This window comes from Myxocyprinus asiaticus, chromosome 16 (assembly GCF_019703515.2).
Source record: "Myxocyprinus asiaticus isolate MX2 ecotype Aquarium Trade chromosome 16, UBuf_Myxa_2, whole genome shotgun sequence".
Classification (NCBI taxonomy): domain Eukaryota; kingdom Metazoa; phylum Chordata; class Actinopteri; order Cypriniformes; family Catostomidae; genus Myxocyprinus; species Myxocyprinus asiaticus.
Window position 1 is genome coordinate 25,729,631 of NC_059359.1, and position 111,491 is coordinate 25,841,121.

The 111,491-nt window shown below is 39.9% G+C and overlaps 4 protein-coding genes and 1 pseudogene across 6 annotated transcripts; 1 reads left to right on the forward strand and 4 right to left on the reverse strand.

Annotated features, from left to right (window-relative positions):
* Positions 1-5,146: 5,146 nt before the first annotated feature.
* On the reverse strand, positions 5,147-13,898 carry gtpbp10 (GTP-binding protein 10 (putative)). Its single transcript, XM_051719987.1, has 10 exons — positions 13,745-13,898; positions 13,365-13,558; positions 11,819-11,910; positions 11,426-11,570; positions 9,724-9,797; positions 9,508-9,560; positions 8,976-9,083; positions 7,848-7,925; positions 7,581-7,704; positions 5,147-5,683 (listed from the first exon to the last, which is right to left on the reverse strand). The coding sequence occupies exons 1-10, from the start codon at positions 13,775-13,777 to the stop codon at positions 5,448-5,450; spliced, it is 1,137 nt and encodes a 378-aa protein (XP_051575947.1). The 5' UTR covers positions 13,778-13,898; the 3' UTR covers positions 5,147-5,447.
* A 33,734-nt stretch (positions 13,899-47,632) lies between these two features.
* Positions 47,633-58,919, forward strand: LOC127453552 (oxidative stress-induced growth inhibitor 2-like). The gene is made up of 6 exons (XM_051719986.1): positions 47,633-47,800; positions 51,591-51,683; positions 51,893-52,029; positions 52,160-52,351; positions 52,640-52,731; positions 52,938-58,919. The coding sequence occupies exons 2-6, from the start codon at positions 51,617-51,619 to the stop codon at positions 54,220-54,222; spliced, it is 1,773 nt and encodes a 590-aa protein (XP_051575946.1). The 5' UTR covers positions 47,633-47,800; positions 51,591-51,616; the 3' UTR covers positions 54,223-58,919.
* Positions 58,920-59,098: 179 nt separating this feature from the next.
* LOC127454568 (nibrin-like) lies at positions 59,099-76,106 on the reverse strand (annotated as a pseudogene).
* A 708-nt stretch (positions 76,107-76,814) lies between these two features.
* LOC127453549 (protein ENTREP3-like) lies at positions 76,815-99,606 on the reverse strand. 3 transcript variants are annotated; one of them, XM_051719976.1, is made up of 14 exons: positions 98,272-99,606; positions 97,134-97,190; positions 96,910-97,017; positions 96,704-96,820; positions 95,092-95,199; positions 94,791-94,951; positions 94,312-94,411; positions 84,724-84,796; positions 84,362-84,635; positions 81,670-81,995; positions 81,448-81,516; positions 80,776-80,945; positions 79,384-79,518; positions 76,815-79,276 (listed from the first exon to the last, which is right to left on the reverse strand). In XM_051719976.1, the coding sequence occupies exons 1-14, from the start codon at positions 98,497-98,499 to the stop codon at positions 79,037-79,039; spliced, it is 2,166 nt and encodes a 721-aa protein (XP_051575936.1). In that variant the 5' UTR covers positions 98,500-99,606; the 3' UTR covers positions 76,815-79,036. The 3 variants fall into 3 exon arrangements, with proteins under 3 accessions (XP_051575936.1, XP_051575937.1, XP_051575938.1); XM_051719977.1 differs by having other exon boundaries at positions 99,232-99,247; XM_051719978.1 differs by lacking the exons at positions 96,910-97,017; positions 98,272-99,606 and having other exon boundaries at positions 97,134-97,334.
* A 2,610-nt stretch (positions 99,607-102,216) lies between these two features.
* Positions 102,217-109,552, reverse strand: rab13 (RAB13, member RAS oncogene family). The gene is made up of 8 exons (XM_051719992.1): positions 108,952-109,552; positions 108,202-108,262; positions 107,672-107,732; positions 105,155-105,232; positions 104,224-104,313; positions 103,958-104,023; positions 103,305-103,355; positions 102,217-103,047 (listed from the first exon to the last, which is right to left on the reverse strand). Exons 1-8 carry the CDS (start codon positions 109,073-109,075, stop codon positions 102,979-102,981), a joined length of 600 nt encoding a protein of 199 aa, XP_051575952.1. The 5' UTR covers positions 109,076-109,552; the 3' UTR covers positions 102,217-102,978.
* Positions 109,553-111,491: the final 1,939 nt, after the last annotated feature.

Sequence of the window (111,491 nt, forward strand, 5' to 3'; positions counted from 1 at the left end):
TGTCTCCCACTTCAGGTCCTGTGAGATGGTAGTGCCCAGGAACCTGAATGACTCCATTGCTGCCACAGTGCTTTTTAGAATGGTGAGGGGGTCAATGTTGGGGTGTTCCTCCTAAAGTCCACAGTCATCTCCACCGTTTTGAGCGTGTTCAGCTCAAGGTTGTTTTGACTATTGTTTTGGTAACAATAGCGCACTGTGGTAGTAAAATCCGAGGAAGCAAACATAGCTCATTTGTAAGGCGAATCAATTTTAGTTTATCAGCAGACAAGGACTGATATCGTTTAATTTTTTTCTATTATTGTTTTTATTCTGTGGTATCCAAGGCACGTAGTTACTTACAGTTGTTGAAAGGGGAATGGCTTTAGCTTGCTGTTAGCTTTCTAGTCCTATTTAGACTGGGTGCTTGCACTTCAGATTGTGTGGTTAGCTCCTTGAAGTTCTTCCGGTCATGCCGTGAAGTTTAATTAATTATTACAAAAACAGGCACTGACTGATAATTTGCCTTTACAGATTCGTTCTTGAAGATGGATTGTTTCCATTGAGGGGAGAGTGGTCTGCGTTTGAATACCAGGAGTCAGATTAATTTAGTTTTTTACAAATCTGTGTTTTCTGGTCAGGCAGAAGTGTGCAACTTGGTGTAAGTTAAAGATTATTTCCTCTTGCACACTGGCTGGTTGCTAGTTTTAGATAAGTAATGTTAAGGTGTAAGTCCTATCATTTTTGCAGCCCTAATATTAAAGCATTCACTGCTCATGCAAAAACCCATAGAAATGTGGCAAATTATGGTTTTGCCTGTGGGGTAGAAATGTGCCCATGCACCTTTAGGAACTTCTCAGCATTTAAGTCCCATATATATAGGCAACATAAAAAGACAAAACCTCAGAATGAGGTGTCTTCAAACGAGGGAATTCCATGGATCTGCCAGGTCCAGGGATGCTCATTTCAGACCCTTAGTTTTTCTGTTTTGTGCACTCATCTGAGATGGCATATCCGAGATGGGAAAAAATATCTTGTCCCCATAGAGGTTGCTCCAGATATTTCTGTGTCAGGTCATCTTTTGCCTCCCATCTTAGCAGAAAACATAAGGATAAGGAGCAAGTTGTATGTCAGAGTCATGTCAGACAAAATGCATAAAACATATTAGGTGAAGAGAATGACATGCTTGCAGATGCACATGATGATGAAAATATGTTGGATGAAGAAGTTGATCCAGGGGCCTTTCTAAATAACTTAGCCTTGTTTTACTTAAAGATGCAAGCCAAAATGTTGTTGCCAGCCAGCACAATACAATCCATAATAGAGGAGTTCCAGGAGGTCCATAACTGTGGAATGAAAGCTTTGCTTTCAAAGCTCAAAGAGAAGTTGTCTATGCTTAACTTGCAGGCCATTGATGTAGACAAAATAATTGAAGAAATATCACAAGAAGACCTGCTTACAGTACATAATGAAGGACTCTAAAGGTCGGACAAAACACAAAAGTCATTTTTCAAAAAAAACTTTAGCTATGTTGAGCCCAGTCAGATTTACCTTGGTGCAGATGCTAAAGGTAAGGATAGTTTCTGTCAGTACATCCCTGTGAAAGAAACACTGAAATCCCTCCTAGGTCAGACAGCTATGAAAGAGCAATATAAACAGACAAAAATGCATGTCTCTGTTGCCAATGTTTTAGAGGATGTGTCAGATGGAAAAATGGTTAAGGAAAATGCATTGTTGCAAGAGTCCCCCTCATCACTACCTATCACTCTCTACCAGGATGCATTTGAAGTGGCAAATCCTTTGGACTCAGGTAAAAAAAATAACAACACAAAATCCTGGCAGTATACATGACACTGGGCGAGGGTCTGCCCCACTTCCGATCACAAACTGATCCTTGCTATTGGTATTGCTCTGCAGGAAAAATTATTTTAAATATTTTGGGCATGAGAAAGTGTTTTCCAATTTGATTGCAGATCTTAGGGATATTGAGGAATTAGGCAGAGTATGGGGAAACTTTTAAAGGGTTGCCATTACTGGGGACAATCTTGGGTCCCACTTTATTGGTGGGTTTACAGAAAACTTTAGCTTGAGCAATTATTTCTGCAAATACTGTTTAGTTGAAAGAGAGACCTTTAAAAAAAAAACACCTCTTATACTTGGCCCAAAGAGAACAATCCATGACTATCAAGACAGTGTTGAGGAGCTGTCCACCACTGACCAAGACATGGTTCATGGGATCAAGTTTGATTCAGTATTCAACACTTTAAAATACTTTCATGTTTGTAAAGGGCTTCCTCCTTGTCTAGGCCATGATTTATTTGAAGGAATAGTGTCAAATGTCTTGGCCCTTTTCATTAAGCATCTAATAACTGTTGAAAAACATTTTACTTATGTCCAGTTAAATAGGTGCATCTCACAGCTCAGTCATACAGGGAGCGATGCACATAACAAACCATGGGAGATCAAACCAAATGGGGAAAAACTTGGCCATGCAGCCCAGAATTGGTGTTTTCTACGACTACTACCAGTATATTTTGGTAACAGGATAAAAAACCCACTAGACAGTGAGGTGTGGCAGTTGTGTCTCAAACTAAGAGAGATGGTTGAGTTAATTTGTGCCCCAAAAATAAGTCACAATCAGATTGCATTCTTGAGGACTCTGATTGAAGAGTATGTGCATCTAAGAAACATTATGTTCCCTGAATCAATACTGAAACCAAAACATCACTATTTGTTACATTACCCTGACCTCATCCTGCACTTTGGGCCACTTGTTCGTTTGTGGACACTGAGGTTTGAGAGTAAGCACTCCTACTACAAGGAGTGTGCCAGAAAACTCCACAACTTTAGAAACCTGTGCAAAACATTGTCCGAGAGGCACCAGTTACTCCAATCTTACTTATGCAGTGTCACATTGTTTCCACATATCATTGAAATTGTTGATGTCACAAATGATTTTGATGAGCAGTTATATAATAACACCATTCAGTAAAGAACTCCTCTCCAACTGTTAATCTATCATGCTTTAGGCTTGTGTTGCAGCTAGTGGCATGGGGAGCATTTCACTGGTAGAAGGAAGAATGTATTTAATTAAATACCAGCAAATTCTGGAAGCAAACATCACACCATCTGTAAACAATTTGAAGATGAAAAGAGGATGGCAGTGTATATAATTAATATATACAGGTTAATATTTTTGTAATATAACCACTTTATTTGTGTTAAAAATGTTTCATTGTTGCAATTACATCCCAGGATACCTCTTTGAAATATGAGATATGGACATGCATATTTTGTAACACGATCTCTCAAGTAAAATATGTTTTAATACAAGAATGTAACTTTTAACAATGCACAAATTGCTTTCACCCTAAAGAATACAACTGTGCAAATATTTTACGATTTATTGGTATTTAAAGTTGATTTCTATTTCAAAGTAGAGGGACCCCATCTGCCATAGCAAATGAAGAATGACCCTTCAACTCCCAACTTGGTGTGTCTTAAACTGATAACATATACTCATATTTGTCTGCTACAAATGTTATTTAAAGGGATAGTTCACCTAAAAATGAAAATTCTCTCATCATTTACTAACTCTCATGCCATCCCAGATGTGTCTTTTGACTTTTTCTTCTGCAGAACACAGATTTCATATCTCAGAATATCTCAGCTCTGTAGGTCCATACAATGCAAGTGAATGGTGACCAAAATTTTGAAGCTCCAAAAAGCACATAAAGGCCTCATAAAAGTAATCTATAAGACTCAAGTTCTTTAACCGATGTCTTCTGGAGCGATCTTATCGATTTTGGGTAAGAACAGACCAAAATGTAACTCCCTTTTCACTGTTCATCTTGTCGTTGCAGTCACTGGGCACGATCATGATTTCAAGCTCAATTGTGATTGATCACTTCCTAGAGCTTGACGCATGCGCAGAGCACTAGATGGAGCTAGAAAGTGTTATCAAGCTTCTTGCCAAGGAGACTGTTAATGTCAAGATTTATAGCAAAAAAGCAGCTACATTTTGGTCTGTTCTCACCCACAACCGATTGGATTGCTTCAGAAGACATGGATTAAACCACTGGAGTCATATGTATTACTTTTCTGCTGCCTTTAAATACTTTTTGGAGCTTCAAAGTTTTGGGTTAACTTCTTTAACTTCTCCACTTCCTCTGAAGTGATGTATCGATGTACCCTTATTATTTATACCATTCACAGTGCACTTCTGACTGTGCATGTATTGTACATTTTGGTATCTCACTTGATGGCCTGAAACCCTGTGGAATCATCTTTGCAGGGCACTATAGGACGATTGGTACATGCTTCCAATGTCAGTACCAAATCACAAAGAACATGAATTCACCAGATGGCAGCAGAGCTCTGATTCTGCTCCAAAATAAATTCCACCAGACCTCGAATTTGATTAGACAAGCGGTGCTCCAAGAGTGTTGGTATGTATCGGTACCTTAAAGCTCCTTGAGTATAACAGCACTGGGGCACTTCACTTTTGTATCACTCTACTCATTGTGGAATCCACCACTTTCAAAATAGTGATGGGGATTTTGATTAATTGTTCTTTTTTTTTATTATTTGTTTCACTGATATGTTCAGTAACAGTTTCTTCAGATGACATATATACATAAATTTTTTCATCAACAAATATCATCCCATATGTCCTACGAAAGCCATATTGTTTAAACAGATTAATTCAAGTTAATTCTGGATGCTTGGTATACCCTAAATCCGTGACATTAGAAAGTAGTTTGACACACAGGAGCGTTTTTGGGAAACCTTGATTTTTTTCTTATTTACTTGTTTGTTGAACAGTTGTATCACGCTCGCAATTGTGCTGTTGTGCCTTTTATCATGCCTATGGCCGAATCACAGCAGTGCTGATATACAGTACATTCAGCACTCTTGCTTGTGCAATATTGCTTACATGACATATTGTAATGTATAAAACCTGAAAAACAAAAAAAGCTATAACCTATCATTATACCAGGCGGTCAGATAAGTACTCATAAAACAATATTGAAATAATTTAGATGATTACTACTAAAGCATTAACTCTCTCAAAAATGACAATTTTCCAGTCACTGTACACTTCGAATATTAAAATGAAAGCTCAGAACAATAACACTATTCAAACACAGGAAAAACACTTCCTCAAACATTTCCTTTGGAGCCTCAACAGCATGTTCTTACTTTTGAAAAGCACTAGGGTGCTGATGAGGTCTTTATTAGGTGACACAAAATATTGTCAATCCCCAATTTGGTACCAGAGTCCAACAAATGCTAGTCTAAACAATATGGACTGAAACTTGATACAGACTCTCCTTTTCTTTGTTGAGCTGATGGCAATTTTTTAAGCTGTGGGATTCATGCCCATACATTGCATATTTAACATGTCTGCAAATGTTCACTAGTGTTCCTGATGATTATGTATGGGTTTCCATACAGAGCCTCTATGGATCTCATACTGGATGCCCCCAGCTGGGTATCACTGGAGTGGGAATCTCCCTTCTCAACTTAAGGAGCCTCACGCTGCGCTGGCTTTCAGTTTCTATGGTATTCTGCTCCTCAAGTGATTGGCGGATAAGGGTTTTGAGCACGGGCAGTCCAAGGCCAGTTGTGGCAGAGACTGGGACGACGTTTGTGAAATGCATTAGGCCTCTTGGAGTCATGTCCTCAGGAAGGTAGTGGCTTGATTCTATAAAAGCAAAGGATGATTCAAATGAGCTATAAATCAAGGAAATCTGCACAGTCATAAAGAACTCTTTAAAGGTCAATGCAATTTGACAATCAACTGGAGCATATACCATAGCAAACTATAGTTATGGCAAGTCGTTTAAGACATCTACTTTGTGCATGACAAGTTATTTTTCCAACAATTGTTTACAGACAGATTGTTCCACTTTTAATTGACTATATCACAATTCCAGTGGGTCAGAAGTTTACATTCACTAAGTTAACTGTGCCTTTAAGCAGCTTGGAAAATTCCAGAAAATGATGTCAAGCCTGTAGACAATTAGCTTTTTATAGGAGGTGTGATGAATTGGAGGTGTACCTGTGGATGTATTTTATGGCCTACCTTCAAACTCAGTGCCTCTTTGCTTGACATCATGGGAAAATCAAAAGAAATTAGCCAAGACCTCAGAAAAAAACTGCAGACTTCCACAAGTCTGGTTCATCCTTGGGAGCAATTTCCAAACACCTGAAGGTACCACGTTCATCTGTCAACAATAGTACGCAAGTATAAACACCATGGAACACGCAGCCATCATACCGCTCAGGAAGGAGGCACATTCGGTCTCCTAGAGATGAATGTAGTTTGGTGCAAAAAGTGCAAATCAATCCCAGAACAACAGCAAAAGACCTTGTGAAGATGCTGGAGAATACAGGTAGACAAGTCTCTATATCCACAGTAAAACTAGTCCTAAATCGCCATAACCTGAAAGGCTACTCAGCAAGGAAGCCACTGCTCCAAAACCACCATAAAAAAGCCAGACTATAGTTTGCAAGTGCACATGGGGACAAAGATCTTACTTTTTGGAGAAATGTCCTCTGGCCTAATGAAACAAAAATGTAACTGTTTGGCCATAATGACCATCATTATGTTTGGAGGAAAAGGGTGAGGCTTGCAAGCCGAAGAACACTATCCCAACCGTGAAGCATGGGGGTGGCAGCATCATGTGAGGGTGCTTTGCTGCAGGAGGGACTGGTGCAATTCACAAATAGATGGCATCATGAGGAAGGAAAATTATGTGGATATATTGAAGCAACATCTAAAGACATCAGCCAGGAAGTTAAAGCTCAGTCGCAAATGGGTCTTCCAAATGGACAGTGACCCCAAGCATACCTCCAAAGTTGTGGCAAAAATGGCTTAAGGTATTAGAGTGGCCATCACAAAGCACTGACCTCAATCCGCTAGAAAATTTGTGGGCAGAACTGAAAAAGCGTGTGCGAGCAAGAAGGCCTACAAACCTGACACAGTTACACCAGTTCTGTCTGGAGGAATGGGCCAAAATTCCAGCAACTTATTGTGAGAAGCTTGTGGAAGGCTACGCAAAATGTTTGACACAAGTTAAACAATTTAAAGGCAATGCTACCAAATATTAACAAAGTGTATAAACTTCTGACCCACTGGGAATGTGATGAAAGAAATGAAAGCTGAAATAAATAATTTTCTCTACTATTATTCTGACATTTCACATTCTTAAAATATAGTAGTGATCCTAACTGACCTAAGACAGGGAATGTTTTCTACTACAATTAAATGTCAGGAATTGTGAAAAACTGAGTTTAAATGTATTTGGCTAAGGTGTATGTAAACTTCTGACTTCAACTGTATGCAAGTTTTTATGTACAGCATGGTTCACATCATAAAAATTAAACTGCTTTTCATCCACAGTTGTATCAAACAATAATTCAACCACTCTATAAATTAGAGCATCTACTGTTGTGATATGTAATTTCTCAGACACCCCTGCAATATAATCCAAAACAACATTAAACAAAGGCTAAACCTCAAAAATGTATGAGTACTATCCCTGACTTGACCCATATGGTAGTATAAATAGCCACTGTTTGGTTCATATAATGTCTACCTTCTTGATTCTCCAGCTGATTATGCAGCTCTCTCAGCTTGCCTTGAGCCTCAGGGAGGTCCATCTTATTTATGACCAGGATGGCTGGCTTGGCTAACAGTTCCTCCTTATACAACTCCAGCTCCTGATTAAGAGGGAAAATCAAAAGCACTTTATGCAGCAAAATCGAGTATGCAGGAGCATTGTATTCAGAAGAGCAGTAGTGTTTACTGTTATAAATATTGATGGATAGAGCCCTTGGATGGACAGAGCCCCAGCAGGTATTACCTTGGTTAAAAGCAGCACAGTTTCAAAAGCAGACCTAAATGGTGTGTTACTAGCTAGCTGAAACCCACAAATGTCGACCTGAAAAATAAGAAACCAAACACACAATGGGCCTCATTTATAAAACACGAGCATTACAAACTTCTGTGTAAATCATTCATAATTCAGTTCGAACGTAAATTGTTGAATTGAATTCGACAATTTACCAAAGATAAGGCACAATGTAATATAATGGGACCATTACCACTTAAAGGTGAAGTATGTAATTTCTGCGCTAATAGTGGCACCAAACGGAATTACAAAAAAAAAAGTATGTTTTCAAACAACCTTTGCCAACACCCCTTAAGACTCCTCATGCCCTTTCACAGTCTGATTCCCTATGAACAAATAGGCCATACTAAATAAAAGGTGGTGAACATCGTAATAAACAAGACCACTATAACATTAACACACTGGACAGAAAGTGTGGCAGAGGAATCGGGCCGTCCGATAACATCGCCGCATTGAATGGCAGCTGGGTGTTCGGGAAATCCAGCACACAAGGTAGGATGATACTTCTGGTAACTAGTAAGCATAACGATACATATTCAGAGTATCTTACAAATTTATCTGGAGCTCGACAGTAATGAGCTAACATGTGTGGCAATACCTTGAGTGTAGCTTACCCATTTGAGGAGAAACTCGGCAAGTTAGGCATCTCCATCGAACCCCAAAAATTCCTTTACCTTGTAAATACAATGCCATTGTTCACTCTGGTTTTACTCCATTCCCTGTTTCTGTCTTTTAGCAAGTCTTTGAATTTTGGCAAAGCTAAATTTATTTTCCTGTGTACACATCTACAATGGATGTTTATATTCCCCAGTTGAACATGTAGCCACACCCCAAACTCAGGCTACAGGTTAAGCTAGAAAGGGATGGGTGGAGCTGAGCAGGCTGCTCAAAATATAAACATCAATGTTTTGATAGTGCCTGAGAGGCTCAGTGTTTATACTTTTGGGGGAGGTAAACCCATGAATGGCTTACTTATAGTTGTCAGTGAACAATAAACTGGGATAGTAGAGCATATTTTGACATTAAAAAAAGTTACATACTTCACCTTTAACATTAAAGTTCACCATACTACCTGCGTACCACAAACATGAGCTGCTTGGTTCTCTCCACATGTTTGAGAAACTTATGTCCCATGCCTTTGTTCTCATGAGCACCTTCAATCAGTCCTGGTAAGTCAGCCAGTGAAACCTCAGGGGAAAAGATAGACTTCTATTCTCACACTGCCATCATCACCATTTGAAGAAAACGTGTGGAGATGGTGTTAAAATGATGCTTGCTGTATAAACCATAGTCTCAATTAACTCCAAGCAAGTTTGTCACGCAGCTTGATGGAAGATTGGGAATAATAATAATGCCAGTTCATGCTCTGTTAACATGATTTACTACTTGACACACTATAAAAACAATTCTGTTAACCCAGAACAATATATTCAATTAAATAAGACACTAAGATTTACAGTGTTGACTTCTGAACATGCATAAAAATGAGTAAACTTAACTGCCGTTTTCATAACTATGATAACTCATGACATGACACATCCTTCGGAGCTGATTGCATGCTACTAGTTAATAAAGCACACAAGAACACATTTTGAAGAGGCTGACATCCTACCTGCTTGTGATCATCATACATGATCCTTCCAATCTCAGGTCTTAAAGTTGTAACTACAGGAAAATAAAGAAAATATTAACTTTTATAAAATAGTACGTCGTTTTGCAATACTGGTTTAAAAAGCACTATTTTATATGTAAAATCCAGCTTTCTTTAGCAGTCCTCCTCAACTAATTTTACTATGTTAGATCGATAACTTTCATAATCAGTACTCACAGGGGTAGCTGGCAATCCTTGGCTTAGCATGAGACAAGGCAGTCAGTAAGGAGGATTTACCGGCATTAGGAAACCTGTCAAAATAATACAAATCTATCAAACTAAACCTGTGAAAATGTGAAATACACAGTAATCAAGCCAGAAGAGGACACATGGAAGAATTACAATAAGGGCATGTACAATTTGAGTCACACCTGTTGGTAAATACGGCTGTCAATCCCCAACACTGACTATGTGAATAAAGCCAATAAGTAATAATTAATCTGTACTGCTTCCTAGGTGAGTAAAATTTAAAACGATAATCATCTAAGAGTTGGAAAGAGATTTATTAATTATCTGACATAGGGCTGGGTGATATGACGATATATATCATGGCAGTGATATAAAGTGTAAATCGGTAGAGATTTTGCTATATCGTGTATATCACAATATGTAAATATCATGTGCTAGCGTGGGCTTATCTATCAGTGGGCAGGGCTTCACCTGAGACAGAGAAAATGTAAGGGTTTTTCCAGCACTGAATGTTTTTCTGCAGCTGGCCAAGCAAATTTAATGACCTTCATCTAGCGTTTGGCTCTTCAAAGGCGCTAAATATTCTTCTCATCTGACACACGAATGTTTCACGTGACTGTGGCACGCGCTGTCTCTGGAGGTCCAAAGTGCATGCGAGTCCAGCAGGCTTTCCGATATTTGCGCTCCAGAGACAGCAGAGCTCAGAGCTGGGTCACTCGTGCTACTCAATCATTTCTGACCCAGGAAAACCCCAAATGGAGAAAGAAATCTCCACAGAACGGGACGACTACCAAACAGGTCAAGAAAATAAAGAGGTGCTTGTTAATTAAACAGGCACGACATTTGTTGTGTTGGTTCAAAAAAGCCAGCACAGAGCAGAACATTTTTATCTGCAAACTTTTTTGCACGATGATAATCACTCGTAATACAAGCTGTCTGTTTTATCACCTCAAAATGAAGCATGCAAAAAAATATTATGGAAGCCAAAAGATGAACTCCACATTAATTCAGTCATTTATTTATATCAGTCACTTAATTTATTTATTAAGTGATATTTATTTGATATATTTTCTTCGAGAAGTGTTTATTTTTGTTGGATTTTTTTTTTTTTACTTACGTTTTATTTTCTTTGTCGCATTGCTTTGAGAAGATCTTAAGTTTCTAGAGATATGAGATTTTGGTCATATCGCCCACCCCTAATCTGCATAAGCATACTTCAGTATGTGTGGTAGAAGACAAAACAGAGATATACTTATTTAAACCAGTCTTTTCTGATTTAATAATCACACTATGCCATATCACAAATTCATTTAAAATGCAATTCATTGTGCAGCTCAAGTTGTAACTCAATGCGACACTCCAGTTTAAAAACGCAGAATGGAGAATTACATTTGAAAGCTGCACTGGAAGGTAAGATTTTCTGCAGCAATTACTTAAATTTCAGTCTGTTCCTTATACCAAGCATTCATAAGACTTGAAATAAAACACACAAGTCATATGGGCTATTTTTATGACAGCTTTACTGTGTGTCCTTTTTTAAGCTTGACAGTAACAACTATGACTAACACACATTGTCGAATCTGGATCAGCCGCATCTGATCGATACCCGTTCTATTTTTTTTAAAAAAGGTCAGTTTTGGTGCCAATACCAATCAAGGTATCAAATAGCTGCATCTCTAGTGTCTCTCACCCTACAAGTCCAAGATCTGCAATGAGTTTAAGGTCCAGTCGAATATGCCTGGTTTGACCTTTACTGGGCAGGAACCCAGAGTGAAGAGTGCCACCCTGACCACCTCTAGCCACCTGAAGTCTGTCTTCTTCACAGTTCAACTCTCCTAAAGAGAAAAGAATTAATAAAGTTTCCTTAAGATATACAAAAATAAAATCTCACCACAGTGTAACATAAGAATGAACAAACAGCACACAATGACATTGGTTTAAAAGTGCAAAGGTGAGAGACCATGTGTAGAAGTAAAAAAAAAAAAAAAAACATGTCAAATAAAGATGTGAAGTGATGTGAGAGATGTGAAAGGAGAATAAAGTGATTGTGTGAACTAAACAGGGGTGTAAATATTGGAATTACCAAGGAATCTCCCGTCGTCTGTTGTAACACAGATCCCAGTGGGTGCAAAGACCTGAGCATCCTCTCCCTGAGCCCCTTTCAGAGCATAGATGCTGACAAAAACATCACACAACACAAATTTTATTGACAGCCCCTTTCATACAAAACCAACCCTAGTAAAAAAAGTAAAAAAAATAAAAAAAATAAAAAATAAATCAAGAAACATACGTGCGCTTGTGATGAAAAGAGAAGCCTTTTAAAACAGGAAGCACTCATTGATTAATACAATAAAATATTTATTTATTTAGGATCAGAGGAAAAATAAAGGTAATATTCACAGAAAACATTTAAACCACATTCAAACCAATTGAAGGTACAACAGTGTGCTGTGCTTCCCGGTACATGGAAAATGCATTCTTGCTTGTATCATAATTTGGCAAGGCAAAATGCTCTGTGAATAATGACTTACATTTTAATTTGTTTCTCATTTAAAGCAGTTGATTCTGAAATGACTGGGGCTAGTTGTCACACAGGGAAGTTATCGTACATCGAGTCAAAGGTTCAAATGTGCAAATGTGTTTTTTTTTTTTTCTCTAGCAGTTTTTGTATGTGGGTTTGAAAGACTTTAAAAAAAAAATGTTTGGACCAGTCTGGCCATTCTCCTCTGACCTCTGTCATTAACAAGACGTTTACACCCACAGAACTGCCACTCGCTGGATGTTTTTTTGTTTTTTCACACCATTCTCTTTACACTCTAGAGACTGTTGTGCATGAAAATCCCAGGAGATCAGCAGTTACAGAAAACTCAAACCAGCCAGTCTGGCACCAACAATCATGCAAAAGTCGAAATCACTGAGATCACATTTTTTCCCCATTCTGATGGTTGATGTGAACATTAACTGAAGCTCCTGACCCATATCTGCATGATTTTATACATTACTGCCACATGATTGGTTGATTAGATAATTGCATGAATAAGTAGATGTACAGGTTTACATAATAAAGTGGCCGGTGAGTTTATATGGTTTGGAGTGACATGAGGGTGAGTAAATGGTGACAGAATTTCTGGGTGAACTTTCCATTTAATTAAAGACTATTTGGCAGGTACATTGATGCAACAAAGACAATGATTTTTGTATTTTTTATGTTATTAGATGGCAACTAATTAGGGAGGTTTCCTCTGCATACCAGTGGTAAGCTTCACAACATCAGAAAAATGTAGACCTCATATTCCCAGACAGAGGAATGACACCTAAAACCCATCTGTCTCAGAGTTCCCACTCTTACACAAACAATCAGACCACACAATCTGCTGCTGCAAACAAAAGACAGGTCTCTGTGACCTGTATCAGGCCACCTAAACACAAAAAAAGCAATATGTCAAAAAATTAAGAATATGATTATGGATTTTTTTTTTTTTTAAATAGGATCGGGGGATTTTCACATTATTGCCTTTAAAAGAGGAATTACAGACATTCGTATTCCACTCACGCATTTTTCTCAGTAGTAGAAAGAAAAATATCATGATTTTAGCTTATTAATGTTTATCTAAACAAGAAGGACCCACCTGCTGTTAGAACCAACACCTGCAGTGAATCGTTTATTAGGGTGCTTGTCCTTGATTTGCTTCAAGGTAACACCTTTTTTGGCCACAACCCACACGTCACCTCCGTTGCCCCCGTGCCCCCCTAAACGGGGCAATCCCATTCCCCCGCTCCCACCCTTCACGTACAGCCGTATATTATCCACAAAGTTTCCATACTGAAATAGAGACAAACAGAGAGAGAATAGCATTACCTCATGTCAGGATAAATTCAGAAAAAACCCTTAAACAACGGTCACCAAGACAGTATGTCAGCCTAAGGTATAAAAGTGCATGCTCCATGTGGCATGACTAGCCAAATGACTTGGCAAATGATATTTAATAAACTCGCCAACGTTACTAACCTTCCGGAAACAAACTCTGCTTGTCCAGACCATGCCGAAATAACTCCCCAACTCCGAAACTGTTCTAAAGTCAAACGAAACCGTTTATTCTTTAGTTACAACGCACATGATTCTGCATTGCTAAAGCGACAATCGAACCACGTGTGTGCTTCCGGAAACATGGCAGTGTGTGTGGTGATTGGCTACAACAGCTGTCCATCATCTGTCTCCGCCTCACCCAGGAAAAGAACGTATCATAATTATCGTCATCGTGTTTTAGATTCATTACATCGACCATTTCTCTCCGAGGGAGATGGTATTAATCCAGCTTTATTGTCTGTCGCAGTGGGCATGATTCTTCTGCCAGCGTTTAGATCCGGTTTTTAGAATATTCCTGGTTCAATACAAGTCAAGCTCAATCGACAGCATTTGTGGCATAATGTTGATTAGGCCTACCACAAAAAATAATTTTCTTAAAAAAAGAAGCAAAAAATAAAGTGAGGCACTTCAAATGGAAGTGAATGGGGCCAATTTCTGGAGGGTTTAAAGGCAGAAATATGAAGTTTATAATTTTATAAAAGCACTTACATTAATTCTTCTGTTTCAACTTGTTTATTATTTGAGCTGTAAAGTTGTTTAAAAAGTCGTTTTTACGGCCATTGTATGGTTTTTGGGTTTGCGGCGTCATTGTAAGTCCCTCACTTTAACTGGAGGGACAAGTAGAAATAATTTTTTGTGGTAATCAAGATTATGCCACACATGCTGTCAGTTAACTTAATTTGTATTAAACCTGGAATATTCCTTTAATATTGTTATTTTCATCTGTTTTTCACTGGTCACGTTATCCTATCGGTTTACAAAATATCAGGAGACCCTGTTATGGGCCTAATGCACAACTAACAAAATAATTAATGTTCAGGGTTTTAATTTGGTGAAGAGTTGCCTACATAAAATACGTTTATCCTGTAAATCACTTCTATGCTCTGCACAGCTGGAAAAAAAATATGAATAATAGTAATCATGAGCTAGCTTTGCTACTTGTTCCACAGATCGTTATTTAATTATGTTCTTCATCTCAGGTGTTTTATGCGCTATACAGTCAGTATTATACGCTTGAAACGTGGGTGCGCAATGGTCCCCATAAGTCGCAAAAAAAAAAAAAAAAAAAAAAACTCGCTCGAAGCTAATTATTCGCATCAGCGGTATGAAAGGCAACAGAGGTCTCCAGTTCCTCACCTTTCCAGTCACTGCAAAAACAAAGAGGAGGTCACAGCAACGCACTCCAAAGAGGATGATAGAGCAATAGGGATCTCGCCTAGGGTGCCAGAATGGTCTGAATAGTCACAGGAGATAAAACTATTTGCACGAAACACCCCTTTGTAAGTCATTTTAAGTCATGTTTTACATAAAAGCTATTTGACGTGCTGTGGCAGGGAAAAAATGACTTTTTGTTGCTTTACCAGATGTTGTTTTCCTTGGTGTGTTGTTAACGTTAAACTTAAAAGTTAAATGTTGAATGAATTCCTGTTTTAGATATGCACAGTTTAAACTCATAAAAGTTTTGACTATTGATTCCAGGGGTTCCAATGGAACGATTAATGCGATTCCTTGACGGCCAGTGGCGTCTTCTGGCACTGTGTCTGCTGATGTTTGCCGTCGCATCATCGTACTCTCTAACCAATCTCGAAATGTTGAATTCCGGGGTAGAGGACGGTGGCAAGTGTCCGGGTAGCCTGGGTGAGATAAACCGTGAATGCCGGGATGCATCGCCACTGGCGGTAATACAAGTGCGTAAACTGCGTTTTGCGGATACCGTTGGTGGGCTCTGGGACTTCATGACATACTTGCGCGAGTCTCATCAACCCAAACATCAAGACATGTTCATGCAGCTGGCACAGGTCTTTTGGGAGCGGAATGTGGACTGTGTTCTCTCCCGCGCGCATGGACTTGGAAGAAGAGCGCAAAAGATAATCAAACTGTTAACTTATCAAGGGGTAATGATCTAATTAATTTGAAGTGTGTAACTTTTCATGTCTGTCAAAATAAAGAGAGCATGTATGCATTTTTATTTATTTCGTCTATCAAGCTGCATCTATCCAAAGTAAATTAGCTTAAATAAATGTTCCTCATTCTGTGGTGCATTTGTCAGACACATTACATGTGGATCAAATTACCCCCACCACCAAAAAAAACAAAAAACAATTCCCACTATGAAATATAATTCATAAGTTAAATTGAAAAATGAGAACTCACCACACATACATATTAACACACCATCAAAGAAAAAGTACAATCCAGTGGCACTTTTGAATGTGCTTAACTTGACAGATAATTTGCCTAATTTATTATGTCAAATGGGAGCTGTGATAAAAAACAAAAATAATAATAAAAAAAACACAGTCAATCACAATACTGCAAATCAACATCCAATTAACGTGCGTGCTATCCAATTAAAGTGCTATCCATGTCACAGAGGCCTCATGCCCATTCAAAGTAAGGGGGCACGTGCCCCCTCAGATTTCTGAGCCAAGAGGATTTTAAATGGATTATTTGAACTTCCATAAACATATTTTTACCTTTGATAATAACATTTAATGATTATTGCATGTAAAAAAAAAAAAAAGAAAAAAAAAGAAAAGAAAATAAGAATGTGTATGTGGCAGAAATCTTTAATTACATTCTAAATGTATTTTGTTTTTTGTTTTTTTGTCAGTCCAATTGAGTCACATTTTCCGCTAAAGGCGACGTCCCGTGGCTGCCTTGGATCGCGCTCACAGGGAAGGTCAAGCACATATGGGAAAGTGTGATGTTATGCTAATTAATTAAAGCAACTGATGTGCAGAAAACCTTTCCTGTGTCTGTCTCAGTGAAACAGTCAATCTTTATATATATACTCTAATATAGATTATGTCAATATATTTTTTTTTGATCGGTCGCTGTTCATTTCCTTTGGTGCTGAAATGCGTTTGACTGGTTTTGCAGCGTAGCACTCTCTTTTCTTCATGTTTATAGAAAGCAGCAGTTCCTCACCTTTCCAGTCATTGCAAAAACAAAGAGGAGGCCACAGCAACGCACCCCAAAGAGGATGATAGAGCAATAGGGATATCGCCTAGGGTGCCAGAATGGTCTGAAACGACCCTGCATTTAAGAGTGAAAAACACTGCTACACTAAACAAAGCACCACAACAATATTTTACTATCTGACTTCTCTGCTCGGATTTTTATGACTTTGACAGTTTTGAGCAAACAAAGGTTATAGTTATTAAGCTAATTTATTTTTTGAATGTCTGTTATCCTATTGAAGGGATATGCTTAGTGTCTAAAAAACGCATCTGACTGGTGTCTTGTGGAAATTACTCCAACCTAATTATACAGGGCTTTGACTAATTATTGACATAACCCACCGACCAGTAGATTTTGAAATTATGCCATTTTACACATCCCTAGCCATTGTGTTGTTGAAATGTAATTAAATAATATATTCATTATAAATCCTAATAACTCATGATTCACTGTTGTACAGTATGTGACAATTATAGTTTATTAAAACCACAAAGGTGAAACATGAATTGGAACTGTTGTGCCAGATGATGGCCCAACAATGCCCTCTTAAAATGTAAAAAATGACCATGAAAAACAACTCCAGGGGTCAAATATTGACCCTTAATGGAAAGGTTAATATATATCACTCTGGTATGAATGGCCTCTTTTAGAAATGCTTTAGCCAATATATACATATGTACTCAAGAAAATAAAAACTTCAACCTAGGGAACATGCCCGGACCCCCCTTGACACTTCCTTTCTTTGTCAGGTTGTTGTGCATAGGCCTACCCTGAGATAAAATCCGCAGGAATGCGATTATGAAAATGTTTTTCTTGAAAAAAATTTTATTTCATTTTTATAGAATAGAATGTAATGGTAATAGATACATGTTAAAAAATAACTAATATTACTTTAGAGTGCTTTTAAGTGTCAACCAAGCCCCACAGCCATGACACCCATTTCAAATCTACTGAGTTTGCATGGATGATTTAAAGAGAAATACAAGACACAAAATACAAACTAACACTGAACATGGAAAATGTCTCGGTTACTGTCGTAACCTCCATTCCCTGATGGAGAGAACGAGACATTGTGTCGATGTAGTGACACTAGGGGTTGACCTTGAGAGCCGAGACACCTTCAGATCTTTGAGAAAAGGCCAATGAGAATTAGCGAGTAGAATTTGCATGCCACTCCCCCGACATACAGGTATAAAAGGGAGGCTGGAATGCGGATTCATTCAGGTTTTTGCACTGAGGAGCCGAGACAAGGTCCTGGCCATTACAGCGGTGAAGTTCAGCCTGTGGCAAGAGGGACACAACGTCTCGTTCCCTCCATCCGGGAATGGAGGTTACGACAGTAACCGAGACGTTCCCTTTCTGTCACTCACTCGACGTTGTGTCAGTGTAGTGACACTAGGGGTCTCTATACGAAACGCCACAATGGCTGAACTGTGTTACGTGAACTGCCGATGCAGGTGAAGGCAAGCTACTGTGAGCATAGGAACAGATGCACTCGGACTGCACGTAGCCTCCCCAGATGCCCCAAAATGTCATGTAATTCCCAACAACCCTGGGGGGGGAAGGAGACGTATCTAGTATGGGAGCAGGCTGTGCCAGCCGCAGCCTTTTCTCTCTATGTTTTTCTCTCCACAGAAAATTCGATTCGGCTGGGGCCTTTAATGCTCATAAAATGCACCGGGGAAGGCGTTCTTTTCCGTTCCTATTCTTTCAGGAGGAAAAGACACCGCGGAGGCCACACCCTGCCCTGAAGAGGAGGGTAAAAAAGTGGAGAATACATCATATGGGCCTAAGGCCGCACATGGAAGAGGTGTGGCAGTAGGTCCTGCCCTTCATAGGGGAGGAGCTCTACAAACGCAGGGACCGGGGCAGAGAGGGCTCTGCCAAGGGAGATGTGGGTCTACCGAAAAAGGGAGACCGTACCGCGGAAGATACATCACAGGTGGTTACCGGGGTAACCGAGACCTGTGGAGCACTTACCGCAGTACAGGACACTTTAGCACACATACTGGCTCTGACTACGAATTCCTCAGCTGAATTCGTGAGCCAGAGGGCTAGGAGGAAGGACATCCATGGTTCACAGGTCGTGAACACGCATGGGAGAGAAGAGCACACGGGTTCACCTCGTGGAGGGGAAAGGCGCTATACACAAGTGGTACACCCGGCCAGCTGCCCCGTGCAACGAAACTTACCTGTTCGTACCTGAAAGAACATGGGACGAAACCGGCTCAACCCGGAGATTGTAAAATCTCGTGAAGGTATTGGGTGTTGCAGCAGGGCCGCGTTCGTGAGGCCTAGGCTGCAGGTGCTTGGTGTCCAGTAGCCATGGGGATGGCGACCGTGAGCACTGGCGGTGTGACTCGAGGAGAGAGGAAACTGCTCTTTTTTTGACAATGTGGGTACCGCAGCCATATGGGGTGCGGCAAACATAAAAGAAAAAGGGAACAAAATATTTTCCTCCTGGCCCTCCACCGGGGGATGGAGTGGTCTGGCTACCAGCTCTGGAGTTCCCACAGATGTCTCGATCCTCGTGTGTTCCATCTCAGGGGCGCTTGGGAGCCCTCCTGGGGGTCTTCGCGGCCGGCCGAGAAGCGGGGGTGTACCTCTCCTGCGGGGGGCTCTACGCCGGGGCTGAGGGCTGGGCTCTGGCTGGGGCGGAGCCGGTTGAGTTTGTGTCGCCACAGGGGGACGCCCTCGGCGAACAGACGGGGTGCGCACTCTTGAGCCGCGTCAGGGCAAGATGTGCTGAATGGCCTCCATCTGTTGCTTCACCGCCGAGAACTTCTGGGCGAAGTCCTCGATGGTGTCGCCAAAGAGGCTGACCTGGGAGATGGGCACATTAAGGAACCGCGCCTTGTCCGCGTCCCTCATCTCGACCAGGTTCAGCCACAGGTGGTGCTCCTGGACCACAAGCATGGACATCGTCTGCCCGAGTGCGCGCGCTGTGACCTTAGTCGCACGGAGGGTGAGATCTGTCACCGAGCGCAGCTCTTGTAGCACACCGGGATCAGGACTACCCTCGTGTAGCTCTTTCAAAGTCTTGGCCTGATGGACCTGTAAGAGGGCCATGGCTTTCAGGGCGGAGGCGGCCTGACCGGCAGTGCTGTAGGCTGTAGTCGCCAGATACGACGTCGTCCTACAGGCTCGGGAAGGGAGTGCTGGGCGACTCCGCCAGGTGGTGGCGCTCAGTGGGCACAGGTGTGCCGTGATTGCCTTATCCATCTAGGGTATCGTGGCATAACCCTCGGCCACCCCACCGTCAAGGGTAGTGAGAGCAGACAAACTGAAGGATCAGGTCGCATCAGCTCATCGTGCACTTCCAGGAAGAAGGAGACCAGAGGGGGGCGTGGCAGCGAGCGGCGCACTGAACCTAGAATCCAGTCGTCAAGCCGCGAGTGCTCAGAGGCGGGTGGAGGGTTCCACTCAAGCTTCAGCCTCAGACTGGGCTGCCACACCCGAAAGCGGCAGCCTGGTCAAGTCCTCGGCATCCGACATCACCAAAGTGTTCTCCGATGCAGCGAACAACATCTCATCAGGCTCAAGAGCTCCGAAAGAGACATTAGGCTGGCACTGAGGCGAGCTGCCTGTTTCATCCCAGAACTGCACGGGCACAAACGAGCGTACCGGGGAGTGAGCAGTCCGCGGGGGTTTACCCGGCGGAACCGTACCCATTGAAGCCCCCGAATCGCCTTCAGTGTCAACCAGGGTGGCCTTGTACCCGTAGGTAGAAGGACCAGTGGGGGGGACAGCTGAAGTGGCTTTCCCTCGAAAGAAGGAAAGCCGCAACCGCAACGTTGCCATGGTCATATTCTCGCAATAAGAACATGAACCATCCACGAACACTTCCTCAACGTGATTTTGGCCCAGGCACGTGAGGCAGTGATCGTGACCGTCAGAGGCGGAAAGGTAACGACTGCATCCAGGAACTGCACAGAGACGGAAGGGCATCTTTAAAAAGATGCGTCTTTAAAAAGACGTTCAACCTCACTGTGCCTGCTCTAATAGAGGAAATATACTCTTTAGAGGAAATAAACTCTTTTAAAGCGCTGTCGAAGCGCCCAGGGGCGTAGTTTGCAGTGGAGTGAAGAGTGGAGATAAAGCCTCTGGAATGCGCCGTATATCCAACAGCACACGCTTCTGAAGAGGTGAATGGATCAGTAGTAGTATTCAGCTCGCTGAAATACAACCGCTCGGCTCCAAAGAAAAAATCTGAATGAATCCGCATTCCAGCCTCCCTTTTATACCCGTATGTCGGGGGGGAGTGGCATGCAAATTCTACTTGCCAATTCTCATTGGTCTTTTCTCAAAGATCTGAAGGTGTCTCGGGCTCTCAAGATCGACTCCTAGTGTCACTACATCGACACAACGTCGAGTGAGTGACAGAAGGGGAACTACATTTACAGCAATCACCTCATTCAGGGAAGGCTACATGTTCACCTTCTTTAGAGATAGGCTTCAGCTCACTTTCTATTGAGCTGAGACACATTTTGCACTGCCTCTTATGTCGTGTATGGAAAATATGTGCACAAAAGAAGTGGCAAGAGCACAAGAAAGCGATGTAAAACTGTCTGAAGATGTAAAAATACAATCGAGTGTTTTATACTGTTTCCTGTGATTTATACTGCTTGCTGCAGCAATATGAACTTTGCATAAATGGCGGTGGTGGGTTGGGTTTGGTTGACCCTGGTGCCCCCTTAAAAAAATTAGGTGCATGACGCCCCTGACCATGTCCACAGTGTTACAAAGTGCATGATGTGTTTTCTAGCATTTTCTTTTACATAATATTATCCATATGAGTGTAGATGATTTCTCTGCTGGGATTTCCTCTAGATTCACCTAATTAATTTAGGTAGTTAATGTAAAAAAAAAAATCTTTGAAAGTTGATATGTCCTGCTGTGTGCGGCTGGGTTAAGCCTCCCCGGGGCTCAGGGCTAGCCTACACAGGTTAACCAATGCCATAACATTGCAAGCAGCTGTGATGTCATTAATTGGGAGACTACATGGAATATTTGCATTAAAAAAAATAATTTGACACAGGGTTGGGAGGGTTACTTTTTAAATGTATTCCACTACAGATTACAGAATACATGCTGTAAAATGTAATTTGTAACGTATTCCATTAGATTACTCAAAGTCAGTAACGTATTCTAAATACTTTGGATTACTTCTTCAGCACTGGTAGATTTTTTCACTTGTTTTGACTATAAAAACTGTAACTATTGACTATATGCCAGTACAGTAAGATAAAATACACGTTAAAAATACATTCTCTAAAAAACCTAAATATCTTATGCAGTGTTGTTTCTAAAACAGGATTAATCAAATTGATCTTGTTTTAAGGATTTTTAGATATTTTTACAGGAAAACAATACAAAAATTATTATCAAGAAAAAGATTTTTGCCCTAATATCAAAGGTCTTACTATAAAAAAAGAAATTATGATCCAATGTAAATTTTCTTGATAAAAAAATATGATCGTGCCTGGTAACATGTGCATGTAAAATGGCTAGAAATAGCATTTTAGCTTAGCATAAACTGACAATTTACACAAGATTTATTTCTATTTATTCTGCTCCAAACGTACTTCTCTGTCTGCTCGTATGAATGTAACACATCATAAGAAAGTGTTTCACCACTGTTCAAATGCACTTTGGATCGCATCATTTATATGTATACATTTTTCCATCTGAAAGGACTAAATTTTAAATGAAACAAATGACAATAAAATGCAAAATAATCTCTTCAGTAATCAAAATACTTTTTGAATGTAACTATTCTAATTACCAATTATTTAAATTGTAACTGTAGTGGAATACAGTTACTTATATTTTGTTTTTTAAATACGTAATCCCGTTACTTGTATTCTGTTACTCCCCAACCCTGCTGACACACCACAGGACCATTTAAAATGAACTAGTGGAGGCAAACGGTGATTAAAAATAGTGGCCAACGAATTGGTGACCAGTCACAGGACCATATACAATGTTTTTTCCACATTAATATACATTTCCGTCAACTACCCAACCCATGTACAATTTGGTAAAATTAATCCTTACTTACTCTATTAGAAAATAATGCTGAATGATGTGTTCCCCTTCATAGACCATCCAAGAGTTGATTTCACATTTGAAGTCGACTGAAGCTTGAGAAGGTCATGTTCTACCCTAAGTGGCGCTTATAGAAATCCAAACATGGAAGGCCAAATCTTTTAATACTCCCAGCATTACTCTTCCTAATTGCATTTTTACTTGTAAGCATTACAATTACAAAACTCTACAATTGAATATTTACTTGTCATATGTCTTCATTGACTCCCATTAATTTTTAATAACAGAGCTCTACAATTGAATTTTTACTAGTAAAAATTCCAATTAGAGCTAGACAATTTTAATTTTACTAGTAAGAATTCCAATTAGAGTGCTCTACAATTTAATTCTTACAACAAAGAATTCCAGTGAGAGAGCTCTGTAATCACTTTTTAAAATATAGCACCTGTTCTAGCCTCACTTTACGTGTTACCTGTCAAATACAGGATTGCTTTTAAGGTATTATTGAATGTTTTTAAATCTATAAATGGCTTGGCCCCACTTTACCTCTCAGACTTCCTTATTCTTCATCATTCCTCCAGGAGTCTCAGATCATCTGACAAACTTCATCTACATATACCACACTCTCACATGAAGTCCAGTGGAGATCGTGCTTTCTCTGTAGTCGGCCCCAAGTTATGGAATAATTTACCTTTGGACATCAGGTCAGCTCCTTCTATTGAAATTTTTAAATAAATTCTTTTTTTTTCTTTCACCTTTTCTCCCCAATTTGGAATGCCCAATTTCCAATGCGCTCTAAATCCTCGTGGTGGCGAAGTGACTCACCTCAATCTGGGTGGCGGAGGACGAATCTCTGTTGCCTCCGCGTCTGAGACCGTCAATCCCTGCATCTTATCACATGGCTTGTTGAGCATGTTACCGCGGAGATGTAGTGCGTGTGGAGACTTCACGCTATTCTCCGTGGCATGCATGAACAACTCACCACGCACCCAACCGAGAGCGAGAACCACACATTACCATGAGGAGGTTACCCCATGTGACTCTACCCTCCCTAGCAACCGGGCCAATTTGGTTGCTTAGGAGACCTGGCTGGAGTCACTCAGCATGTCCTGGATTCAAACTCACGACTCCAGGGGTGGTAGTCAGCATCAATACTCGCTGAGCTACCCAGGCCCCCAATTTTAAATAACTTCTTAAGACTTATCTGTATTCCTTGGCTTTTGAGTGATAGCGATTTTCTTTATTGCTTGTCCTTGTATCTTGTATTAATCTACTGTATGTCTATGTTCTTTGTTGTAATTGTTTATGTACAGCAATTTGGTATACACTTGTTGTTTTTAAATGTGCTTTATAAATAAATTTACCTTGACCTTGACCTAGTAAGCATTCCAAATTAAGTGCTTTACAATTGCATTTTTATTAGTAAGAATTCCAAATGCAGAGCTCTACAATTGAATTTTTACTAGTAAAAATTCACATTAAAGATACGTTTAATTACAGAGCTCTGTTATACATTTGTAGAGCTCTGCAATTACATTTTAACTACTAATTCCAATTAACGAGCTCTATAATTTAGTATTGTACTAGTATGTATTTGCAGAGCTCTGTAATTGAATTATAGAGCTTTGCAATTTCATTTTAACAACTAAGAATTTCAATTAACAAGCTCTATAATTTAAGTTTACTTGAAAGAATGCAATTGCAGATCTCTGTAATTGGATGTTTACTAGTAAAAACTATTTTAGAGCTCTACAATAGGTATTCTTACTAGTAAGAATTGTTTTTTAGAGCTCTCTATTCAGTGCCATCTCATGACGGTAATCGCGTCTCATGAATATTCATATTCACCTGGCTTGTATAAATTGGCCGGTGGGAAAACATATTTAATTACGTATATAATGATCTGATTTCCATTTAGCGATTCTGATCTTAAAATAGGGACAAAATATTGCTGCAGCTGTTCGACCAAAATCAGGGTCCTTTGAACCATCTTTACATATTTAATATTTATTAGGTGACAGGCAAAGTGACTTCCAGTAAACATAAAAAAAAGCTAAATCAATATTTGGTGTGACCACTTTTACCTTCAAAACAGCACCAATTCTCCTAGGTACACCTGGATACAGTTTTTCTTGGTTGTTGGCAGAAAGGATGTTCCAAGCTTCTTTGAGAATTTGCCACAGTTCTTTTATTTATTTCAGCTCTCTCAATTGCTTCTGTCTCTTGTTGTAATCCCAGACTGACTCAGTATTCAGTGTGGGGCTCTGTGGGGATCATGCCATCTGTTGCAGGGCTCCCTGTTCTTCTATTCTATTTGCAAAATTAATGTTTGGGAGTCTAAAATGTATATTTCCTCTTGACACACTAAAGCTGAAAATATAAATAACAAATGTTTTTGTGAAGCATCTTATGTGCCTAAGACTTTATGTACAGTGCATCCGGAAAGTATTCACAGCGCTTCACTTTTTCCACATTTTGTTATGTTACAGCCTTATTCCAAAATGGATTAAATTCATTATTTTCCTCAAAATTCTACAAACAATACCCCATAATGACAACGTGAAAGAAGTTTGTTTGAAATCTTTGCAAATTTATAAAAATAAAAAAAATCACATGTACATAAGTATTCACAGCCTTTGCTCAATACTTTGTTGAAGCACCTTTGGCACCAATTACAGCCTCAAGTCTTTTTGAGTATGATGCTACAAGCTTGGCACACCTATTTTTGGGCAGTTTCTCCCATTCTTCTTTGCAGGACCTCTCAAGCTCCATCAGGTTATATGGGGAAGGTCGGTACACAGCCATTTTCAGATCTCTCCAGAGATGTTCAATCGGGTTCAAGTCTGGGCTCTGGCTGGGCCACTCAAGGACATTCACAGAGTTGTCCCGGAGCCACTCCTTTGTTATCTTGGCTGTGTGCTTAGGGTCGTTGTCCTGTTGGAAGATGAACCTTCGCCCCAGTCTGAGGTCCAGAGCGCTCTGGAGCAGGTTTTCATCAAGGATGTCTCTGTACATTCCTGCATTCATCTTTCCCTCAATCCTGACTAGTCTCCCAGATCCTGCCACTGAAAAACATCCCCACAGCATGATGCTGCCACCACCATGCTTCACTGTAGGGATGGTATTGGCCAGGTGATGAGCGGTGCCTGGTTTCCTCCATACGTGATGCTTGCCATTCAGGCCAAAGAGTTCAATCTTTGTTTCTCATGGTCTGAGACTCCTTCAGGTGCCTTTTGGCAAACTCCAGGCAGGCTGTCATGTGCCTTTTACTGAGGAGTGGCTTCCGTCTGGCCACTCTACCATACAGGCCTGATTGGTGGAGTGCTGCAGAGATGGTTGTTCTTCTGGAAGGTTCTCCTCTCTCCACAGAGAAACACTGGAGCTCTGTCAGAGTGACCATCGGGTTCTTGGTCACCTCCCTGAATAAGGCCCTTCTCCCCTGATCGCTCAGTTTGGCTGGGCAGCCAGCTCTAGGAAGAGTCCTGGGGGTTCCAAACTTATTCCATTTATGGATGATGGAGGCCACTGTGCTCATTGGGACCTTCAATGCTGCAGAAATTTTTCTGTACCCTTCCCCAGATCTGTGCCACGATACAATCTTGTCTCGGAGCTCTACAGACAATTCCTTGGACTTCATGGCTTGGTTTGTGCTCTGACATGCACTGTTAACTGTGGGACCTTATATAGACAGGTGTGTGCCTTTCCAAATCATGTCCAATCAACTGAATTTACCACAGGTGGACTCCAGTCAAGTTGTAGAAACATCTCAAGGATGATCAGTGGAAACAGGATACACCTGAGCTCAATTTTGAGTGTCATGGCAAAGGCTGTGAATACTTATGTACATGTGATTTTTATTTTTTTATTTTTTTTTATTTTTTTATAAATTTGCAAAGATTTCAAACAAACTTCTTTCACGTTGTCATTATGGGGTATTGTTTGTAGAATTTTGAGGAAAATAATTAATTTAATCAATTTTGGAATAAGGCTGTAACATAACAAAATGTGGAACAAGTGAAGCACTGTGAATACTTTCTGGATGCACTGTATATCTATATCTATCTATCTATCTATCTATCTATATATATATATATATATATATATATATATATATATATATATATATATATATATATTGTCACATATTCCCTGTTTTTGTATTGACTTTTATGTTGAAATTCTTGTTTAGTTCCTGTTTCCTGTTAGTCTGTAATCCTTTTGTAGTTTCATTTTATGATTGGTTTTCCCCTGATTGTTTCCACAGGTGTTCCTCGTTCCCTTGTTTGCCTCTATGTATTTAAGCCCTTGTTTTCCCTGTTTCCTTTGTCAGTCTTTACATGTGTTGTCATGTTCAGTGCCTGGTTTCCTGTGTTTTTGTTTTGTTTTATTCTGAGTTACTTTGTTCATCTTTTGTTTTTCATTAAAGCCGCATTTAGATCCTCATTCCTCACCTGCCTCGTCACAGAAAGACTGATCTAGTGGCCGTCAGAATTCTGCTCCTTCAGCAAGGGGACCGTTTAGTTGAGGATCACGTCCGTGAGTTTCTAGAGCTGGCAAATGTAGTGCACTCTCCAGACCACTCTCTGGTGGTTTTCTTCCGGGCCGGTCTGAATAGTGCACTGAGGGAACTGATGCCTCCGGCTGATTCTCACTGGACGCTCCGTGAATCCGTGGAGAAGTCTCTGGAACTTTGCAGTTCCCTTTATACAGTGGATTATGGCAGGAACCACGGGCCAAAACCTGCATCTTCGGCTCCCTTCTCGAAGCCTTCCACGGCCCCAGTCTCGAAGCCTTCCACGGCCCCAGTCTCGAAGCCTTCCGATCTGCCACTGATGTCGGTGCGTAGGTCAATGAAGACCCTACCTCAAAAATTGTCTGCGCCCACGCCTGCCACGGCCAAAGAGTTACCAGCCTCATCCATCCTAGAGCCAGCGTTGCCAACTTCGGCCATCCGGAGGAGGAAGAGAAGAAAAGTTTCTGTTCCCGAGTCTCCGCCCACGACCGCGGAGGTCGTTCCCGAGTCTCTTCCCATGTTCGCGACCACGGAGGTCGTTTCCCATTCATCCAGAACTCTTTGTCTCGAGTCTTCCGCGGCTCCGCCCCCTCCAGAGGCTATTCCTCCAGTGGCTCCGCCCCCTCCAGAGGCTATTCCTCCAGTGGCTCCGCCCACTCCCCCAGAGACTATTCCTCCCAGGCCTCCTGACCCTGTCCCAACCTTGAGGTCATCTCCCTGGTCTCCTGGCCATCTGCCTGATCTGCTCTGGTCTACTTGGTCCTCCAAGCCTGCAGCGTCGCTCTGGCTCTCCATCCTTCTGGCTATGCCTTGGTTTCAAGCCTCCCTGACTTTGCCTTGTTCCTCTGCTCCCTTTGTGCCCCCTTGAACTACCTGTTTTCCCCCACACTCCATGGACAATTTGTTTTGTTTTTTGAAGCGTCTGGAATCCGCTCCTTAAAAGGGGGGCTCTGTCACATTTTCCCTGTTTTTGTATTGACTTATGTTGAAATTCTTGTTTAATTCCTGTTAGTCTGTAGTCCTTTTGTAGTTTCATTTAATGATTGGTTTTCCCCTGATTGTTTCCACGGGTGTTCATCGTTCCCTTGTTTGCCCCTATGTATTTAAGCCCTTGTTTTCCCTGTTTCCTTTGTCAGTGTTGTCATGTTCTGTGCCTGGTTTCCCGTGTTTTTGTTTCGTTTTTTTTGAGTTGCTTTGTTCATCTTTTGTTTTTCATTGAAGCTGCATTTAGATCCTCATTCCTCGTCACATATATATATATACACTACCAGTCAAAAGTTTTGAAACACTCATTCTTTTTTTTTTTTTTCACTTTTTATTTATTTATTTTTTTTTAAATTAGTCACCCTTTGCCTAGATTTTGCAGAAATGTACTCTTGATATTTTCTCAACCAACCTCTTGAGGTATCACCCTGAGATGCTTTTTAAACAGTATTGAAGGAGTTCCCATCTATGTTGGGCACTTTTTGGCTGCTTTTCATTATTTGGTCTAAGTCATCAATTTCAAAAACTTTTTTTTTTTCATTAAATTTTAGTTTTATAATGAAATTAATATGGTGGCACAATTATATTTTTGTCTACAGAACTAATTTCAAACATTTAAGCATACGCCTTCAGATCAAAAGATTTTTAAGATCATGAGAAACATTTCAGTCAAGTGTTTCAAAACTTTTGACCAGCAGTGTATATACTTACAGTGCATCTGGAAAGTATTCACAGCGCTTCACTTTTTCCACATTTTGTTATGTTACAGCCTTATTCCAAAATGTATCAAATTCATTATTTTCCTCAAAATTCTACAAACAATACCCCATAATGACAATGTAAAAGAAGTTTGTTTGAAATCTTTGCAAATTTATTAAAAATAAAAAAAAATAAAAAAATCACATGTACATAAGTATTCACAGCCTTTGCCATGACACTCAAAATTGAGCTCAGGTGCATCCTGTTTCCACTGATCATCCTTGAGATGTTTCTACAACTTGATTGGAGTCCACCTGTGGTAAATTCAGTTGATTGGACAAGATTTGGAAAGGCACACACCTGTCTATATAAGGTCCCACAGTTAACAGTGCATGTCAGAGCACAAACCAAGCCATGAAGTCCAAGGAATTGTCTGTAGACCTCCGAGACAAGACTGTATCAAGGCACAGATCTGGGGAAGGGTACAGAAAAATTTCTGCAGCATTGAAGGTCCCAGTGAGCACAGTGGCCTCCATCATCCATAAATGGAATGGAATAAGTTTGGAACCACCAGGTCTCTTCCTAGATCTGGCCGCCTGGCCAAACTGAGCAATCGGGGGAGAAGGGCCTTAGTCAGGAAGGTGACCAAGAACCCAATAGTCACTCTGACATAGCTCCAGCATTTCTCTGTGGGGAGAGGAGAACCTTCCAGAAGAACAACCATCTCTGCAGCACTCCACCAATCAGGCCTGTGTAGGGCTTTACTGGTTGTTTAGATCAGTGTTACTATCAGAAATAATTAATAATTATTTCTTTAGTTATTAATTAATATTTAAATTAATTAATTGAATCTAACTCATTAAACCTCATATGGGGCTCCAGTAAATGTAGTGCGCTACGTTTAGGAGCGAGTTTGGTTATTAGCAATAATTAATAATTATCAAAGACAATTATTAATTATTAAAAATCAATAGAACATTGAGAATCAATGTTAGCTTTTTCTAATCCTTTAAATCAACAATTATCAAAGATAATCATTAATTGTTAACATTGATGAAACATTAATTAAAATTAACACTAGCTTATTGATCATTCAGATTCAACAATCATCAAAGATATTTATCAATTATCAAAAATCAATAGAATATTAATAAGGATTAACATTGACGGGGCACCACCCTGGAATCAGGGACTAACAACCAGATTGTAAAACAGTCTCAATATTAGATTGTTTTCCTAGGAAAATTGACATCAGAAGAATATCGATTTTCGGGAAAAAAAAACAATGAATGAAGGCTTGAATCCGAGCACTGACATCCCGTCAGCATGACACAGGTGTATGCAAAACAAACCAAAACACTTCTCTTTGTAATATAACAAAGTTTATTTATGCAGTAATATCAATTAATAATTAATACAATGCAGTCAACAAACTTCCGATTTACAACTACAAACTAAACAGTGATATGATTAGATATGGAAACTAAAATAATCCTATAACACATAAGGGGGTGTGTGTGTGTGTGTGTGTGTGTGTGTGTGTGTGTGTGTGTGTGTGTGTGTAAGGAGGGACGCACACGAAATGGCGGACGTGACTCTCGTGGAGAGTATGTCACGCGAGACTTCCGGCCAGGGAATATGGCCGCGAATGTGGGCAGAGAGAAACCAGTCAATGGCGTCTACCAGTTACCGCGTGTATCCGCTTGTACGATAGCTTAGGGACAAAGCTGAGCTTTAGCACGAAGCTATCAACGAGCCAAAAATGTGTGCCAGAATGTTTGTGAGGGGTCGTGTGTGTGTGTGTGTGTGGTTAGTACGAGAGAGAGAGAGAGAGAGAATAAAGTGACGGCCCTAAAGCCGATTTCGCGATCGTGGGACAGAAAGCAGCTGTTAGTTTATCACTCAGAGACGCGTGGACGGCTCGTAAACAGTCCCGCGTTCTTTGATTCTTTAATGGATAAACTCAGTTTGCCGGTCTCACCTGCGATGGCGGAAATGCACAACAGCCCACTGTGGTTGGACCACAATACAACAAATCTCATTCGTGATAATTAATACCCTGTGTATTAATAATGAGCGGACATGGCGGTCCGTAAACTGTACAAGCAAAAACCTTGAAACACAAGAATAACACACTATAATATTCTATCTCTGCCCAGACATAAACCTCTTACTTGAATCGTATGAGGACGTAGAATGTGTGTTCATCCGTCCTTTAACTCCGACCCGGTTCCTTGAGGCTCAGGTGATGACGGGAGGCCGTTTTCTCGCTCTGTTGGCGGGCACGGCTGCTGATTCTCGGCGGGCTGGCGGAGAACTCAGAAATGTCGACTTGATTGAAGATGGAAGATAAATCTTTAATCTCTTCACTTCTGTAGGCAAACGGATGAAGATGCGGATTGCTCTGTGATCTCCTTCGGATCTGTTAGAGAGTTCGGTTGAACACAGAGTAATCTCAACTCGTCCAGCGAGATGGAGATTGTATGGCCACAGTTTCAAGTCAGACATTACTTCCCTGTGCCACGAAGCTGCACCTGAGAGCAGCGATGAGCTGCGTCTACACCCGGCAAGCAAAGTTGCTGGAAGCAAATCCCGGAAGCATTTCAGAGGTATTTCTACTCCTGATGATGTCATGTTTGAGGGACGTTCTGTTGTGTGCCTCATCCAATAGGAGTTGAGAGTTCGATCCTTTAGTGAGCAAGGCTTCATGGGATTTGTAGTCTGTTTTGGACTCCCTTTGTTTGATTTTGGCGTGATTTTTATTAGTAAGATTTACGACCTGGTATGTGGGGGCCAAGTTAGGTTTTACGACTGTGTTAGGCCTGCCTTTGTCTTCTATCTGAATACATGAGGCCCAACACCTGTATGGTAGAGTGGCCAGATGGAAGCCACTCTTCAGTAAAAGGCACATGACAGCCTGCCTGGAGTTTGCCAAAAGACACCTGAAGGACTCTCAGACCATGAGTAACAAAGATTGAACTCTTTGGCCTGAATGGCAAGCATCATGTCTGGAGGAAACCAGGCACCACTCATCACCTGGCCAATACCATCCCTACAGTGAAGCACGGTGGTGGCAACATCATGTTGTGGGGATGTTTTTCAGCGGCAGGAACTGGGAGACTAGTCAGGATCGAGGGAAAGATGAATGCAGCAATGTACAGAGACATCCTTGATGAAAAACTGCTCCAGAGCATTCTGGACCTCAGACTGGGGCGAAGGTTCATCTTCCAACAGGACAACGACCCTAAGCACACAGCCAAGATAACAAAGGAGTGGCTCTGGGACAACTCTGTGAGTGTCCTTGAGTGGCCCAGCCAGAGCCCAGACTTGAACCGATTGAACATCTCTTGAGAGATATGAAAATGGCTGTGCACCGACGCTCCCCATCCAACCTGATGGAGCTTGAGAGGTCCTGCAAAGAAGAATGGCAGAAACTGCCCAAAAATAGGTGTGCCAAGCATGTAGCATCATACTCAAAAAGACTTGAGGCTGTAATTGGTGCCAAAGGTGCTTCAACAAAGTATTGAGCAAAGGCTGTGAATACTTATGTACATGTGATTTATTTTTTTTATTTATTTATTTTTTATAAATTTGTAAAGATTTCAAACAAACTTCTTTCACGTTGTCATTATGGGGTATTGTTTGTAGAATTTTGAGGAAAATAATGAATTTAATCCATTTAGGAATAAGGCTGTAACATAACAAAATGTGGAAAAAGTGAAGCACTGTGAATACTTTCCGGATGCACTTAGGCTATGTAAATAACCATGTTGGTGTGACTGGGACTGATATCACTCCATCAATCCTGTCCCATAAACTCAGCTTCTTTTTTTTCTTTTTTTTTTTTTGCAGTCCAACCAAAACTACTATGAATCATACGTGCGAGTTTCGGAGGTTTAAAAAACATCTTTGAACCCTTAGTTACAGTATAGAAATTTTGAATTTTTAGAAAGCTTTTACTTCTGTTACTTAACAGTTGTGATGTCTAACTCAGGCGGGATTTTGAAAGGGAAATCAGTGTAGTTGCTTCTCTTTTGCATCTAATGAATACAAGTTTTTACTAGTAAGAATACAATTGTAGAGCTCTGTATAAGTGGAATTCTTACCAGTAACAATTGAATTAGAGAGCTCTGTAACTGATTCTTTACTAGTAAGAATTGGATTGCAGAGTATTTTAATTGGAATTTTTACAGTTTGGTATAACTTTAAACAGAAAAGTTTAGGAAGCTATTTTATCACACTAAAATTGAGTTAAAACACATTGTTTACGTCTTGTGGCTATAATTTTAAAACATTGTTTATATTTTAATGTTTGCGGATTGGCCCTATTTACTTCCATTGTAAGTGCCTCACTGTAACCCAGATTTTTGCTTTTTTTTATGATTAACATTTTTATTGATTCATCTATTAAACAAAGAAAAGCAAAACATATACAAACAGAATCAATATTTAACCCCCACTATTAACACCCACTCCCCAACCCTACCCCGACCCCCAACAACACCCCAGTGGTCACATGATTATAGACACACAAAAAAAAAATATATATATATATATATATATATATATATATATACACACACACACATTAACAATTACTCATCTCTCTCCACTGTATCGCCCCAAGAGCCTTCCAAAAATGCAAAATATTTGCCCCATTTCCCCACAAACAAGTCAAAATTCCCCAGTTTTCTGGATGACCCCTCTTCTTATTAAGGGGTCAAAATTAACTCTAACTAAATCAGACAAATTTGCTGGGAATAAAATGCCCAAATATTTAATGCCCTGTTTGGGCCACTGGAAGGCGCCTGGCTAAAAAGCTGTTACTGGGCAGTACGCTGTCAGATCCAAAGCGTCAGATTTAGATCAATTGACTCTGTATCCTGGAAACTTAGAAAAGCAGTTAATAATTCTGTGGAGGCAAGGCATAGATCTAGTGGGGTCAGAGACAAATAATAAAATATCATCTGCGTATAGCAGAAGCTTATGCGCCATACCTCCCGCCACCACCCCTGGAAAATCAATGTGCTTTCTTATCACGGCTGCTAATGGTTGCAGGGCAAGACAGAACAATAATGGGGAATGAGGGCAACCCTAAGGTGCCCCTATCCAGAGTAAAATAATCTGAAATTAATCCATTTGTGTGTACCGCTGCTACCGGGTGTCTATAAAGTAAATTAATCCATCCAATAAAAGTATTCCCGAACCCGTATGTTTCCAAAATCTTAAAAAGATAATCCCATTCTACCATATCAAATGCCTTTTCAGCGTCAAGTGAGATGGCAGCGACCGGAGTCTGATCATGCACCACTGACCAGATGATATTGATGAAATGCCAAATGTTATCAGAAGAGCTGTGGCCCTAAATAAACCCCACCTGATCTATATGTATAAGAGATGTTATAACTTTAATTAATCGTTTAGCCAGAATTTTTGACAATATTTTAACGTCTAACCGGATCAGGGATATTGGATGGTAACTCTTACACTCACTTGGATCTTTGTCCTTTTGAAGTATCAGGCTGATCCGGGCTTGTGTCATGGCTGGCGGAAGCTTTCCATTCTTTAATGATTCCGTATAAAGTTCTGTAGCATAAGATCTAAAAAATTCAGCAGCAAAGCCATCTGGCCCCAGAGCCTTGCCTGTAGGTAAGGCCTTAATTACCTCACCAAGCTCCTCCAAGTTTATCTCAGAATCAAGAGAATTTTTTGCTCAGTCGATAGTTAAGGGAGTTCTAATGGTTCCACAAAGTTTCTAATATCTTCATCAGTAGACGAAGATGTGGAACTATAAAGATCAAGATAGAATCCTTAAAAATAATTATTAATATCAATGGCTGAGGAAAAATTTCACCACCAGAAGATTTCACTGAGGGAATGGTAGAAAAAGACTCTCTCTGCTTTATATATCTAGCCAAAAGCTTCCCTGCTTTGTCCCCCGACTCAAGGTATGACTGTCTTGCCCTGGATAGCCAAAACTCCACCTTCTGCAACAAAATAGTATTATATCTGTATTTCAATTGGGTCAATTCTCTGAGGCCATCAGACGACATTTGGTGCTTCAGCTCTGCCTCGGCACTTTTAATATTCCCTTCCAACTCCACAAGTTCTCATGCTTTGGACTTTTTGATGAATGAGACATACTGTATGATCCGACCCCTAAGAACCACTTTAAGTGCCTCCCAAGCCACGCCCACAGAGGATACTGAGGACCAGTTGGTCTCCATATAAACACTGATTTCAGCTTTTAACATTTGTTGGAATTCAGGATTTTGCAAAAGGGATACATTAAAGCGCCAGCTATATGATTTATTTTTCTCTGTATGTGGCAACACCTCTCAACTCTCCAGGGCATGATCTGAAACTAAGATGTTTCCAACTGAGCAATCCACAACAAATGAAATGAGGAACTTAGGTATAAAAACAAATCTATTCTAGAATAAATCTTATGAACTGATGAAAAAAATTTATAGCCCCTACCAGATGGGTTCAAAAGTCTCCAAATATCTGTAAGACCAAGGTTTTTACACATCCTGTGAAGCTTCAATGTTGTTCTAGGGGGCTTGCACACTTTCGCTTCACTATGGTCGCTAGTGGATTAGCAGATAATTCCCTCTCCGATGACTCCAGATAATTGATCTGTTTCTCGACATCCCCCACTCTTGTAACCACATCAGTGAACTTTGCCTCCATGGCAGTGATCAATCGACGTATCACAGCAAGATCCTCCAAGTCAGCAATGACCTTCGTCAGCATTGCCGACATGTTCAGCATCTCTCGCCGCACTTCCCTCTACTCCCCGACTAAATCGACTATGATCAAGGACTGAGTCCATCAAAAGATTAAAGTCTCCTCCAAATATTATATCATAAGGGGTGCCAGTGACTTGCAACATCCCTTCAAGATCTATAAAAAAGCCCTGATCATCAACGTTAGGTGCGTAAATATTAGCCAAAATCAACCTTTGCCCCTGAATTTCTGCTAAAACAATAATGACTTTTCCTAATTTATCATAAATCTGTTTAAGACAATTGAAATGTAGATGTTTACTTATCAATGTAATGACTCCCCTGCTCTTACTTGAGCCAGCACTAAAGAAAAAATGTCCACCTTCTTCCCAAATTATTTTTATTTCTTAAATTTAAGAAAAGAAATAATCTTCCTTCTTTTTATGGGGTGCCCCAACCCATTCACATTCCATGTGGAGAGAGATAATCCACTCATATTAACATTTGACATTTTGACATGTAATAAAAAAATAGATTGTGTGTCAAAAACAAGATTATAAAGACCACATTCCAACATTAGTGCAACCATCAAAACCCGAACATCCCCCGGAACAAAACAAACAGAAAAAAGAAAAACGTGCTCGACAGCGCCAACTGATGTCCATCCCTCCAAACTTAAACAGTCCATGCACGCCTATGAGATCTGACAGACTTGCCGTCAGATTGCTCAAGTCCAGTGATTCTATACAAATTTTGTGAGACAGAATTACACAGCAAAAGATAATTTATAAAACAAACTCCAGCCAATAGGCGGAATGAACACAAAGCGCATGTAGATTCATCCATAAAACTGTACTGAAGGTGTGACACTCTACAAAATAAACTCCAGCCGCTAGGCACATCGCTTGTTGTGGGCATGTGAATGTTTTACTGTCATCCTTAGCATCTATTCTCAATTTGGCTGGGAATATCAGTGCAAAAGCGACCTTCCGTTGATGTAAAAATTTCGTACATTCCTTGAATCGATCACGTTTCTCTCGTCGAATTCTCAAAGTCTGGGAACATGCTGTGGTTCTTCCAAGAAATTCTTCCTTTAATCCTCGCCTCTTTATCGGATTATCTCAGAAATTTGGCCAGAATTGATTGGGGCCTGTCTCCCTCCACAGATCACCGAGCAGGAACCCTGTGAGCTCGCTCGATTTCCAGCTTATGGCCTGCTATGTCAAGCAGATTCGGAAAGAGCTCGTCCAGGAATTTCACCATATCTTGTCCCTCTTCGCCCTCAGGAATTCCGACAATTCGGACGTTATTCCACTGGCTACAATTCTCCATGTCCTCCAACTTATCTCAGACATGCTCCAAATCCACCTTGGTTGCTAGCGGATTAGCAGATAATTCCCTCTCTGATGACTCCAGATAATTGATCCGTTTCTCGACATTCCCCACTCTTGTAACCACATCAGTGAACTTTGCCTCCATGGCAGTGATCGATCGACGTATCACAGCAAGATCCTCCAAGTCAGCAACAACCTTCGTCAGCCGACATGTTCAGCATCTCTCGCCGCACTTCCCTCTACTCCCCGACTAATTCGACTCCCAGGCTCGCGGCCTGCTCGGGGGCATCAGCTTGAGTACGTAAGTGTCTTTCAATGTCTCCAGAGCCTGAGGATTTTGAATTCTTTGACATATTGTCCTCCTAGAACAGTTATGGAACAGAGTGTATCGAATCACACCAGTTTGTGTCATTTAAACTGTTAAAACTAGCAAAGTGCGCAGAGCTCGCCGTTCACTCGTCCGGTCCTCACATGGCATCACGTGACTCTCCTATATATATATATATATATATATATATATATATATATATATATAATATACAGTATTAAATAAAGAGCCGCTTGCATAATATGCGTCTTTTTAAAGATGTCGTTCCGCAAGTGTTTCCTATGTGAACGGCACATCCTGCCGCCTAATGAGCACGAAAGCTATGTTCACTGCCTGGGCCACGCCCACACACAAGCAGATCTCATGGAGACAGACTGCCATCACTGCGAGGGCATGAATCTCCGGACGTTGCGCTCTAGGAATGACCTCGTTCTGAGGAAAGATCCGCCTTCTCGTGCCCTCCCACCTGCCTCTTCCATGTTAAGTCTCAAGGGACCACATGAGGAGGCACAGCGGAGCAGTGAGGCTGAGCTGGAAGAATTAGAGGAGGATCTCGTGCCAGCGCAAGCCCTGCCCCCCGAACTTCTGATCCAACGTCATCGCCTGTGCAATATGTGTGTGATGAGCTCTGGCACTCTGTTGGAGCACACAGCCTCTTTACGTTTGGCAACTCTGATGATGGGGATGATGCTGTGTCACTCGCAGCTTCAGGTGAGTGGTTCACAAAGGATGTTGTCGCTCCTTCCCCCAGCGAAGGTGAAGAACGTGCACACGCCACAGACAAGGAGCTTCTTCGCGTCCTCACAAGGGCGATTGAAGAGCTCGGTCTTGAGTGGTCCCCTCCAGAAGAGTCAGAAAAGTCTCGCCTGGATGAACGGTTTTTGCAAACCGGCCATTGTCAACAGACCACGGTCGTGAGGAGTGCATCATTCTTCCTTGAGGTCCACGCAGAGGTCACAAAGACCTGGCGTGCACCCTACTTTTTGCGCACTCAGGTCGGAGATGCTGCCATCCTCATTAAAGTGGACCACGGCGAGGAAAAAGGCTACTCAAAGCTTCCCCCGGTGGAACAGGCGGTCACAGCTCACCTCTGCCATAATACTGCCATGGGATGGAAATCCTGCCCCGCCCACCCCTCCAAGCTGTGTCAACTGACATTTGCACTGGCTGGAAGAGTTTATACAGCAGTGGGCCAAGCTGGTTATGCACTCCACAGCATGTGCTCCGGGTTTTTCAAACTAAGCTCCTCAAACAAATGGATGAGCAAGGCCCCGATCCAGAGCTGTTCAAAAGCTCTGCACTGCTACAGATTTGGCAATGCGAGCCACGAAAGCTACCGCTCAGGCCATCGGCAAAGTGATGAGCAGCCTGGTGGTTCTGGACCGGCATATTTGGCTCATTCTCACAGAGATACGTGACGCAGAGAAAGCTGCCCTCCTCGACACCCCGGTGTCACCCGACGGCCTCTATGGCAATGGCGTGGAAGGCTTTTTAGAGTGCTTCATCGCGGTGCAAAAGCAGTTTCAAGCGATGAAACATTTTCTGCCAAAGAGAAGTAGCACTTTCTCTTTCCTGGCACGCTCCTGATCTAATTCCGTTCAGCGCCCAGCAAAGAATCAATTTCTTGCTACCCCAGTACAGCTGAAAGCTACTACTGAGCCATCTGTGAAGCCACACAAACCGTGGCCCAAGCGTAAGCACCCACCGTCTCAGCGCGGAAAATGCACTGATGGAATAACCCCGGCCGAGCACCAGAAACATTCCTGACATGCCCAGCCCCATGAAGAGGAGCCCATAACTCACCATTATTCACGGCCCAGAGCCAAAGAAGGCTCGATTCGAGGCACACAGTGCTTCTCAAGTCATAGAAAACATACACATCCAAACAATATAATGAATACAGGTGCATGACCAAAACATACGTCTACAAAAACTCCTGGAAAGTCAGCACAGTGACACAGTGGGAGCAACTCCTCGCAAAAAATGCGATAGAGACTGTCCCAGACTGCGAAACACACAGTGGGGCTTATAGCCATTATTTTCTCATTCCAAAGAAAGACGGTGGCCTTCGGCCCATTCTAGATCTGAGACGCTTGACTCGTGCTCTTATGAAGGGCCGATTCAAAATAACTCAGAAACAGATCTTATCAGAGGTCACGTGATGCCATGCAAGGAGCAGACGTGTGAGTGGCTAGCTCTGTGCACTTTGCTGTTTTTTTTTATTATTTTCATGTTATAACCATTGAGATTCGATACACCCAGTTACATATTTATTCTTTGAGGTAAACATGGCAAAGAAGTCAAAATCCTCAGACTCTGGAGACATTAAAAGACACTTACGTATTCAAGCTGAGGCCTCTGATGGGCCTGCAAGCCGGGGACTCGATTTGGATGGCACGTCGGGAGATGAAATCCATCGTCAACTGTCCAAAATCTCGGTGATGCTGACGAAGGTTGTTGCTGACTTGGAGGATCTCACTATAATACGTCGATCGATTATGGCGATGGAAACAAAATTCTCTGAGTTGGTCACAAGAGTGACAGATGTTGAAAAACAAATAGATTATCTGGAATCTTTGGGAAGGGAATTATCCGCTAATTCGCCCGCGTCCAAAACAGACTTGGAATGCATTTTGGAAATACTTGAATATTTCGAAAATATGAACCGAAGGAATAACATACGAATTGTTGGAATTCCTGAGCATGAAGAAGACAGAGATATGTGAAATTCCTAGACGAGCTCCTCCCGAGTCCGAGGTGGGTTTCATTGCATTTATCTATGATTGGGAAAGTTAATGTTATTAAAATGAATTGTATTCCAAGATTCAATTACTTGCTGCAGTCTCTCCCTATAGATGTCCCCCTCTCTTATTTCAAGCTATTTGATAGCATAGCGAAGTCCTTCATTTGGAATGGTAAGCGTCCCAAATTACATTTCAATAAGTTACATAGGCCGATTGACAAAGGTGATAAATTATTATGCATTTGGTCTCAGACATTTGGCTCATTGGTCACCTCCACCTGAGAGAGCCCCTCCCTGGTTCTGTATAGAACAGGATGTTCCTGCCCCTATTTCACCATTGCAGAGCCTTTCTATCAAATTAATCGGAGAAGTTAAGTTACATCCCGTTATCTCGCATTTGAACTCGGTATGGACAAAAGTGTCCAGAGTGTTTAATTCAGACATTTATTTAAATGTTGCCTCGAGCATATGGCTGAACCCCAAATTATGCATCAACAAGTCCCCTTTTTGCTGGTCAGAATGGATTGGGAGGGGGGTTACTACACTCGGTGACCTATATGAAAGTGGAGTGCTGAAATCCTTTCAAAATTTGGTTTCCCAGATCTCAGTTCTATAAGTATTTACAGTTGTGCCACCTGCTTTATACTGTTTTTGGGAGTGATTTACACCCCCCTAAAGTGGCAGATACTCTGGGAGTGGTGATTACTGCTTTCAGAAAAGGTCATCGGTGTATTACTCCCTGTTAATTCAGAGTCTGAGGGACAGAACTTCAGCTTCTCTTAAGAGATTATGGGAGAAAGATCTAAACTTGGTAATGGAGGAGGGAGTGTGGGCTAGGATTCTAAAACACGTCAAATCTGCATCTAGAGATGCAAGGGTTCGCCTTATGCAATTCAAGATTTTACATAGAGTCTAATGGACCCCCTCTAGATTGCATAGGCTTGGTCTTAAAGACACACCCACCTGCTGGCGATGTCAATCAGAAGATGGAGACACAACCCATGTCTTTTGAGGATGTGTCAAGATTCAAGAGTTCTGGTTGAGGATTAAGGTTTTGGCCTCTCAGATTTTATTCTGCCCCAGACTCTGTATCTTAGAAGATGGGGCAGTTATTAATTTGGAGAATAAACACATGAAAAACTGGGTCCTAACTAGTATTATGATTGCCAGACAGATTATTCTAAGGAGTTGGAAGTCGGCTGGAGCGCCCCCATTTCAGGAGTGGTGTTCAGAGGTCACCAGAGTGGCAGCTCTTGAGGAGGGGATATCCAGAAGACTGGGGAGTCTAGACCTGTTTAGGGAGAAATGGGGCAAATATCTGTCTTTTTTGGAGGGCTCTCGGGGAGGGACAGTGGAGAGAGGTGTAGAGGATATGTGTGATTAGTTTATTATTTATTTTATTTGTATTTATTTATATACTTTTTGTTTGTTTGTTGTGTGTCTGTAATTATGTGACCACTGGGGTGTTGATGGGGGTCGGGTGAGGGATTGGGGGGGGGATAGTTAGGGTAAAATATTGATTCTGTGTATATATATGTTTTGCTGTTCCTTTTTAATAGATGAATCAATAAAAATGTTAATCACAAGAAACAGATCTTATCACACATCTGTCCTCAGGACTGGTTTGCGTTAATAGATCTGAAGGATGCGTACTTTCATGTACCAACTGCACCGCGTCACAAGCAGTTTTTGAGATTTGCGTTTGAGGGAACTGCGTATCAATTCAAAGTCCTTCCTTTCGGCCTGTCTCTGGCTCTTCGCACGTTCACGAAATGTATTAATGCGGTGCTTGCCCCACTGAATATGAACTGTGTGCATGTTTTGAATTACCTCAATGACTGGCTATTACTAGCCCAATCAGAGGCACTATTGAGCGAACACAGAGACTTGCTGCTTTGAATGTCAACTGGGTGAAAAGCACACTTTTCCCCAGCCAGCCTCCTTTTTAGGGGTTCATCTCGAATCTGTGAGCATGCGCACACCTCACAAACGAGCGTGTGAAGACCATTCTTTGTGTCTGTCTCAGTTCAAACTGGGGAAAACATTTTCACTGAAGTAATTTCAGATAATGCTGGATTTTATGGCAGCAACATCCACCGTCATACCTTTAGGTCTATTACACAAGACTTCTCCAGTACTGACTCAAACTGCACGTTCCACATCACGCCTGAAGCCTGGGGCGCATGCGCATCGTGGTGACTCGCTGCTGTCTTGGATGCTCTAGCACCATGGACAGTGCCGGCCTTCTACCAACAAGGTGTTATGCTGGGTCAAATTTTCAGAAGTAAATTGGTGACCACAAATGCATCCAACACAGGTTGGGGCACATTGTGCGATGGACAACCCGACTTTCGGCACCTGGATAGATGCGAAACGGGCGTGGCACATCAACTGCCTAGAACTACTAGTTGTCTTTCTAGCTTTGAGAGCTTTTCATTCCAATATTGTGAATCACCACATTCTGATTCATTCAGACAACACAACAGTAGTGGCGTATATAAATCACCAGGGTGAACTCTGATCACCACAATTACTGAGCATGACACAACGCCTCCTCCAATGGAACGGGTGTCATCTACTCTCATTGTGTGTGACACAAGTCCCAGGTCATCTGAATTTTGGAGTGGATCTGTTGTCACGTCAGGGAGTATTACCAGGGGAATGGAGAATTCATCCTTAGACAGTGATGAAAATTTTGGAATAGTCGGCCTATTCGACTCCTCGAAGAACGCCCACTGTCCCCTCTGGTACTCCATGTCCCAAGCCCCACTGGGTGTGGATGCGCTGGCTCACAAATTTCTCCCGGTGCGTCCTTCATTCTGTCATCAGCAAAGTGCAAGAGGACATGAAAACAATTCTGATAATTGTGCTGAAATGGCCCAATCAGTCCTGGTTTCCGAAGATGATAGAAATATTAGACGGCCTTCCATGGAAAATACATCTGAGGAGAGACCTTCTATCTCAAGCACAAGGCACGATTTGGCATCCCCAGCCACAGCTGTGGAACCTACATGTGTGGCCCCTGAACAGAGCAATTTGGAAGAGCCAGATTTGGCTCAGTCGGTGATGATTACCATTTTACAGGCTAGAGCACCGTCCACGAGACGCCTCTATGCCCTTAAATGGCACGTGTTTGCAAATTGGTGCTCTTCATGTGGTAAAGACCTGGTGAATTGCCCCATTGAAATCTGACATTCCTTCAAGAGTGGCTGGACGATGGTCTTACCCTATCAATGCTCAAGGTCCATGTAGTGACTATCTCAGCATACCACGCCCTGGGGGCTGGCTTTTTGATAGGCAAACATAATTTAGTCATAAAGTTCCTTAGTGGAGCGAGGCGTTTGAACCCCGCCCCCCCAACCTGCTATAGTGCCGACTTGGGACTTGAATCTGGTGCTGAGGACACTCACAAACTCCCCATTCGAGCCACTGGAATCCGTTGAGCTGCGGGTACTTTCCTTTAATACTGCGCTCCTATTGGCTTTGGCTCATTTAAATGGGTGGGTGGCATGCAGGTGCTGTCGACTGACAGCTCATTCCTGGAGTTTGGTCAAGATCTGTCAAAAGCCACCATTAAATCTAGAAATGTCTTCATGCCTAAGGTTTTATCAATGCCCTTCAGGGCTCAGATGGTTCATTTGCAAGCCTTCTTTCCCCCACCATTTAATTCAGATGAAGAGCAATCTATACATATGTTATGCCTGGTGTGGGCATTGCATACATATGTTGAGCACACACGTCAGTTTGGGCTGTCAGATCAGCTCTTTATTTGTTATGGAGGATGCACAAAAGGAATGTCCATCTCCAAACAAAGGCTCTCTCGCTGGATTGTTGATGTGATCGCCCTCGCTTACGAATCACAGGGCATGAATTGCCCTATTGGTGTCAAAGTGCATTCAACCAGTGGCATGGCCTCTTCATGGGCATGGACAAAGGTGTGTTCTTATAGGACAAATGTTTGGCAGCAGGATGGTCCTCACAAAACACGTTTGCAAGGTTTTATAGCCTGGAAGTGGCATCCATCTCCTCACAAATCCATAGATTGCTTCTTATTTTCAAGCAGGTGAGCCCAAGCCCTTATTACATGTGGGCTACCGGCTTTAATCAACACAGCCACCTAATTAGATGCTGTTGAACTGCTTCTTTTAAAGTCATAAGCACTCCCATAAGAAATAAAACCTACTTTCCCAACCTTGTTGTGAGAGGGTTAATAATCCACACTGTGTATTTCTATATGGTTCATATACATCCCAGACTACATTAGTTTCCATCTGGCATCTGCCATGTGGGACTTTTCATATACACTTTAATATGACATATAAGTCATCGGCCTGTGGCCTGTGACTCCTTATGAATATATCTATTTAGTGTCATAACTCTGGGAGTGTAATGTCATGTAGTGCGGCGTGATGGGATATCGTTCCCCATAGTGCTTACAGCAATGTTGAGTGAACTGAATCAAAAGGGAATATTTCCGGTTACACATGTAACCTCGGTTCCCTGAGATGAAGGGAATGAGACATTGCAAAAGCTGGCCACTCTACTACTTCAGAGTTTTATAATACAGGTGACTCACTCTTGTCCCTCAATCAGAAAATTCTGAAGAAATGGTGATTGAGTGCCTGCTTCTATAGGCTTACTGTAGGCCTACAATCAAAAGATTTGTGTGATTATATAAGGGTTTCAACAAGGTCTCGTGAAGGGCACTCCCCATTGTGCTTACAGCACTGTCTCATTCCCTTCATCTCAGGGAACTAAGGTTACATGTGTTACCGGAGACGTTCGCCTGCAAATTTACGTTACGGCTGAACAGCTCTGTAGTGATAACTTAGTGTTCAAAGGTGAGCTTAACTTGTGTTGAACCTGGAATATTCCTTTAATAGAGTGGTTCTTAGCTGGTTTTGCTTCATAGTTAAAAAATGTACCTGTATTTATTGTAGCCTGTGTCGCATTTTCTTGAAATGTTCATGGTTTTCAAGGATAAAGGCATGTATCAAATGACATTATTTTTGTTGTTTATGTCAACAACAAAAGATAGGCCTACAGGAATTATCTCTCCACTTTTAAAAGTTATTGAGCCAATTTATTTATGTGAGACTATTATATTTATTATCCAATTTATTTTCTAATGTCAATCATAATTCAAACATAACATTTACACTCTGTAAAAAAAATCCTGTTGTTTTTAAAAAAAAAAAAAAAAAAAAACTGGCAGCTGTGGTTGCCAGAATAATTATGTAAAAAAATACAGTACAAATGTAAACAACTTTACAGAACCTGTACATTTTACAGTTTAAAACTGTTGTAATTTACATGACCACAATGGCACTGTATAAAATATATATATATATATATATATATATATATTCTGTTATATTTACAGTAAAAAAAAAACATCATAAACTTTATATTAGCCTTCTGAAACTGTAAAAATCATTTTTTTACTTTATACGGTATTTGTTAATCACTATAGTAACCACAGAAGAGCATATCATGACATGAAGTTCACCAATAGTGGCTCCTCCAGGATCAATGACCAATAAACATGTTAAGACAGTGCTCAATGTCACTCACACAAACACTAAACACCATCAGGTTAACACATGTGAAATTTAAATAATGCAGTAAACATTAACTAAACTACATCAAATATAAAACAGAACACCCCAATGTATGTAACTGATATTAAAAATAAGAAGAAACATAACTATTTCCATAAAATAAAATGAAATGTAATGGGTCACGCAGGGAATTGTGGGAATGCCCGATTATTGTTTTTTACTGTAATTTTAACAATAATTTACTGTAAAAAGTACATGTACTCTCTTGTTAAACATAATGTCCTTTTTTTTTACCATTAATTATACAGGAAAATCATAATTTTTCAATCTAAATAATTAAATTTTTACAACATTTTATTGTAAAATCTACTGTATTGTCTTTTAAAATATATTAAAAATGTTTACTGTATATTTCACAGTTAATACTCGTTAATCAATTAACGTTTTATTTCTGTAACATTTTTACAGTGTTTTACTGTTAAAATTACAGACATTTTTTACAGTGCACATGAGGAAAACATTGTTCACATTTGTCTGTAAGGTCCAGAGTTTAAAGCCTTTTATGTACTAATACTTATATTTACTGTGCAATGTAGGTCAATGTAGCTAGCCTTTCTAAAAATAAAAATAATAATAAAAAATAAATAAATAAATAATTTAAAGTATTTTAATGAAAAATAGTAGCCTAAACACATTTAGAAACTTTAACTACAACTGCCAAGGTTGTAATAAAAATTTTTTCTAATAAATTCTATCTAATAGATTTAATTGGAAACTATACAATTTTTGACAGAATGCTGCATCACAGTCACTGTAAAATCATGACACATTTCTGAGAGGCTGTCTACTGTTTGAGAGGTTTGACTTCCTCCATACAGCTTTAAACTAGAAAATTCTAACTAATTGAAATGGGTTGCATCAGTTTTGTGGTCTGCGCTGCAATATCGAGGGAAGCATGATTGATGCGCGCATGCTCCAGAGATACAGTAGATTAGAGCAGAGCAGATCATTGGCGCGAGGTTCTGTGATGGCTCGAACCACGCTCACGTGAAAACCTGGCTCCAGTCGCAGAGTGAAAATATTGCGTTACAGATGAAAAGCATATTTAGGGTGTATAAAGCACAGAAGGCGAGATTATCATTAAATTTGCCTCGGTGGTCCGATAATTTTGCTTGGGTAACCACAGTTCTGCCATTGTACTTTCCCAGCTGACTGTGACCTGCGACCCACCAGTTGAGAAACACTACTTTAAGATATTGTCAGTTTACATCATTTTTATTTATTTATTTATTTTGTTAGATTTTTTTATTTGATTTATTATAGCAAGTTAGATTATTATAATACAGCGTATTAACTTTTTATTTATTTATTTTAAGTCATCTCGAGGCCCCCTTGAAAGTTTGCCGAGGCCCCCTATGGGCCCCGGCCCCCTTAAGAACCACTGAACTAGATCAAGAACCATTTAAAACAGTCCACTGGTTAAAAAATGATCCCAAATATAAAAACTACTTTATAGCCTATACTCTTTCCATAGACTATACCATTTTCCCCCCCACAACTTTTAATGTTGTTTTTAACAAACTATGTCTCTTAAAACTTTATGGGCAGCAACTCGTTATCTCAATATGCGCATTGAGTGTAACAATTGATTGAGGCCCTAATGGAAAAAGCGGACAGTCCCGGGTTTTTTTAAACAGATGCCATGTGAGCACAGCAGACTCCGCGAATCTGGGCTCGCTCTTCATGCCTGCCGGTGCAGCACGAGGCGCAGATGATGCTGGATACAGACTGACGCCTCAAGCTTCTCCCACGACTCAGAGGCTGCTCGTCAGGAGCAATACATGTTATCCAACAATGTGTAACGTCGGTTTAATACTGTTCAGGTATCACTCATCATTACGTTAGTTAAGGTCTGAAAGACATCATCTTTAAAGATCACTTGTCCATGTCATCTTGTGACTCGGCTTGGATCCTCCCACCAGGGATACGGACTATTTATACCGCTCACAGCATCCTGAGCCTTCTAGAGACACGCAAATCTGAAAATCAGGGAATCTGAAGATTTTTCACTTAGAGGTAAGAAAAACTGGAGTCACTATATATCTTTTTATTGCCATTCCAAACACAATTTAGATGTGACCTTAATTATGCAATGTTCATAACGCGCATCATTTTCGGTTATTTCCACCCAACCTGTGCTGTTGGCTTAAATGTTCCACTAAGAAGGTATTCGTTTTAACACGTATCTTGGTTCTACTCCCCGCCGCATAAAGTTACAGTGCTGTAGATATTCCTTTCCATACATAATGAAGTTGGACAATTTATTAGGGCGGGTTGATGTTGCCTTTAACAAAATGTGCCCGTGAAGTCGTTTCATATTGAAACTAATATAGGCTACATGCTCTTAAATCGCATAGGCAATAAAGACAAAAACAGAGACATTTGTTTAAAAGGTAAGTTATAAAATGATGATGATGTTATTGCGTAATCGTTGTGCATTTTACAATTTAAAACATTCAGAGCAAGTAATAAAATGAAAACATTGTCACTCCGTAAGACAATTTCTGACATTAGTAAACACTGTTTTAAATAGTGTATATTTTTAAAACATTTAAATTTCCGGAGTTATTAAATCTAGCATTTTGGGGGCGTATACATTACGCACAACCATCAGACACACGTGCTCTCACAGACTTGTGTATGTGTGTATACACACTCACATACCTTCCGGTCTGAGCTTCAGTTTGCAAGGATTAAATACAAACGCACTGCTAGCCCGGTGTGCACAACACACACATTCTACACCATTGAACTGTGCAACATCCAAGTAGATGACAGGGCCATATCTGATACAAATGGGACAACTCCGCTCATTTTAATGTACTGTACATTTTACGATTACACTGAACACGTTTATAGTATGGCCTGACATAAACAGTATATTCTGATGTTATGGTTTCTACTGCAACATGATGCAAAGTGTCAATAATTTAAGTAACTTTGGTGCAATAAAATGTCATTATTAACCATTTGGAATTTTCATATAAGTGATGAAGGGGGAAAAAAGCTGCAAACTAAATTCTGTTGATTAAATTATGGTGAATTCTGTTGATTTCTGGATGACATAAATAGCGTGTCTATCATGCAAATAATAGATTTTCAAAAATATTTGTTTTATTGATACCACCTTTTAAACCAGCACATTTATACCACAATAAGGAACCATCCATTGTGCTTTGCTAGTCTCTATTGAATACTCTTTTTGAAAACGGGACACATGAGTGTGAAAAACATGGGACTGGTCAGCCCATGTGAGTACCCTTTTGAAAATGTAGTCAGGAGACTGCTAAATGGGGCAGTGGGGTGGAAATGTCAGTTCCAAACCCTGCCAACCCTCGCCTCCACCCCATACACACCCCTGTCCTGCCATCCTCATCCCTGGTTTTGCCTGGAATCCTTCGCACTCTCTCCGAAAAGAGTAAACATCCAGGATAAAAGAAAAACAGGTTGTGATGGGTGGCTGCGATGTGCCGACTGTCAGCATGCCAAGCCCACCTTTTTTTGTGAAAAACATAACATGGGCAATGCGGATTACAGGCCAAACTGAGGTGTAATCAGGGGGATTTACACCAAGGCCGAGACAATGAGTGTGGTCAGATAACAGTGCCTCACTCCATAAAATGATCATTTGCTTTTGTCAGGAAGTAGTGACAGTGATAATGCTAGCATTAGCTTAGGGGGGTAGTGTCCAAGCAAGGCCATCTTTGTGTATGTAGTTTGCGCCTTTGTTTATTTTTTGTGTACTTAAAATTATCTTCTGCACATGAGATATGACAACAGGATGAGAGAAATGACTGTTAGTATGGTTCCCTTGTAAAAAAAAAAAAAATTAAGTCATGTGAGAAAATTAATGGGCTTAAATTCTTTTAAATGTCAGTGACCTAAGCAACATAGCTAAGTACAATTTAAATAGCCATGACCCCATCTAAAGCCTAAAACAGAAGCAACGTGTAGCTTATATTTAGTTACATTCTGTTACAATTTGTTAAGTTACAGAGCTCCTTTTTAAGATTTTACAGGATATCACACAACCTACCGTATAGTAAAATATATTAGCTGGGCATTGTACAATTTCGAGTATTTAGTGCAGGTAATAATATATAAACATTGCCACAACTAAGGTAAAATTATAAATTGTAAGATCTTTTATACAAAAGACAGAATTAGCTAACATATACTGTATGTAGCATTTATGTAACATGCAAAGCTGCTGCAGCCAACACTTATTTTAGGGCATTTTCAGACCTGTAGCTTGTTTGATTTATTCCGAAACAAGGACTACAATTTTTACAGTGTTGGATTTTCCTCTTGGTTTGGTTCGCTTTCACAAGGCAACTTTTCAAAATGGACCAAAATTGTGTCAATAAAAGTCATATGTAAGCAAACATATTGACCCTTATTGGTCAGAATGTTTGCGAGCGGTTCCAGGATTTAGTGCATCCACTGATATACTGGTTAAAATTATATACCTGTAAAAAGTTTGTCAACCGTAACACATTTTCGAGTGTTGTTTATGTCACGCTTATGCAAAACGTCACCGCATGGTACAGAATGCGCATTCCAGTCAGAGGTTGCGCTGCAAATACACTTTATCTGACACACGAATGATATGTGATGTAAAATTTGCGCCATGGTTATTTTTATCCATCATTAGTTGCTTTTACATTATTTCTGCATTGAAAAGTGCCTGTTTTCATGGTCACAGAGCTGCTTACACACACACACACACACACACACACACAAATAAACATGCATCCTGCTGCCATCTTTTACCCAGGTAAACGACGCACATGCACCAGGCCGTCCACATGATCTAAAAGTAAACATGATTCATCAGACCAGGCCACCTTCTTCCATTGCTCCATGGCCCATTTCTGACTCTCACATGCCCATTGTAGGCGCTTTTGGCGGTGGACAAGGATCAGCACGGAACAACAAGCTGCGATGCTCTGTGTGTTCTGACACCTTTCTATCATGGCCAACATTAATTTTTTCAGCAATTAGTGCTACAGTAGCTCTTCTGTGGGATCAGACCAGACAGGCCAGCCTTCGCTCCCCCCACGTGCATCAGTGAGCCTTGGGCGCCCATGACCCTGTCGTGCATCAGTGAGCCTTGGGCGCCCATGACCCTGTTCACCGATTGTCCTTCCTTGGACCACTTTTGGTAGGTACTAACCACTGCATACCGGGAACACCCCACAAGACAAGACCTGTCGTTTTGGAGATGCTCTGATCCAGTGGTCTAGCCATCACAATTTGGCCCTTGTCAAAGTCGCTCAGATCCTTATGCTTGCCCATTTTTCCTGCTTCCAACACATGAAATTCAAGAACTTACTGTTCACTTGCTGCCTAATATATACCACCCCTTGACAGGTGCCATTGTAATGAGAAAATAAATGTTATTCACGTAATCTGTCAGTGGTTTTAATATTGCGGCTGATCAGTGTATATCTAATATAGTCGCCAATAGGCTATATATGCGTTTTGATAATGAATTACAGTAAAGTGCTGACCTACAGATGTCTTCTCCAAAGACCCATCAGGTATGCTCATGGTTTTTAAAGGGATATTGTCCATTCTCACCACAAGCGAACTGCACCGGGATTTGTTTGCAGTCGGATGAGGTGGTCTCGGGCCGATTGTTTTGGTGCGGATCCGAGTGTGATTGCCATGTTCAAATACAGTATGCCTAAACGAACTAAACTAAGGTAGAAAACGCACCAGGTTCTGAAACAAATGCTCCAAATGAGCCAGGTGTGAAAACGCCCTTATGTCGATTGACAGATGTGTCCTTTGTGTTTAACAGTGCCAGCTCGGATTCTGGCTGCCACCATGCCCCTGCTGGAAGAAAGTTCCCTCCCGAGGGACTATACTCGAACTGTGCCAGTTGTCATCATTGGTGAGTCATCAGTGACCAAACATGTTATCAGATTCACCATAACTGCAAAACAGGTGTTCGTAGCATCTATACCCATCCTGATGGCTCTTAATTAGTACATATATAAGGGAAATATATATTATTCATTACATATAAAAAAATGCTATCCATTTACAAATAGTTACTGTGTCAATACCAAAGTTACTATCCCTCCCCTCACCCCTTTGCAGGTAATGGTCCCTCCGGTATATGCTTGTCATACCTTCTGAGTGGGTATACTCCTTATTTGGATCCAGTGGCTGTGCACCCAAACCCCATCCTCTTTCGTAAACTACAAGAAGCCAAGCAGCTTCCCATAACTGAACAGGTAATAAGGGGTAGGTGCCTTACAAGTAGACAAAAACATTGTAAAGTTTAAATTATAAAACTGAACGATCCTGAAAATGTTACATAGTCAAATGAGCAATAAATTGGTTGTCCGGTGTGTCTACATGCAGGATTTGGAGTATCTCTCTGAGGGTTTAGAGGGACGTTCAGGAAACACTTTGGCTGTGCTTTTTGACACACTCCTTCATCCAAATGCAGATTTGGGCTTTGAGTCCCCCTCTGTACTGCAGTGGAGACTGGAAAAGAAACACCACATTCCTCATCTGGTTCTGGGCAAAGCCTCACCTGGTGGTGCCTGGCACGTGAGTGATTTTTCTGGCATGGTATGGCCTATGATATTTTCTGTCCTTATAACTCTCAGCCTTAAGAGCTGAAAGGACAATTTCATTATAAAAAAAATAATCTTTTCGAACTACCAAGTTAACTCAGCGTAGTTTCCAAGGTATTGCATTCGTTTTCTTACCATCTCAGGTTAAGGGAAAGGTTTAGAGTTTTTTTTACACCGCAAACACCAGTTAGCTGAGACAAATAGTGTTAATGTTTGTAAAAATGTCATTTATTAACAAAGCCTTCTCTCTCTGGTCTCCAAGGCAATGGAGGGTTCAATGCTGACAATTAGTCTTGGGATGTGGATGGAGTTACCAGGTGTTAACTACAGAGATTTGTCCCCAGGCAAGAGGAGGTATGTACTATGGACAATAACTGCATATATGATGAAGACAGTTTCCATTAGGGCATGTCTCAAGTGTCTTTACACAAAGGATATCCAGACGATTTATGTGTTACTTTCAAACAGAAAACAAAGGAATATCGTCCAATTTTTCAAACATGTCAGGAGGTTCTCAGATTGATGGATTCCATGTGCATGTGTGTGGGATTTTCTCACAGGGGTGTGTCCAATGATCGAGCCACTCCAGAGGAGATCTCTTCTTACTACAAAAACTATGTCAAGCTCATGGGCCTCCAGAAGAACTTTGTGGACAATACCTATGTGACCTCTGTTCAGAAACTCCACCGCAGTCATGAAAACAGTCTTGGGAATGAAAAAGGCACTATAAATAGTCAGATCAATTGTGTGGAAAATGGGTTTGATTACTGCCATAAGAATGGGACTGAGAATGGTCAAAATGGAGTGGTGAACAGTTTTAGTAATGAGTTCAAAAATGGAATGGAGAATAATAGTAGAAGGGGTGAGATTGAGGAGGAACAGGATGAAAATAAAAGAAGAAAAGGAGTGAAAGAGAGTATTGGGGTTTCCCAAGGGTTTTCACAGGGACTCTGGGAGGTCAGGGGCTACCAACTGTTCCAAGGTGACACTCACGTCCCTTTTAGCCTATTTGCTGAGAATGTTGTCTTGGCAACAGGGGCATCTGACTCGCCAGCTCGATTAGGAGTAGAAGGGGAAGATCTCCCTTTCGTGTTTCACAACGTTCATGACCTCGGTGTTGCCGTCAGCTGCCATGGCAGCCTGGGCCCTTTTTCTGAGCCTGTGCTGGTAGTGGGGGCAGGGCTTAGCGCAGCCGATGCAGTGCTGTGTGCTCTGAACCATGGGGTTTCTGTATTGCATGCCTTCCGTAAGCGTGCCGATGACCCAGGTCTCATCTTCAAACAGTTGCCAAAAACACTTTACCCAGAATATCACAGAGTTTATCACATGATGTGCTCCCAGGCTTACCCAACATCACCTGTTGCTAATCCCTCAGCCCCTAGTCCATCTCTGTTTCCAGATTACACCAGCTTCCCTGAGCATTGTGTGCTCTCTTTCCAGCCTGACATGCACTGTGTGATAAGGGGATCCAACGGTGGTCTAAGAGCTTTCAAAGTCTCTATGGTGCTAGTTCTGATCGGGACCTATCCCAATCTATTTTATTTGAAGGAACAAGGGCAGTACCTCAGCTTGGATCCCAGTAGGCCAATCTCTTGCAGACAAAATCCCATCGACATAAATCCTTACACCTTTGAGTGCAATGCTGAGCCTGGGCTCTTTGCCATGGGTCCCCTTGTTGGTGACAACTTTGTACGCTTCTTGAAAGGTGGTGCTCTCGGTATTGCTAGTTGTCTGCTCAGGAGACTGAAACAGAGGATGAAGAAGAACAGGAAATTGATTGCCGAGGATGGAGGGTGTGGAGAACGGGGAAGAGAAGGCAGTGGGGGAGGAGGAGGATTTGTCTAATGGTCCTAGAGAAGGTCATGATGGGAGGAGCCTTGGGAAACATCTCTTTATATGCATGTTGTAAATATGCAATGTTCAACTGTCTTACCACATATAAAAGAAATTACATTGGTAAAAATGAGCAGATGCTAGTAGACAGAATTTTTTCCCAACTGTGTTTTAGGCTGACTTCTTACAAAAAGGCTTTCACAGCTGAGGAATAATGTGCCAATATTTTAAGTGTCAATTTTTATTCAACATTAAAGTATGCTTTACCTCTTATTGTTGCATATACTGTAAGTTGCCTTGGTGTTACTTGTAATTAGTTATCTGCTCTTGCAGAAATTAAATGATAGACAGCGAATTTAACATTCTTGATATTAACATTCTACAGTGCCTAAGTCAAGGAGTCTCAAGGCTAGGGTGTACTTTGCTTTTCCGCTTGCCACTACGTCTCGTGCATGGTTCGGTGTTTTAGCTTTTCAAAGTGGAGTAGTTTGACCACAAGCCCCAATGGACACGTTTGACGCTTGCACACTACGACTGCTTTTTGATACTTTTAAGTATCACTCCAGGCACAGGTGCAGATGACATTCACAGATGTGTATAAGTATGCAAAGCTGCAAAAACTGGGTTGCGCGTACTGTGCTGATGACAAAGTTTATGTCACGTGCATTCAGTGTTAATTTTTACAGCTTTTTGTTTGTCCTAGTTTTAGTCTTTTGACGAACATGTCCATATTCATTAACTTAGTTTTACTCTTGACTAAAATGGCATATCATTTTAGTCAACGAAAATAAAATCTTTTGGTTAATGATAATGTGAAGAATGTGTCAAAATGTAACAGACCAAACTTTAATGAAATATTCAAAGATTTAGAAAAAATAATTATAAATTTTTTCTTATTTAAACATGTATAAAACAAAAGATGGGCTACATACAAAATTCTGTACAGCTGTCCTTGTGAAAACATGAGCTCCTGAAATAAAAGCAAGTAATGAATATACTGAATTATTAGGCTATCTACTCTTTAGAAGTTAGCATACTGTATTCAGAATTCCTCATGCTTTAGAGACTGTTATTAATGTTTTGTGTTTAGCCATTTTAGGATATTGCATTGCGTGTAGTGTGTTTTTTATGGAAACAGTATATCCACAACACAAGTTACAAATATTATGGTTAGCACATAACTTAGTTCAAGCACACCTGTTCTGTTTACTCATTTCATTGTCTGTGCAGATTTAAGTTGTAATATTACATATGTTGTAGATTTAGCGATTAATCTCATGTATAAATTGAATGCATTTGAGCGAGGTAATTAACCCTTTTTAAAGCGTTTAACTCGCGGCTCGAGAGGGGGAATCCTCAACATTCTGGATTAGATGAACATTATCTAATATCTTCATCTATAAATAGATGTTTATTTTTCTGTTTATATCTTGCAGTATTATTTTTTCTTGTCATTTTCGTCAACAGTTTGCTTTTGTTTTTTTCCCCCAATTTGGAATGCCCAATTCCCAGTGCGCTTTTTAATTCCTCGTGGTCGCGTTGTGATTCGCCTCAATCCGGATGGCGGAGGACGAATCCCAGTTGCCTCTGCATTTGAGACCCATCAAACTGCACATTTTATCATGTGGCTTGTTGAGCCCTTTGCCACGGAGACATAGCGCGTGTGGAGACTTCATGCCATCCACCGCGGCATCTGCGCTCAACTTACCATGCACCCCACCGAGAACGAACCACATTATAGCGACCACGAGGAGGTTGCCCCATGTGACTCAACCCTCCCTAGCAACCGGGCTGGAGTCACTCAGCATGCCCTGGGATTCGAATTAGTGAACTAGCAAACTTGCGAACTCCAGGGGTGGTAGCCAGCGTATTTCATCACTGAGCATACACCCCCACCCCCAAGCATGTTTATAGTCAAGCTGCATCTTTCTCGTCTCGTATTCGTAAACGTTGATGAAATAAATAACCCTTAGTCAACTAACGTTTTTGTCAGTGATTTTGACGAGATTAACTGCGCTCATTGTCTGAGATGCAGCAGCATGAGGGAAATTGAAGCATATACTTGCATAGCCTTCACACTGAGCTGCATAAGAATACAATATATCCTTATAGAACAGTAACTTTCAAAGTCCCAGTTTTTGCAAATTACGACTGCACAGAAAAGTATTACTGTGAAATACTAATGAACGCACAAGTACTGCATATTAATACGCACACAATAAAAAAATAAAAATAAACTTTATCTAATGGATTTTGTTGCCTCAAATGTAATAATTAATGCACATGGCTTACCCCAAATCTCTTAAGTGTCCTCTTTAAACTCTGTCCAACTGTATATGTATTATTTAGAAGAAATAATAGCACTTTAAATACAAGATGCAAGGAACACCCCTTCTACTCAGTGCTTCACAAGCACCCAAGTATGCTAAACGGGCTCCTAAGATAATTGTGAACTGTAAACTGTGTGTGATAATGTAGAAGAGCTGATGCAATGTGACACTACAGCAATACTTTAGAGCCGTGATCTCCACTAGACAAGGCAGGTCTTTAGAGGGATTAGGCCTACTACTAAAAGACAAGGAAGAAAAGGGGAGGCCACACTGTAAGAGCTGTGTATATCTTAGTAGTTCATTTTTCCATAAAACAAGATTTAAACATACCTTGTTCTTTCACCAGTAACCTAAATAAAAAATTAAGTGCCAAACCACAGAAATGCATTCAGTCATTTATACAGTTGAAGTCAGAAGTTTACAGACACTTAGGTTGAAGTCATTAAAAAACTATTTTTAACCACTCCACAGATTTAATATTAGCAAACTATAGTATTGTCGTTTAGGACATCTACTTTGTGCATGACACAAGTAATTTTTCCAACAATTGTTTACAGACAGATTGTTTCACTTTTAATTGACTATATCACAATACCAGTGGGTCAGAAGTTTACATTCACTAAGTTAACTATGCCTTTAAGCGCTTGGAAAATTCCAGAAAATTATGTCAAGCCTTTAGACAATTAGCCATTTAGCTTCTGATAGGAGATGTACTGAATTGGAGGTGTCCCTGTGGATTTATTTTAAGGCCTACCTTCAAACTCAGTGCCTCTTTGCATGACATCCTGGGAAAATTGTGGACCTCCACAGGTCTGGTTCATCCTTAGGAGCAATTTCCAAACGCCTGAAGGTACAACGTTCATCTGTACAAACAATAGTACCCAAGTATATACACCATGAGACCACGCAGCCATCATACCGCTCAGGAAGGAGACGCATTCTGTCTCCTAGAGATGAACACAGTTTCCTGTATCGACATAACCTGAAAGGCTGCTCAGCAAGGAAGAAGCCACTGCTCCAAAACCGCCATAAAAATGCCAGACTACAGTTTGCAGGTGCACATGGGGACAAAGATCTTACTTTTTGAGAAATTTCCTCTGGTCTAATGAAACAAAAATGTAACTGTTTGGCCATAATGACCATTGTTATGTTTGGAGGAAAAAGGGTGAGGCTTGCAAGCCGAAGAACACCATCCCAACTGTGAAGAATGGGGGAGGCAGCACCATGTTGTGGGGGTGCTTTGCTGCAGGAGGGACTGGTGCACTTCACAAAATAGACTGCATCATGAGGAAGGAAAATGATGTGGATATATTGAATGGGTCTTCCAAATGGACAGTGACCAAGCATACATCCAAAGTTGTGGCAAAAATGGCTTAAGGACAACAAAGTCAAGGTATCTGAGTGGCCATCAAAAAGCCCTGACCTCAATTCGATTGTTTGTGGGCAGAACTGAGAACTGAAAAAGCATGTGCGAGCAAGGAGGCCTAGAAACCTGACTCAGATACACCAGTTCTGCCTGGAGGAATGGGCCAAAATTCCAGCAACTTGTTTTGAGAAGCTGGTAGAAGGCTACCCAAAACGTTTGACCCAAGTTAAACAATTTAAAGGCAATGCTACCAAATACTAACAAAGTGTATGTACATTTCTGACCCACTGGGTATGTTATGAAAGAAATAAAAGCTGAAATAAATCATTCTCTCTACTATTATTCTGACATTTCACATTCTTAAAATACAGTAGTGATCCTAACTGACCTAAGACAGGGAATGTTTTCTATGATTAAATGTCAGGAATTGTAAAAAAAATATTTTAAATGTATTTGGCTTAGGTGTATGTAAACTTCTGACTTCAACTGTAGTTCATGACCATGGTGTTTTTAAGTTAAGGTCATTTCTAAAATTGATAATGTAGAAATCTGAATCTGTTCAGTTGAATTGATAACCTTGTTCTGGACTTACTTCTGTTTAATCTAGCATGTTTTAGAGACTTACTAACAGCATAAAACAGTGAAACTTTTTATTTGAAACAACTCTGTTGTGCCAAATAAATGTAAGGAACATTTGAATTTGCATTAAGTTTTTACATCAGCCATTCATATTGTAAGTCTAGACTGCTGCTGAAGAAATCTGAAAATCATGATCAGAGGTACAGTGGTCACCCTGAACCCAAACTTTAGGATGTCAAAACTGATCTGTAATAAATTAAGTCAGCAGTCCTTTAACTCAAAGCAGAATGGTTGACAGTAAGAACATGAAGTTGCTTCACACACAAGGTGGATGCAATATTGGAGTAAAGGTAAAAAATGTGACTGCTCAATTTTATAAACCTTTAAACTTTTAATATACATGTTTTGTACACTGTATTTTTTATTATAGACAAATAAACCTCTTATAAAAATGGAAACATGTTTTTGCTTTGGAAGCTCATCACAAAACCAACCATGCTGAGTGCAGGACATTTATTATTTGTGCGATTCCCAGAACAGGAGCTCCATGACAATAGAGGGCATGTCTTCTCAGCCATCAAACAGAGAGATCGACAGCATTAAGAACATTTATTCATAATTTCTTGGCAGGTCTAGGGTTGTACCTGAGAGAAAAAGAAAAAACAGTCAGAAAAGTAAAAATATATATTTTTTTCAGTACAACCAACATTCCCACTGAAGCTTTTAACATTCCTGCCTTACGGTGACAATTAGTAACCAAAGTGAAAATTATTGAATAACAGCGAATTGATACAAACTGTAGGCTGTAAAAGTCAAACATTGTTTAAAAGTCATCAAACCAGACATCCTCTTCCATAAAACATGTCTGGGAGACTTCATTAGCCTGGGGGAGGGAGCTGGAGAAGATGTTGGAAAAATAGATTTTTTTTTTCTTTTCAATCTTTTTATTTTCTGTGTGATGTTTTCTCTCCATGCATGACTGGTTGAGCATCATGATTCAGAGATCAAACAGTTGTGTTGGACAAACTGCATGGCCATGGCAGTGTGTATATTTGAGAGTGTGTTTTTCTGCTTAAGTGGAAGAAATGGCACCACTTGAAAGTCCCCTGTTAGTCAGGGTCAGTCTCCAGGCAACAATTCTGTGCCTCTGATGAGGCCTTCCTTCTCTCAGGATAGGTGAACTCTTTAAGGTATGGATTTTACAAAAATAAACATCACTCACGGCAACATTCACAAAGCAAACCTCCCGAGCATTGTTGTTGAAAGAGGTGACAATTATTTGCAAAACTACTATTCACAGAGATATTTTGATATGAGTGAAGCTACTCATTTTACAAGAAGTAATTTCAGGACATTGTCCTGACCACAAAGTTAAACCACCACTGTATTTCTGTTGTAATCAATCTGTGTTTAAACAGCAGGAGCTCGTTAAATATATCAATGGGTCTTCGCAGCCCAGCGTGACTTCAACTGTGAACAATGATTTAAAAGCAGCTGGGAAATCATTGACGTCATACTTTCCAAGCATTCTCATGAGAAAATGTGCGTGTGTTAGAGAAAAAGACGTAATATATGGTAAAACTCGTTGTGGATGAGTGAAGCTTTTCAAACTCAGACAGACTGGTAATGCAAAGCTGTGTAGGTCTCCAGCCAAATGTCTTGAGTGTGTGTCTGATAGCAATAACAAACTCAAAAATGTGAACAACACTGGGAACCAGAAGTCCTGCAGCCTTTCCCCGTCTCAGTGCATCAGAGTATCCCGGTGTTTAAACCAGTCTCAGCCAGTCCACTGCAGACTAAGCCCTTAGTGTGCCATCACTGAGGTTATTGTCTCTTTGTGAGCCTTGATTCTCTAGGATCAGGGGTCAGCGTCTGGTTGAATGTAGCATTTGTTTAGGCAGGTGGCTAGTGTCTGTCTGGATGAGGGTGAGGATCATACAGAGATCAGACAGGATTCAAATGAGACAGAGACACAGAAAGTGCTAACGTCACTAGACATCATGTCTGTCCATGCTGGCCATCCATCTCTTTAAGCTCTATTGCCTACACAAATACATAGATGGCATACCTGAACAAATCATCCCCCAATGTCTCCTCCAGCGCATTCTGTATTTCCTCCTAAAAGAGATAGAATGGCATAAATGGGAATACAACTCTCTGTCTTGAACTGTCCTCCTTGTCCCTCTATCATCTGTATAAGTCATCCTTCCATCTTTTCTCTATATCCATTACATTTGTCATGGTTTGCTGCCATTTTCCTTCCCTCATTCCTTCTGTCTCTTACCTCTTCTGCCTGCTTGAGCCACTCCTCCAGTTCAGAGTTCTTGCTGCGATTGTGAGCCACAAGATCAGAGCCTCTGATAATGTTAGGTAGCCCCTTTAATCCAGGGACGGATGTCTAGAGATGCATGCGCACATACCGATACAGATACACACACCCACCCCCCAACAGCCATTCACACACAGACAAATGTCAAGTTTTAACAGACACCAAGATACTAAGCCATAATATTATGAATGAAACACTCTTAGGGAAAGTCCTCTGAACTTGCGGAAACCTTTTGACATTCTTGCCATTGGGATCATGGATCTGTAGTGGGCTGGGTCTTTATCTGGGGGAGGTGCTCACAGTCAGGGTCTTAAGCTGAATCTGTAGGAACCTCCTGGGCAGCTCAGGGTCATTCTCAGTTCCAGACAAGGAAGTTGAGGTCTTTAGAGCAACAGCAGTGTTATTATTGGACTATAATAACATATAAAAGACACTCTGGGGGAAAAGACACCATAAACATAGCTATCATGACCTTTCTAAAACCCTGAAAATACATATTTATTTTTTTACCAGTGTAGGTCACAATGGCTCACAATCAACTTCTGTATTAAAACCTCTCACCTTCATTTCTTGTTTATCTACAGCCTCACAGAGCTGGGAAATGCCATTTTGAGGCCTTGAAGCCTGAAAGAAAAACAAAAACATGGGACAAGCTGTCCTGCAGATTAAAAAAAATTGTGAAGGAACAAGTAGTGAGTTCAAAACAGCCAAAATATAAATGAAACAAGAGATGAGTCTCTTCTTACCACAACAAATGATACTTCCTCCTCTTTGACCTCTTCAAGTTCCAGTCTTTTCGACCTATGCGCTTCCCACTCTAAATCTGGTGCTTGATTGGATGACCTCCCTGACCACATTTCAGAGCCCTGATTTGTTGCAGCTGGGCCTGCCTGTTCAACTGCAAGTGCTGAATGCTATTGGCACTGCTTTGCTGATTCTTGGTGCTTTTTCTGCTGTTGCCCTCTTGCCAATTCAGTAATTGAGGGTTATTGACCTTGCTGCTCTGTCCTGACTTAAGATGTTGTTTCTTATTAGCTCTAGCCTGCCAAGGCTCATCCATCTCGTCAGACATGATGGACTCAAGCCCTTCAAGTGACATGTCTAAATCAGCAGATGCAGCAGGGTCAAGTTTTTTTTCTCTTCTTACTGCAAGAGCTTTGACTGGAGCCACCAGCCTGAGCCTGTTGGGCCACATTGTGATTGGAGCCCAAACCCAGACAAAAGCCCAAACCCAGGCACTGAATTCAGGTTCTGGCACTGAGCTGTGCTCAGTGAGACCTATTGGTGGAGGAGATCCTCTTTCAACATGAGCATCAGTGAGCAGCTTAAGGCCCAAGCACACTCACGGAGAAGTTCTACTTCGTTCTTCGCTCAGAGCCAATAAGAAGTTCGAAACAGCCAAGCAATGACATACTGTTTGTGAACATACAGACACCGGACATTTAGAGGAGCATTTAAATATGATGACACACAAGACTACATGTAAAACCTTAACTAATGTGACATTAAAATGTGTTATCAATGCCTTCATGCCTCTTTCTATGAATAGAATTCACATGAGATCAGTAAAAGAAGCTGTTTTTTTTTTTTTTGGGTCCTCATGTTGGCGTAGTGACTCGCCTCAATCCGGGTGGTGGAGGATGAATCTCAGTTGCCTCTGCATCTGAGACAGTCAATCCGCACATCTTATCACGTGGCTTGTTGAGTGCTTTACCGCAGAGACCTAGCGCATGTGGAGGCTCACGCTATTCTCCATGGCATCCACACACAACTCACCACATGCCCCACCAAGAATGAGAACCACATTATAGCAACCATGAGGAGGTTAACCCAACATGACTCTACCCACCCTAGCAACCGGCCCAGTTGGTTGCTTAGGAAGCCTGACTGGAGTCACTCAGCAAGCCCTGGATTCGAACTTGCGACTCCAGGTGTGGTAGTCAGCGTCTTTACTTGCTGAGCTACTCAGGCCCCCAAAAGAAGCTGTTTTAACTACTTCTTGATGATTTAGTGTAATATGTGTGCAGTAGAAAATGTGTATTTTGTCTTGTTTTCATTCTTAATTCATTGCACTAATGCGCAAACACGTTATACGTGGCCATAATATGTGCTGATTACACTCTGTTATTGTAATTTATGATGACACTGGTACTACTGCAAAGATGAGTGTATTAAAAAGTGATAATGTTCAGAATACAGACAAAAGAATGCTGATAGAGGCATATCTTACTTTGGGCAGATGTGTGAATATTTTTTGGCTGCAAGCGACACGAGTAAAGCAGCATATCAAACAATAGAGTGAATAGGCACTTAAGAGTATTTGAGTAGATCTGATTTCTGTTGTCAGCCTCAAAGTAGGTGGAGCTCCAGGTCACACCTACCGACTACATGGATGAATGGCAGTAAGGTGTTTAGCAGCCGGTAAAATGTTTTCCTGAAAGTTCACCCTGGCAAGCTGTTTTGAACCACTGGAACGAAGGCTAAAACACCTTTGTTTTGGCCAGATTTAGTTCTAAATGATGTCACATATCGTAGGAATTGTGCAGGGGCCTTTATGACAGTGCAACGTTAAAAGTCACTGAGCTCTTTGTCATGAACCATTGTACTGAAAATGTTTGCCTAAGGAGATTGTATGGCTGTATGCTTGATTTTATGCATCTGTAAGTAGGAAAAGATCCATAGCTTAAATGGGGGTAGCTGAAATAGCCAAAGATGTGAATTAGAAGATGTCCACATACTTTTGGCCATATACTGTATGTGATGTGGTGACCTACTAGACTTACCTTTTCTTGGTGACAGGCTGGAAGTAGTTTGTGAGAGCTGCCTGTTACTGGGGCGACTGTGTTAGTGTGGATTTGCCAGTGGGAGGAGCTGTCAATCTCAGGTTTATCCTTGTTGGAGCTCTCAGATGACATCTACCGAGATGTTATGATGTGGGAGAAGGAGGTTCCGGGCCGAGCGATTGTTTGCTGGATACTGTGGAGCCCTGTAAAGCATGTTGAGTTGTGTGTGTCTTCTCTGGAGTCTCACTAACGGCACAGATCCCACTAATATCCATCCTGCAAATGTGAATGTAGACTCACTACACAGAAAACTCGAGAAAGCTATCAGTACATCTATAAACTAGCACTATTGATAATCATTAGTGATATACCAAAATGAAAATTCTTGGTAGAAACCAAAAATTATGGACACACTGGGCAAAAAAATTAAACACAAATCCTAAATTTAAAGGTGCAGTATGTAAGATTCAGAAACCCTTGCTATTAATGACACCTGTGGCCGTTAAGTGAACTGCAGCTTGTTGCTCATGATCGTGCGCGCACACGCTCTATAGGGACGCGAGCGAGCATAACAAAAACAAAGAGACTGAACGTGATTCACCGGCATCATGATGACAGATAAAGTAGCATAATTAAAATTACACAGTTATGATTGTTTTACTACAAACTTTGAGACTGTATATTATATTTGACTCTCCAGTGCTGGAACAGGGCTAAAACAAAGTGTGGAGATAGGTCTGACTATGCGAGACTGTAGTTTGAAGTAATCACTTTTCTTTGCATGATACATTGACTGCATTTATACGATAGCCTATGTCGGCGTTAGCTAGCATAAAATAAATAGACTGTATGTTATAAATATGTTGACACAATTCAGTATTGATGTGATTCCATCATAACTGTCATTTTGATATATCGATGCGCTATTGTTTTATAATAATAGAATGTATATATTTTCTGTATAACCAAGTTACGTTACACTAATGAATGGAGCTTTTTGCATTATCTTGAACATTGTCTAGCATTCATTTCATGTGTTATTGTAGTTTACCTTGCTGAATATGGACTCAAGATGGCGCCGAGTATGGCTGCTGCGTTGCGAGCTCCGACACAACATAGCAATGGTTTGTTTGTTTTGTTTACAATTCTTATGTTTTTTGTCTTGGATGTTGTCTGCCTTATTGTCTACGACAGACAAACACTTTTGGACATTGGTTCAGCGATCTCACACCGAAAACTGGACTTCACATTCCTCAATGCCGACCCGCTGTTTACAAACACGCAAGCGGAGCCCTTTGTCTGGGCAGCACGGCCGCGGAAACGCAGGAGGAAAAGGGGAAACAGAGCCGGCGTTCTCATCAGAGTAAGACGCCGCGCAAATCGACCCCCGCTACCCACTATTCTACTGGCAAATGTTCAGTCTCTGGATAACAAGCTCTGCGAGCTGAAAGCGCGGATCTCTTTCCAACGAGAGACGAGGGACTGCTGCATTATCTGCCTTACGGAAACTTGGATGTCTGCGGAGATTCCAGACTCAGCCATTGAACCCACGGGGTTCTCCGTGCACCGAGCGGACAGAGCAAAAGACCTCTCAGGTAAAACTAGAGGAGGTGGTGTATGTTTTATGATCAACAAATCCTGGTGTGATCAGAGGAACGTACATTCCATCAAGTCTTTCTGTTCTCCTGATCTGGAATTTCTTATGCTTCTGTGTCGACCATTCTGGCTACCGAGGGAATTCACAGCGGTCATTATCACTGCTGTGTACATTCCCCCACAAGCCGACACAGACCGGGCACTCAAGGAACTGTATGGGAGTATAAGTGAGCAGGAAACCGCGCACCCTGAGGCCGCGTTCATTGTGACCGGGGACTTTAATAAAGCCAGTTTAAAATCAGTCGCACCAAAATATCACCAGCACATTAGTTTCAACACACGAGGGGACCAGGTTTTGGACCATTGCTACTCTCCGTTCCGGGATGGCTACAAATCCCTCCCCCGCCCACCATTTGGCAAATCGGACCACTCTTCCATTCTGCTTCTGCCCGCTTACAGGCAGAAATTGAAACAGGAAGCACCCACCCTCAGAACGATCCAGTGCTGGTCGGACCAATCAGACTCTACGCTACAGGACTGTTTTGATCGCACGGACTGGGAGATGTTCCGGTCCGCCTCTGATGACGACATCGAGCTTTACGCTGATAGCGTAATGTGTTTCATCAGAACCTGCGTAGAGGAAGTGATTCCGACCAGAACTGTGCGAATCTATCCGAATCAGAAGCCGTGGATCAATAGCGATGTTCGCGCGGCACTTAATGTGCGGACCTCCGCTTTTAATTCCGGGAACGCGGAGGAGCATAAACAAGCCAGTTATGCCCTCCGAAAAACTATCACAACAGCAAAACGCCAGTACAGGAGCAAGATTGAAGGACAGTTTAACACCACCAACTCTAGAAGCATGTGGCAGGGAATTAACATCATCACGGACTTTAAAGGGAATAAAACCTCCGCCATGAACACCGCTGCCTCTCTACCGAATGAGCTAAATACTTTTTATGCTCGTTTCGAGGGAAATAACACCGCCCTCGCGGAGAGAGCTCTCGCGGCTGAAGCTACAGAGGTTAGTTCACTCTCCGTCTCTGTAGCGGATGTAACCCGATCCTTCCGACGGGTGAATATCCGCAAAGCCGCGGGTCCAGACGGCATTCCGGGCCGCGTCATCAGAGCGTGCGCGAACCAGCTGGCTGGTGTTTTTACGGACATTTTCAACCTTTCCCTCTCTTTGTCTGTAGTCCCCACATGCTTTAAAACATCCACCATTGTGCCTGTTCCAAAGCAATCAAAAATAACGTGTTTAAATGACTGGCGTCCTGTTGCTCTGACCCCCATCATCAGCAAATGTTTTGAGAGACTAATCAGAGATTACATCTGCTCTGTATTACCACTCAATCTTGACCCACTGCAGTTTGCATACCGCAACAACCCCTCCACTGATGATGCCATTGCATCTACAATACACACTGCTCTCTCCCACCTGGAAAAAAAGAACACTTATGTGAGAATGTTGTTTGTAGACTACAGCTCAGCATTCAACACCATAGTGCCCTCCAAGCTAGATGAGAAACTCCGGGCTCTGGGCTTAAACAGCTCGCTGTGCAGCTGGATCCTGGACTTCCTGTCAAGCAGACGCCAGGTGGTTAGAATAGGCAGCAACATCTCCTCATCACTGACCCTCACCACTGGAGCCCCGCAGGGCTGTGTTCTCAGCCCACTACTGTATTCCTTGTACACACATGACTGTGTGGCAACACATAACTCCAATGCCATCATTAAGTTTGCTGATGACACGAAGGTGGTAGGTCTGATCACTGACAATGATGAAACAGCCTACAGAGAGGAGGTGCACACTCTGACACACTGGTGTCAGGAGCACAACCTCTCCCTCAACGTCAGTAAGACAAAGGAGCTTGTGGTGGACTTCAGAAGAAAAGACAGAGAACACAGTCCAATCACCATCAATGGAGCACCAGTGGAGAGAGTCAGCAGCTTCAAGTTCCTGGGTGTCCACATCACTGAGGAACTCACATGGTCCGTCCACACTGAAGTCGTTGTGATGAAGGCTCATCAGCGCCTCTTCTTCCTGAGACGGCTGAGGAAGTTTGGAATGAACCGCCACATCCTCACACGGTTCTACACCTGCACTGTAGAGAGCATCCTGACTGGCTGTATCTCCGCCTGGTACGGCAATAGCACCGCCCACAACCGCAAAGCACTGCAAAGGGTGGTGCGAACTGCCAAACACATCATCGGAGGTGAGCTTCCCTCCCTCCAGGAAATATATACAAGGCGGTGTGTGAAAAAAGCTCGGAGGATCATCAGAGACAACAGCCACCCGAGCCATGGGCTGCTCTCACTGCTACCATCAGGTAGGCGGTATCGCAGCATCAGGACCCGCACCAGCCGACTCCATGACAGCTTCTTCCCCCAAGCAATCAGATTTCTGAACTCTTGATCTCCCACGATCAAAATACATCAGCCCTGCACTTTATTACTCTTTTATCTCACACCGGACTGTCATAAATTATATTACTGTTATTATATTATGTCTCTCTTAACAACTGACTATCAACCGACAGCCTGAATGTCAATACAGTACAATACTGTACATTCTATATATATATATATATATATATATATATATATATATATATATATATATACTTTTTTTATATATATTTTAATTTTTAATTTTTATTGAATAATGTGTATCTATATAGTATCTATATAGTAAAAAACAAAAAACAAAAAAAAAAAAACAGCATATTGTATACTGTACAGTGTATGTTATTATTTGTATATTGTTGAGTGTAATTATGTGTATAACAGATGTTTAAATTGTGTTGTGTTAATGTGATGTTTTAAGTTGAGTGTAATTATGTATAACAGATGTTTAAATTGTGTTGTGTTAATTTGATGTTTTAAGTTGAGTGTAATTATGTATAACAGATGTTTAAATTGTGTTGTGTTAATTTGATGTTATTGTAAATTGGTATATGTCTCTTCACTGTCACGACTGCTATGTTGATCGGAACTGCACCCAAGAATTTCACACACCATTGCACTTGCGTATATGGCTGTGTGACAATAAAATGATTTGATTTGATTTGATTTGATTTGAATAATTACAGAATAACATTGACATTAACCTGACTTTTAGTATAAAGAGAAGATCGTTGAAATTATTTGAAAGTTACAAAGCAAGGTAGCTTGCAATTTGTCAGCGTTTGCAGGCGAGATCAATTTAGCTAAAATTACATAGGTCAATCCTTATGGCACTACTGTATATTTCACATGCTTTGCAGTTATGTAAGCTTACATGTCCAATAAGAAGAACAGCAATTCTTCAGGCTCCCTAAAGAATGATTAAGTGACCCTAAACTTTTGAACGGTAGTATATATCTATATCTATATATATATATATATATATATATATATATATATATATATATATATATATATATATCTCCAAAGTAAAACAAATGCTTGGGTGATTATAGAGGATCTTACCCATCCTCTATATAGTCACTTTCAGTTATTACTCTCAGAGAGGCGTTTTAGGCAACCGCGGGCTATCAAGAAAGTGTATCAGATGTCATTTGTGCCAAATGCTGTCAGACTATTACATTTGTAGCTATATATGTGTGGAGATATGTGTATGGGTTTTTGAATATGACTGCAGAGGGTATACTTTTAATTGATCATATTTGTTTGTTTTTCCTATGCTGTTTTATGTGATATGTTGGTGTTTATATTGTCTATGGTGAAGTCGAATTCTACATTGTGGATAAAGTAACTGAACTGAACATTTTAGAACAAAGTTCACAAATATTTCTGAGTGCACCTCTAACACATATCTCTAAACTTTGATGATGCTACAATAAAGGCACACAGAACACAAAGTACATTAATAAAAAGTTACACAAGACCTAATGCAGTTTTGAGAACTTGAAAGCTTCCAGAAGTTTAGAAGAATGTCTGCTTAAAAAATAAAGCTGACATCATTAGCCTATTAATTGTTGCTTAAATTTCAAACGTGCTGATGAGCCTACATATATCCTTATTCCAGGTGACGGAGGGGTGAAAATGTTCATGTGACCACATTGCACTGCTGTAGTTTCCATCAGCAAGTCTTCACACCTCTCTGTGATTACACGAATGAACCTGCTGATTTTAGAGATTCTTCACATGGTTTGCTATTCGTATGAGCTAATCAGTATAATTCTTCAAACTTCTGATTAATAGGAATGGTAGGGAAGGACTCCCATCTAACTAATTAAAACCACTTACTGGGCCAACGTAAATGCAGATATGGTTAAATACTAGCCTTTGGACTGTATATAAGAGCCTGACAAATTAAGTGCTAACTTTCACTTTTGGGGACAATAAAATCATGCCAAAAATATAAGAGGTAAGAGAGGTTAGAATTACATAACTGATAAAAGCTTTTCTTAATGGTGCACTCAGTAATATTCTTGTTTATGTTGCAGTGACACCTATATGCATAGATACAGTATCATGCAAAAACAGAAGGTCTCAGTTACTGTTGTCATTCTAAAATTACACTTTTCACAGTCTTGATTCAATTATTGCGAGAGTAAAAGCAATTATTGAGATAAAGTTAGTAAAATTTTATGATCTCAACATGGTAGCACTCGTGAATATTCTCCCACCACAATATACAGAATTAACTAGCCTTTTCTCTAAGACTGATGACTAGGGTCTTCATCTCACAAGAGTGTACATTATCATTTAAAACATTTTTCAAAAATACTATTTTTTTTATTACTACTATACATTACTATATATGTATACATACAGGGTTGGGGAGTAACGGAATACATGTATCGGAATTACGTATTTAAAATACAAAATATAAGTAACTGTATTCCACTACAGTTACAATTTAAATCATTGGTATTTAGAATACAGTTACATTCAAAAAAGTATTTTGATTACTGAAGAGATTACTTTGCATTTTATTGTCATTTGTTTCATTTAATATTTAGTCCTTTCAGATGGAAAACATTTATCCATATAAATGATGCAATCCAAAGTGCATTTGAACAGCGGTAAAACACTTTCTTATGATGTGTTACATTCATACGAGCAGACAGAGAAGTAAGTTTGAAGTAAGTTTGGAGCAGAAGAAACAGAAATAAACCTTGTGTAAATTGTCAGCTTTACGCTAAGCTAAAATGCTATTTCTAGCCATTTTACATGCACATGTTACCAGGCATGATCATATTGTTTTATCAAGAAAATTCACGTTGGATCATAATTTATTTTTTTCTAGTAAGACCTTTGATATTAGGGCAAAAATCGTATTCTTGATAATATTTTTGTATTGTTTTCCTGTAAAAAATATCTAAAAATCATTAAATCAAGATCAATTTGATTTACATTGTTTTAGAAACAACACAGCATAAGATATTTAGGTTTTTCAGAGAATGTATTTTTAACATGTGTATTTTGTCTTACTGTACTGGCAGAGTTTTTATAGTCAAAACAAGTGTAAAAAATCTACCAGTGCTGAAGTAGTAATCTAAAGTATTTAGAATACGTTATTGACCTTGAGTAATCTAACGGAATACATTACAAATTACATTTTACAGCATATATTCTGTAATCTGTAGTGGAATAAATGTACAGGTGCTGGTCATATAATTAGAATATCATCAAAAAGTTGATTTATTTCACTAATTCCATTCAAAAAGTGAAACTTGTATATTATATTCATTCAATACACACAGACTGATATATTTCAAATGTTTATTTCTTTTCATTTTGATGATTATAACTGACAACTAAGGAAAATCCCAAATTCAGTATCTCAGAAAATTAGAATATTACTTAAGACCAATACAAAGAAAGGATTTTTAGAAATCTTGGCCAACTGAAAAGTATGAACATGAAAAGTATGAGCATGTACAGCACTCAATACTTAGTTGGGGCTCCTTTTGCCTGAATTACTGCAGCAATGCGGCGTGGCATGGAGTCGATCAGTCTGTGGCACTGCTCAGGTGTTATGAGAGCCCAGGTTGCTCTGATAGTGGCCTTCAGCTCTTCTGCATTGTTGGGTCTGGTATATCGCATCTTCCTCTTCACAATACCCCATAGATTTTCTATGGGGTTAAGGTCAGGCGAGTTTGCTGGCCAATTAAGAACAGGGATACCATGGTCCTTAAACCAGATACTGGTTGCTTTGGCACTGTGTGCAGGTGCCAAGTCCTGTTGGAAAATGAAATCTGCATCTCCATAAAGTTGGTCAGCAGCAGGAAGCATGAAGTGCTCTAAAACTTCCTGGTATACGGCTGCATTGACCTTGGACCTCAGAAAACACAGTGGACCAACACCAGCAGATGACATGGCACCCCAAACCATCACTGACTGTGGAAACTTTACACTGGACCTCAAGCAACGTGGATTGTGTGCCTCTCCTCTCTTCCTCCAGACTCTGGGACCCTGATTTCCAAAGGAAATGCAAAATTTACTTTCATCAGAGAACATAACTTTGGACCACTCAGCAGCAGTCCAGTCCTTTTTGTCTTTAGCCCAGGCGAGACGCTTCAGACGCTGTCTGTTGTTCAAGAGTGGCTTGACACAAGGAATGCGACAGCTGAAACCCATGTCTTGCATACGTCTGTGCGTAGTGGTTCTCCCCCACATTTTTGAATGGGTTTTGTTTCACAATCCTCTCCAGGGTGCGGTTATACCTATTGCTTGTACACTTTTTTCTACCACATCTTTTCCTTCCCTTCGCCTCTCTATTAATGTGCTTGGACACAGAGCTCTGTGAACAGCCAGCCTCTTTTGCAATGACCTTTTGTGTCTTGCCCTCCTTGTGCAACGTGTCAATGGTCGTCTTTTGGACAACTGTCAAGTCAGCAGTCTTCCCCATGATTGTGTAGCGTAAAGAACTAGACTGAGAGACCATTTAAAGGCCTTTGCAGTTGTTTTGAGTTAATTAGCTGATTAGAGTGTGGCACCAGGTGTATTCAATATTGAACCTTTTCACAATATTCTAATTTTCTGAGATACTGAATTTGGGATTTTCCTTAGTTGTCAGTTATAATCATCAAAATTAAAAGAAATAAACATTTGAAATATATCAGTCTGTGTGTAATGAATGAATATAATATACAAGTTTCACTTTTTGAATGGAATTAGTGAAATAAATCAACTTTTTGATGATATTCTAATTATATGACCAGCACCTGTATATTTATTTACTACTATATTATTATTTCTTTCTGTTTAAAGGTTTAGCAATTATCAAAAAAAATAATAAATAATAATAATAATAATAATAATAATAATAATAATAATAAAAATAATATATACACACACAGCACCTTTCATGTCCAGTCAACTGAATTTGCCACAAATGGACTCCAATCAAAGTGTAGAAACATCTCAAATATGACCAGAGAAATGGGATGCACCTGAGCTAAATTTCAAGTGTCAGAGCAAATATATGAATACTTATGTCAATGTGATATTTTAGTTTTTTCTTTTTAATAAATTTGCAGAGTTATCAAAAATCTGTTTTTTGCTTTGTCATTATGGGGTATGGAGTGTAGATTGATGTGAAAAAAAAACAAAAAAACAATAATTTAACTTAAGGCTGCAACATAACAAAATGTGAAAAAAGGAAGGGGTCTGAATACTTTCTGAATGCACTTTATTTTCTAAATGCACCTTTAAGGCAACAGAAAATATATCTGGTAGGTCTGGTAGTGGAGACACTCAGTGATGCATCAGTTTGTGGTTTGGCTGTGGAAAATGCCTCTGCACTGCACTTAGGCACTTGGGTACAGAGGTAACATCATTTTCCTGTTAAGGAACTAGCCATGTGATACAGCACAAGCAGTACTAAGGAGACACACACAAGAACAATCCTTTGGCCTCATAATTAGTGAAATAGACCACATCCCAGAGTGCTGACCGCAGACTACTTCCACAGTGCTACTAATAGGCAAATACTCTAACACATCCTGTAATACCAGCTACAATAGTCATTATGAACAATAGATCTCAGGGGCTCCATAGCAATATTGTGATTGGTATTCTTATTTACAGTATTAGCAGTAGTAGTAGTAGAAGCATCAGGAGTATTATTAGTAAAAGTAGTTGTAACAGAGGTGAAAGTAGTCCTAATGGCAACAGCTGTAATTATTGTGATGATGGCATTAGTTTTAAAGGGATAGTTCACCCAAAAATGAAAGCTATTATTTACTCACCCTTATGTCATTCCAATTATTATTTACTCACCCTTATGTCATTCCAAAGCCCAATGCTGTTATTTTTTTCATAGAACACAAAAGTAAAAATTTCTGAAGAATGAATCTATACACAGCACTTGCCATACATTGATAATTCATACTGACAAGAAAGAAAGAAAAGAAGAAAAAAAAACAAGTATCATAAAAGTAGTCCCTACGATTTACGGGCCATATTCCAAGTCTTCTAAAGCCATGTGATATGTCTGTGTGAGAAACAGACCAAAATTTAAATAATTATTAACACATAGTTAAGCTCAATTGACAGCGTTTTTGGCATAATGTTAATTACTACAAAAAATAATTTAGAGTCCTTCCTTTAAAAAAAAAAAATAATAATTTTAGGTTACAGTGAGGCACTTATGGAAGTAAATGGGGCCAATTATTGGAGGGTTTAAAGGCAGAAATGTGAAGCTTATAATTTTACAAAAGCACTTACATTAATTATTCTGTTAAAACTCTTGTATTATTTGAGTTGTAAAGTTGTTGAAATCTTCATTTGTACAGTCGTTTTAGGGTTTGTTGACATTACATCATCATGGCAAAGAAGTTGTAAAATTGGATTTAAATTTACACAGAAAATATTAGTGATTTTATCACACTAAAATTACGTTAACACAAATATTGTTTATGTGTTGTGGCTATTCTTTTGAAACGGTGAGTATTTTAACATTTACGGATTGGCCCCATTCACTTCCATTGTTAGTGCCTCACTGTAACCCAGATTTTTGCTTTTTTTAAAGAAAAGGAGGGAGTCGAATGTTTTTTTTTTGTGGTAATCAATATTGTGCCACAAATGCTGTCAATTGAGCTTAACTTGTATTGAACCCGGAATATTCCTTTAAGTCAACAAAACTCATTTCTGGTAGTTCTGGTAGTACAGACACTCAGTGATGCATGATGTTTTGTAAGTCACTTTGGATAAAAACATCTTCCAAATGAATAAATGTAAATGTGAATGTTTGTTTCGTTATTAACACTAAAACAGCAATGGTTCTTGCATGTGTAGTAACCATAAATACAAAGTTGCCAAACTTTCTGACTAACTAATTTCTATGATTTTTACAAAAAGCAGTTAACCGAATGAACATTTTAGAGCTGAGCATAACTAGGGAAATCTATAAACAACATAGTAGTTTTTAAGATTCTTAACCTGCAGACCTGCAACTCCCTCTTATTTTTGAATTCTCTGATATTTTCAGGGTTTTTTTTCCCACTGATATTTTCAGGTTTTCCATGACCATGTGAAAATGACAGCATTTGAGTATGGAAGGGCATGAGGAGTAAATAATGAGAGATTTTTTTTGGGTGAACTATTCTTTTAATAGTATGAGTAGTAATGAAAAAACCTTGCATGTTTAGAGTTCAAAAGCAGAAAAGTTTTCCCCTTGAAGAGACTCTTTCTCTTGGGCCGTGCACTCAGGTCCACAATGTTTTTAGCCAGGGTGGGCTTGGCTGAAATCTGCAAAACACAGGAGTGTCCCAGTGACATCTGCTCTTGCACATGTATATGTTTTGTGTTGCAGTTAATATTCAAAATATTCCCAATGCCTTAAAGATAGAAGGTTAATGGTATAAGTTCACCCAAAACTGATGTTGTTCCGAACCTGTATGCCTTTCTATCTTCTGTCAAACACAAAAGGAGAAATTTACAAGGCTGTAGTCTTTACTCTTTTCCATGCAGTTACAATGAATGGGGACTGGAGCTTTCCAGATTTAAAAAGGTCCTCATGAATCATGTATAAGAGCAACAGGTATATTCTCCTTCTGTGTTTCACAGAACAAAGTCATGCAGGTTTGTAACAACTTGAGGGTAAGTACATGATGACAGAAATTAAATTTTGGGGTGAAAAATGAGAGAGAGAGAGAGAGAGAGAGGGAGAGAGAGAAGAAGAGATCTTTTCTTCACCCCTCAGTTTTAGGCAGAGGCAGTTTCTGCTGCGCAGCTTTACTAAACACACTGAAGAATTCAGGCTTTACTATGGGCGAGCAGACAGCATAGCAATGCACATATTGTCTGCAAATGAAAAGACATAGATTAAGCTGATGTTTCATCAGCAACTAATCAGTAAATCATTTAAGCCATCTGCTCCTTGAGGGGGATATGACGTACATAAGAGAATGTTTTAGAGTTCAACAGCCTCCTCACATTTATGCTGATCTTTACAGTGGGCATAACGAGATGTGTGCAACATGGAGCGCACATCATGAGAGAGGGAGATTTTTCCTTCATTGTCAACACAAGAGGAACACACCACGACACACTCTTTCTCCAACCTGATTGAATAAAATGGTGGTTTTTATCCCCCACTTCAAATTAACTCTCAATATTGTCAAAACACCATTAAGTAATTCTAAAAAATGAAAACACAACTTCATGGCACAATGGCCTGAAACAAACAAATAGCAAAAAATAAGTGTTAACAGTATCAGCCTCTTCTCATGTCTCCTCAAACACACAAACAAAGGAAAGCAAACAGACCTGAACTTTCTTTGGAAGACCCCGAATGTGAGTCTGTCCCCTGGCTGCAAGGTCCTTGTGGATCCAGTCTCAAGCTTCTCACCATCGATGAAAGTGCCGTATTTAGAACTTTCTTTCAGTGTGATTGCCTGCCAACAGCGTAAAAAAACTTGACCTGTCAACAGGTCTCTATACCAGACACTATGCATTCGTCAGGCTACACAGTGAAGAAAATGGTGTCATCTAGGGTATGACACTTGCAAGCACCCATGTACAGAATGCCTGATTTTTCAAAATAGCATCCCATTTAAAAATGCTACATAGATTTGACCATACAATTATGACACATATTTATATATGTTTACCTCACATTTATAACAGATAGAGGCTAATCGTTTTACTTACTGGCTTTGTATGTGTAGCACATGACCTCTCAATTTCATTGATGACAGCTGATCTAGTGAAGCACTTGATGAAGCAACATGGCAACATAAAAAAAAATAAATAAATAAATAAAAAAATCTTTAATTTTCTGGCTCTTTTTAAAGCAATTTTTAAAGTACTGTTCATAAACATACAGGCTCCAACTCACTATGTGTTTCTGAAATGTTTTAGGCTGTCAAAATTAGTAATTAAATACTCATATTCACACTAAGTTCTCCTAAGTCTAAAGTCTAAGAATGATTTTCTAACAAGCTATTAGTAATATAAAAAGAATGCACTGCATCCTGAATTTGTAAGAATGGCTAAGTGAAATAATGATGCATTTGATTACTGTTCTGCAGGGTAATAAGCGAAACAATCGTAAAAAAAATAATAATTACAATTTAGAGAAAACAATTAGTACATTGAAATTTGATTAATTTCATAAAATGATTTCCACAGCACTGCCTATGTCCCAGTCTTTATCTGAACAGCTCCACAATCATCTCTCATTGTGGTTTGTTAAATGGGTAGTTGACACATAACCATGAACTTTATTTTCATTATAATCAAGATTTATGGTTAACGTTTATATGAAATGCATAAAAAAATGGATGAACTACCTATGGTGAACTACCCCTTTTTAGGGAATGGCCTTGTGTGGCAAAACTACATTTTCCAACATTCTCTGTGGCACCTTGTGAACATTTGCTCTTGCATTAGTCTGGGATATATATATATATATATATATAAAAGAAAACTCTAATTAAATCTAAAGCCATTATAGTAAGGGTGATTAATGATTGTAGTACTCTTCAAATAAATTTGATGTATGTTTATGTTTATTTTTTATTTAAATAACTTGCAATAAAGTTCATGAAGTACAGCTGTTTTTAGTGTTCTTTTTCATCAGTCAGTGTAGATGTTGTTTCATAAATAGCCCATAAAAAATCCTTAAATAATTTCAAATATTCCCAAAGGGCTGTAACATGTCAGTGTGCAAAACAAGAGGTAGAATATCAAGCTCATTTTGAGACTTGCTTTCAGTGCTTCAAAGAGTTACAGAATGTGTGTATGAGCGTAAGGGTTCGTGCATCAAAATTATTTACACATATATTTCAAATGTAGCACATTATTTAGCAACATTGCTATTAATTTAAAGCCATAAACATTCCAGGAACTTCTTAACAGTTGCAATAGCAATTGTTGCTTCAGATGAAAATCCAAAACAAAGTATATACAAAAATGTACCCTCCAGAGATGCCCAAAGTTTAATCCAACTGACCAGATTCATTGGGAAATCCTTGAACATATCAGTCCAAAAGTAACTGTACAAGAATGGTTTATTGCCACAGAATTCTCTGTATGTAGAATCATTAATTCCCTCACACATTTCTCTGAATTAGTGGCATCTACAGTAGCTTTATATCAGTACAATTTACAAGCATGTGTGTGTGGGTGCATTTAGAAAGAAAATCATGCCTTCTTAAAACATGCAGAGGCATTCTGTAATAAAGTATTACACTGACAGGGAAGCTAGTGTCCAATATGTGGAAACAGACAGATGCAAAAAATAGAAGCTCAGCTGTTATAGAAAAAAACATGAATTTATACAAATAAAGCAAATTAATCCAAAAATGCTCTTGCTGTGTCATCCTCAGCTATTATGTAAGGTTAAACACAGCCATGATATAAATTACAGATAATGTTTGGATTATTTTGCTGCTATGATATTCAGAAGGTTAAGTCTTTGAGAGATGGTCGTATGAGTGAAAAGCAGCAAATGGTCGGATGCACCACAAACTGTTTGTTAATTCCACAGTCTGAGAGTGTGTGGGGGCAAGCATATTTCAATGATTGTATTTGTGAGTGCATTTTAATGAGCTGTAAAGATAAGAAGCAGTGGCAGAGTACATTCTTTCCCAATCTACATAAACACAGTAAGCGAGGAAAAGAAAGAGCAGGAGATGAATCCGCCTGAAAGTGCAAAGGAGCGCATGAAAAATAATTTTCTTAACCAGTGATTGTCTTGTTTTCCATTAAAAATCTAAACATCCTTAAAACAATATAATTTACTTGGTGAACAAAATTGATTAAAAGAACATATCTTGAATTAAGTTTAGTTTTCTCATCCCAGTAGCAAATACTTTTATTCTTTCTTGTTTTAAGCATAAATCTAACAAAATTTGTTGAAACTTAAATCAAGATATATTCTCTGAAAACATGTCTTTATATCTTAATATCTTCTAAAAATCACAGTTTTACTCAAATAAATGTATCTTGTTTTAAGGATGTTCAGAAATTTTTACTGAAAAAAATAAAAATAAATTAAATGTAATTTATTATTATTTTATTTATTTTATTGTTTTGCAGTGAAGATGAAAGAAAACATAGATGGTTAAGACTACGAATCAGCACCAGTGTGTTTGAAACACAGAGAGCAGTGGGTCTAAGGGGAAAAATCAGTGCAGGTGTGTAGTGTTCTGTAAGAACATCTTTAACCTTAATCTAGTGTACCTAGACTGTTATTTAAACAGCATATTCATCTGCTTCAGATGGCAGCAAGCCCACCTGCAAGATATATGTCCTCATCTCTACACTAATTCCCTCCTATCATTCCTTCCTCAACTTTTCTCTGCCACTCTCATCCTTTTTCTCTCCCAAAATCACAGTAATCTTATCCAGAATCCCATATCACAATTCAGAGGGCCGATGCTTAGTAAAGAGCCCCTGATGATCCGTGCGGTGGTGGGAGGAGCCTGTGCATTGATGCAACAGATGTGGAGCTGAGGTCTCCACAGCTGCTCAAGTGGATACCCCCGGTCCTTACTGGGTCATCATCATGGTGGCGGGCATTATGGCCACTGTCACTATGGGAGTGGTGGTGTCCACGGCATTGGTGGTGGACATGCTGCTGCTGCTGCCCCCTGGTGGCTAACCAAGAGTTTCGAAGCACCTTCACAAAAAAACAAGCACATGTTGTCAAAAATGTAAGGATAGAATTTCAACCAAGTTCCTTTAGGTATTGTATTGCCAATGTTATTTTTTGTGTGTTTACTTTACCTGCTCTAAAGGCAGACTTCCCTCGCCTCCTGTCCTCCTTTTAAGCCCCTGAGTGCAGTTTCCAGCATGATCAGTTGCAGGGACTAAGTTCCGTTTCGATCTCTGCAGAAAACGTTGTACTAGCACTCTGGTGACCTGAGAGGAAAATTCAAAGAATGTTGCATGGTTTTGTCTAGGTTATACTTTAGGCCAGGTGTTTTCAACATTCTTCAGCGCAAGGACCCCTTGGTGGATAAAGAGACACAGTATGGACCCATTTTACATTGTATAGAACTGAGTGTTGTATTTTAAGACTGACCTATTGACATACCTTGTAATGATGCTTACTTGCAAAGCCATTCAAATAATCGTTCTTGATATACAGTCATATAACATATGCTTACATATGCTTATTACATGATTACATATACTTGTAAATTACATTTGAATTTGACTTAATACATGTTTTAATGTTAGAGGCATTTTAGCTTCTTAGCATCAGTTTTTTTTAGTATTGTATTTTTGTGTAATACCTATTTTCTTTTTTTTCTCACATCGTTTAGATGTATGCATATATCGCATATATGGATGTGTGTTTACACAAAGTCCTTGAACATGTGCGTGCACACACACACACACACCAAACGTGTGTTGAGCGCCCATTTGTGCACCGATTTTCCATGTACACTCTTTGAGGAATATATCAAGATCTATTTGTCATATTACAGTATGTTGTGTTTGGGCTCGTTTGAATTGGGACAGTCTGCTGTAAGTTATGATATGTCTATTGTCTATGTTATATGTATGTTTCAGGAAGTAATAAGGAAAAATGTGACAAAAAGTCACTCCTGTTTATTATATTTATGTGTGTCACTTGGAATTTCATACACTAATACTCACTGCCGTTTGGCCTCTGAGTGAAACAAATTTGCTTAGTGCATTTTACTAATTGAGATCTTTCCAACAATATATAACACATGGCTGTGTCCTCTTTTTTATGTTTTTACCAACTCTGAATATTAATGTTGTGATAACAAATTTGCAAATTATGTCCAAGTCCAGATTCTACACTTTAAAATGCTTGATCTATTTTGTTTACATCAAGCAAGTGATTATTAATTTATTACATAATTATTACCAGTATAAGCTCAGTTCAATTAAAAATGCTATCAATAATTTATTTTTATTTTTTTATATGTTCAAAAAAGATAATTACTAAAAAAGAAGTTGACAAAAAGATCTAATGCAATATCTTGGGATAATATATGAAATATGAGAGATTTATTAACAATCTTAGTGGATCGGTTATTTTTGACCAGGAACACAAAAGGTGTTAGCACAAACAAATAAAACACAAGGGTTAAGACCCTTGCTTTGGCCAATGAGTTGATATATTACTTTTAAAAGACTAACCTTGAGGTCTCCGAGTGAGCGTGCACAGTCTTTGGGTAAAAGCAGCGAGGTGGCTGGGACCTGTTTTGAGGGCAACCGGTTACTTGCAGCCTTAACGCTGCCCTTCCTGGGCAGGGATGCAGGAAGTGCCGGAAAGGAGCTAGGCAGCAAACTAGCTCCAGATGATGGTCCTTGGCAACACAGGTGACACAAACATAGGTTAATACAATTAAATTAGTAAGAAATGTCAATCATTTAATCAAAGCAGTTATATGTTAACAATACACATTCAATAAGTGTTACTCTCTTAATTGTAATTTAGAACCTCTAGCCTGATGCACACTGTACAATTGTTTTGTCCAGCCCTTGTACTGATTTTGGAAGTGTTTCGACTGGAAAAGTTAAATTACTCTTTCTCTATCTTTCTCACACATGTAATCAGTTGCTGTTCTTCTATTGGTTCTTCATTGGACAGGTGTCGTATGAGCAGTCACACTGCAAGATTGCAACCCAATATTTCGGACACTGTCAGGACTTTGTTGGAGGCTAAAATTCAACGTAAAGGCAATAAATCATCCATCGATGAGCATGTCACTCTAAGCTATTAAAGAATGAAGAGGGCAAAATGACTGTAAAAATTACACAGTATGCTTTCATAAACTTGCCTGTGAATTAAAAATGTTAGAATCTTACCTGTCTCTGATGAGGTCTGAGATCCCCCCAAACTGACTCCTTTACTGCCTCCTGTGAGACTGAAATCACCTGAGGACAAATGAGAACACTCACATCTACTGTAACGTTGTCTTTGTTTTACAGAGTGCTTCTAGAAACACATTTTGACTTTCACTATTTCACAAAATTCCAGACTATAAACGGCTTTTCAGAAGAACAAAAAAAACTATTTGTTGTACATACCTGTGTCAGTTGAAGAGCTAAGCCCTGGTTCACTGTGTGACCTCACAAGGGGTAAGAATCCATCGCTGTCTTTAAGATCACGGTCAGTATGTTCACGGATGCACGGGCGTGGAAGGAGCACTGGTGCTGTGTTGTCTGGCCAGTCTTGAGCACCACCGGGCAGGGCAGTGGTAGACGGGTTGGTAAAAGCAGATGAGGTGCCCTGTCGGTAGGGCGTGCAGGGCAGAACTCGGATTTCTGGGATTGAGCAATGTTGAGAGCCCGCTAACAACTCCAACTGAGAGCAACTACTTGCCAACCGAGCTTGATGCCTCAGCAATGGAGACCTATGGAGGAAATATATTCAAGCAATAATTTTCCCAAAAATGTAAATTATATCATACTTTACTCACCCTCATGTTGGTTCGAACATTTATTTAGGGGAAACAAAAAAAGAGAACCCTTAAATAGTTGTGTGTGAAAATCTCAAGAGATCAGCAGTTACAGAAACACTAAAACCAGCCCGTCTGTTACCAACAATCATGCTATGATCGAAATAAATTTTTTTGATGGTTGATGTAAACATTAACTGAAGCTCCTGACTAGGCATGTCATAAAATATCAATATATTGAATATTGATCGGCACGTTATTTTATCAATACATTTTTGAGGCACCGATATAATAACATTAGCTGACATTTAAATTAGAAGCCTAATTTACATGCTTATCCAATACACTCAGTTGGGCTTTTGCTGAATGACTGGTGTAATAGTGATGGGAGATACAGGGGGGTGATACATTTACTGAAACGGGTCGCAAGGCACTGGTATTTCAACATAGGACAGGTATTTTAGAGCTCCTTGCACAGGACGCATACACACAAAATTTACGAAGGTTTTTTACTTCTTCAAGAACAAAAGTGACTTTCAAAAGTTTGCAGGTTAGTGTATGAAAACTGATCGATTAGAAATTATTATGCAATTTCTCTGTATGTATATTTGAAGAGGTTTCATTCAAGCCGTCAAACCACAAAAAGACATAATTGTAAATTAAAATACATTGTGTACGCCATATGATAGTTGCATATACTGTACACAATATATCATCCACTGATGGCTAGAGTAAATAATCTTTGTCCTTTGATAATGATTTGGGTTGACTTTAAATGGAAAACTATGCAAGTTACACTCCATGGCGATGCAGATTTTTGAGCAGCCTCGAGAAACAGTGAGACTGTGTATGTACTGTACCTTCATAGAAAATAATTATTTCAAATTTTAGAATGCACCATGTCATCTGCCAGACACGTCCATTGTGCCACCCCCTTTAATTTACCCTGCAGCTCACACTTTACCGAAGTCTTTTTGAGAAATATGTTTGAACACATAAAAACTATTTTGCAACGGGTAGCAACATTTATATCTGAAAAATCCCGATATATATCGATAATCATCGGGAAAATCTTCAGATTATCGATGAGTGCAAAATGCATACTTACTGCAAAACCTACTCCTTACCCATTGGCTGATTAGATAATCACATGAATAAGTAGATGTAGAGGTGTTCCTTATAAAGTGCTCAGTGAGTGTATATATTATACATTTGAAGTCAGATGTTTACATACACCTTAACCAAATACATTTAAACTCAGTTTTTCACAATTCCTGACATTTAATTGTAGAAAACATTCCCTGTCTTAGGTCAGTTAGGATTACTACTTTATTTTAAGAATGTGAAATGTCAGAATAATAGTAGAGAGTATGATTTATTTCAGCTTTTATTTCTTTCATCACATTCCCAGTGGGTCAGACGTTTACATACACTTTGTTAGTATTTGGTAGCATTGCCTTTAAATTGTTTAACTTGGGTCAAAGTTTTGGGTAGCCTTTCACATGCTTCTCAACATAAGTTGCTGGAACTTTGGCCCATTCCTCCAGACAGAACTGGTGTAACGGAGTCAGGTTTGTAGGCCTCCTTGCTCGCACACGCTTTTTCAGTTCTGCCCACAAATTTTGTGTTTATACTTGCATACTATTGTTTGTATAGATGAACGTGGTACCTTCAGGTGTTTTTTCTGAGGTCTGATTTCTTTTGATTTTCCCATGATGTCAAGCAAAGAGGCACTGAGTTTGAAGGTAGGCCTTAAAAAACATCCACAGGTACACCTCCAATTGACTATCAGAAGCTATTTGGGTAATTGCCTAAAGGCTTGTTAATATGAAATCTGTGGAGTGGTTAAAAAGTGTATGTAAACTTCTGACTTCAACTGTATATTAGTTTTTCTAGTTAAAAAAATATTTAAAACGTATTGCATTTGTTGTGCAGAGATTACCCTAGAATAATGAAAAAAATTGAGTAAGGGGGTGAACAATGTTAGAGTGCGGAGAAATGTTTTTGACCATGATCACCATCAAAGTTACCCAAACTGATCTACAGTGAATAATAACTTAAATTTCAGTGTTTTCCACACAGAAAGCAATTGTATGATTTCAGAAGACTTATATTTTATGGACCAAGTCATGTGGACAGCTTTTATAATACTTTAATGGTGCTTTTGGGTCCTGCTTGAAGCTTGAAAGCCCCAGTTCCCATGCTTAGCAAATAAAACATTCTTCAACAGTTCTCCTTTGTGTCCCATGGAAGAAAATATTTTCTGGAACAACATAAGTGATTTTATTTAGTGTTGTCACAAGTAGGTGTTAACTCCTCACCTGTAGGTAGAGGTTTTGTATGTGCTCGGAGAGGAGCAGGAGTTCGATCTCTCCCCTCTGAAACAGCGTATGCCTGGAGGAGCTGCCACTGTTCCCTCTGGATGTTGTGCGGAACATCGAAAGTTTATGTACTCTCCCCCCTCCCATCCATCACTGCCCTCCCGGGGCCGCACCCGCATCCCCACTTCCATGAGACAGGAGTCCTCGGACGGGGAGCTGTCATCTGGAATATCCACAATCTCAGACATCAACAGAGATCCACTGTCCATAGACACTGAGAGAGAGAGAATATACACAGATAGCACATTTAAAGCGAGAGTACTGTTTTGCTAAAGGAGGAACAGAAGAGAGGAAAGACTCACTTTCACCACTGAAAGCTGTGGATGTTCCTCTCTCTCCAGACAGCTCACCAGCTTGTGTGTCAAAGACTGTGGCCTACAGACAGAAACAGAGTGGCATGACCACAGTATTACCCATACACACTACGTAGACATTACACAGAACAAAAAATATGCATATACACATATAAAGCGTTTAAGTCATGATCGTATTTACAATATGACATGAATGGCACATTCCAGTGGGAAACTCATGATTTCTTTAAGCCCTGACTTTCTAAATTGGGACATGTCCATTAAAGAATTATGGCGGAAGAATCAAATTGGTGTTGAAGTTGTAATTATGAATGTTGACAATAGCACAGTTTTGTTTGTACAATTTTTAGACTGTTGATGAAGAATAGTGATAAAGCTTGCTACAAAGCACTACTCATTTAGTTGGTTTATAAGAAGGCTTATGTGACCCAACTAAATTCCCATCATTTTCTGCGGAAGCAAGAAGAAAAAAGACACAGATAACACATCAATTACACACTTAAATGGGCTCTCAGCATTTTGTTCTTTATTTCTTTATTTATTTTTTGGGATTTTTCCCCTTTTCTTCCAATTTAAAATGCCCAATTCGCAGTGTGCTTTTACGTCCTCGTGGTCACATAGTGATTCGCCTCAGTCCGGTTGGCGGAGGATGAATCTCAGTTGCCTCCGTGTCTGAGACCGTCAACCCACGCATCTTATCACGTGGCTTGTTGAGCGCGTTGCCACAGAGACATAGCGCGTGTGGAGGCTTCACGCCATCCACCGCGGCAACCACGCTCAACTCACCACGCGCCCTACCGAGAACAAACCACATTATAGCGACCACGAGGTGTTTACCCCATGTGACTCTACCCTCCCTAGCAACCGGACCAATTTGGTTGCTTAGTAGACCTGGCTGGAGTCAGCATTTTGTTCTTTATTAAAGTTTTTTACTCCTAAAGAAATTAATTGTAATTTTAATATATATATATATATATATATATATATATATAGGTGTATATATATATAGAGAGAGAGAGAGAGAGAGAGAGAGAGAGAGAGAGAGAGAGAGATGAAGACTCAAGTCATATTAGTAACCTTAAAAAAGCTGTTTTATTCTACATGGAGAGGGACCCATCATGGGGGCTGCCATGTTAGAATCACATGACAAGTTGAAAATTACTCGCTTAATCTCAGTAACCACCCTGTTACTGGACACTTTCACTCATTGATTAAAGTAATCATAGCTGACTGCGAATAGTAAATTTCTACAATGGCATCTAAAACTGAAAACTGTTGAAAACTTAACTCAACTCCTTTGTTGTTTATTTTGTTGCATTAAAGGAATATTCAGGGTTCAATACAAAATATGCTCAATCGACAGTATTTGTGGCAAAATATTGATTACCACAAACATTTATTTGGACCTTTTCTTTAAAAAAAAAAGCAAAAATCTGTGGGAGTCACGTGACGCCATGCAGGGATCAGATGTTTGAATGGCGAGCTCTGTGCACTTTGCTAGTTTTTATACTTTTTATGACATAAACCGGTAAGATGTGATACACTCTGTTCCATAACTGTTCTAGGAGGACAATACGTCAAAGAATTCAAAATCCTCGGGCTCTGGAGACATTAAAAGACACTTACGTGCTCAAGCTGACGCCCCCTGAGCAGGCCGCAAGCCTGGGAGTCGATTTAGTCTGAGAAGTGCAGGAAATGCGGCGAGAGATGTTGAACATGTCAGCAATGCTGACGAAGGTCGTTGCTGACTTGGAGGATCTTACTGTTATATGTCGATCGATCACTGCCATGGAGGCAAAATTTACTGATGTGGTTACAAGAGTGGGGGATGTCGAGAAACGGATTGATTATCTGGAGTCATCGGAGAGGGAATTATCTGCTAATTCGCTAGACACAAAGGTGGATTTGGAGCATGTCTGGGAGAAGTTGGAGGACATGGAGAACCGTAGCCGGCGGAATAACGTCCATATCGTTGAAAATTCCTGGATGGGCTCTTTCCGAATCTGCTCGACATAGCAGTCCATAAGCTGGAAATCGAGCAAGCTCACAGGGTTCCTGCTCGTCGACCCGCAGAGGGAAACAGGCCCCAATCACTTCTGGCCAAATTTCTGAGATCATCTGATAAAGATCTTGTGTTACGCGAGGAGAAAGGAAGGCTTTCTTGGAAGAACCACAGCATTTTCTTGTTCCCAGACTTTGCGAATTCGACAAGAGAGAAACGTGACCGATTCAAGGAATGCAAGAAAATTTTACACCAACGGAAGGTCGCTTTTGCACTGATATTCCCGGTCAAATTGAGAATAGATGCAAAACATTGACATGCCCACAGCAAGTGATGTCCTTCATAAAGTCAATGGAGTAAGTCATCTCATTGTACTCATGTTGCAGCTGAGTGGACCGGCTCACTGAACATTCGCTTGACTGTTTGAAGATTCTGCACGCTCTTTTTTTTGTGCTGGTTCTGCCTGGTGGCTGGAGTTTGTTTTTTGGAGTATTTCTTGCAAAAACATTGGAGTGATTAAGTCATTTGTTTGCACTCATGTTGCAGCCGAGTGGACCGGCTCACTGAATATTCGCTTGATGGTTTGAAGATTCTGCACGCTCTTTTTTTGTACTGGTTCCGCCTAGCAGCTGGAGTTCGTTTTTTGGGGTATTTCTTGCAAAAACATTGGAGTGATTAAGTCATTTGTTTGCACTCATGTTGCAGCCGAGTGGACCGGCTCACTGAACATACTTTTAACTGTTTGAAGGATATGCGCGTTCTTTTTCAGCTGGTTCCGCCTAGCGGCTGGAGTTTATTTTGTAGAGTAACACACCTTCAGGACAGTTTTATAGATGAATCTACACGCTCTTTGTGTTTATTCCACCTATTGGCTGGAGTTTGTTTTATAGATTATCTTTCACTGTGTAATTCTGTCTCACAAAATTTGTATAGAACCACCAGACATGAACAATCCGACGGCAAGGGGTTCTCGGAGGCGTGCATGAACTGTTTGAGTTTGGAGGGATGGATGCCAGTTGGCGCTGTCGTGCGCGGGGTTAATGTGCACATTTTTCTTTTTTCTGTTTGTTTGGATCAGGGGGACGATCGGGTTTTGATTTTCGCACTAATGTTGGAATGTGGTCTTTATAATCTTGTTTTTGGCACACAATCTGTTGTTTACTTACAGGTGCATCTCAATAAATTAGAATGTTGTGGAAAAGTTCATTTATTTCAGTAATTCAACTCAAATTGTGAAACTCGTGTATTAAATAAATTCAATGCACACAGACTGAAGTAGTTTAAGTCTTTGGTTCTTTTAATTGTGATGATTTTGGCTCACATTTAACAAAAACCCACCAATTCACTATCTCAAAAAATTAGAATACATCATAAGACCAATAAAAAAAAACATTTTTAGTGAATTGTTGGCCTTCTGGAAAGTATGTTCATTTACTGTATATGTACTCAATACTTGGTAGGGGCTCCTTTTTGCTTTAATTACTGCCTCAATTCGGCGTGGCATGGAGGTGATCAGTTTGTGGCACTGCCGAGGTGGTATGGAAGCCCAGGTTTCTTTGACAGTGGCCTTCAGCTCATCTGCATTTTTTTGGTCTCTTGTTTCTCATTTTCCTCTTGACAATACCCCATAGATTCTCTATGGGGTTCAGGTCTGGTGAGTTTGCTTGCCAGTCAAGCACACCAACACCATGGTCATTTAACCAACTTTTGGTGCTTTTGGCAGTGTGGGCAGGTGCCAAATCCTGCTGGAAAATGAAATCAGCATCTTTAAAAAGCTGGTCAGCAGAAGGAAGCATGAAGTGCTCCAAACTTTCTTGGTAAACGGGTGCAGTGACTTTGGTTTTCAAAAAACAAAATGGACCAACACCAGCAGATGACATTGCACCCCAAATCATCACAGACTGTGGAAACTTAACACTGGACTTCAAGAAACTTGGGCTATGAGCTTCTCCACCCTTCCTCCAGACTCTAGGACCTTGGTTTCCAAATGAAATACAAAACTTGCTCTCATCTGAAAAGAGGACTTTGGACCACTGGGCAACGGTCCAGTTCTTCTTCTCCTTAGCCCAGGTAAGACGCCTCTGACGTTGTCTGTGGTTCAGGAGTGGCTTAACAAGAGGAATACGACAACTGTAGCCAAATTCCTTGACACGTCTGTGTGTGGTGGCTCTTGATGCCTTGACCCCAGCCTCAGTCTATTCCTTGTGAAGTTCACCCAAATTCTTGAATCGATTTTGCTTGACAATCCTCATAAGGCTGCGGTTCTCTCGGTCGGTTGTGCATCTTTTTCTTCCATACTTTTTCCTTCCACTCAACTTTCTGTTAACATGCTTGGATACAGCACTCTGGGAACAGCCAGCTTCTTTGGCAATGAATGTTTGTGGCTTACCTTCCTTGTGAAGGGTGTCAATGATTGTCTTCTGGACAACTGTCAGATCAGCAGTCTTCCCCATGATTGTGTAGCCTAGTGAACCAAACTGAGAGACCATTTTGAAGGCTCAGGAAACCTTTGCAGGTGTTTTGAGTTGATTAGCTGATTGGCATGTCACCATATTCTAATTTTTTGAAATAGTGAATTGGTGGGTTTTTGTTAAATGTGAGCCAAAATCATCACAATTAAAAGAACCAAAGACTTAAACTACTTCAGTCTGTGTGCATTGAATTTATTTAATACACAAGTTTCACAATTTGAGATGAATTACTGAAATAAATGAACTTTTCCATGACATTCTAATTTATTGAGATGCACCTGTATATGTCAAAATGTCAAATGTTAATATGAGTGGATTGTCTCTCTCCACGTGGAATGTGAATAGGTTGGGGCACCCCATAAAAAGGAGGAAGGTTATTTATCTTCTTAAGCGTAAGAAATATGATATAGTGTCGCTTCAATAAACCCATCTTTCTCCACAGGAAGCTGAAAAATTTGGAAAGATATAGGGTGGGCATTTTTTTTATAGTGCTGGCTCGAGTAAGAGCAGGGGAGTAATTACACTGGTAAGTAAACATCTACAATTCAAATGTCTCAAACAGAGTAAAGATAAATTAGGAAGAGTCATTATTTTTTTAGCTGAAATTCAGGGACAAATTCTTATTTTGGCTAATATTTATGCACCTAACATTGATGATCAGGGCTTTTTTATAGATCTTGAAGAGATGTTGCAAGCCACTGGCACCCCTCATTACATAATATTGGGAGGAGACTTTAATCTTTTGATGGACTCAGTCCTTGATCATAGTGAAGCAAAAGTGTGCAAGCCCCCTAGAGCAACACAGACACTTCACAGGATGTGTAAAAATCTTGGTCTTACAGATATTTGGAGACTTTTGAACCCATCTGGTAGAGACTATACATTTTTTTCATCAGTCCATAAGATTTAGTCTACAATATATGTTTTTATATATATAAGTCCCTCATTCTATCTGTCGTTGATTGCTCAATTGGAAACACTTTAGTCTCAGATCACACCCTGGTGTGTTTAGAGGTGTTGCCACATATGAAGAAAAGGAAATCATATAGTTGGCTTTAATGTACTCCTTTTGCAAAATCCTGAATTCCAACAAATGCTAAAGGCTGAAATCAGTGTCTATATGGAGACCAACTGGTCCTCAGTTTCCTCTGTGGGCATGGCTTGGGAGGCACTTAAGGCGGTTCTTAGGGGTCGGATCATACAGTATGCCTCATTCACCAAAAAATCCAAAGCACAAAAACCTATGGAATTGGAAGGGAGTATTAAAAGTGCCAAGGCAGAGCTGAAGCACCGAATGTTGTCTGATGGCCTCGATCGACATGATTAAAATACAGATATAAAATAGATATACTATTTTGTCATGGAAGGTGGAGTTTTGGCTATTCAGAGCAAGACAGTCATACTTTGAGTCAGGGAACAAAGCAGGGAAGCTTCTGGCTAGATATATAAAACAGAGAGAGTCTTTTTTTACCATTCCCTCAGTGAAATCTGCTGGTGGTGAAATATTTACCTCGGCCACTGATATTAATAATGCTTTTAAAGAATTCTATCTTGATCTTTATAGTTCCACATCTTCGTCTACTGAAGAGGATATTAGAAACTTTGTGGAACCATTAGAATATCCTGTGATGAGGAGGAGGGCGGGGCCAGGCCGTGAGTGCGCACAGCCGCCCCCCAATCAAGCTAATCAGCCGAGGAGAGGGATAAAACCGAGCCGGATGCGGCAGTTCGGGAGAGAGATTTGTTTGTGTCTTTTTAGGTTTTCATTAAACATTATTTTGATGGGTTGTCTGGTTCCCGCCTCCTCCTTGCCCATCCTTGATACTGTTACACTTCCTAAACTGTCGGCTGAGCAAAAACATTCTCTTGACTCTGAGATAACCTTGGAGGAGCTTGACGAGGTAATTAAGGTCTTGCCTAAAGGCAAGGCTCCGGGGCCAGATGGCATTGCTGCTGAATTTTTTAGATCTTATGCTACAGAACTGGCTCCACTTTTGCTAGAAGTCCATACGGAATCATTAAAGAATGGAAAGCTTCCGCCAACCATGACACAAGCCCGGATCAGTCTGATTCTTAAAAAGGGTGTAGTAGAGTGTAAGAGTTACCATCCAATTTCCCTGATCCAGCTAGACGTTAAAATATTGTAAAGTTTAAGTAAAGTTATGACATCTCTTATACATATAGATCAGGTGTGGTTTATGTGGGGCCGTAGCTCTTCTGATAACATTAGGCGTTTCATTAATATGTGGTCAATAGTGAATGATCAGACTCCGTTCGTTACCATCTCACTTGACGCCGAAAAGGCATTTTATATGGTAGAATGGGATTACCTTTTTAAGATTTTGGAAATGTACGGGTTCAGGAATACTTTGATTGGATGGATTAATTACTTTGTAGACACCCGGTAGCGGCAGTACATACAAATGGATTAATTTCAGATTATTTTACTCTGGATAGGGGCACCCGGCAGGGTTGCCCTCTTTCCCCATTATTGTTCTGTCTTGAACTGGAGCCATTAGCAGCTGTGATAAGAAAGGAGGATGATTTTCCAGGGGTGTTGGTGGGAGGTGTGGTGCATAAGCTTTTGCTTTACTCAGATTATATTTTATTATTCGTCTCCGACCCTACTAGATCTATGCCTTGCCTCCACAGAATTATTATCTAAATTCTCAGGATACAGAGTTAATTGGTCTAAATCCAAAGCTTTGGCTCTTACAGCATACTGCCCGGTAACGGCTTTTCAGCTGGGCGTCTTCCAGTGGCCCACACAGGGCATTAAGTATTTGGGTATTTTATTCTCAGCACATTTGTGTGATTTAGTTAGAGTTAGTTTTTCGAGCGATGTGCGCAGGTGGGCTTCATTACATCTGCTACTATGATTGGGAAGGTTAATATCTTTAGAACTGTATTCTAAAATTGAACTACCTGATACAATCTCTCTCTATAGATGCCCCCCTCTCTTATTTCAAGCAATTTGATAACATAGCAAAGTCCTTCATTTGGAAAGGTAAATGTCCCAGATTACATTCCAGTAAATTGCACAGGCCGATTGACAAAGGTGGGCTAGGCCTACCCAAGATTTTGTTTTATTATTATGCATTTGGTCTCAGACATTTGGTTCGCTGGTCGCTTCCACCTGAGAGAGTCCCTCCCTGGTTTTGTATTGAACAGGAAGTTCTTGCCCCTATTTCACCATTGCAAAGCCTTTCTATCAAATTAACTGGAGAAGTTAAGTTACATCCCGTTGGATGGGGGTACACAGCCCATGTTTTTTGGTGGTGTGTTAAGATCCAAGAATTTTGATTGAGGGTTCAGAGTTTTATGTGTGACGTATTGGGCACTCAAATTTCATTTTGCCCCAGACTCTGTATTTTAGGCGATGGGGTGGTCATTAATATAGGGGATAAATGCATAGAAAATTGTGTCAATGTTATGATCGGCAGACAAATTATTCTTAGGGGATAGAAGTCGGCTGGAGCGCCCTCATTTCAAGAGTGGTGCACAGAGATGGGGAGGGTAGCGGCATTTGAGGAAATGTCATGTAGAAGGCTAGGCCATTTAGATTTATTTAATAAAAAATGGGGCAGCTATTTGGCCTTTTTGGAGGACTCTCGGGAGGGGCAGTGGAGAGAGAAGTGTAGTTTTAAATGTGTGTGATTATTTTGTTTTTATATAATTATTTTTTATATAATTTTTATATAATTTTTTGTGTGTATACTTAAGTGTGACCACAGGGATATCTGTTGAGGGTCAGGGTGGAGTTGGGGATTGGGAGGGGGAAAGAGAATAATGGGGGTTAAATGTTGATTCTGTGAATATATGTATTGCTTTTCTGTGTCAATTGTGTGAATCAATAAAAAGTGTTAATCAGAAGAAAAAAAAAAGAAAAAATCTGTGTTCCAGTGAGGCACTTAAATGGAAGTGAATGGGGCCAATCCGCAAACGTTAAAATACTAACTGTTTCAAAAGTTTAGCCAGAAGACATAAACAATATGCATGTTAACGTGATTTTAGTGTGATAAAATCGCTTTCTAACTTTTTCTGTGTGAAGTTATAGCCAATTTTACAACTTCATTGCCATGACAGTGTAATGTCAACAAACCCTAAAAAGACTGTAAAAAATATGATTTAAACAACTTTACAGCTCAAATAATACATGAGAATTAATGTAAGTGCTTTTATAAAATAATAAGCTTTACATTTCTGCCTTTAAACCCGCCAAAAATTGGCCCCATTCACTTCCATTGTAAATGCCTCACTGTAACCTTGATTTTTGCTTTTTTTAACGAAAATAAGTCAAGGTTATTTTTTCATGGTAATCAACATTATGCCACAAATGCTGTCGATTGAGCTTAACTTGTTTTGAACCCGGAATATTCCTTTAATGCTAAAATGCTTCCTGTCTTTTTCAGCAAGTGAAAAAAAAAAAAGATAAAGAAATTTTAAATTGCCTAGCGGGTCCATGTTACAATCACTTGAATGCACATTACATTGTAATGATGATTTCCAGACTTTTAAGTTAGAAATTCTCAGCAGGACTTGACTGCAGCAATAACGCTGAAAATTATTCAACAATTAAATAATGGTTCTTAACTAAATGATGCGATGTATTATGGAATCTGAAATTTGGTATTTCGTTCAGTTTCATGTAATTATTTTGCTATGATTCATAACAATTTTATTGAAATTTATTTAAAACAATTTAAAGCTGAAGTGTGTAATTGCAAAGGGAATTGCAAAAATAAAGGCTGTTTTCAAACAGCTTTTTCGAACACTCCCCCTGTCTGCTATTGATCGAATAAACAGATGGTACAGCTCCAAACTCTTGCCATTGGTTGAATCAGTGTTGTTGTTTAGGGATGAACAGGTCGCCCAAACAAACAGAGCAATTTTTATAGGGCCACTAAGACACAGTGTTTACAGTTTGAGGAAATCAACTTGCAAATGGCTTACTTTTAGTTATCTCTGCATATTAAGATAGGATAGGACAAAGTTACACACTTCAGCTTTAACAGATTAACAGAATTTTTTTTGGATAAGAAATGAATGCAAAACATTGGGTATTAGACTTGTATTTGATTGTTAACAAGCACAAACATTTACCTGACTAGAAGCCCTTTGACCCATCACAGCCTCATAAGGAGGAGGGCAGTCAGTTGGGTAGAGAGGCACTGGACTCTCCATTGATCCATTATATGTGACACTGCAGGCACACACAAAAAAGATGAGGCATGAGAAAAGGAAATGAACAAAAGAAATGGTGTGACTGAAGCCTATAGGGATGAAAAAGTACAGAAAAGGAGTTAAAGAGATAGCATAAATGCAAATACTGGGTAAATGGCATAAATGTAGTGTGATGTTTGGCTATGTGTGTGTGGACCAGGTTTTGCCTACACTGTGGAGACCAAATTTCCCCATAAAGATAGTAAAAACTGAAATCACCTACATTGTGGGGACCAGCCAAGGTTCAGGGATAGGGAAAGGATAGTAAATATATTTTGCTCATAATAAAAACAATAGAAGTCAACAGGAAAGTTCCCACCATGATAGAAAAATAGACATGTGTGTATATGTCTTTTCACCTCTGTGCATCCGTCTCTGAGCTGCAGGTGTATTCAGGAGGGTAGTATGGGGGTGGGGGAATGGGCGGAACAAACTCCTCAAAGTCCATCATGTTACTGAGAAATGCATCCTGAGGAGGGGTGCATTCTGGGTTAACAGAGCGGGAGCGATTAGGAGCCAGCTACAACAAATGGGAGAAAGAGTGAGATATTTTTTTATACACTGTGACATTTAAGAGAAAATTTCAGCTATTAGTAAACATGACTTTAAGGAATTGGAAGTTTTAGTGTAAAAATGTTGTATGGTCTGTTTTACACTCACCAAATGCAGCAGGTCCAGAGAGAAGATATGGATGCTACAGGTGACAGTTGACAGAGTGCAGATAATGGTGGAGAGAATACTGAGACCACAGGCACTAAACAGCAGATCCTACACACACACAAACATACACTATCGGGACTAAACTCAAACTTCAAACATATTCCAAATGCACCAGAGCAGCATACTTGGATAAAACATGAAAGGACATAGACATCACTGTTGGTTGTGTCCATAATGTTAAAGGCATGTACTCTTCCACATACACAGATGAACCAAAACATTATGACCAATCACAGGTGAAGCGAAGAACGTTGACCATCTCCTAACAAGGCAATATCTCAAGGTCTGGGTAGATTAGATGGACAGCGAACAATAAATGCAGGAGAAATGGGCAGGAATAAAGACCTAAGTGACTTTGACAAGGGCCAAATTGTTATGACCAGATGACAAGGTCAGAGCATCTCTGAAACTGCAAGGCTTTTGGGGTGCTCCCGGTCAGCAGTGGTGAGTACCTAATGACAGTGGTCCGAGGAGGGACAAACCACAAACCGGCGACAGGGTGTTGGGCAGCCAAGGCTCATCGATGCACGAGGGCAACGAAGGCTATCCCGTCTGGTCCAAACCGACAGAAGGTCTACTGTGGTACAAATCACAGAAAATTTTAATGATGGTTATGGGAGGAATGTGTCACAACACACAGTGCATCACACCCTACTGCCTATGGGGCTGCGTAGCCACAGACCAGTCAGAGTGCCCCTTCATGGCAATGGTATTCCCTGATGTCAGTGGCCTCTTTCCGCAGGATAATGCGCCCTGCCACACTGCACACATTGCTCAGGAATGGTTTGAGGAACATGATGAAGAGTTCAAGGTGTTGCCCTGGCCTCAAAATTCCCCAGATCTCAATCTGATCCATGGTGGCTCCACCTCGCAACTTACAGGACTTGAAGGATCTGCTGCTAATATCTTGGTGCCAGATACCACAGGACACCTTCAGGGGTCTTGAATAGTCCATGCCTTGGTGGGTCGGCACTGTTTTGGTGGCACGCGGAGGACCAACAGCATATTAGGCAGGTGGCCATAATGTTTTGGCTCATCAGTGTATGCTGTTCACTACATGGTCAAAAGAATATGGACACCACCTTCTAATCAATGGGTTTGGCTGAGCCATGTGCAGACAAATCCTAATGTTGTGGCATACAGTGACATTCTAGAAAATTGTGTGCTTCCAACCTTGTGGAAACAGTTTGGATTGGAGCTCAGTTTTTCTGTTCAGAATGGCAATGCCCTTGGGCACAAATTGAGATCCATATAGAAATGTTTTATTGATTCTGGTGTAGAAGAACTTGACTGGTCTGCACAAAGATCAGACCTCAACCCCTATTAAACACCTTTGGGATGAATTTGAACGCTGACTGTAAGCCAGACCCCATTACCCAAAATCAGTGCCTGACCTCACTGATGCTCTTGTGTCTGAGTGGAAGCTGATAGGGAGTACCAGCTTCCTATTAATGCCAATGCTTTTGAAATTCAACCTTTGGGTATCCTCATACTTTAAGCCATATAGGTTAGATGAATTGCATACATCTTTACAGTCTATCAAAATACATACCTTGAGCTGGTGACGCACCGAGTGGCAATCTGCATGTTGGTAGAGCACTAATGTCTCATCCTCTGATGGAGAGCAAGTCTGCTTGGGGTCACAGCAAAGACACAGGCCATTCTCCATCTAGAACAACACATACACAAATTAGTTAGGAGAGGAGAGGAGAGGAGAGGAGAGGAGAGGAGAGGAGAGGAGGGGAGAGGAGAGTGTACCTGACAGGCAAGATAAGATTTGACCATCTGTGCATTCTGACATGAGAGCATGGAACCAGCCAGACTGAGAATCACACACACTGCAGACAGCAGCATGAACAGTGACACCTGAACAACAACCAAAACAAAAAACAAACAAAAAAAAAAACAGCATCACTAAAATGAGGAGCAAACACACACACATTCTCTCTAAATTATTCAGTCAAGATAGGAAAGATACATACTACAAGAGTGAAGGGCCTTCTCCATGATATCATACCCACCACTCCTGAGGCCACAACCTTGTTTAAAAGAGGGAAAAAAGCATGTTAAACTTGGCTATAAACTTGGCAGTCGTTTTAGGGTTTACGGTGTTACGTCGTTATGGCAACAAAGTTGTAAAATTGGATATAATTTTTCACAGAAAAGGCTAGTAAGCGATTTTATCACACTAAAATTATGTTAACATGTATATTGTTTACATCTTGTGACTAAACTTTTGAAACAGTGAGTATTTTAACGTAAAACAAATTGTCCCCATTCACTTTCATTTTAAGTGCCTCACTGTAACCCACATTTTTGCTTTTTTTTTTTTTTTTTTTTAAGAAAAAGAGGTACAAATCAAAATTAATTTTGGTGGTAATCAACATTATGTCACAAATGCTGTTGATTGAGCTTCATTTGTATCTGACCCGTAATCTTCCTTTAACTAACAACAGACAATATATTTATATATCTAATGTTAACATATGCAATTTTTGATAAAAAATAAAATAAAAATGTTAGTACATGTTGAAATTAACATTAACCAAGATTAATAAATGTTTAAAATGTTAAATAAAATAAAGTATTTTTCACTGTTAGTTCATGTTTACAAATGTTGTTAACTGTTAACAAATATAACCTTATTGTAAAGTGTTCCCAAATTCTGTCATCATTTACTCACCCTCATGTTATTTCAAACCCGTATGACTTTATTTCTTTTTTGGAATACAAACGTCACTAGTCACCATTTACTTTCATTGCATCTTTTTCCATTTAATGACAGTGGATGGTGACTGAGGCTAACTTTATGCCTAAGATCTGCTTTTGTGTCCCAAAGATAAAAGAAAGTCATGCAGGTTTTTAACAACATGAGAGTGAGTAAATCATGACAATCTTTTTTTATTTTTTATTTTGGGTGAACTACCCCTTTAAAATGAGGTTATTATTACAGCATGCATGATAATTATCCTTTTCTAAAAATCCGTTTTAGATTAAGAATAGCATTTCACAATGTAGGACACTGCTGCAACTTCCCAAATGTCAAGATATTCAAAGAAACTATCAAAGACATCTCAGTATCTTGGAGAGTATGTTTTTGCACGAGGGGGAGAGACTTACGAAAAAGCCAGCCCAGAAAGGACAGGACTGTCTGACACGGGGTGAAGAGGTGAAGGCCAGGCTTGTGAAGCTGAAGGCGAGCACCATACCCCCTAGTGCAAGGTGACACAAGCCCAGGTAAAGCAGCACGCGTGCACTTGTCCTCCCAGACATTCCTCTGCGACTACCAGACAGACCTCGAGATCCTGACATTGAGGCAACGCTACTGGAGTCCGAAGGTGAGGGCATTATGGCTTGTTAAACACGTCCTAAATTAGGTGACTATGTAGCTCAATTCAATATATATGGGGTGTTACTCTTAGAAGGTCATCCAGAATAGGGAAAACCGTTCGTAAAACTTTACTTGACTTGAAAAATCACATAAACCTAACCCCACAGAAAGTATCACGAGATTCTACGATTAGGCTCTCCATAACATTCTTACCACAACTGTTTAAACTTAATGTTGGTATTGACACATTTATGTTGTGTCAACATTTATTCTGCGTACTCCTTTATCCCTTAATTCAACTCCGTCCGTCGCCCACGTGCCTTCTCTCTCTCTCCCCCATCCCCGCGGCATTGCGGTACCCAGATCCTTAAGCAGGCCGAGTGGCTGCCGCATCCGCAGGCCAGCGGAGCAGGTTGGCCTTTTCGCTACTTAGCGGAGCAGAACTAAAAAAAATCACTTCCAGCCCAACACACACCAAAGTGTCTCTTTCACCAGAGAGCCCAACAGCCCCCACCTGAGCTTGAATGAGACGTCTCATGAAGCAAAACCCTAAAGTTATCAGACGAAAAAAATCAAAACAAAGGGAGAATGAAAGCACTCGCGCCGAAGCAGTTTGAGATGAACTGCCTATGCCGTTCTCATTTTCAAATGATGCAAGTTACTTTTAAAGAATTCTGAATACATCTTCCCCCCCACCCCCGGTGTTCGCTTTGAAGGAGTTTTATCCTGGATCGAGTCTCCCCCTTTACCTCCTGCAGTCACGAGGTCTCCCGTCCCGTCCTTATCCTGGACATGAGCATCACTGCGCCGCGCGCTACGTAATCGCGCCAGACTTCAAGTATCTCAGAACGTAAATTTGTTATTCCCACACGATACCATTACCTCGTATCTAGCCCTCAAGTACAATGTAAACATTATTCGCTGTCATTTCAGTGTGCCTCAGTTTTGTTTGTTTTTTTAAGATCGAATAAGCAGCGCACTATGGTCGCATAATATTTGTCCAGTGCGGCACCGCATTGACCCAGCAAGAGGTGCTGATGCTGCACTAGATGGATAATATATACACTGATTAGCCACAACATTAAAACCACTTACAGACAGGGTTGGGAGGGTTACTTCTGAAATGTATTCCATTTACAGATTACAGAATATATGCTGTAAAATGTAATTTGTAACGTATTCCGTTAGATTACTCAAGGTCAGTAATGTATTATAAATACTTTGGATTACTTCTTCAGCACTGGTAGATATTTTCATTTGTTTTGACTATAAAAACTCTGCCAGTACAGTAAGACAAAATACACGTTAGAAATACATTCTCTGAAAAACCTAAATATCTTATGCAGTGTTGTTTCTAAAACAAGATCAATCAAACTGATCTTGTTTTAAGGATTTTTAGATAATTTTACAGGAAAACAATACAAAAATTATCATCAAAGGTCTTACTAGAAAAAAATTAATTATGATCTAACGTGAATTTTCTTGATAAAAAAAATATGATCGTGTCTGGTAACATGTGCATGTAAAATGGCTAGAAATAGCAATTACCAATTATTTAAATTGTAACTGTAGTGGAATACAGTTAATTATATTTTGTATTTTAAATAAGTAAACCCGTTACATGTATTTTGTTGCTCCCCAACCCTGTCAGTTCTTGAATGTTATGTGTTGGAAGCAGGAAAAATGGGCAAGCGTAAAATTCTGAGCGACTTTGACAAGGGCCAAATTGTGATGGCTAGAAGACTGGGTCAGAGTATCTCCAAAACAGCAAGTCTTGTGGGGTGTTCCCGGTATGCAGTGGTTAGTACCTACCAGAAGTGGTCCAAGGAAGGACAATCGGTGAACAGGGTCATGGGCGCCCAAGGCTAGCCCGTCTGGTCCGATCCTACAGAAGAGCTACTGTAGCACAAATTGCTGAAAAACGTAATGCTTGCCATGATAGAAAGGTGTCAGAATACACAGTGCTTGCTGCGTTTGGAGCTGCGTAGCCGCAGACCGGTCAGAGTGCCCATGCTGACTCCTGTCCACTGCCGAAAGCGCCTACAATGGGCACGTGAGCGTCAGAACTGGACCATGGAGCAAAGGAAGAAGGTGGCCTGGTCTGATGAATCATGTTTTTTTTTTTAGATTATGTGGATGACCGGGTGCGTGTGCATCATTTACCTGGGGAAGAGATGGCAGCAGGATGCACTATAGGAAGAAGGCAGGCCGACGGAGGCAGTGTGATGCTCTAGGCAATGTTCTGCTGGGAAACCTTGGGTCCTGGCATTCATGTGGATGTTACTTTGATACATACCACCTACCTAAAGATTGTTGCAGACCATGTACACCCCTTCATGGCAACGGTATTCACTGAAGGCAGTGGCCACTTTCAGCAGGATAATGCGCCCTGCCACACTGCAAAAATTGTTCAGAAATGGTTTGAGGAACATGACAAAGAATTCAAGGTGTTGACTTGGCCTCCAAATTCCCCAGATCTCAATCTGATTGAGCATCTATGGGGTGTGCTGGACCAACAAGTCCAATCCACGGTGGCTCCACCTCACAACTTACAGGACTTAAAGGAATAGTTCACCCAAAAATGAAAATTTGCTGATAATTTACTCACCCTCAGGCCATCCAAGATGTATCCAAGTTTCTTTCTTCATCAAAACAGAATTTAAGACTTTTAGGATTTCATTTCAGGCCTCCTCTAAACAATGCAAGTGAATGTACTCCATTTTTTGACAGTCCAAAATGCATATTTAGGGTGCATCAAAATAATCCACACGACTCCAGTCGACAAATAAAGTTCTTCTGAACCCAAACGATTGATTATTTTTTAGAAACAAAACAATACTTACATACTTTTTAACTACAAATGTTTGCTTCCCTACATCTCTGTGATGTGCGCTCATGAGAGGGATGACGTAAGCTCGTTGGTAAGGTCACGCATCACGTGGAGGAGTCAGGAAGCGCGTCACTGTTTACAAGAGAAACTTGTGCCGTTCACAAACCAAAACAATTTCAAAACAATATAAAATAAATAAAAAATCATTTCCAAATAATAATAAAAAACAATGTAAACAATGATGCGCTTCCTGACTCCTCCTCCACGTGATGCGTGACCTTACCAACGAGCTTACGTCATCCCTCTCATGACCGCACATCACAGAGATGTACGGAAGCGAACATTTGTAGTTAAAAAGTATATAAGTATTGTTTTGTTTCTAAAAATAATCAATCGTTTGCGTTCAGAAGAACTTTATTTGTCGACTGGAGTCGTGTGGATTATTTTGATGCACCCTAAATATGCATTTTGGACCGTCAAAAAAATGGAGTACATTCACTTGCATTGTTTAGAGGAGGCCTGAAATGAAATCCTAAAAATCTTAAATTCTGTTTTGATAAAGCAAGAAACTCAGATACATCTTGGATGGCCTGAGGGTGAGTAAATTATCAGCAAATTTTCATTTTTGGGTGAACTATTCCTTTAAAGTTTATGCTGCTAACGTCTTGGTGCCAGATACCACAGGACACCTCCAGAGGTCTTGTGGAGTCCATGCCTCCACGGGTCAGAGCTGTTTTGGCAGGACGAGGGGGACCTACACGATATTAAGCAGGTGATTTTAATGGTGTGGCTGATCGGTGTGTATATATATTATTCTAATTGATCAAAATAAACCACATAAAACTTCAGAATATTATACTATATTCACTATTGTGAACACTATTGTATATGTGAACACTATTTACTTTATTAAAAGCAGTTCAAAATACAAGTTCTGAAATAACAGAAAACAACAGAAAAAACAGGGAATAAAAGGCAGTGAGAGAGATAAAAAAAAAAAAAAAAAAAGACAAACTTTATGATGCAAAACCAAACTTCTGTAGAATTCTGACCACAATCCCTTCCGAGAAACAGGTTGTGAATTTTAAGTAAACCACTATTATATCCATCCATAATCCATGATTTCTTTTGTCATACTTCCCTATTAACATCCTAAAATCACTTACTCCATCCTTCTTTGGAAAAGAAGTCTTTCAAAAGTGATGTAATTCACCTTTAAAGAACATTCAAATTATTTGTAAGCTATTTTGACACAAAACTGCTGATTGGATATTGAATTGGACAATATTTTTCCACCTGTAATGTCCAGGAGATACAGTTACATTTACAATGGGAACTCTTTTCCATTTTGACTACAAGGGCAGATTTTTGTGTTCATCTACACTTGAAATAATGCTGAAGTGAGCAAAACGTTGAGCAAGTAAAACCAACTTTGTGTCTACTGTAACCTAAACACTGAACTGTTGTTGTGTAGTGCAAACTACCATGAAATAAAAAATCTGATTTTCCTGTTTCATTTCTTATACCATGCATTTCATTCGTTGACACCACTTCCTATTAGCATTCCATGTTCACTTTGCAAATTACTCTCTGGCATTAACACTGCAGTGATGTGAGTGTGTGTGAGCATGTGTGTAGTGAGCCCGCCCTCTTGATGACGGCGTATCTAAAGAAGAATACATTTGGGTGACTTTTTCTCTGTGCTGGTAATTTTAACCTCTCGACCCGTTGGACCCTAAAAAGAAGAAATATATTAAATCAAAGTTCAGCAGCCCTACTTGTAAGTTTGTGGCTGAATTGTTGACTTAGAAATCTTTAGATCTCTCTCTTAAAATCGTGTCACATTAGAAAAGAAACAATCTACAACAAATTAAGCAATACATATTCATTACTGTATACCTCACAGCAGAATGATTATGTGTTTGTGTATCTGTATGAACATGTGCACACAACAATGTACAATTTCCATCTACATGTACACTGGAAACTCACCGACTTCTTATTTGACTTCAGCAAAATATCACGAGCAAGAGAGGCAAAAGACTACAGAGATAAAGAGAGAGAGAGAGAGCATGTTAAAATATAGATGAACTACATGAAATTGAACTTGTGAACATATAAAAATGCTGTCAGTAAAAGGAACAAACTGACTATTAAAAGGTGCTGAGTGTAATTGATTTGATGTTAAAATACTTTCTCCTATCCCAGTTTAGTGTGCAGAGACTAACCTTTTTTAGGGGGAATTAAGAGACACATTCTTAAAATTCCATTTCCTGTTTAATTTTTGCAAACAGTTGGCCATTTTGAGTACCTTCTGCTTGTTTAGTGAGACCAACCAGCTTAACTAATGAAAAGCACCATCATTTAAATTTTTTTCCATCTTCACAGAAACCACTGAAATAGCAATGGTGACACTAAGCTCAACACCTAAAGAATCCAATATGGAACATTTGAACTATGTAAGAATTAAATGTATAGCAAATACACAGCTGTGAACTCTAAATACTGTGTCGTTGTAAGGCACCATCATGAGAGTAAAACTTACTGTGATACGGTATGTTTCTACATCTAGTATGAAACAGAAAAACTGTTTCTTTTTCATCTAATTTTTTTATTGAGTGAACATTTCATTCATCAGTCCATACCTCATCAACATTGATGCTTGATTTTGCACTAGTCTCAAAGAATCGAATACCATGTTCCTTTGCAAGCTATATTGAAAGCAAAAAAGAAAACAATTTGTTTGTGATAAAGGACAATTTTATTATTAATCTCACTGATTATTAATAAACCAGGATGGTAAATGTGTTATGTTAGTACTGATTGAAAATGGTCGGATTTAACACTGAAACCACATTTTACCTGCCAACCTAATTAGTTATGTATGATTGTACACTATGATGGAGCTCACCTTCTCACCTATCTCCTTTGACACCTTCCTTTTGGCCTCTATGTCACACTTGTTGCCAAGCAACATCCGACTTACACCTGCTGATGCATTCTGGGAAACACAGGACACAGTAATGTTCTCACTTCCTCATTTTGTCCATAACTGAGCCTTGTTTTTGTTTTCCTAAAAAAGGCCCTGTCTGTATTTACAGTGTGTCTCTGTTCTGGTAACCTGTGCTTGATCTCCTTCCTGTGGTAACTTAACAAGAACTGAAACTACTGAAACTCCCATTTACTAGTTAAGCTTGTTTCACTTTATGGGTTTTGCATGCAGGTTGATAGACACTGACAGTATAAGATTATAATAGTTATAATGGATTATAATGTGCAATTTCAGGATCTTTGAAATCGAAACCTAAAGTGCAACTACCATGACAAATGGGTCAAGTTACCCAAGCAGGTATTTGTCATACAGAGGCATGCTAAAGGTTCTATCCACCCTTTCTTGTAAGAAAGTAAACACTGAGCATGTTTACATGCACATTAATACGCTGATAACTATCAAAAAATCAGCTTCATACAATGCAAGAATTTTTTTTACATGAGACATGATCTGATCGAGTTCTTCTCTCCTTCTGACGTCAAACTGTGAAGAGGCATGCACACAACATTTCTGCACACTGAATAAGCTGGTAAAAATGCTAGTTTACTCTTTGGTTTATCCTTAAGCCATTTATGACCTTACACCGATAAAAGAAAAGGTGTTTATTGTGGTTACAAGACCACACACATTGTCGGTTTAAGAATGTGCATGTAAACACGCTCAGTGGTTTATTAAAGAACAGCAAAGATGTTTTTAATTTTGGACCTTTAAAGTAGAAAAAAAAAAACAGACCCAGCTATGACCTCCCGTAATGTCTGGTAGGTTATTATTCATTCCCTTTCTCGCTTACTTCTTTGATGCTCTTCATCCAGTTCTGAATATTCTCAAAGGATTTTTCATCAGTGATGTCATACACAAGGATGATGCCCTGAAAAAGATGGTCAAGACAAAACACCTTTAAAGTCACATGTTAGATTTGCCATGTTTCAATAAATGTCAGATTAAACCGAGATTCACAATGAGGACAATGTGATTATTCTGGCCAGTTATGTTTTAGTGAGGATGTTCAACCCAGTCTCATGACCAATCGTAATAATAATATGAAATGTTGAGAAAATATATAAGAAAATATAAATGAACCAACAAACAATATTATTTAGATTTTTCCCAAGTTAAACCACTATCCCAAGTCCAAACCTCACCATAAAGTCTAACCCCTTAACCAAACCCTAAACCTAACCATAAAATTAACATTGTGTACCACGGAAGAAAAAACTTCAGGGTTTGGAACAAGATGAGGGAAGCCTCTTACTTACATACATCAATGAGTGCTTTTATATGCACTTTAAAAGTTCGATTTCAGTCGGATTAAAGCAATAATTCGTCTTTTTAAGATGTCATGTAAACTCTTTAGTCTTGACTGAAATCGTACCAGTCCGGTTTTTGCGAAATCGAACTAACAGACCTAGAAAATGCGTTTGTGGCTCGGTTCTGTCCAGCATGTATACATGGCAATCGGACTGCAATAGGCCTCTGCGTTATGCACATAATCCTAGAAACAGAGGTTCCGCGGACATGTACTTAACCCAGAAGTCGAACGCAACACAAAGCAGAGAAGAGCAACAACAACAAAAAATGAGTGCGTTTCATTCAGAAGGTGTGCGGCTCAAAATTATAGTTTATTCTGAACTCATCACAAATTTTTAATGGAAATTCTGTTTGAAGTGATCTTACAGCGTACTATTATGATTGTTCTCGCCTCTCCCTCCCTTCCCCTTTGCTGTAGTATCAAATGTCTTTATAGAAAAACAATTGTAACCAACTTTTTCATGATCTTACGTGGACTATTTTCACAAATTCCATCATGAAATACAATAAAAGAGGGTAACAGGTGCATATTATGTCCAAGGTTAGCATGCTGGCATTAGTGCTATGAATGCAGTATGTAAACATTACAAATTACACATTATCTACTGCTTATCTACTGCAATTATTATTGAGTGGATAAAGCAGCTTCTTTTATTGATCTCATGTGGATTCCATTCATAGACTGAGCCAAAAAGCATTAGTTTTATTGAATATGTAGCCTGAAGCAGATAAAAGGTACAGATACACCACTGTTTTAAGTAATCAGACAACAAAACTATTAAATACCAGTAAATGGCTAGGAAAATATAGACAAACCATATATTTTCTTAATTGTCTATTTATTCACAACATCTCTCCTCGGTCTAAATGTTATTATTACCCTACCTCGCCTTACACAGAGATAATAAGGATGAAAGTGAAGCAAAGCAGAGCTCATATAGTTCTTCTGCAATAAACACAATGGATAACGTACATCTGATCTGCACCAAAATAAACACGTAATACAAATGTAAGAAACGCATGCGCCTGTAAAATTTTCCATCCCGTTTTGTTGTTGTGTGCATCTTGCTTTTGACAAGCTTAGTTAGCTGACTTTTAGGGTACCTTTACGCTTGTTTCGATTGCTTGGACCAAACCTGAGTTCATTTCCTCCCCCTCCCACTGCCCCTGTTGGTCTCTGTTCACATCATATTATTTGAGTCTGAACCACGGTTCGATTACGTCATCAACGTGAGTACAAGCGTCAGCTGTTTACCAACTGGGTAAACAACTCGAGAATATGTCACTGTGTTAAGTGAAGTATTAAAGTTTGTCTCTTTGGATTTATCACGAAAACTTTCCATGCACAGAACATTTTGTGTTTGTCTCCGGCAGATGCATTGAATGCGCAATGATGTGAATAATGTTAGCGTTTGTCTGCTGCGAGCACGTGGATGCATTGCAAGAGATGTGAAGAATGTGAGCTGCTCTCTGAAGGGGATTTAGTTGGAGGCAAGTTCAGAAAACAGCGTTTACATCATCCAAACCGAACTTCGACGTCATCTGATCCGGGGTGTACACCAAAAGTGGTAGTGTGAAAGCACCCTTAAACGCGCTTCTACTGTATGATGCAAAAGGTCAACCGGAAAACGTCTACGTCACTTCCTCAGCTGCCGTCCCCTCTTCACCTATTAGATTGAGCATAGTGTCATGTATACTTGGACAGAGAAATGAAGACTGTAGCTCGACAATGCAAAAACCCAAGGTTGTTCGATTATAACTGCCCATGTTAACGTACTCAGTGCTTTATATTGCATAAATATGGAAGGACTGACCAAATTTGTCCACAGAGGTTCCCTTTTTTTAAATAAAGTTTTGGATTGGAGGCTAGCTGAAATTTGATGCCTGTTTTGTATCGATTTGAAATTCTGTCTGTTAATTGGTTGGTCTTTAAGGGAATAAAAGTTGTAGCTTTTTGTATAACCCCTAGAGTGTCTATTAATGTTTGTGTTTGTCTCACCATGGCTCCTCTATAGTAAGCAGTAGTGATGGTCTTAAACCTCTCCTGTCCTGCTGTGTCCCTAGCAAATAAAAACAGTTCACACATATGATATTTAAACCACTTAAAACAATTTAGCTGACTTAAGGAAAAAAAACGTAAGTTATAATATACATGTCATTTGATATAGGCCTAGCAATTGGACTCTGTACCTCCGGCTGCCAATCTCGCTGGACATAAATTAGTTTATTGAGTTGGCAGTTGGACTGTGAAAAGCCTGATTGTGTTAAACTCAACTAAACTCCACCTTTGGCATATTTGCCCTGAGCTTACTATTTTTGACAGTCCACTGTCAAGCAGAAATAAGATGCAAAAGACATGTCAACAGTGTCGTGTGTACAGGCAACCACACTTTATTTACACAGTCACTCTGTACATCTGTTAAGAATTTAGTTGAAAAGATTTTATAAAGCTGTTAGGCTACTAAGAGTTTTCATTGCTCTGATGTATCAAATGTAACAATGAACAAAAAATAAAAATTAAGATTTTACCAGACTTGCAGTTTAACTTTCTTCCCCTCAATCTCAATGGTCTTTACTTTGAAGTCAATACCTAGTTGGAAATAGAAAAACAGTCAGAGTGAGTGAGGAAAAAGAGAGATAAAGGAGGAGGGACAGGAAGGAAGCATGAGACACAAACAATGCTGTTCTGAAAATATAAGTGGAACAAAATATTTCTGCTACATTTAACAGGAAAGTGGTATAATAGGATACCATCACTGTTCTAATAGTTTAATAAACACCCTGTCTTTGTTTATCATTATTTCCTGTGGAAGAATAGGAGAAAACTATAGAGAGGAAGGGAGGTAGGGGGTCTTTTGAAGATCTGGGTGAATGCACTAGTAAATGCCAGGGAGGATGGCCTCCATCTGATGGAGAGACAAAAAGGGGGTGGGAGAGAGATTGAAAAAAGAGATAGAAGAGAGGGGGCAGGCTGTGGCTGGCAAAAGTAAAGAAGAGGGAGAGGGCCAGAAATGCAATCAGGGAGGAGGATACATAGAAGAGAGCAGGATGATCCACAGGTCAGATTGAGTTGTACTGGTGCAGGCTCTGGAATGAAATGACGTTAGGACTAGTACAGACATGAACAAACACCCCGACAGGAGCACTTGTTTTACCAGATAGGAACCTGGCACCAGGGCAAAACATCTTATCTTATCATATCATGATCGTGAAGAAGTTAAATCAGATAGTAGCCAACATGAAATCTAGGTCTTATTTGCATATTTATTAAACACTTACCAATGGTTGATATGTACGTTGAATTAAAATTATCCTCCGCAAAACGGATGATTAAACATGTCTTGCCAACACCACTATCACCAATAAGGAGTAATTTAAAGAGGAAGTCGTATTTCTTAGCCATTGTTGACTTTTGGAGACTTTTCAGCGAGTTTTAAAATACTTCTCGTTTGGTTCTTAACACACCCACACACAGAAGTGGCCGCTTTAAAATCCTTCAGATTGAAAAGTGTCTTCGTTTTAAACTTCATGGATTTCCTTTCCCTGGAAAACTGTAACCGGTAAACTCGTTTCGCTTTCCTGCCTCTGTCCGCCCGGATAAGAGGTTAAAAAAATTCCTTGAAACCAAACGGGGAAAAGTTTGCTCACAGTCCCTTTAAAAGCGTCTGCTCCAGATTTTCAATGTGGATGCCACGCATTCGTCCTTTCGAATTAGACTGCACTACTTTTCTCTCATGTACGACAGACGTTCAGTATTCATCCATACATAGGCAACAGCAGAACTTTTTTTTCTCCCTAAACTTTCCCTTGCCCGAGTTCCCAAAAGCTGACGTCGAGGGCGGGAGAGGTTTGATAAAGCAGTGCTGAGGAGAACCGATCATAGGATCTGTCAACAGGGAGCGCCATAAACTACTGGATGAACCGAATCCGTGGTTGGTTTAAATTAAACTTTTAGACATTCAGGCAATTTCACATCACATGGGTTGATTTATAATTTAAAAAAAAATTAAAACAAAAAACAAAAAAACGAACATATTTTAATAAAGCTGATTTGAAAACAAAGTTTATTTTTTGCAATTCTGTTCTGTGGCGCTAGTGTTGCAGAAATTACATACTTTTACAGCTTTAAAGGGATAGTTCACCCAAATATTAAAATCCTCTCATAATTTACTCACTCTTATGCCATCCCAGATGTGTATGACTTTCTTTCTCCTGCAGAACACAAATTAAGATTTTTAGAAGAATAGCTCAGCTCTGTAGGTACATACAATGCAAGTGGATGGTGACCAGAACTCCAAAAGCTCTAAAAAGCACAGACAGTCATTGTTAAAGTAATCCATACAACTCCAGTGGTTAAATTAATGTCTTCTGAATCGCTCCAGTTGGTTTTGGGTGAGAACAGACCAAAATGTAACTAATTGTTCACTTTATATCTTGCCATTGCAGTCTCTAGGCACAATCATGATTTCAAGCTCGATTACACTTCCTAAGGCTTGACACATGTGCAGAGCACTAGATGGTGCTACAGGAAGTGTAATCGAACTTGAAATAATGATCGCCAAGAAAATTAGTTATATTTTAGTCTGTTCTCACCCAAACCCAACTCAATCACTTCAGAAGACATTGATTAAAAAACTGGATACTTATGGATTACTTTTATGCTGACTTTATCTCATTTTTGGAGCTTCAAAGTTCTGGTCACCATTCACTTGCATTGTATGGACCTACAGAGTTGAGATATTCTCATAAAAATCTTTGTTTGTGTTCAGCAGAAGAAAGTCATATACATCTGTGACGGCATGAGGGTGAGTAAATGATGAGAGAATTTTCATTTTTGGGTAAACTATCCCTTTAAGGCTGCTCTGTGCCTCCTCAAAATTCTGGGTAAAGATGCAATGGCGCCTAAAAGCCAAATTAAGCCTGCTTTGACCCATCTCTGTCCCTAGTGTCAGAGGCAGTTCTGATGCTGCTTTGGTTCTGTGTAAATGAAATGCAGCAACAGGGCATCCTTACTCTTTGTTGTTGTCATGATTGAGCATATAATTCATAATTTAGTTTCATTTTTTATGGTATAATTTCATATTTCAGCATTCATAATTTTATATTTAAAACCTTAATCTCATAACAATATTTATGCAATTTTAATGTAAAAGTGTACATGCATTTATGCCACCTCTGTGCAGCAGTAAACAGTCTGTCTAAATACAACGAAATGGCACTTCAGATGCAGCTTCTGTGCCACCTTTGCAGTGGAAAGATGGCTTTAGAAACTTTTTACCAGACCTTTATGTAGGCATATATTTTATTGTTTTAGCCTTGTCCCAGATGTTTAAAATTGTGATAATCTAAACAAAGAGTGAAATACACAAATCATTTCCATATTTTTTGTGTGAAAATGAATGCAAAATTACTGTCTCACAGTTGTGGCATAATTTCCACTAACGTATATCAGTGATAGGCTGATTTAGAATAAAAAAATAAATAAAATAAAAAAGATTTAAAAAAAGAAAGTTTAGGGGATCAGTAATTTATAAACGATTTACTGCTGCAGCCTGATTAATATGTAATCATGTAACCCATCAAAAAGTAACTGTAATCTGATTATGAGTAAATTAAAATGTAATTTAATCTAATTACAAGTACCTGATTTTTGTAATCTTATTATGCAATCAAGATTACATGTAATCAGTTACTACCCAGCACTGACCAAACAATTTTGCCCCTTTCACGCATGCACGCACACGCACACACACATGTTGGGTTTTCATGTTTTATGAGGACTCTCCATAGACATAATGGTTTTTATACTGTACAAATTT

Bases quoted from the DNA above. Each gene is read 5' to 3' on its own strand.
- gtpbp10 (XM_051719987.1), bottom strand. From the start codon at position 13,777: ATGGTCTGGACAAGCAGAGTTTGTTTCCGGAAG. The intron at 7,926-8,975 runs GTACGCAGGTAG...CTTATTTTTCAG, and splicing joins CCAAGCAGCTCATGTTTGTG to GTCGACATTTGTGGGTTTCA. The intron at 7,705-7,847 runs GTAATACCTGCT...CCTCTTAATCAG, and splicing joins CTGTGCTGCTTTTAACCAAG to GAGCTGGAGTTGTATAAGGA.
- LOC127453549 (XM_051719976.1), bottom strand. From the start codon at position 98,499: ATGCCCTCACCTTCGGACTCCAGTAGCGTTGCCTCAATGTCAGGATCT. The intron at 80,946-81,447 runs GTAAGATTCTAA...TGTGTTGCCAAG, and splicing joins TCAGACCTCATCAGAGACAG to GACCATCATCTGGAGCTAGT. The intron at 79,519-80,775 runs GTTAGTCTTTTA...TTTTCCTCTCAG, and splicing joins GCTCACTCGGAGACCTCAAG to GTCACCAGAGTGCTAGTACA.
- rab13 (XM_051719992.1), bottom strand. From the start codon at position 109,075: ATGGCTAAGAAATACGACTTCCTCTTTAAATTACTCCTTATTGGTGAT. The intron at 104,314-105,154 runs GTAAGCGAGAAA...TGTGTTTCCCAG, and splicing joins GGATGAAGAGCATCAAAGAA to AATGCATCAGCAGGTGTAAG. The intron at 104,024-104,223 runs GTGAGCTCCATC...CTTTCAATATAG, and splicing joins CAAAGGAGATAGGTGAGAAG to CTTGCAAAGGAACATGGTAT.
- LOC127453552 (XM_051719986.1), top strand. From the start codon at position 51,617: ATGCCCCTGCTGGAAGAAAGTTCCCTCCCGAGGGACTATACTCGAACT. The intron at 52,352-52,639 runs GTGAGTGATTTT...CTGGTCTCCAAG, and splicing joins CACCTGGTGGTGCCTGGCAC to GCAATGGAGGGTTCAATGCT. The intron at 52,732-52,937 runs GTATGTACTATG...ATTTTCTCACAG, and splicing joins TTGTCCCCAGGCAAGAGGAG to GGGTGTGTCCAATGATCGAG.